Below are 144,179 nucleotides of genomic sequence, written 5' to 3'. Positions count from 1 at the left end.
ACAATCTGTTCTTACAGATAGCTGCAAGGTGAACACAATCTGTTCTTACAGACAGTTGTACGGGGAACACAATCTGTTCTTACAGACAGAGGGATGAATGCTCAAAGCGCTACATTACAGGAGTGTCAAATGCGTTCTCTACACCATGTACATAGTAATAGGAGCAGTTATGAAAGCATCGTTGTACTTTCGGCGTGTTTTAATCAATTTCTTGACACTTACCAAGGATAGTTCCAGTTTAATTTCTAGCGGTAGTTCACTCCAGAGAATTGCTGCGCTAAAGCTGAAAGATCCCTTTCCAAAATATTTCCGTTTCCTCACGGGGAGAGTTAGTACATGTTTCGCAGCAGATCGTAAGGCTCTTTGTGGAGAGCGCTTGCTTGTTCCGTGAGGTAATCTGGACACATTTGGTGGTAACACAGATACACATGAGTTGTTCCGTTCTTGCTCTGGCAGGTAACCAGTGTCGAGCTTGTAGCACTGGTGTTATATGTGCTCTCTTGGGTACTCTGGCTGCTGTATTCTGGACTCTGCAATTTGTTGAATAGCTTTTCTGTGCTGCTGTAATATGTGCACTGCAGTAATCCATTCTTGATAATACCAGGGATCTCACAAGAGCGTGAGCTGCATAGGTAGTCAAGGAATTTCGGATACAGCCGATGTTTTGCAGATGGGAGTAACAAGTCCGGCAGATACTGTTCACGGGCCCTACCATTAGAAATTGGTATTGTTGACTGGGTGCAGAATCTGTTCCAGACCATTGTACGGGGTGCAGAATCTGTTACAGACATCTGTACGAGTTGCAGAATCTGTTACAGACAACTGTACGGGATGCAGAATCTGTTCAGGACAACTGTACGGGGTGCATTATCTGTTACAGACATCTGTGCGGGGTGCAGAATCTGTACCAGACATCTGTACTAGTTGCAGAATCTGTTCTTGACATCTGTACGGGTTGCAGAAACTGTTACAGACAACGGTATGGGATGCAGAATCTGTTCAGGACAACTGTCCGCGGTGCATAATCTGTTACAGGCATCTGTACGAGTTGCAGAATCTGTTACAGACAACTGTACGGGATGCAGAATCTGTTCAGGACAACTGTACGAGTTGCAAAATTTGTTACAGACAACTGTACGGGATGCAGAATCTGTTCAGGACATCTGTACGGGGTGTGGAATCTGTTACAGACATCTGTACGGATTGCAGAATCTGTTCCAGACATCTGGACGGGATGCAGAATCTGTTACAGACATCTGTACGGGTTGCAGAATCTGTTCCAGACATCTGTACGGGATGCAGAATCTGTTCCAGACATCCGTACGGGTTGCAGAATCTGTTCCCGACATCTGAACGGCTAAAGGCTCACAGGCTCCAGTGAGTATCCTTCGCTTGGTATCCAGTCACTGCTTCCAATGGTTTTAATGTGCAAGAAACGAGGACTGAGTCTTTGATCACGCGAGTGGTAAACTACCGTCTTCTGAACCCAAGGGAGATTTCAGTCAGAGATAGTTCTACCGTGCACTTCTTGTGGATTTACCAGAGCGCGGCGGAAATTAATGTATGCGTATAATGTGGATGCCATCGTACACGAATAGGTTCATATATATCTTGAAATAGCCAGTTCATTGAAACATGTTTATAGGCACTTTTGCTTTATCAATAGACACGTGAGTACATATACGATATTCAGATCTGAATCACCAGGAGCCCGTGAATATCCGGGTTGGAACTGATCTTCAGCAAACCATGCTTGCTGTAAGAGGCGGCTATGCTTGTCGTAAAAGGCAACTAATGGGATCGGGTGGTCAGACTCGCCGATTTGGTTGATGCATGCCATCGTATCCCAATTGCGTAGATTGATGCTCATGATGTCAATCACTGGCTTGCCTGGTCCAGACTCGATTACTAACAGACCGCCGTCATATAGCTGGAATATTGCTTGTGCGGCGTTAAAAAACAAACAAAACTGAATCAGGAGGTGGATGCATCTTTGGCGACAGACATTTGGCGTGTTCCAAGAACATATTTGGATTCTGTTCACCACGTGGATGCATCTCTATCGATATATTCATGGGTTCTGGAACCTATTCGGATCCGAATCACCACGTGGATGCACTTCTGGTGCATTCACATGGTGCTTTAGTCAATTCGGATTCCATTCACCACGTGAATGCATAGTTACCGACTGACACACAAGTATTTGGACTCCCTTCCCCCGAATGTTGAAGAGACGATATTAAGGAGAATTACACTATGGGTGAATACTGAAAAACTCGAGAATGCAAGGATCTAAACATCTCCAAGTGGCCAGTCCTTTTCGGAATATGTGTAGCATAATTACCATGACTTAAAAATGACATTCGTTACTGCGCCGCACGAATATATTTCTTAAGGGTTTTCTTTACTTTTAGCAGCAAAATCTCTGCACTTGTACACAGCGGACGTAATTTAAAGTTTACATACCGTTTTTCTTAGTTTCAACAAAATCAGTAATGGTACTCTCGTGTCACTGGATCTCCTGGGTCATCGATCACTTGATCGTCTGTTTTTTTTACAGGCTGAAGTTGCATCGAAGTACTGCTGTGCTGCGTCAGGCAATAATTTTTTTATGCAAATTGTATGAATGGCTAACGATAGGGCAGGACATGCTTACCCTTTTCGAGAACACCTGGTTCATCACTGATTTTCAGTGGTCCATTCATATAATTTCCAAGGCTATTCGCCCTTTACGCCAAGTGGAATCTGTTTCGGCAGAAAATCTAGGTTGGTTATTCTCTTGCACTGACAATTTATATCCTATGTACGTATTTACAATTGTATGGCCGGCATTGCGCACAAAGGCTGAACGATAGAACTGCAAATTGTTCCAAATCACCCTGAGTGGCGTAATGCTAATTTGAACAGCATTTCAATTATATCACGGCCTGTCAGAGTTTTAGAGTGGGAAAGTCCGAAGTGATGTTTAGTTAGGCGTTTACCAATTTGGTGAAACCTACAAGCACTGGCATGGTGCTGACAAAACTAGAAACATGATCAGGACGAACCAGGATTCGAAGCCACTATCATAGGTTTCAACTCAGCACAGCGAATTGCGGCGCCTTAGACCACTGGGCATCTCGTTCCCTCTAAGTCAGCTTGACTTATCCGTATATAAACATACTTTATCGACAGTATGTGTACAGATACGGGGTTTGCAACAATATTCATACCCCTAGTTGGAGACGCTTGTTCATTCAACGCAGGTGGGGCGGTCAGGAAGCCTGGTGGTTAAAGCGTTCGCTCGTCACGCCGAAAACCCAGGTTCGATTCCCGACATGGGTACAATGTGTGAAGAACGTTTCTGGTGTCCCCCGCCGTGATATTGCTGGAATATTGTTAAGTCGGCGTAAAACCATACTCACTTACTCATTCACTGCAGGTATCTTCGTACAACCCGCCCCCTATCGTCATTTGACTGGGGAGAGGTTGCACTCCACTCCACGCAGGAATCTGGCCACCGCCGAGGAGCTCAGCTGCTCTATGTTTTTAGTTAATTAGTAAACCAAAATACATTTCTTCCATTGCGTTACCAGTTATTTATGGCTTGTTCTAATTGTCCGGAAACCCTTGCACTCGAAACAGTTCCCTAAAACAAAACTGTCTGTCATAATGCTTAATATCAAGTCACCAGTGTAGATACAGGTTACAATTCGTCTTCAACAACCCGTGCTTGTTATAAGAGGCGACTAACGGGATCGGGTTGTCAGGCTCGCTGAATGATTGATGCATGGCATCGTGTCCAAAATTCTCAATTGCGTATGTCGATGCTCATGATGTCAATCACTGGATTGATACGATTATTTTCAGACCACCGTCGTATAGCAATAATATTGCTGAGTGTGGCTTTAAACAACAAACATACAAACAAACAATGATACCAGGCCTTTGCTATTTGTTTTAAGTTGTTCAGTAGATGAGTATACGGAAACCCATCTGGTTCATATCATTCGTAGTTATTTCTTGAAAATTCAAAACGCTATTTTGAAAATTTGAGATATCAATTTGAAATTTCAAAATACTTTGTTGAAAATCCAAGACACAATGTTAGAAAAATGTATTCCATGTTGAAATGTCGAGATAATATCATATAATGTCAAATGATTTTATAATTAACATTGTTATTGCACTTTAAATTTTAAATTAATATCTTTCATTTTCAACATGTTATCTTCAATTTTCAATAAAATATCTTTATTTTTTTCGGAATATGTGTAGCATAATTACCATGACTTAAAAATGACATTCGTTACTGCGCCGCACGAATATATTTCTTAAGGGTTTTCTTTACTTTTAGCAGCAAATCTCTGCACTTGTACACAGCGGACGTAATTTAAAGTTGACACACCGTTTTTCTTAGTTTCAACAAAATCAGTAATGGTACATTCGTGTCACTCGATATCCTGGGTTATCTTCAATTTTAATAAAATATCTTGGAATTTCAACATGTTTTCTTGAATTTCCCTTACGGGCTTCCGTACATTACCACAACTGTGTCTTCAATAGTGGGCAGAGAGGTGGTGGAATCTGGATATTCTAAATGAGCCTGTGTTATATGAATATTTGTTCGCCATTAACAGACAAGTGCCCACTTGCTATAGCTGGTGTGCTTCACTGCGCTTAAAATACGTTTCCACACATAAAAGCGTACTTATTGTTAGGTGAGGCGTTCTGAACAAACAACTTGCCGTGGCTCTTTGACGAAAACACGAAATGCATGAACTCCACGTGTACCGAGTGACACTAAGCCACCCTACCCTGTTCAATGGAAATGGATTCTTCCGTTGCACGCAGCACGCCTGCTGACCCAAACGTGGGTTCTTATCGATTCTTGGTACGTTTGGGTGGCAGCAGAACAATACATTGCTTTAAAAATAACATGTTTACTTTGTGATGTATTTATATAAAGGTTTATCGAGTAGTAATTTTCTGTCGGTCATGCAACAGAAGTCGCGAAGCAATTATGTTACAACGACACCGTAAATTACTTAGATTCCACAGTGACAGGAGTGGCTGAGGGAGCAACCATTTGATTTTCAGGGTTGTAGGGAAGACTATATATCCTCTTTTCGTGCAGACAAGTGTCCAATGAACAAAGTGCGTTATTTACCTCTTTAAAAAAATGAGCATCTCTGGAAACTAGAAAGAGATAATAAATACAAAAAAATGATCTTACACACAGACACCCACCCACCCACCACCCCTCTCTTCGAAAACCAGATGGTTTCTCCCTAACTAGAACGCTATACATTGCATTGCATGGGGGTCTGCCTGTTTGTTTTCACAATGACCCGTGTTTCTCAAACTGGATGTATAAAAACATCTGTTATGTCTGTGATACAGGTTTTGTTGTCGTAAGGGGCGATGAGCTAGTCTAGCAGTTAAAAGTTTTCGCTCTCTCAAGAGAAGGCCGGGTTCGATTCTTACATAGGGACAATGTGTGAAGCCCATTTCTGGCGTCCCCGCCGCGATATTGCATGAGACTGACAAACGCGGCGTAAAACTATATTCAGTCACATTTGGATCATGCTTACCAGTTCAGGCATATATTATAGTTTTGGGATTCAAATACAGAGAAAGAAAGTTCCAAATAGGAATGTCAAATTTCAAGCTTTCAATGTAGATGTCGCTTTGTGTGTAAAATAGTGCGCATGGTCCACAGTGTACTGTGGTATGGGTATTGATTAAAATGGAGAATAATACATTCGAACCCACGATCACTGGATCCTGGCACTTTGAAGGGGCACAACTCTGCTCATTGAATAATGCGCCCAAAGCCTCGTATATATACTCAGAGGCATCATGTTCTTCAACTGCTGATCACATTGTCAACATACTCAGACCTATTGAAACTAATTGGCACATGTTCATGTTTGACACTCTACCTACCTGGGTGACCCTTCTGTGATGACGTTGGGTGAGGTGAGGTGAAATGGGGTTTATCGTCGCGTCCAAGATTATTGCACTGACATCGCGACGTGCATGTGTGTGTATGTGTGTGTGTGTGTGTGTGTGTGTGATGCCGATTTATAGTGCTAGCTCACTGAGATACCATGCCGCAGTTTAACATGAATACCCCACTCAGACAGACTATACTGACTCCGAGCCGACCAGTCCTTGTTTTAGCCCCTTAATGCCGAGCGCCAGACAGGGTAACAACAAGTACCATCTTTTAAAGTCTTTTGGTATGACGCGGCCGGGGATCGAACCCCGGACCTTCCGATCTCCGGGCGGACGCTCTACCACTAGACCACGGAGGCGGTCTCATGACGTTGGGTATAGAAAAGAACGTTTCCCCGGGGTATTATACCATGATGCCATTGTTTCACATTGATGTTGTCATGGTAACGCGATCCGTGTGTCAACAATACTGGAAAAACCATTTAAGTTTCAACACCGTTATTGGGAATATTTCAGAGTCATACTTGTAAAATAGTTTTGGAAAAGATGATCAGGTAACGTTACTCTGGCTGAAAGAAGAATTAATGGAAGCGTATTTGTGAATAAAATATAATATCTACGCAGAAGATACGTTCATCAGCGTAGATGATACTTATATATACGTAGATGATACTTACATATACATAGATGATACATACATCTACGTTGAATATATTTTAAGAATGTGGCACTAAAACGTTTCCATAGCATTGCTTGAAAACATTCATTCAAGTTTTTGCAATGAGTCCGACAAATGAAAAGATCCCGTTTGTCACGGCCAGTGCAGGAACTTCCGGCTGTGAGATTCTACTTGGAAGCGAGGATTGGAATTTTTTTATTTTAAAATGTTTTTACTCCTAAGTTTAAACATATTCCGTAATAAAGGAGGTCATCGAGCAATACCCAAAGGTATAATTCCCACGTGACGTAATACTTCAGAATGGAATTCCCTTTCTGCACACGGCACCAGTCAGGATCCGTGACGTTAAAGAGAAATGTAAACCTCAGCCTGGGATTATTTTGTTGTTTGTTGTTTAACGCCGCACTCAGCAATATTCCAGCTATATGACAGCGGTCTGTAAATAATCAAGTCTGGACAAGACAATCCATTGATTGACATCATGAGCATCGATCCACGCAATTTGAATACAATGACATGCATCAACCAAGTCAATGAGCCTGACCACCCGATCCGTAAGTCGCCTCTTACGACGAGCTTAGTCGCATTTTGGGATTAAGCAGCGTTTGGAAGGACCGTTTGATGACTGCCTTTAAACGTTTTCACCTGCATGGACTCTCACATGATGATAAGAGTATTTATAGTTGTTTGGATACACTCCTGAATTGTTTGATAGGCATTACTTAGAAGTTGACGGATGACAAAGTAGACACTGTCTAACACTTTTATTTCAAGTTAGAGGCCGCAGGCCCTTTGAACATAACATTACAGAAATACAATTACTGATAAAGTGACGTATACAATTTCATTGCATTCAATATGAATACAAAGTAGACACGATATATGGATAACAGAAATTCACTCCTATCCATAATGATCCAACCCTTTTGAATACGTGATACATTTGCGATAATGATTGCCATGCAAATGTTATTCATGAATTCCCCGCACTGTGTGTTTAAAGGCATGTCGAAGTTGTTAATGGCCCTTGGGGTCATGAACTTTATATCCAGTCTGAAAGAGGATCTACTTTGCTGTGACAATTCGAGAGTGATCAGTTTTTGTGGAAAATATCTGGCATTGACACCCACGTTATATTTGAATGACGCCTAAGTGTTTTGATCTGTATGCTTTGGGGCTATTGAGTTTAATGTCATTTATCTGTGAAAAGGTATTTGATTTCTTTTTCTTCTGTAGACTTTATAAGATTGTACTTGTTGTGTCCATGCTGGCGCTCGACATTAAGGTTAAAACAAGGACTGGCTCGGAGTCGGTACACTGTGTCAGAGTGGGATATCCATGTTAAACAGAGGAATGGAACCTCAGTTCTTCCATCATGTGATAAGGTTGCAGTGTGCAACACCAACAAATTTCTCTCTTTTTTTGATTAAAATCCTTGATCCGCCTCTGTTTGTCTATGTCGTTTAAAAGGTATCATGTCTTGAGTTGGTAGGTCATTATATTCTGTCCAGTTCGGGGAAGAGAAAGTCATTATGGATTAGTCTAGACAATAGCCAGCCACTAATATAATTAGAATACATACATATACATATACGTCGTTGTCGTACCACCTAGAAGCTGTTGTAGCTGTGCTCTGTTTCCCTTTTACGATCCGACATCCATTGTTTGCTGTGTAATGCCCAAGTCAGCGATATTCCACCGCGTCCTTGAATAATGGAGACATGTTATATTGATTGTATCGTGTATTCTATGAATATTGACTACCATCGCTTGGGGATATCAAATCAACTGTTTGTTGTATAATACCGACAGATAGGAATTGGTGATGTTACATTGGTTTCACAAAAGCCATGTTAATCTCATCGAGTGAATGTGATACATCTCGGTTTGTACAATGGACCCGGAAAAGACAACGCGTGGAAATGCACCCCACACCCCACTGGTACCTCACCCTCATCCCCACCCCCACCTATGATGGTCGTTAGAAACGACCAAGTGGGTCGGGTTGCTCAGATTCTGTGATTTGGCTGGGTGTGTCGTCGTTTGCTTGTTTGTTTGTTGCTTAACGCCGCACTCAGCAGTATTCCAGCTATATGACGGCGGTCTGTAAAATAATCGAGTCTGGACCAGACAATCCAGTGACATCATGAGCATCGATCCACGCAATTGGGATCGATGACATGTCAACCAAGTCAGCGACCCTGACCACCCGATCCCGTTAGTCGCCTTTTACAACAGGCATAGTCGCCTTTTACGGCAAGCATGGGTTGCTGAAGACCTATTCTACCCCGGAATCTTCACGGGTCGGATGTGTCGTCGTACCCCGACGGCGTTAATCATCCCCCCATAAAATCGATCACTGGTTTGTGTGGTCCAGACTCGATTGTTTACAAGCTCCTACCATATAGCTGGAATATTGTTGAGTGCGGCGTTTAACTACAAACAGTTTTTTTACCTACAGTGGTGTATTTTACTTATGTCGCTTTGTAAACTAAAACATTTGTATGTGGAAATAATTTGGTAAAGCGGTGCTTAATCTTTTTGTCAGGTGTATGTGCTTGTAATGCTCCCGTTGTTTGTTTGTGTGTTGTTTAACGCCCCACTCAGCAATTATGCAAGCTACATGGCGGTTGTCTTTAAATAATCGAACCTGGACCAGACAATCCAGTGATTGACATCATGAGCATCATGAGCATACGATAACATGAATCAATCAGGTCAGCTATATTGTCTGGCCACCCGATCCCGAAAATCGCCCCTCACTGAACACGCATGGGTTGCTGAAGACAAATTATCACCCGGATCTTCACATATTTATTAATTTGGAATTTGACCGGGATGTATTAAGATTCAGAGTTTTTTTGGGAAAAGTACGACTATTGTCTTTCAATCGTTCAATGAATTACCCATGTTAAACATGCCTTATGCGTGTACCGACATAAACTGTCGAGGAAAAGAAATTATTCACTTGAAACTTGAATTTGACCTTACAACATTACAAAACATTACGAAAACGTTATTTTCATAAGGCTGAAAACACAACTAGGATACCCGTATCAAATACATCAAATATTAACATTAGCCGAGTGGTTAAAGCGTTCGCTCGTCACGCCGAAGATCTGGTTTCGATTCCTGACCGGGGTACAATGTATGAAGCCCATTTCTGGTGTTCCCTATCGTGATATTGCTGGAATATTGCTAAAAGCGGCATTAAACCCTACTCACTCACTCACTCAAAGGTTGGTGTCTCTCCTCGTTTCGCGAACAGAAGCAGTGGCAGACACATCACGTTTGCAAGCTTGGGTGCACAGACACGTAGATAACGGCCTTGTTATTCTCAATGTTGGATTCTTGATAGAACCTTGACCACAGCCTACATCTACACATAAACTCCAACAACAAAACACATTGTACGTATCACACCAGTTTTAAGCGAAGAAGGCTGAATATGATTCCAGGAAAGAATAGGTTCCCGAGACGTCATGCATTTCGAAAAAGACCACTAAAATGAGGTCATGTGTCATCTGACTGAATGTGTGTCGGACGGCGTGAATCATTGCTCTTGCTATCAACCGCTGGTTTACTGGGTCCATTTCGATCAGGTTTCACTGTGCAATTTTGCGACTGGGAAACATACCTTTCACCCTCCAAATAACTCACTCAATTGTCATTTAATTTAAACATTGTAATCTCTTTGATCCACTGCTGGCTCATGTAATGAATAGGTTGAAACAATGAGACCTCGTCAGTCCGATCCCTGTTAACCTGGAAACCTTGCTTCCGGACGTTTACTGTTACGTCAAGACTTCCAAGTCGGTTTTGATCCTTTACATATTTTTCATACCCGGGTGATTTCACTGGGCGTTCCCGGGGATTGTTCTAATTTTCCCGTGGGGACACGGGGTGGGATGTGTCCCTAGCACCCCAATGGAAGTCCTGGCTAGAGCGTGGTGGGGTAGCCTAGTGGTTAAAACGTTCGCTCGTCACGCCCGACCCGGGTTCGATTCCCCACATGGATACAGGGTGTGAAGCCCATTTGTGGTGTGCCCTGCTTTGATATTGCTGGAATATTTCTAAAAACAGCGTAAAACCAGCAACCTGGGTGCGTTAAACAAAAAACAAATATAACCCGTCCGGATTAACGGAACTTCATATCGAGCATACATTTGAAAGTGCTAGATGTTTTACTTTCTTAAAGTATACAATATACTCCAACCTCTGACAGTTGTATCACAGACGAGTACTATGTCCTGTAAGGACCTGTAGCATGAGGATCGTTTCGTCCTCACTATAAGGCAAGCCTTTAATTACTCCGCCACTGGCTATTACTGCTACGGCAGATTGCAACGGAACTTTACCGAAATAGACGAGAAGTAAGCTTTAATCATCCCGGCCGATGAAACGCTACAGCTGTCAAGGTAATATTGTCTGGGTAGACAGCAAAACGGATGTCTTAAACGCCCGTCTTAGAAGAAAGCCCTTAGTCCGATTGGTGCTACACACAAAGCAAATGAGACGGTGAGTGAAACGGCGTCAGTCAGTGAAGCGCCATTGGTCAAATTGAACTGAAGAAGATCTACTACTGTCACCGACACCGCATCTTCTCCGATGTGGGCAAGGGTAATTGGGCTTACTCGTGTAGATGGTCTGGCAGGAAGCAATCCCCATAGGAGTAGTGTGCTCACAACGTCACCCCTCAGGCAATACACGTAATTGGACGTCCAACACAAAGGGAGATAATTCATCACTCAGACGTTTGAAGTTTAATGGTCAAAGCCTGAGACAGGCATATTGCCCTGATCACTGCCAATGTCGATGTTTAATTCTTATAACCAACAAAAGGCCAGGCGAACATCATAAACTAGTTCCCTGTGGTGCTATAGCGAGTACCGCGTATTGTCCGTGTTCGCAACGAAATCAGAGCACCAGTTTAAGTATTTTACGCTGAACGCCTCGATCCCGCGATACATACTGATTTGGTCTCGCTGGTCAGTAGGTTGCCAGTGTTAGATGGGTATAACCCGTTCTTGTTGGCAATGATTACGATTTCTTGGAATTCTGTGCGCGGAACTGAAATTAGCTTAACTGTATTTATTTGTTTTAATCCCCTGATAGACGTGAGTTGGCGTCGCTTGTCAGATTGTGTTAGTTTACTGTTAAAGATGTAAAATCAAATATGCGATTTGTTTCACTCGTCTTTATTAATATTTCATGTTCTGAATAAAGGTTGCATTCATAAAACTTAGTCTTTTTTATTATAGAATGCGAAGTTGGTTTCATTTAACACTAGGCTGTAAAAAATGTGTTTACATCCTAAGACTATAAACACGTTCCTTGTCCCATAATTTTGTCATATATTTAGGTCTCAATATGTTTAGTATTGTGTTTAAGAGCTAAACGTGTTAAAGGGCAAGTTCACACGGAAATTAACCTTTTTTTCTTGTACTTTTTCCACATTAAAAGTGTTAACCTAGAAGTGTCATAGACATAAATATAAAAATATCACAATTAATTAACATATTTTTCGCATTAAAACGATTTATATTTTTCACATTTACCAAGTGTTCTATTTCCACAACAAAAACACCATGGCTTATGCCCCTTGCAATATGACGTCATTGGTGCCAATTGATAAACATTATGACGTCATCATGCTATGTTAGAGCCGCTTCACGTGGTGTAGGTACAGCTGTGTGATTCTAGCGTCTCAGATGCCAGCCAGCATAGTGTTATGCTGAGTCACCACTGCGCCGGAGTGTGTCGAAGGCCATGTTGTTTTACCGCAAACTGGTACTTGATATCTTTTGCGTTGAGAATAGACAGGGATCCAGTTGAATTGGCACCAATTACGTCATAATCTAAGGGGGATAACTCAGGCCTGTTTAGCTCGAAAAACGAAGGCCTCATAACGGCATATCATTTTCACACTATTGTGAGCTTCCTACTTTCACTGTGAAAAAAATGAGTGTATATTTTCAAACACAGATACTAATTAATTCTAAAATTGCGTTTTGTTTAGAAAAAGAAAGAAAGTGATTTTTGCGTGTACACTTCCCCTTTAAGGGTCTAAATGTGTATACACCCATTTCATTCAAATTCATTGTAGGTAATTTTAAAAAAGGGGTGCTTTATATGTTTTTTATTAGCGTTTAATGTGGATACAGAAGTGAGTGCGTGGTGGTGGTGGTGGGAGGGGGGATAAAAGCTACTTTAGGAGTTTAAATGGATTAATGTTTGTGTACATGTGTGTGTGTGTGGGGGGGGGGGGGGGGGTAGCGCTAGCTAAGAACAAGTTAAGGGTCTATCGTTGTAATCGGATATACTTTCTTTGTCAGCTTCCTGTATGAATGAAATACTCATACAGCAATAATGTTTATGAACTCATGTTTTGTTAATTATGATTTGTTTAGGTATAGGTTAGACCACGAGGACCCAGTGCCTAATCGTTTATTATGAAAGATATGCAGGAACTCTATGCTCAACTATGAGAACACTGTGTGAGTCGGCCCTGTGTGGAGCACGTGAAATATGTTCCCCGAGTCTTTCGCACGTGCACCTCGCACTTTGCCGATTTGGGTTATGTCCCGGGGCAAGTATACCATTCATGTTGGACCAATTCAAGCATAATTATTTTTTTCCCATATTGATGGGCCTATTATGAGCAAACATAGCCCTGATCCAGATTATAGTAATTTCTTTTTCACCTGTTCATTTCGTTTGTAATAGGCGCCCTGTTAAGCCTGTAAAAGGAGCCCAGTGACAGTAGAACTATAAAACATAGTTGACAAAAGGTCTGATGTTTTACTGCGGTGCTTTGCGTTGTGTTTTCTTCTCCATGTGCAGTATTCTTTTGTCTTTATGTTCTAGGAGGCACCTGATCGGGTTACCAGTTCTAATTATAGATAAAACACAAAGAGCGAAGTTGGGTTTAAAGTTTATTTAACAAAAAAACAACCAAAAACACAGGGTCAAAATCCTTGTCCACTTAACTATAAACTACGTAATTTTCCCCTCCCCCTACCTTCGTGAACCAATTCAACCTTCTTACTTAAACGTGTTCTTTTTTTACCACCCCGCTATCTTAACTCACGATGAACACGCTCCTTTCATCTCGGCCCTCCCAATCATGGCTTCCGCCTAGCCGAGCATGCAGAGAGCGTGGCATCGTCACGTCTTCCCAGCCACGACGCCCGCGTGGGCATAAGCTGCTACTAAAAGGACTACAAGATAGGTTCCACGTCAGCCGTTCAACTCCCCGTTAACTAACCCACTCACTATGTTCCTAAATATAAGAATATACCCACAATAATCCCCAGTCGACCACACGTTGAACGAAAAGCTACCAAACCACAAGTACATACAAATACTAGAATGCACAGAGTAACATACTGCTTAAAAATTGCATAAAACATAAATCGCAGTAAGTAAATATTTAATTATTAATTACATACGATTTGTCCAATGTCGCCGTGGCAGAAGACCCGTTCGAATCCAGCTGGCGACAAACGTGTTTACATGAAATTGTTCTATAACCAAGATAAATGACAGCGAAAAAAGAAGTTCTGTCATTGCCAAGTGTTTAACTATAAATACAAAGGAGCCATGGTTTAAGTCATGATAATTGTCAAGTAGGGGGTTTACTGTCTTAATTCGTGAACCACTAGTCATGATAATTGCCCCAAACCAGGGATCACTTCTACATGGTAACTGTTCTATAATTCACGGTTCCACTTCTACATGGTAACTGTTCTATAATTCACGGTTCCACTTCTACATGGTAACTGTTCTATAATTCACGGTTCCACTACTACATGGTAACTGTTCTATAATTCACGGTTCCACTACTACATGGTAACTGTTCTATAATTCACGGTTCCACTTCTACATGGTAACTGTTCTATAATTCACGGTTCCACTTCTACATGGTAACTGTTCTATAATTCACGGTTCCACTACTACATGGTAACTGTTCTATTATTCACGGTTCCACTTCTACATGGTAACTGTTCTATAATTCACGGTTCCACTACTACATGGTAACTGTTCTATAATTCACGGTTCCACTTCTACATGGTAACTGTTCTATAATTCACGGTTCCACTACTACATGGTAACTGTTCTATAATTCACGGTTCCACTACTACATGGTAACTGTTCTATAATTCACGGTTCCACTACTTCATGGTAACTGTTCTATAATTCACGGTTCCACTACTACATGGTAACTGTTCTATAATTCACGGTTCCACTTCTACATGGAAACTGTTCTATAATTCACGGTTCCACTACTACATGGTAACTGTCTGACAGCTACCACTGGGAGGATATCGTGTCTCACGTCTTCTTCCAAAACCAAAGTTGCACAAGAAAGGAAGCTTTTTTTACCTGAGCAATACACTAACATGATAGAATTATGCGTTTGCGATTTAAGAGAGTTTCACTGCGGATAAGTCCAATAATTCATCCACCAGCAAAATGCGATCACAGCCTAATGAAATAGAAATTAATCTTTTATGCATCCACCCCCCAATCCCCACCACCCTCACACCCAACCTCTCTATGTGTCCTCTTCCACGTGGAATAAGGTCTGACATTCACACATGAGTCCACGTCCTTCTTGTGGGGGTGGGGTGGAAGGTATGCGAAGGAGAGGGGCGGAGGGAGAGGTACCACGGATGTGTGTGTAGGGTAGTTTTGATGACATAGGTGGCGCGACGTGTGGTAGTGTGTAGTGGGGTAGTGTGGTGGCGTAATAGTGAGGTAGGGGTGTATGGTGGTTATGTTGCGATGTGGTTAGAATTTGTGTTATGTTGGTGGTGGTGCACTGATGCATGGTTGTTGATGCTGCTGTGGAATATGACGGGAGACAGGTCATCCACGCTGATGTGGAATATGACGGGAGACAGGTCATCCACGCTGATATGGGGTGGTGAGAGGTCATCCACGCTGATGTGGGGTGGTGAGGGGTCATCCTCGCTGATGTGGGGTGGTGAGAGGTCATCCACGCTGATGTGGGGTGGTGAGGGGTCATCCACGCTGACGTGGGGTGGTGAGAGGTCATCCACGCTGATGTGGGGTGGTGAGGGGTCATCCTCGCTGATGTGGGGTGGTGAGAGGTCATCCACGCTGATGTGGGGTGGTGAGAGGTCATCCACGCTGATGTGGGGTGGTGAGAGGTCATCCACGCTGATGTGGGGTGGTGAGAGGTCATCCACGCTGATGTGGGGTGGTGAGAGGTCATCCACGCTGATATGGGGTGGTGAGAGGTCATCCACGCTGACGTGGGGTGGTGAGAGGTCATCCACGCTGATGTGGGGTGGTGAGAGGTCATCGACGCTGATGTGGGGTGGTGAGAGGTCATCGACGCTGATGTGGGGTGGTGAGAGTTCATCCACGCTGATGTGGGGTGGTGAGAGTTCATCCACGCTGATGTGGGGTGGTGAGAGGTCATCCACGCTGATGTGGGGTGGTGAGAGGTCATCCACGCTGATGTGGGGTGGTGAGAGGTCATCCACGCTGATGTGGGGTGGTGAGAGGTCATCCACGCTGATGTGGGGTGATGAGAGTTCATCCACGCTGATGTGGGGTGGTGAGAGGTCATCCACGCTGATGTGGGGTGGTGAGAGGTCATCCACGCTGATGTGGGGTGGTGAGAGGTCATCCACGCTGATGTGGGGTGATGAGAGTTCATCCACGCTGATGTGGGGTGGTGAGAGGTCATCCACGCTGATGTGGGGTGATGAGAGTTCATCCACGCTGATGTGGGGTGGTGAGAGGTCATCCACGCTAATATGGGGTGATGAGAGGTCATTTACGCTAATATGGGGTGATGAGAGGTCATTTACGCTAATATGTGGTTGTGAGAGGTCATCCCTGCTGATACGTTTCCACGAAAGACAAACGCCCTCCACATTCGCCGACTGCACGTTCTGACAGTGCGATCAGCACATGCCATACAATTATAAAACATACAGCACACAGCTGTCCTAACAATTTCAATTATGCGTGTGCCAAAGTTGATTTGTCTCAAACTACTTTTTCCAAGTGTATACCGTTCGTAACAGGTCTTCTGCAGGGTCGACTACAAACTCTCCACAACGACGCCAGGTGTCGCTCGTACCTCACAAAATATCACAATGTAGCGATGGACTAACGCCACCTGGTGGCACTGTTGGGGAGTTTGGATCTACAAGCATTGTTGACGTTATCTCAAGTGTCTCACCCCTCTTTACATGTTGAACAATTCCGTACTATCTCTAAATGTCATCTGCATCCCGAAATATACAAATCACATTCTACCACAGCTGGTATTACAGGCTTTCACGAATAGGTCGGACTAAAGAATTGCCTGCATTGTTCACGACAGCTGTGGTTTCAAAACATAACCACTAAAAAACAACATCTGTGGAACATTTGACCAAAGAAGATGTTAGATGTTTCCTGAAGATGCTAGAACCTCGCACCAGAACTCTAGAAGAAGCGATCGTTACAAGAACTTTTGAAGACCAACGCAGCACTGGTCATGCAATCGGCGCCATGACGAGCTCATGTTGCACGTGACAACACTTCTATCCAGCTTGAGTGCTCGAGGTAATTAAACTGGCCTTTCAGGGAGGGAATTGCTCGCCAGTTGAAAAAAAATGAATTGCATCCATATAGGCTTTGTCAAAAGCTATAACGAAATGTGAAATTATCGAATCAGAATACACCTTGATATTGCCTGCTTCATACTGTGACGTGACTATGATTTTGTAGTGTATGCATTGCACACATCAACCGTTCCGGATCAGTTATAGGAAGGAGTGAGTTGGGTTCAGTGGCGCTTTGGACAATATTCCAGTAAAATCACGGCGTTTCAGCGTGGGAGGAAAGTGACTCAACTGTCAGTCGTTTACCACTTTGGTGAAACCCACGAGCACGGGTATGGTGCTGACATACCCACAATCATACTATAGGTTTCTGGCGTGCCAAAGGGAGGCAACTCTGCACAGCTAATTGCGGCGCCTCAGTCATAGATGTGGTCAGGTGAACTGTACTTTAAATGGATGACTGGAACAAGTTTGATTGGAATGAAGATTTGCTCGTCTGAAATATTGCACGGGATAGTTGCCACAGGTCCATGATAAACTTCAGAGAAACCGGAACCATATACCTCTTTAGAACTTTGAAGCATGAAAAAGTAGACTCTATACCGGTGTCTTAGTACTCATATTCTCACAGGCACTAATTCCGGGGACAGTATTTCCTGGCTCGGAATGTCCTAGGGGCACGGGTGACCCACAATTCGCAGTGTAGAGTCTCTAAGGCGACCAGAAACCTATGGTCATGGGTTCGAATTTGCCCTGATTATGATCCTTGGTTTGTCTGTACCATACCCATCCTAAAAAAACTCACTCACTCTTTCACTCACTCTTTCACTCACTCACTCACTCACTCACTCACTCACTCACTCACTCACTCACTCACTCACTCACTCACTCACTCACTGTCATAGGCAACAGCTGATATGAAATCGGGTATGTGGCTTCAGTATCGACCTGCTTGGGGGGGGGGGGGGGGGGGGGGGGGGGGCTATAAGGCTTTAAACGTGTCCGGTTAATCACGGCGCGTTGGCTTGACTTTGGAGAAAAGCCCGGACTTGTGTAGGTGTTAGACGTTTAAAACTTTGAAGAAACCCACAAGCACGGTTATGGTGCAGACAAGTCTTTTGATAGAAACAGGGCGAATCGGCAGTCTAAGCCATGATCATAGGTTTCTGCCACGCCTAAGGGAAGCAACTCTTTACAGCGGCGAATTGCGGCGCCTTAGACCACTGGGCTACAGTGCCCCCTCAGTTATAGGAGATGTGTCAAGGTGAACTGTACTTTAAATGACTGGACTGGGACTAGTTTGACTGGTATGAAGATTTGCTCGTCTGAAATATTGCACAGAATAGTTGCCACAGCCCGCGCTCCCCAGAGTGACTGTGTTTGTTAGTATAACTTCCTGTGTCCGATGAGAAAAGAACTGATGGGAAGTGAAAAAGGTGGAAAAGTCCGTTTGAAACAGGCGAGAATCTGTACACGATATTTCCGCCTGATCAGGTTTTGAACATCGAAATATTTACCCTGGTATTCAGAAAGCCATTATTGCCACCGATGTTCAACTCTTATACAGGGACCAGATGATGACCTCTACTGGAGGATGTTAAGTATTCATAGTTAGGGCTGTATTCCAAACAATCAGGCCCATGCATGAGAACACAACTTGATGAGAGTTGTTACCTCTGTGTAGATGTTGCATCGATCACGTTGCGTGCGTGCTGGGCGTTACGGCAGATGGCAGACTTCACTTGCAGATATATTTATGCACTTTGGAGCTCTTCCGTATTGGATCACGAAACCAGACGGATTTGGCCTTAGTTACACACTAAACTTCATTTCTAGGTGTAGGCATGTTCCAGCGAATCGTGATGCCACCATGCCATCACAGATGACAGTGTCTATTCCAATTACGGAAAAAAGTATTCCTGGATTCAAGTATAGAAATGTAATTGTTTCATGTGGTCGACACTCCGAATGATATTTAGCTGTGCCCTGTGGAATTAAAGTGTGCCAACTGGAAGAATAATTTTGATCCATCATCGATTTCGGTGATTGTAATTTCTCTAATTCTAGATAATATGCAGTAAAACTGTTGTAATTGTGAAAGTTTTACCTTTCCCTTTTACTGAAGTTGATAAAACCATTTTTCATTTCATGAATTTGGTGTGAATCATACTATGCATTAAGCGAGTTCACATAATTTGTCCAAGCCTGTTTTGTTTATGTTGTTGTTTGATCCTGAACTCGGCAATATTCCAGCTATAATGGCGATATAATAATCGAGTCTGAACGACACAATCCAATGATTGACATCATGAGCATCAATCCACGCAATTGGTATACGATGACATGCATCATCCAAGTCAGCGAGCCTGACCACCCGATCGCCTTTTACAAGCATGAGTTCCCGAAGGCCAATTCTAACCCGGATTTTGACAGGTTCATTGTCCATGTGGATGTGACTTGTGTGTATGGCTTCATTTAATTACCATTGTCATAACGTATTCCAATGGGTACGTATTTTGCCCTTCAGGCATCGGGAACTTATTTTGATCATGCTCTTACTATTTTAACCACACCATCAGCACAAAAATACAAGGAATTTCGAAATAAAAAAATCCAATTATATAAAAACTCAATGTTTTAGCAAGACGACTGCACATGGGTGCACATGTAACAAGAAGATAGCGTCTCCCTTATCAATTCTGTCAAACTCATATTCATAAAGTTAAAGACTTATAACACACAATGTCCTCTTGTATTAATGTGCTTGCTTTATTGCAGAAGTTTCATTGTAAATCAGTTTTATAATGTAAAACTTCATTGCCCAAGGGAATTATGTATTCTTTGGCAATTTAATTTTTAATGTTCTGAGACTTTTAACGAGAAATCGTTGCCATGGTGAATTCAATGCTGGACAATATTCCGCATAGTGTTGATCTGAATTGACAAATGGTAATGACCCTGACCTGTGACCCGCACGGAAAGTCATCGTAACCTTTCGCCAAAGATGCACTAAAGACAATGTGTGCTTGGGATTGCCCATTTCATATCGGGGGGACTTATTAGCAATTGGGGCGGGGAACTCATTGAGGAAGTATCTCAATCGCAATAATTACAAATAACAAGAGCCTTCAGTTTTCTTTCAAAATTCTTCACCAAACCCCCATATGAAGCTCTGATGTTGGTTGTGTCCATCAAAGCTTTGATAAAATAGACAATGTGCTACTCAAGGTACAATTATATGGGGTTGGTCTCTGCACAAATACTAATACTAATATAATACTGTACATACTTAATACTTCTATATGTTCTATCCGTTATATAATTAAATATTATGTGTCGAAATGTAAAATATTGCTTTACATATACGAAATGCAACAAATGCCTGATTGCCTCAACAAACAATATGTTCATGTGTTACAATAACATTGGTTCAAAATATAATTGAAATGTTGTTCTGTTTTACTGTAAAATACTTGAATTAACGAATTAACTCGGCGTCACGGGTGGCCCAGTCGGCTGTGCAGAGTTGCGTCCCTTAGATACACCAGAAACCTATGGTCGTGAGTTCGAATCCCGAATCCCGGTTTATACAAGTACTTTCTACACCACACATGACAGATTAACTGTAGAAATATGAAAGGATCGGGTGGTCCTTAACTTTTAAGTAGTATATAGAGGGAGATATTTAAAAGGAGCAATATGTGCCAGGTCAGCACATAGTAGTAGTGGTTGTGGTTGTTATGTCTGTGCGCTGGAGCACCAAGCCCTCTGTCATCCTGTCCTCTCTCAATCTGGACCAAGGCTTATAGAGAATAACCAGTCTTGCTTATCCCACGAACCAGATTCCATGGCGCGTATAAGGCAAAATAGCGGTGACAATTATATGAACGGGTAAATGCATATCAGTGATGACACCAGGTGTTCGTGACAAGGTTTTTTCGGCTTTGATTCACGAAACATTTAAGTCATGGTTAGATGGTATTTAGCCTTTGAAATTAAATGTTCATTCAAACAAGAACTGTCGTAATCGGTCCCTGCAGAAGCGTTGCTGGCAAACTAGACAATTTTCTTTTTGTGGAAGATAAAACTTGTCTTTGCAAGGAATCTGTCTGATATTGATTATGATTAATATACTTTCATGAAGTAGCCCAGTGGATAGTTCTTTTCAAAGATTATATGTTTTTAAATGCAATGTAATGTTAAGGCCGCCTGATAGTGATTCAATCTTGTCCTCTCTGATAACTGACATTGATGTATAGGGCATCAATGAGCTATCATATCATAACGGTATCCGCTAATGAAATGAAATGCGCGTCATGATTACTACCCTTTAAACTGTTATTCATCACTGACCGATATTTACGCCTTTATGAAACCCATAATAAAACGGTTTCACTGGAGGATAGAAACTGTTAGCGTTTACAAAACAGATTACCTGAAAGTGTATTCCTTCTTCCACTGATATTCTAACTACAAAACCCATTACGGATCATAAAAAGATGGATGAGTTTAAGATGATTCAGTCTTCTAAAACGCAAAGTACTATTAACACGCTTCGTCCGTCACTACTGAGACTTCATCATTGTTGCTAGGAAACATTAAACGGCTTAAATACTGCATTTGGCCTGGTGATACAAAAAAAGGTACCGTAACCTTTTCCTTAATCATAGGAAATCTTTACTAAAAACCGAGTTGATAAAATAACAAAACTATTTTAAAATGTTTATATTTATAAAATAATAACTCCGAGGTAATTCGAAACCCCGGAAACAGATTTTTTATTGCATTCGGAACACACTAGTGTGAAGAATAACATATACATGTATCTCTGTTTGCTGTATTTTGATTATTTCTATATTTCTATTTTATTTATTGTGGAATCGTGGACTGCTTCAAGTCTAGCAACGCCTGTAAATAATCAAGCTTATGTTGTGCTGTTTACTGGTACTGACTTGAGTGTCACACGGGGCCTGTGTTGGCAGGTGGATACGTGTTAGAAATGTAAGAATACGACAAACATATGTCCCTAAATTGCGTGTTGCCAGGATATCCAGCATCTCCTGCGAGCAATTGTTGCTTTTTTAGTTGAAGCTAAAATCGATACTTCACTAGAGTGAAATAACATCCAATGCCGGAACCACTTAAAGTCTGCCAGTAGATGGTAAGAGTGACGGATGTGAACACTATCAAGACACGGAGTGGTCCGTCACGACACTTGAAGTGTCCAGCACCGGGCAGCTGCAGGTATGCCACACTGCTGGACACCCGTTGTTAACATCCACCTGTTGTTTACTGCTGGATGTTAAGGACATTTGTTGTTTACTGCTGGATGTTAAGGACACCTGTTGTTTACTGCTGGATGTTAAGGACACCTGTTGTTTACTGCTGGATGTTAAGGACATATGTTGTTTACTGCTGGATGTTAAGGACATTGGTTGTTATCTGCTGGATGTTAAGAACATATGTTGTTTACTGCTGGATGTTAAGGACATTTGTTGTTTACTGCTGGATGTTAAGAACATATGTTGTTTACTGCTGGATGTTAAGGACATTGGTTGTTTACTGCTGGATGTTAAGGACAATTGTTGTTTACTGCTGGATGTTAAGGACATTGGTTGTTTACTGCTGGATGTTAAGGACATATGTTGTTTACTGCTGGATGTTAAGGACATTGGTTGTTTACTGCTGGATGGTAAGAACATTTGTTGTTTACTGCTGGATGTTAAGGACATTTGTTGTTTACTGTTGGATGTTAAGGACATTTGTTGTTTACTGCTGGATGTTAAGGACAATTGTTGTTTACTGCTGGATGTTAAGGACATTTGTTGTTTACTGCTGGATGTTAAGGACATATGTTGTTTACTGCTGGATGTTAAGGACAATTGTTGTTTACTGCTGGATGTTAAGGACATTGGTTGTTTACTGCTGGATGTTAAGGACATATGTTGTTTACTGCTGGATGTTAAGGACAATTGTTGTTTACTGCTGGATGTTAAGGACATTTGTTGTTTACTGCTGGATGTTAAGGACATATGTTGTTTACTGCTGGATGTTAAGGACACCTGTTGTTTACTGCTGGATGTTAAGGACAATTGTTGTTTACTGCTGGATGTTAAGGACATTGGTTGTTTACTGCTGGATGTTAAGGACATTTGTTGTTTACTGCTGGATGTTAAGGACAATTGTTGTTTACTGCTGGATGTTAAGGACATTTGTTGTTTACTGCTGGATGTTAAGGACATTTGTTGTTTACTGCTGGATGTTAAGGACATTTGTTGTTTACTTCTTGATGTTAAAGACATTTGTTGTTTACTGCTGGATGTTAAGAACATATGTTGTTTACTGCTGGATGTTAAGGACATTGGTTGTTTACTGCTGGATGTTAAGGACAATTGTTGTTTACTGCTGGATGTTAAGGACATTGGTTGTTTACTGCTGGATGTTAAGGACATATGTTGTTTACTGCTGGATGTTAAGGACAATTGTTGTTTACTGCTGGATGTTAAGGACATTTGTTGTTTACTGCTGGATGTTAAGGACATATGTTGTTTACTGCTGGATGTTAAGGACACCTGTTGTTTACTGCTGGATGTTAAGGACAATTGTTGTTTACTGCTGGATGTTAAGGACATTGGTTGTTTACTGCTGGATGTTAAGGACATTTGTTGTTTACTGCTGGATGTTAAGGACAATTGTTGTTTACTGCTGGATGTTAAGGACATTTGTTGTTTACTGCTGGATGTTAAGGACATTTGTTGTTTACTGCTGGATGTTAAGGACATTTGTTGTTTACTTCTTGATGTTAAAGACATTTGTTGTTTACTGCTGGATGTTAAGAACATATGTTGTTTACTGCTGGATGTTAAGGACATTGGTTGTTTACTGCTGGATGTTAAGGACAATTGTTGTTTACTTCTGGATGTTAAAGACATTTGTTGTTTTTTGGTGGATGTTAAAGACATTTGTTGTTTACTGCTGGATGTTAAGGACAATTGTTGTTTACTGCTGGATGTTAAAGACATTTGTTGTTTTTTGGTGGATGTTAAGGACATCGGTTGTATACGGTTGGATGTTAAGGACAATTGTTGTTTACTGCTGGACGTTAAGGACATTTGTTGTTTACTGCTGGATGTTAAGGACATTTGTTGTTAACTGCTGGATGTTAAGGACATTGGTTGTTAACTGCTGGATGTTAAGGACATTTGTTGTTTACTGTTGGATGTTAAGGACATCGGTTGTATACGGTTGGATGTTAAGGACATTTGTTGTTTACTGCTGGATGTTAAGGACATTTGTTGTTTACTGTTGGATGTTAAGGACATTTGTTGTTTACTGCTGGATGTTAAGGACATTGGTTGTTTACTGCTGGATGTTAAGGACATATGTTGTTTACTGCTGGATGTTAAGGACAATTGTTGTTTACTGCTGGATGTTAAGGACATTTGTTGTTTACTGCTGGATGTTAAGGACATATGTTGTTTACTGCTGGATGTTAAGGACACCTGTTGTTTACTGCTGGATGTTAAGGACAATTGTTGTTTACTGCTGGATGTTAAGGACATTGGTTGTTTACTGCTGGATGTTAAGGACATTTGTTGTTTACTGCTGGATGTTAAGGACAATTGTTGTTTACTGCTGGATGTTAAGGACATTTGTTGTTTACTGCTGGATGTTAAGGACATTTGTTGTTTACTGCTGGATGTTAAGGACATTTGTTGTTTACTTCTTGATGTTAAAGACATTTGTTGTTTACTGCTGGATGTTAAGAACATATGTTGTTTACTGCTGGATGTTAAGGACATTGGTTGTTTACTGCTGGATGTTAAGGACAATTGTTGTTTACTGCTGGATGTTAAGGACATTGGTTGTTTACTGCTGGATGTTAAGGACATATGTTGTTTACTGCTGGATGTTAAGGACAATTGTTGTTTACTGCTGGATGTTAAGGACATTTGTTGTTTACTGCTGGATGTTAAGGACATATGTTGTTTACTGCTGGATGTTAAGGACACCTGTTGTTTACTGCTGGATGTTAAGGACAATTGTTGTTTACTGCTGGATGTTAAGGACATTGGTTGTTTACTGCTGGATGTTAAGGACATTTGTTGTTTACTGCTGGATGTTAAGGACAATTGTTGTTTACTGCTGGATGTTAAGGACATTTGTTGTTTACTGCTGGATGTTAAGGACATTTGTTGTTTACTGCTGGATGTTAAGGACATTTGTTGTTTACTTCTTGATGTTAAAGACATTTGTTGTTTACTGCTGGATGTTAAGAACATATGTTGTTTACTGCTGGATGTTAAGGACATTGGTTGTTTACTGCTGGATGTTAAGGACAATTGTTGTTTACTTCTGGATGTTAAAGACATTTGTTGTTTTTTGGTGGATGTTAAAGACATTTGTTGTTTACTGCTGGATGTTAAGGACAATTGTTGTTTACTGCTGGATGTTAAAGACATTTGTTGTTTTTTGGTGGATGTTAAGGACATCGGTTGTATACGGTTGGATGTTAAGGACAATTGTTGTTTACTGCTGGACGTTAAGGACATTTGTTGTTTACTGCTGGATGTTAAGGACATTTGTTGTTAACTGCTGGATGTTAAGGACATTGGTTGTTAACTGCTGGATGTTAAGGACATTTGTTGTTTACTGTTGGATGTTAAGGACATCGGTTGTATACGGTTGGATGTTAAGGACATTTGTTGTTTACTGCTGGATGTTAAGGACATTTGTTGTTTACTGTTGGATGTTAAGGACATTTGTTGTTTACTGTTGGATGTTAAGGACATTTGTTGTTTACTGCTGGACGTTAAGGACATTTGTTGTTTACCGCTGGATGTTAAGGACATTTGTTGTTAACTGCTGGATGTTAAGGACATTTGTTGTTAACTGCTGGATGCTAAGGACATTTGTTGTTTACTGTTGGATGTTAAGGACATTTGTTGTTTACTGTTGGATGTTAAGGACATTTGTTGTTTACTGTTGGATGTTAAGGACATCTGCTGTTTTCTGTTGACTGTTAAGGACATCTGTTGTTTACTGTTGGATGTTAAGGACATCTGTTGTTTACTGTTGAATGTTAAGGACATGTGTTGTTTACTGCTGCATGGTTAGGACATCTTATGTTTGCTTTTGGATGTTTATGACATCTGCTGTTTGCTGTTGGATATTAAGGACATTTTGTCTCGTGTCGCATCTTTTGTTTACTGTAACGTGTGAATGGCATATGTTGTTTACAGCAGCATGTTAAGTACATCTGTATTATAATATCGCGTGTTTTGAACATCTGTACTAAGATATCACATGTTAACGACATCTGTATTGTAATATCACGTGCTTAGGACATTTGTATGAAAATATCGTATGCTAAAGACACCTGTATTAAAATATCACGTGAACATTTATTCTAAACTATAGTGTGTTAAGGACGTGCTGTGTTGTCTCATACTATTGTGGTCTCGAAAGCTCTAAGAAGCCCCTTCACTAACAAAGGCACACTGTCTGGGCACCCAACAATACCGTTAGTCTACAGCGGAAACAGAAAATGGTAGAGATGATTATTAAGACTGACTCGGCGTCCGGATAATTGAATATAGGAGCAAATTCGTTCTTAGTTGAAGGCGTAGAAACATGGCAAAAGCAATGGTTGCAAGCTGATGTTTTGGAGATATTTGTGTATGACTTGAACAAATGACAAACATGTTTTTACAATGTCACTCCTTTCTGCATTTCACGCCCCAGTAACGCAGTAGATTAAGAAGCTGGATCACCGTATTTTATATTGGATTGGCATGTTGAGGTAGCAGAGTGGTAAAAAGCGTTTGCTTGTTATGCCGAACACAAGGCTCGATCCCCTCATGGAAACTATGCGTATGGTCATTTTGCTTATACAGTTATACAAGCGGCGTAAAACCATACTCACTCGCTACTGATATCAAATCTGAAGACATTTGTCCTCGGACAATCGGATCGAATTTCCAATGTGATTTGATTAATTTCAGTGTCGAAACGAGTGGATATATGAGACCATTCAAGGGACACGAAATAGGACAATGCAATTTGGTTTCGAAAAAGCATGATCAATTGTATTCATGTTTGTGAGCAATGTTTTAACACTTCTTTGAACAGTTAAGTTATATAACGGTGTGCCCTAAGTCATGGCTGTCTTATACCATGAATCACAGGATTTTAACGCAACCTTGCAATGTTCAGCATTCTGCACTTATGATATGAAACATATAATCATAATAATAATTTATTACAAAGGAACCACAGAAACTACGCGTATTGAAAATAACGTGTTTTAACGTTGACCCCAAGACAATCGCCCCGCGTCCCTCATCTCATGTAATGCTCTTTATTCTCGTCTTTCGTTGCAGATTACCCGTTATCCGTGGACGTCGGTCTTCCATCTCATCTACTGACCACTGCACTGATCCATGTGCTTCGTCCACCGTCCCAGCCTATCAGTGTCCGCTGTTGTGGTCAATAGTCGTTCAGGGGGACGTGTTTGCTTCATTAGGCAGGGAACACGCTGCCTGAAGGGGGTGCCATTACTGTGACAAACTTCATCTCGACAACATTGTGGGTTGTCCTACCTCAAAGCAAATTGCTCAACGTGTTGTTTCAGTCGCCAAATTCAGAAGCATTGTTGTGAAAGTTTGGACTTTTTGACGGCCTAACAGTGACGAATAGCTTTATGTGGAACTAATGCGTTACGAGATGTGATTCCAAATTGAATCTTTGCAAATACTGCTGGTGCACTGAATTGAAGCCAGTGTTCAAAGTGATTTAAAGAAATCGATGAAGCCATACCTTCACTTGAGAGTCTGGGATTAAGTTTTACCACAAGAATTGTGGATAGAATGTGTCATCAATGTGGTACACGTGCACTGGTCAGTCTTCACAGCCTTCCCACCCTCTCACCCACCCCCACAGCATAATGATAACCCAGAACCGGACCCTGCCCTTCATTCTGTCGGTGCTCTATGAGGAATGTATGCGCAAGCGCAACCAAACCGAAAACTCGAATCAAACCACAGGCCGGTCTCCAAGTTCGGACGACACAGACTTTGGCGCTGTGATGTACATTACGACGGTGCTGGTGTTCTACTCTGCTGGAATCGTCGTGATGATCATCAAATATTTGAAGACGGAGAAGAGGGAGATGGAAGAAGAGGCAGCTTTGGACAACTTCTTCAAACACATGCCAGATCACCAACGGCAGAAGGAGAACCACGTGAACAAGGTGGCGATACAGGCCTTCCATACTCTCACTACAGCCGCCGCTTATGATAGTTGTAGTATAGTTGGCGCCATGGACGATGACGTCATCCACCCTCCTCAGACACTGCTGGTGTCAGATGTTTGACAGATGAGGTCGTTGCTGGGTTCAGAATATTTACGTACATCAATTAACGAAACTCGTGAGTATTTCGGATCCAGGGTGATTTCGGATTTATGCATGAGGTCATTGTCAGGCACATTGAGGATACGTACAACACCAAACGAAACTCATGAGGATTTCGGATCCAGGATGATTTCGGATATGTTCATGAGGTCATTGCTAGGCCCCTTCCGGAAACGTACAACTATGAACGAAAGTCATGAGTATTTCGGATCCAGGATGATCTCGGATTTATAAAAGAGGTAGCGCATTGTCTATACAGCAATTAACGAAACTCGTGAGTATTTCGGATCCAGAATGTCGGATATATTGCAAGGTCAATTATGAATACGTACATTACATTATGGATACGTGCAGCAGCTTACGAAACACATGAGTATTTCGGATCCAGAAGAAACTTCCGGTTTATGCATTGGTTCTGACGAAGAAGTATATCTTGTGTACAATATTATGCCGAAAATGCAGGTGTGACATCAGCGCACTCAGGATACAAACAAATTGATGTGTTACATTATTGTACGTTTTTTAAACCCACTGTTGGCAGTTGTAAGGAACATATTTTTCCTGTTGATAGTATTTGCCTGTTTGTTACAATCGCGATGATCCCGGCTCTGCAAGGAGTCCTGGCGTCGTCACTTGTTCGGTAACATCCACGGCGTCGTGCGGCAGCGCCTCCTACAGCAATCTTAACAATGTGGGAAGTTTGAGTCTAGCGCTGTAAAACTTTGGCCAGCCATTACTGTGATAGAAGACTTGCAATTTGACGTTTTTTCATTTGACTTTTTTTATTATACTTTACCATTTACAGAGCAATGATGTTTTTGTTTTTTTCATGAATCATTTTGTTTCATCTGCATTAAGCTGGATCGGTGTTTGCGCACATTAATAAAGCAGGGCCTTTGCTGATCATTTGAGGCCTCGAATCACGGTATACTCCTCTGCATTGTGTTTAAAGGAGGGGTCGCTAACACCACGTAACAAGTTAATCACGTTACTTCCTCTGTCCAGACCTTACAGTGATATACACCAGGGAAAACACTAGCATCGCAAGTATATATTTCTGTATAAGAACACCATTTACAAAATCCTTTCCTGTGTTAATTTTCCTGGCGAAACAAATATAGTTTTCTTTACAAACTGGTATATATATTTTGAACTATGCTACTCAAAGAAGTTAAAGAACAACCGATGGCTTGGCAGATTAACTATGGTAATGTGAAAGAATAGGGTATTTTGTACCTTCTTTTGAGTTGTATATCACTTATCCATTGGCATTTCCTGTAACCGTTCTGTGGCAATTGTTATTTAACCACCCTTTTAAAATAACATTTCCTCTTCTTTGCTCGCGACCATCTGAAGGAACATACATTGTTCCTGTGCAAACATTTTCAGCAGGCGTCTTGGAATCAGGCATTACTCAAAATGAAGTCCATGTTATACCTAGATATTTTCAAAAAGAAAATTAAAGCTATATGGAGGCGCTTATTGTCTGCCCAGGTATACATGTATGTACTTATCAGATCTTATCTAGACAATCACATTTGCACATCACAGAAGACACATCGTTAAAGCGGACGAAATGACTGAAGGAATGCACAGGATAGGTAAGGTTTGTATTAATGCTATCCTGTAAAAATCAGATCACTTACTCTTTCTTATATGATACCTCTCTGCGTGAAGATGTGCTGGCACATCCATAGAAGGTCGCGTCATGTAAATTTTTTTATCAACCAATCAGCGTCAGTGCTTCTAAATTATCGACACGAGTGAGTAAATAATTTAACCTGCGTATTTGATTTCTGTGTCTCGAAAACGAATATAATCGGGGAGTTCCGAAATAAAAAAATATAAATGGGCTATTATCTTCTTGTGGATAATTTATGTATTTACACCCTGTTGAGGTCCGTAGCATCTCCACGCAAGAAGAAGCACCACCGACAGCACATTTTTGTTCTATGTTGAGTTTCCTTTGTTAAAATTGAAATTCCCGAATCACAGTGCCAAAGAACTGAAGCCGAATCGTTTTAGAAAGATGACATCTGATTGGCCCAAGAACTCATGTATTCTTCACTTGGATTGGTCACCTGCCACGACCTGCCACGGAGATACCCTCAGAGCTTCACGCAGAGATGGAGAGGTACTGTAGCGGAGTGTAAGATCTGACTGTAATATTGGTGTCAGTGCATATGTGACTGTACAGACACTCATGGTTAACTTCAAAAATACTTATTCGCTGAGCATGCTCGATGTTCTGACAGCCCGTGTTGTGCAAAAGCCCAGGAATATTAAATGGTGATTTGTAGCGCAGCGATGAGTTGTTACCAAATATATAAACATTAGCTTCCCTTTGTCCAGTTTTGCAGATGTCAGTTGACCCTTTTCTTGAAGCAGTTAATCCTGAATGTTGACTGGCGTCTTAGTACTCATAGTCCGGAATCCCAGAAATCTGGGACAATAATTCCTAGCTCACAACGGCACAGGTGGTCCTGTCGTCCAAAGCGCACAAATCAAAGCTGTGTCTCGTAAGCGGACAGAAACCTATGGCCGTTTGTTCGAATCCTTCTTCGCCTTGATTGTTTCTAGGTTTGTCAGAACCCATCTTCCCGAGGCAAGAGCGTCCACTAGCCTCTTTATCAAAGTCCTATTTCAATCCTTTTCCACATCAAGCCGACGTTCCTGTGCTAAATATGATTGGACTATCGCACATATCGATAGTCCAATCAGAGAACGTTTCACAAAATCAGCATCCACGACTGGTACACCTTCGCATGAAAGTGATTTACCGCTGCCTGTCTTTTTTTTTACACGAATATGTCTTTTTCATCTTTTAAACCCCCCACCGATTGCCTATGTTGTTTTTCTATTGGTCAGGGATGAAATCGCGAATGTTTTCGTTATCTGATCGAATAGGTCGTCGCCATCTTTGTGAAGCTTTTCGAGAAAAGAACAGCGATCTGATCATTAGAAGGGGCACAACTCGTGATCTACGTGGGGTGGCGCCAGGGTCGAGCTAAGAAAATTGGCCTTGATGTGGCAAGGGTAGAAGCTTGGCTTTGATATGGGCTAGTGGACACGCTTGCCTCGGGAAGATGATCAGCACCATACTCGTGCTGTTGGAATTGTCCTAAGTGGCAAAAGCCTGAGACCTGCGCCAATTCAGGCTTTTATCACAACTGAAACACTGTTTAAAGCGGAGTTAAACAAAACTCACTCACTCACTCACTGACAGTGCCCTGCCCTGGACGTTGATCCGCAGCATATTGCGGCTAGGTATTTGATTCCCGGTCGAATATACAATTAGAATTCCGTGAATGTGTGTTTATTGTTTAACGCCGCACTCCAGCTATATGAAGATAGTCTTCAAATAATCGAGTCTGGACCAGACAGTCAAATGATTGACATCATGAGCATCGACCTATGTAATTAGGATATGATGACATGCATTAACCAAATCATCAAACCTTACCACCAAATCAAGTCAGTCTTCTCATACAAGTGAGTGAGTGAGTATGGTTTTACGCCGCTTTTAGCAATATTCAAGCAATATCACTATAAATGAGCTTCACACATTGCCCCTTACGACAAGCATGCTGTGTAACTCCACCGTGTCCAATACCCAAGCTATACCATGGTTGCTTGTATCCAACTGAGTCTAAACCAGGAAATCCAGTGATCGATGGCATGAGCAACGAACAGTCCTGTAAGATACAGAACCCTATAACCCGATTTTTATCGATTCTTGACGAGCATACGTTACTGGAAACATCCTAACCCGGAATTACCAAAGGGACATAACCCGGAATTACCAAAGGGACATTGGTTCCTGGCTTCGGACATTGATTCTATGTGATTAACAGTGCTTGGAACTTTCAACTTCATACAATGTCAGAGGATATTACTAGTTGTTCTCATTGCCCGGGACAGATGATCCCAGCATACAATATAGTTGGTAGGATCGTGGCATCTACGACACCGGTTGGAGATGGAGGATCGGTGGACGAGACGATGAATATATGGATCACACCAATTTCAGAACACGGTAAGGGATTATTTGTCTCTGGTGGTAGACGGTGTGTTCACCTCAGTGCGTGGGGTCATCTTCTCGTGTATCTAATGATGCAACAACCCGGTGAGGACGGAGACAGGACCACGCCTCTTTGGACCGACATAATCTTGTTGGGTGTGTGAGTGTGTGTGTGTGTGGGGGGGGGGGGGGGGCGGATGGTGATTGGAAGAAGCGGGGGTGGGGGAGGGGTTTGACTTTCTCCAATTAAATATTTCCTTAACATAATAATTATAATAGATATAATGATGATGATGGTGGTGGTAGTAATTTAGTTTATTTCTGTTATATCAAACAATACATTATTGCTCAGAATATGCAACGTGTCCAATGAATGAATTTATTTTAACCCCGATAACACGTTCTTGTTTTCAAGACAATTTATGGCAAGCCCTTTATCAGTAAACTCTGAAGCTTAAAGTCTTCGGATAAATGGTCTCTCGAAAGGATGTACTTGAGGGGCTTAAAGACGGGCTAGGACCCAAAGATTGGTGCCCACTGTCAACACAGTCACTAATGGAACCAGCTGACACACAAGGATCCAGGTTAGAATAGGTCTTCAGCAACCCATGCTTGTTGTAAGAGGCGACTAACGGGATCGGGTGGTCGGGCTCGCTGACTTGGTTGATGCATGTCATCGTATCAAAATTGCTTGGATCGATGCTCATGGTGTCAATCACTGAATTGTCTGGTCATGACGTGATAATTTACAGAACGCCGCCATAAAACTGGAATATTGATGAGTCCGGTGTTAAACAACAAACAAACAAAACAAGCATTAAAAAATGAAGATGTGAACTCGCTTAATGCACCGCATGATTCACAAAGTAATTCATTGTTTTCAGAAATGAAATAAGGGTTTTATCAACCTCACTAATATGGAAACGTAAATCTTCCTAATTACAACAGTTTTACTTCATATTATCTAGAATTGGCGAAATTACAATCACCGAGATCGATGATGGATCAAACTTATTCTTCCAGTTAGCACACTTTAATTACACAGGACACAGCTTAATATCATTACGAGTGCCGACCACATGAAACAATAACATTTCTTTCCTTGAATCCAGGAATTCCAGGAATATGTGTGGCGTAAAATAACTTGGTTAAAGTTGTGTTTGAGGGAGTTAAATCGCTTCATGCTTGGACTGTCCATTTACCCGATCGTAGTCCCCCTTTAAAGCCGTCTTTAAGAATCATAGAAAAGCCAGTTAGGGACAGCCTGGTTCCCTGGGTATGCTGCGCTAGTACCATTCTTTCCCCAAATACATGAAACTATTTTTAGTTCATCACCATCCCACCCACCTACCAACCAACCCCACCCACCTACCAACCCACCCGACCGCCTCCGTGGTCTAGTGGTAGAGCGTCCGCCCGGAGAGCGGAAGGTCCGGGGTTCCATCCCCGGCCGCGTCATACTAAAAGACGTTAAAAGATGTTACTTGTTGTTACCCTGTCTGGCGCTCGGCATTAAGGGGTTAAAGCAAGGACTGGTCGGCTCGGAGTTAGTATACTGTATCTGAGTGGGGTATTCATGTTAAACTGCGGCATGGTATCTCAGTGAGCTAGCACTATAACTCGGCATCAGTTCGGTCTAGTACAAGCAGCCACACACACACACGTGCATGTACGTCGCTATATAAGTTCAATAATTTTGGACGCGACGTTAAACCCAATTTCACCTCACCTACCAACCCGTCCCCTATAATAAAATAGCAGTTTCTATGGTAACCTTCCTGTTTGCATCACATTGATGTATCTTTCCTTTTATGTAAAAAAAACCGACTTTGGGCCAGATCTCGTACAGGGTCTTGCTCATTCTGACAGCACTAATAGTAAGATTGCTGGGGTTCTAAAGGATTTTTAGTAATCTGTTTATCAAGGTCACCTTCCAGCGAGTCTTTACATCAATCTAAGTTAGTCTCTACTTCGTGTTATCGATTTTTCAACAATGTTTATAAAATGCAATTTCTTACACTCAGTGGTGGTCTGATTTATGTTCTATATGCCAAACAAACTGTCGTCTAAAAATGTATACATGTAATGGTAGTCAATGTAAACACAGGAGACGATTCAAAGTGCTACAGTTTCTATTTTCAAGCCCTGGAGATCTATAGGGACCGACTGAAGTAAGAATTGAACATCCCAAATTGATACTGGTCGACCAACCCTGTCAATATCTCCCATCCATCTGCCATGCCAAGGGCTAGGTGCTACTTGTCCGACAACTGATAAGTGAACGTCGGACGCCTAAATACCGTATATCTTAATCAATGCCTCATTAACTGCAAATGTTTATATCAATAGATCCCGAAGCGCGAGCTTTCTGAACATACAGTATGGCGTAACTAGATCTTCGATTAGCTGTCTCGGCCTGAGCCGGGTCGTGTCGAATCGATATCGTGTAATGGATGAATTTCCACTTTTGCGCTTTTTTGTGTTAAGTGTAACAACAAGCAACCCTTTCCTGAAACACGGCTCTCTCCTCCCAGTGACGTTTTTCAGCAACAAGGCATCACTCGACGTCCACAACAGATCCCACCTGTGCAACGATGCTGCGTCATTTACTGTGGCAAGTGGTTAATTTCCGTTGAGTCGAGTGGAATGTCCATTACTGAACAGTGGTGGACACTGATGCAGGAGCGGCCGCCCTAGGGTGAGTGGGGGTAAACAGGACTCTGTCATCAGGGGTAACAGGCTGACGTGTTGTCAGTGATAGACGTGGTTCTCTGTGGAGGATTGTGGTCAGTCGCTATATCATGGGGCTTCTAGGTGCTGTTGACTACAGTTGGCCAAAGACTGCTGGGTCATTTTGAGTACGCTCGAGAAAAAAAGGTTAAATCCTCTTTAATAAAGTCGCGCAAGGACTGCTAGGTCCTGTGGAAAAAGTCAGCCAACTAGGTCATGTTGAACAAACATGAAATATTCATATCCCCCACCAATATGACATGTCCGGTTGTGTGCAAGCCAAGGAATATTGTTTTGTTTTCAAGATCTGCTCCGGAAACGAGCACAACCGCCATTTTCTGTCTTCCTGAAATCCTTTGTCATGGAAAATCGATATTTTTTTGTTAAGATCCTAAACTTTCGAAAGGCACTAGTTTACCAGTAGATGTATCTGTGTGCCAAGTTTGGTGAAGACTGTTTTCAAGATCTTCTCCGGAAACGAAACGTGACGGTAGGAAAGACGGACACCACCCATTCCTGTGGCGGGGGATAATAAGTCGGTCTACACCTAGATCCTGTTGAATGCAAACTTCTAACACCTAGGTTTTGTTGAATACCGTCGACCAAAAGAGGCCTAGGTCATGCAAACTGAAGTCGACCAAAGTCGCCTAAGCCGTGTTAGTTACGGTCAAACAAGGGGGCTACAGGTCTAGTCAAATGCAGACCCAGCGAAGACGCTCAGGTTGTGTTAAATCGACTAAAGATTGCTGTATATGTTTTACGGAATACACTTTAGTAAGTGAGTGAATTCATCGCAACTCCGAACAGTAAAATTCAATTACATCTCGGCACACACAAACGGCCCTGAACCCCTTGACCTGAAAGTATGTCCGCCATTAGGACACACCATAACAGTCCATAACAGGGCAAGTAATGGTGAATAGTGAATATACACCGACAACTAATTTCATAATTGTTGAAACATTGCCAAACAGACAGACTTTAAACTATACAGCCGTCCGAGACAAGCCTAGCTATCACCATTGATCACTCTTTGGTGCAGATCAGGCTGATGTCGCTCTCGCTCGCCCCGGAACATTAATCACGCAGCCACGATTAGATTAAGTCGGGATAGATTACACTATTTTCACTTGAGATGGTCAAGATGATACTATCTGTCGGAAGCTGACTTCATGACAGATAGGGTATTTACGGAAATAATGACAGGAACACACGGATACTGTCATTTCCATATCGCTTCCTGGAGACGATGGAAGCCATGCGCAGTTGACATGGGTGTTCGGTAAACGGAAGTCATCGCATCATCCATACGTCTTTATCTCTATCGAACGCATCGTGGTCTAGTGGTAGAGCGCCTGCCAGAAGAAATGGGGATCTGAGGTTCGATCCCCGACCGTCTTAAGACGTTTAAAGTTGGTACTTGTTGTTACCCTGCCTGGCGCTCGGCATAAAGGGGCTAAAACAAGGGCTGGTCGGCTTGGTGTATACCACCTGAGTGGGGTATCCATGATAAACTGCGGCATTGTGTCTCAGTGGGCTAGCACTATAAAACCGGCATTAGCTCGGATTCGGACAAGTAACCACACACACACACACACGCACGCACATACGTGCATGCACGTCGCTATTGTAGCGTCCATAAAATGTTCGAGTCCCGTGATGGAATTCGAACGACGGGCTTTCCTATCCAAGTTGGGACGCCTTGTCCACATGACCAAAGAGGTGAACTGACATGGTACGGATGACATCTGTGGGATGACTACACGCTCTGCTACACTGACAAGGTAAGGATGTCATCTGTGGGATGACTGCACGCTCTGCTACACTGACAAGGTAAGGATGTCATCTGTGGGATGACTACACGCTCTGCTACACTGACAAGGTAAGGATGTCATCTGTGGGATGACTACACGCTCTGCTACACTGACAAGGTAAGGATGTCTTCTGTGGGATGACTCCACGCTCTGCTACACTGACAAGGTAAGGATGTCATCTGTGGGATGACTCCACGCCCTGCTACACTGACAAGGTAAGGATGTCATCTGTGGAATGACTACACGCCCTGCTACACTGACAAGGTAAGGATGTCATGTGTGGGACATAGGTGTAATAATCTTCAAAGCTACGTTAAACTAATTTCACCTCATCTCACCCCATTCCTATAAGTTAGAGTTTTAAAAGCATAATAATTGTTTAAAGACATTACCAAATACACTGTGAAAATATACCTATTAATCATATTTATTATTTCCCTGGCAGTCGGAAAAATCCCGTCTCTGCCAAGTGATAAAAACATATCTCCCTTGAGCGCTGACGTCATATACAACAATAGCAACGACGTTACATATCACCACGGATCGAAGTTCAAGGTCATTGGTCAAGGTGAGGGTGAAACCTGTCAAGTGGCACTGCAACACCATTGCTTAATGCGAAAACCATTGCCCTTATGAAATAACTTGGTTTTTGATAACTGGCATTTGTCTATAAACCTGTTCCGAGACATTTTCTGCCAACGTTATGAAATAACTTGGTACTTGATAACTTGCATTTGTCTATAAACCTGTTCCGAGACATTTTCTGCCAACGTTATGAAATAACTTGGTACTTGATAACTTGCATTTGTCTATAAACCTGTTCCGAGACATTTTCTGCCAACGTTACGTCCCGCTTAGTTCACTCTGTTGATAACATACAATGGATTGTTTCGGGCGTTGATCCTTGGTTTTAATATGTCGACTGTCCAGATTCCAAAACAAATATTCTTACGCTCACAAAACTGTTCATAAATGAAATACTATTCCAGCACAATAGAAATTGGTTTGACTTTATTTTGGAGTGAGTGAGTGAGTTTTGAATTAACGTCGCTTGAAACAGTATTCCTGTTATATCACGGCGTGTCTGCTTTATGTGGGAGGGAAGCCCGAAGTTGTACCTCTTATACGTTTACCACTTTGGAGAACCCCATCAGCACAGGTCTGTGACGAACGTGGAACTATAATGAAGGCGAAAGTAGGATTCGAACCGGTGATCACAGGTTTGTGGCACCCATGACGCAACGTCACTTCACCAGCTACGTCGTTTTCCATGCAACAAAGTTCAGTTGTGAACAGTATTTTGTCGTTGCGTGGCCATCGATGTCCGTGAAGATAGCAAATTGAACTTCTCGGTTTTTAAGATAATGAGACTTTGAGTACAATCCGACGTCACCACGGTGCGATTTGAAATGGTTTAATGACAGCTGATTACGTCTTTTATCACCCCGCGCGAACATGGTCTTTTTAAACCGATACAATCAAATAAAATCAGGATTGAGTTCGATTGTTGGATTTTTAAAAACTTTAATAACAATGTACATGGTTTTAAAAAAATGTGGATAAAGGATAATTATATTTTCATCTTCTTTTTTAGGCATCACCCGGGATTTGATAATCATATGCTACATAATCGGTTGCTTGGTAACGTATTGCGTGTGTGAAATTAAACGATTTTGTGTTTGTCGGCTTTGAGGTAAACACATGTAACGGTGATGATGGCAAGTGTGATGACGCCCATGAGAACCATTACACGTCCCAAGGTGCCATTGTGCAGTCGTGTAGCAGACAATAGGCCGAAGCTACATCAGTCGGGCGATCCACGAGGGACATTTTAAATACCTCTACATTGCCGTTCACATTCAGAATACCCGGTGTGAAATGTTGAACCATGATGATCAAAGGTGTAAATACTTTCAACACGATCATGTGCTTGGGATGTAATCTGTGGTCATGTGACTGTAATCAGCTGTGTCACATCACCAACAACTCTGTAATAAGAGATACCCACTATGTACAGATATATAGCTACACCCACTACAGATATATAGCAACACCCACTACAGATATATAGCAACACCCACTACAGATATATAGCAACACCCACTACAGATATATAGCAACACCCACTACAGATATATAGCAACACCCACTACAGATATATAGCAACATCCACTACAGATGTATAACAACACCCACTACAGATATATAGCAACACCCACTACAGATATATAGCAACACCCACTACAGATGTATAACAACACCAACTACAGATATTTAGCAACACCCACTACAGATATATAGCAACACCCACTACAGATATATAGCAACACCCACTACAGATATATAGCAACACCCACTACAGATGTATAACAACACCCACTACAGATATATAGCAACACCCACTACAGATATATAGCAACACCCACTACAGATGTATAGCAACACCCACTACAGATATATAGCAACACCCACTACAGATGTATAGCAACACCCACTACAGATATATAGCAACACCCACTATGTACATATATATAGCAACACCCACTACAGATATATAGCAACACCCACTACAGATATATAGCAACACCCACTACAGATATATAGCAACACCCACTATGTACATATATATAGCAAAACCCACTACAGATATATAGCAACACCCACTATGTACATATATATAGCAACACCCACTACAGATATATAGCAACACCCACTACAGATATATAGCAACACCCACTATGTTCATATATATAGCAACACCCACTACAGATATATAGCAACACCCACTATGTACATATATATAGCAACACCCACTACAGATATATAGCAACACCCACTACAGATATATAGCAACACCCACTACAGATATATAGCCACACCCATTACAGATATATAGCAACACCCACTACAGATATATAGCAACACCCATTACAGATATATAGCAACACCCACTACAGATATATAGCAACACCCACTACAGATATATAGCAACACCCACTACAGATATATAGCAACACCCACTACAGATATATAGCAACACCCATTACAGATATATAGCAACACCCACTACATATATATAGCAACACCCACTACAGATATATAGCAACACCCACTATAGATATATAGCAACACCCACTACAGATATATAGCAACACCCACTACATATATATAGCAACACCCACTACAGATATATAGCAACACCCACTACAGATATATAGCAACACCCATTACAGATATATAGCAACACCCACTACAGATATATAGCAACACCCACTACAGATATATAGCAACACCCATTACAGATATATAGCAACACCCATTACAGATATATAGCAACACCCACTACAGATATATAGCAACACCCACTACAGATATATAGCAACACCCACTACAGATATATAGCAACACCCACTACAGATGTATAGCAACACCCACTACAGATATATAGCAACACCCACTACAGATATATAGCAACACCCACTACAGATATATAGCAACACCCACTACAGATATATAGCAACACCCACTACAGATATATAGCAACACCCATTACAGATATATAGCAACACCCACTACAGATATATAGCAACACCCACTACAGATATATAGCAACACCCACTACAGATATATAGCAACACCCATTACAGATATATAGCAACACCCACTACAGATATATAGCAACACCCACTACAGATATATAGCAACACCCACTACAGATATATAGCAACACCCATTACAGATATATAGCAACACCCACTACATATATATAGCAACACCCACTACAGATGTATAACAACACCCACTACAGATATATAGGAACACCCATTACAGATATATAGCAACACCCACTACATATATATAGCAACACCGAATACAGCTGTATAACAATACCCACTACAGCTTTGTAACAATACCAACAACAGCCATGTAACAACACCCATTACAGATATAACGCAACACCCCCTACAAATATATAACAACACCGATTACAGCTGTATAACAACACCCACTACAGTCAAATGGCAACACCCACTACAGCCATATAACAACACCGACTACATATGTTATTATTATTATTATTATTATTATTATTATTATTATTATAACTTAGGGGCCGCGGTCACAACAGCTGGAATATTCCTGAGTGTGGCGTTAATCAATAAACAAACTGCTGTACCCTGTAATCGTTCTCATGCCACCATAAACACGTTTCCATTTCCCGACTAATGTATGTGTAGCTGCAGTTAGCGGTAGGTTGACACTTGACTATACACGCATTATTAGACGTGCAGCCGCTAGAAGAAATACGTATCTATTTTCTGCCTTCTCAAGCTGCGTGGGTGACCACTGGTACTATGCCTCCCTGTCAATACCTCACCCCCGAGTCTGTGGGAGCAGACTTACCTACACACTACATGACGTACTCCTAATGGAATCCATTCTAATTCTTTTACCTCCCCTGAGGGAGAGCGGGACACCTCTACACACCAGCAGCGCCATGACTGATGATGCGGTGGGAGTAGCAGGATGCAAACATAATGAAACACATTTGGAATAAGTTCACACGTACAAAAACGTAATTGGTTGACCGAGTAGGTGAGTAGCCTGTGGTATCACATCGGTGGGGGTGGTGGGCTAGCCTTGTGGCTACAGCGTTCGCTTGTCAAGCCGAAGGCCTGAGTTCGACTCCCCCAATTGGTAATCTGTGTTGCTTATAATGATACAAGGTGCTCATTGCAACTGATGACGGACAAGTTCAATAAGTCAACTTTATAATAGACACACAGTCCAATTAATGATGGGAAGTTATACACTCGAAACAATTGTTTAATATGTGATACACAGTTTATAATGATATACAATAATATACGTTCAAATTAGTGATATACAATTTTAAACAGAGTCCAAGTAATAATGTGCAATGTTATGGGCTGTCCCAGTTAATGATAAACAATGTTATACACAGTCCAATTAAGGCTAGACATGTTATACACATTCTTATTCACTACCAATCACATTAAAATCAGATCTTAGTTCTCGCTACCGCTAAACAAAGACCTGAGGACATCCCATTACCGGTCACGTCAGACCGACCTTGCGCGAACTTTGACCGACCAAAGGAATGACCAATCAGAGGGCAGCTTACAGCACAAATTTCAAATTGGCGACTACGCTTCGAAACATATTTTGACAAATTCTCGATAACAAATTTGAAACCTGAAAAAAAAACACATTCTGGAATGGCTAATTATGGTCTATATTGTAAGGATTCAGTCGTTAAACCCGTAACTATCGTTCGGAATACCCCGTGTTAAAGTTTTAGAGATTGCATGATAAGAAATCACATTCCGACTGTCACTTTTATAATCTGGTAAGCGACGCACTGATTGGTCGGATGAAAGGTCGTTCTGACGTGACCCCTAATGGGATGTCCTCAGATAATTGTTAAGCGGTAGCGAGAACTAAGGTATGATTTTAATGAGATTGATTCACTACTGGAATATTAATGCTTGACGATGCAAAACACGGTCTAGTTAATGCTAAACAAGTTATAAACAGTCCAATTAATAGAAGACTCATACAGAGTCCAATTCATGAGGAGTGAGTATAGTTTTACGCTGCTTTTAGGAATATTCCAGCAATATCAAGGGGGGGGGGGGGGACACCAGAAATGAGCTTCACATATTGTATCCATGTCGGCATCGAACCCGGGTCTTCGGCGTGACGAGCGAACGCTTTAACTAGGCTACCCAACAGCCCCCAATTCATGAGGAACGATGTATGTATAGTTACTTTGTGTATAGACAATATAATACATAAACATGAAGAGAGACGAAGTCCAGTCATTGTTAGACCAATGTTAGACCAACGATAGACCAATGATAGACCAATGATAGACCATTGTTAGGCTAAAATTAGACCAATGATAAACAGTTCAATTAATGCGAGACAATATAATACAAAGTGCAAGAAAACAGGGGCGGGGGACACCAGAAAAGGGCTTCACATATTGTACCCATGTTGGGAATCGAACCCGGGCCTTCGGCGTGATGAGCGAACGCTTTTATCACATAGCTACCCCATCCAAGTAAGAGAGCGATGTAAACAATTGTACGCTATCAGCAGAAAGCTATTATTCCCGTATAATAGAATGAAAACTGGTATAGGTCCGATAGTATCACACAAGCCACTATATGAAGAGTTCCTGGTATAGATTGTCTTGGGGCTTACGCCAAATCATCTCAGTAACAGCAACAATGCGTGTCTTTCCAAGCTTTGATATTTCTATCCACGTATTGATAAAATTCGATAAAGTAACATTGTCTGCAGTAGGTTGTGCACAATTGATTGAATCCAACCAGTTTTTACAGGATCAATCTGTGCTCAACGTTGCGTGACAGTATCTATATTGACAGTGATTGCGCCTACTCATCTGATGTGACAGAATTCATCCCAGATCTAGCAGCTTGGCGTTTCAAGTGAAAACCACCGCTGTCGATATTACATTCTGTGAATCAGACTGCATGGATCATGCGCGGAATGCGAGTCCATCGTCAGCAAAATGTTTTTATTGTAATGAGGTCCATTGTCAGGGTTTGCGATGGCCCTGGTGGTGTCTGGGGATGAGAAGGCCAGTCTCTCTACACTGCAGGTCCTGCGCATCACCCTGGATAGTTGGCCTAGGTCGATACCAATGCGTGCTTTGTTCGAATAAAGAAGGGCGTCCAGAGATTTTAGGTCTCGGGAGGCAATCCCTTCGTAACGCCGGAAATCCCCACAAGAGAATGTCATTTCCAGCCTTCTGTTCAATATCAGCCAAGAGATTCATTTACCGCCAGCTAACGCAAAGGGCATTAATTGCAGTTTGACAAATGATGCATGGTGTATTTAATAAGAATGATACATCAGGAATTTTCTTCGCTAAAATTTACTTGAATTGTTACATCCAAATTAGAGTTATTACACGAAGGCCAAACTTTAGCACTCACCACTCATCATATTATTCATATACACGCTCGGTCTGGTTATTATACATGCAATTATGATGTGATAAGCTCCATCTGGTGTGTAGAGAACTTGAGATGGATGGATGAGTCTGTACACATGGCACCGTGTGTTGGTGAAACTAGTTGCGAGACAACATCTCATACTGACTGATCACCGGCGTAATGACGTGACACGTCCTTCCGGCTGTCTGGAGGCTGCGTTCATGACATGGCACCGTCGCCCTTCCTACGCCCGTCTGTAGGCGGTGTTCATGATATAACATGGTCGCCCTTCCCACATCCGTCTGTAGGCTGTGTTCATGATATAACATGGTCGCCCTTCCGACATCCGTCTGTAGGCTGTGTTCATGATATAACATGGTCGCCCTTCCCACACCCGCCTTCAGGCCGCATCATCATTGACATGTGTATCGCACTGTTGCTGTACGCCGACGACGTGGTTCTTGCGCCGACTTGAGTCAAGTTCCAACGTATGCTGGACGTGGTAACAAACTGGTGTTTCAAGCGGCTGCTCAATATTGACAAGAAGAAAACCAAAATTGTAATTTAAGAAATAACTCTCTAATTCGTACATCAAATATATTTACGTGTGAGAAAGAAGACTTGGAACTATTCCAACATCCCGGTTTGTGGTTTGACGAGCTTGTCGAAATGAAATTCATTATATAACAGAAATTTATCAAACTGCTGGCCGGGATCCGGGTTTACATCCAAGTATTGCAAGCGAGCTGACACGGATTACGACGTATTCCAACAACTCGACGAATCTACTGAGCCGCCAATCTTTCTTTAACGGTGCGCGCCCTCATGGGGACTCTGTAGCCATCAAGAAGTCGTCTTAGTGCCTTGGGCACGCCAGAAAACACTGATAGTGGGTTTAAATCCCAGTTCGCGCCAATTAAGTTTCTAGGTTTGTCAGTACCATACCCGTGCTCGTGGGTTTCACCAAATGGTAAACGTCTGATACCTGCATCATTCGGGATTTACCTCCACGTTAAGCTGACACGCCGTGATAAGACTGGAATGCTCTTAAACGTGGTGGTTAACCCAACTCACTCACTCACTCGAGATATCAACACTGGACAAAACAAGGCCTGTGTATTCTTTTGAGGCGTCTCCCGGACCAATCCTCCTGAGCAGTCCGTGGCGAGATAGATTGTTCTCATGGCTTACTAAACAAAATCGACGTATTCAGATGGTTGAGCAGAAAGTCCCGAAAACAGATTATCACACAATATTTTAGAATATAGCAAAAAGAAAAAATAGGGGTTTTTTTCACTGTCAATGCAGTAAGTAAGCATCTGAATACCATTGGTCAACTAAATATACACGGCTCGGCTCAGTATTCTCAGTCAGTTCAAGAATGAATTGAAGATAACAGATGAATAAAGGTAGTTCCAGAGACCAAATACCGACATATAGTCTTTGGTGGTTCCAAGAGGTCTGGAATGATAAGTCAAACCGTGATGGAAATACTTTTCGTACTCAGAGTTCCTTGTTTCAGAATTTTACCTACGCACCACCAGAATTCTAAGGGAGTACCTTCATTATTAAGTTTGGAAAGCCTAGACTTACACATTTAGACACAATAGACCCACCCCCTACTGGAGCACAGGGTTAGTCATTTTCACAGTAGTGGAATAGTGGAAACAGTAATCCCTTTCCTGCGTCTGAGCGGGGTGGGGTGAGGTGGGATGGGGTGGGTGGGGTGGAGTGTGGTGGTGGAGCCGGAGGTGAGTGAGGGGGTGGGGGCGGGGTTGTTGTTGATGGAGTAGGTGGCGTACCTGGATCCAGGGTGAACCTAATATTTAGGGCTCAGTTGTTTCTTAAAACATAATAAATGGAAACACGTTCGCATGCACACGTAGTATGTGGGAAAACATCCAGAGGCTGAATACCGCCGATGTGGCCATCAGCACATTGGAGCAATAAGACGCCCAGCGCATTCGTCATCAACTTGTAAACGAGCCAGAACACACGTCAACATCCATTCTTCCTTTCGCAAACGGAAGCCAAGATAACGTAGATTAAAACCTGCTAATAGAGGCTCAAGCATCACCGGAGACAACGAGTACAGACAATGGTCGACAACAATGACGTACAATTACATTCAGGTGCTTCTTGCCCGGAAACAAGATGGCGGCTCTGTTCCAGCGGGTCACTGCTTAAGGCTCTTTGGCAAGACATTATCACCCTCCCCGGAAAACCTGACATTGGGCGCCAGTAAAGGGGCTTATGCATCTTGACATCCCCCAAGGGAGTATATTATTCTCAAGAAGCGATTTGGTTAGAATTCGCATTTACCTCTCTCGACGCCAGCGTAAGGTTATATGTGGGTAGGAAACATGGCGATATTGACTTTATTAATTGTAACGTTGTCAGAGGTAATTAGCTCTAATCATTACTGATGAAGCCAGACGTTATCATCGTATGAATACTGAATAAGGCCTCTGCTTCGCCCTGATCCTTGATTCTGTATCCTTCCTCGACATTTGACAACGCTATCGAAGCTCACCTTTATTCAGAAGTAAAGAATTGAATTGTGATAGTGTACTGAACCTATTAATATCAATTTCAGGAAAACAACGGTGTTTCCTATTTTTTTGTTTCCGCAGGTATTTTCAAAGGACGAAACAAAGGGGAAAAACAAGTGTTTTGTTACTTGAACAAAAGTTGTTAAGTCTTATTTATGAATAAGAATGGATACAAACTTTTGTGTTTCAAATTTAATTTGACACTTTTTCCGATTGATGTGGCACCGGTAATGTACAGCATGGGTATTGTCATCATAACATGGCTTCTCAAACAGCACACAGGTGAGAACCCACACCTACAGCAAGACAGCGTACTGGGCCAGTCTATATCATATCTGACGTTGCGTTGTCTGAAATAGTTTTTTATTTGTTGTTTAACCCGCACTCAGAAATATTCCAGCTGTATGACAGCGGTCTGTAAATAATCGAGTCTGGACCAGACAATCAAGTGATTGTCATCATGAGCATCGATCCACGCAATTGGGATCGATGACATGCATCAATCAAGTCTGACCACCCGATCCCGCTAGTCGCCTCTTACGACAAGCATAGTCGCCTTTTACGGCAAGCATAGGTTGCTGAAGACCTATTCTACCCCGAATCTTCAAGGGAGCTTGTCTGAAATAAACTAGGTTATCAAGTCGTCTGAATGGAAACTCAGAAGACCGGAGATGCTGGGTTCTTAGTTATACAGGACTGAATCTTGGTATTTCAATATCATAAGTTTGCAAGACAGCCGATGCCGATGGCTACTGAGCCATCCTATCTGTATACCTGCCGTTGAGTTACCTGGGTCACACGGAGTCTTTCTGAAACAAACTAGGTAATCAAGTCGTTTGATAACTGGTTTGAAGCCACGCAAAACACTTTCACATACAGAAAACAAAGCAGAAGTGAAACAGATAAAAACTATTTCGTTTTTATCAAAAGAGGAAACTTGTCAATCCGACTTACTGAATTGAGATGCCGGGTTCCCTGTCGTTCCAGTCGTCACTTTGAATCTTGGTATTTCAGCACCATCCCCTCGTGGTGCACTAATTGATAGATGTCTGGGATGGGATTTCTTCCAGCATTGCATCACCAAAACTTTAAATACCCTTATTGACCCATTGGTGGTATCAAGGCAATACCGTGTCTCAAGCCGCGAGAAAGCATAGTCTCGGAAATGTAATTAAATACTTGGTATATGGGCTAATGTAAGAAATTACTTATGTAAGAGATTTTGGGGTAGAATCTTAGCAACCAAATTTTAAAAAAAATTCAAAATACATCACTGATTGAGAAAGATGATGTTGCATGTATTTCCACAAACGTTTGTGGTGGCCATGTTGGATTTAAAAATGGCCGCCACTTTTCATCAACTATCGGTCAAATGTGACTGTCTTTGTCCCTTTGTCTCATGTGTCTGATAATGAGACTATGTGAAGCCAAAGGAGACCCCCTGTGTCTCAATAGTCTGCTCTAAAGAAATGCATTATAAGTGCCGAGGACCTATTCTGAAGTGTAATACTAGTTCAAAGTCAAGGAGAATATATTAAGATATATTACTAGTAAATTGTAATTGCCTGCACCACTTAGATCTTTCCTCATACATTAAACTGACATAACTGAAATACTGATCATTTCGGCGTAAACCACGAATCCTAGGACACTTCTAGGAGATGTAAGTGTTAGATTTCGATGAAACCCACTAACATGGGTTTGTGCTAAAAAACATAGACACGATATCGAGGCGATCCGGGATTCGAACCAACAATCATAGGTTTCTGGCACGCCTAAGTCACGATGGTGCACCCGTTTCCCTTATATAAAAGGAGACATTTCTATTTCTTCTTGCTACCAAGTCGTTGATCAAACTTGAAGCATATGGGCTCGTGACATAATGCCACAGTCACCCCAATTGTTTTGTCACTTTCAGTTTGAGACACCACAAAAAAGTGTTACATGCATATACCAGTATAGGGAATCGAACCCGGACCTTCCTTACAAGCCATTCTTTCGGCTACGAGTATTTCTCATATTGCCCTTTTAAAGCGCTTAGTATGCTCGTAGAAGTTACCTCCCCTGTTCTGTCTCTATTTGTGTATTGGCATGGCAATTCATTGCTTTAATATCAGATACAGAATACCAGTGTCAAAGCAAATGAAACTTAAGATGTTGACTGTGCTCTCTTAGTTTTATCTGAAGTACAAACGAAACAACTTTTCGAAAGAGTGAGAGAGTATTGTTTTACGTCGTTATTAGCAATATTCCAGCAATATCACAGCGGGGGACACACAGGAACTCGTTATTGGTCAGTAAATAAAAATATATACCCCCCTTTCATATAGGGGGTATTTATTTTTATTTACTGACCAATAACGAGTTCCTGTGGGGGGACACCAGAAATGGGCTTCACACATTGTACACATGTCGGAATGCAACCCGAGTTTTAGGCATGAAGAGAGAACGCTTTAACCACTAAGTTACCTGACCGCCCCCTTATCGAAAGATGATCTTTCGTTGATATTTTCTAAAGAGTCATGTAGTAAGAGTAATGGTTGTCATTGCAAAATGTATCTTCAGTAGATAAGATTAAATATTTAATGAACGGACATCATGTAAGGTGGATTACACGCACCAAATTCTATAGATGATAAAAGACCCGTGAGGACCTGGTTAGATTGGTCCTCAGCAACCCATGCTTGTCGTTATCAAGCTGGAGTGACTACAAGGGAGTGATGAGAGGTATAGCATAGGCGGTTGCTGGACTGGACATCGCATGAGGAAGGTTAGGTTGACGCTTGACATTGCCACATATCATATACCTGCACACAAATATATATCATCACTTGGTTGTAGTCACGCCATCTAAATCGAAACGTCGCTAAATGCATTAACCCAGAGGTTGGTATCCATAAAGCTTCATACCAAAATATGTTAAAAGATGGAACTCGTTGTTACCATGGTTGGTCCTAGGTATTGAGGGTATAAAAGGTCGTGGTGAGTTTCACCCTCACCATACCAGAAGTTTCTGCCTCACTATGCCAGCAGTTTTTGCCTCACCATGCCAGCAATTGTGGCCTCACCATGCCAGAAGGTTCTGCCTAACCATGCCAGCAGTTTTTGCCTCACCATGCCAGCAGTTTTGGCCTCACCATGCCAGCAATTTTGGCCTCACCATGCCAGCAGTTTTGGCCTCACCATGCCAGCAGTTTCTGCCTCACCATACGAGCAGTTTCTGCCTCACCATACCAGCAGTTTCTGCCTCACCAAACCAGCAGTTTTGGCCTCACCACACCAGCAGTTTCTGCCTCACCATGCCAGCAGTTTCTGCCTCACCATGCCAGCAGTTTCTGCCTCACCATGCCAGCAGTTTCTGCCTCATCATGTCAGCAGTTTTGGCCTCACCATGCCAGCAGTTTTGGCCTCACCATGCCAGCAGTTTCTGCCTCACCATACGAGCAGTTTCTGCCTCACCATACCAGCAGTTTCTGCCTCACCAAACCAGCAGTTTTGGCCTCACCACACCAGCAGTTTCTGCCTCACCATGCCAGCAGTTTCTGCCTCACCATGCCAGCAGTTTCTGCCTCACCTGACCAGCAGTTTTGGCCTCACCATGCCAGCAGTTTCTGCCTCACCATGCCAGCAGTTTCTGCCTCACCTGACCAGCAGTTTTGGCCTCACCATGCCAGCAGTTTCTGCCTCACCATGCCAGCAGTTTCTGCCTCACCATGCCAGCAGTTTTGGCCTCACCATGCCAGCAGTCTCTGCCTCACCATGCCAGCAGTTTCTGCCTCACCATGCCAGCAGTTTTGGCCTCACCATGCCAGCAGTTTTGGCCTCACCATGCCAGCAGTTTCTGCCTCACCATGCCAGCAGTTTTGGCCTCACCATGCCAGCAGTTTCTGCCTCACCATGCCAGCAGTTTCTGCCTCACCATGCCAGCAATTTCTGCCTCACCATGCCAGCAGTTTCTGCCTCACCTGACCAGCAGTTTCTGCCTCACCATGCCAGCAGTTTTGGCCTCACCATGCCAGCATTACCAGCTTCATTAGACCAATGGTTTCAGTTTTACCATGTTGTTTCAGACCTTGCTGACATCTTGACCAGGCTAACAGTTTCAGGAATGTTAGCAGACAAAAACATGACTAGGTCAAGCAGGCCCTTATGAAAGCTCACCTGAACCTTCAGTCAAGGTAAGCTACATGACAACCAAGAATGGCAAAATTGTGAATGTGTGATGAAAACTTTATTGTCCAACATGGAGAACAGACCAAGCATATTGTCAAATCACACAATATACATTTACAATCTACTTTGGTATTCCTAACAGACATGTCGATATTCAATAACCATGGTTTTCTGACACTACACAGTTAGCGACTTTCCCAGTTAACGTGACAAACTCCAACAGATGCTTAACATTACAGTATTAACCAACAACTGAAAACCAAATAAATCACTCTCTAAACTCTACCTGATAGTAATAAAAATATATCTGTGACCTTACATCACCACTTAGGTCACTTTACAGTCATATTGACACAAAACTGGATTCTTCAACAGCTCCAGGTATTCTTACATTGTAGAAATTACTAAGCTCTTGCTAAAAATAGACTGAATGTTTTTAATGAGGGATTATGAATATGTTTTGTGATTATTTTCTGTAGTGACGACTGAGCACACAATTATACACAAATATCCAAAAACCTTCATGATCCCTCTTTTTTGTTCAGTATGAATGGCCAAAGCTCGAAAACCAGTCACAAACAAGATACTTGTCTATCATCTAACAACAAACTCTTGAAAAAAGGTTTCTTCAATTTCAAAATAATGCTATAAAGAACTAACATAGAGCATCAGTTTTAGAAAACTTAAGCACCTGTGAATAAAATGAGGCAAAATCAAATATAGAAGTTTCAAAATTCTTTAAATCATTCATATCCCCTATTTGTTTCATATTTCAAAATTATATGACTGCAGGCTTTAGTCATTAGGTCTAGGCAAGGTCACATCTTATTGGTCTCTAAGGACCGGCCAAATACTCAATATAGCACTGTATCAAATTTATTAACACATTTTAGAGAAGAATATCAAAAAAAACACGTCGAAATGGAAAAAATGGTAGAGCAAACACCATTTTCAAAGCTTCTGAACAGGAGCTAAGGGAGATTGTACGACTGCTTCATCAGACAGGCACGGCACATTGCTGGCTACTGTCTAGCTAACACAGTTATCTGGGGCATAAACCAAACAGTCCCATCTTTTTAATGGCATTTTGAAACATGGCATTTTTGTATGATGGCCTTTGGTTTTCTGTAAGAATGGAACAGAAAAGTTCACCTGTCACAAAAAATAGAGCCATGCCACTGAAATCTGATTTAGAGTTACCTGCCCTTGTCATGGAAGACATGCCACCGAAATTGGTGGGGCACTGGGGCGCTGGCAGCCACGAGAGAAGAAGTCTTTCCTTTAATGTCCTTGACTACGTATTATTGTCCTGATTTAACCTGTTCCTTCTTCGTCCTCCCTTCTTAAGTCAGTAACACCTAGCATGAACTTTTCTTCCTGAACTGGGAAGTAAGTGAGAGTTCTGGGCAGGCCATTTACACAAAAGAATATATTTCAGTGAGTATTTGTAAGATATTTATTGTCTTCAGTTCTGATTAGAAAACTTGTCATACCTGGTCTTCTACTACTGGGATAATATCCTGTCCCTTTTTTTAATTAAGTCCCGTGGATACATTCATAAAAAGTTACACACACGATACATCGGACAATTTTTTCCACAACTTAACATTTGTGAAACAATCCATCAGTAAAATATACACACAACACAATTTATAAACATAAATAGACAATGCGCAAAATTTCTATAATTTGTCATAACATTGGATGTGAAACATACAAAAAATTATATTTTGAAAACTTTCATGTTCAACACTTCTCTCAATAATGAGGTGAACAAATGGTAGTCACTCCTGGAGTACTGTCAACTGTAGTTTGAATTCATACCCACAAGCAAAAGGCAAATACCAATTCCATAAGAAAGCGAAAATCAAATGAATAAAATTGTGAGACAATTTATTTTGTAGAATGTGACAATTACAAAACTTGGGACAGAATTGCTCTGTATGTAACCTTTCCATGTATTTACGGGAAACATTAAACATTGACTAAAACGCATTCCAATTCCCTAGATGCGATACACAAGAATTATATACAGGACCTAGAGGAATAGATTTAGAAATTATGCTGTTATCAACATGGGGCTTTGTGCAGAGACAGACAAACTGTGGAAACTCGGAACAAGCCATCACGAGAATACATGGGCTGATACAGATGTGTCTTCGTGGTTTTTAAAATAAACATCAGCGAGCAAAAATCAAGTTTAATGTGGTCGAATGTGATGAGTTTCTCAACAAGATATTCCATTTCTGTTGATCAGGTGTCCATTCCACAAAGCGTTCATAGTGCTGAGGTGATCGTAACTCCTACAGGAAAACAGACTTGTTGCGCTATGATTTGTGGAACAGGGCCCCAGTATGTTTTCTTTTCTAACCAACTTTTGAAAATGATCTTCAATTCATTCTGTGATACACCAAAACTGATCATCATTTTGAATTAAAGATAGGGTTCCAATGAACTTACAGTTGAGAAGTATGTGTGATGTCGATGATGGCTTTGAGTGGCATTTTAGTTGCAACTACAATTTTCAGGGCTAGGAATAAGAGTTAATGTGATTAGGAACTGTTAACAGCAAAAGATTACATCGCTAATCAAGCATCGTAAATACCTGCCAATATGTTCCTCCACCTGGGAATACATCGGGATGTTATGCAGGGTGTGACGTAGTGGCACGTGCCTGTTTTCAGTTGAGTGAGTGAGTGAGGATGTTCTTACGCGGCTATTAGCAATATTCCACCAATATCACAGCGGGTGACACCAGAAATGGGTTTCACATATTGTACCCATGTGGGAAATCGAACCTGGTCTTCCTTGTGACAAGCAGGCATTTTTACAACTAGGCTACCCCCTTCAGTCAAGTAACAAAAAGGAACCATATTACTCAAATGAGTGAGTGAGTATGGTTTTATGCCCCGTTTAGCAATATTCCAGGAATATCACGGCGGGGGACACCAGACATGGGCTTCACATATTGTACCCATGCTGGGAATCGAACCCGGGTCTTTGGCGCGACATGCGAATGCTTTAACCACTTGGTTACCCCACAGCCCCTATTTCTCTGAGCACTGTGAATAAACTTTGTGTGGACATCACCACTGCCTGATATTAACCATGTGTAGGGTGGAGACCACAAGGCAAGAGCACGTTGCACAAGAAATATTGCCGATGTTATCTGAACACAGCCATTGTTTCCATCTCAATGGATCCAGGCCAATGTTTGATTCGTTGGCTAAAAACGGCAACTACTCCACAGCGCTGAATGTATGTATGGCCAATGGAGGAACATAGTGCATACAAACCTGTATCGACAATGTGAATCAGAGTAAAGATTTTAGAAAAGGGTTGTAAGTTACCTGGACCAACTGACCAAAGTGAAACCTGCTCTCTTGACCAGTTCCATGGTAACCACAACCTCAAAAAGTGCAAAAATATTTAAACATACATCAAACATCCTTGCAAGATATGAAATACATAATTCTGATGAAATGACATTTATTGTGTAGATGGGCTCCTAACTTTGGCGGAATAGTAATCAAGGTATGGAAATGTTGGGGATGATGTCGATGGTGCCTGGAATTTGGACCATATTGAGTGACCATTACTCATTAACTGGCATTACTAAGGGATCCATTGATTAACATTGGGTGGGTGAGAGTAAAACTGAAAGTGGTTCACTAAAATCACTCATACTGGCAGCTGTAATTACAAGACTTTAGACGCATGATCTGAAATGACATTTATCCAAAATGCCATTTTAAGGCAGGTACATAATTTAAACGTTTGCATCATTATTATTGCCAGAAAAAGAGTAAAAGAATTTGAAACGGTAACTATATGAATAAAACACTGTATGAAAATACATAATAGGATTTTTAAAATCAAATAAATATTTAACAAGTGTCGTTCATTTGTTCAATGAGCATGGCTCAAAGTGCATTTGGGGTTGTGATCTCTATACAAGATGCTAGCGCAGGAGACCATATATACACAATGCAAGGCATGGCAGCATGCGTCAAAGGAGGCTATCAGATGTCTATATACAATACCCTACAGCTAGACTGAAACATTGTTTCATGGACGTCTCAGGTGGAACAAAGATGACTTACGGTACTGTCGTGATTGAGTAAATATTGTCCAATGCCATATCAGGAACTTTGGTTTTCTGGTTGTCATGGTAACAAGGGCCTAACTGGGAATGTAACAAACAGCTAGCAGATCCTGCAGGGCAAGGGGATACAATTCTACAGTGAGGTATACTATTTTGTCTCCAATGGTCAAATTGAATAAGACCCAATATTTCAGAATGAAATTTAACCCTATTAGGTCATGTGTTGCGACTGTCCACAATACACCGACAACCATGAAACAATGTGATACTTTTCGCTATTTTGAAAGACAATCATATTCCACCATTAATTCCTGCAAGCATATGAGTGGTCAGGCTTGAAGTTGCAGCAGATAAAAACACACAATCATTTGCCGCTTGTGGTGTTTCATCCCTTGTAATAAACTGCTACTTGCATAAGAAAACACAACAGTAACAAACACTCCCCCATTATGTCTAACGTTAGCTAACAAGGGGTAGACATCGTATACAATACTTCAAATTAACAAGCATTGGATCATATAGATTATATACACTTTATAATAAATAGCCTGGGAAGGGTTCCTCCCTGGCAGGTCAACGTCTACGTTGTCTCAAGGTCAGTCTGCAACGGTGGGTCTGACTGTGCAGTTATTATGGAGATGAAGCCAGTCATGCTGATCTTAAAGGCACCATGCAGGTCCCATCAATATAGGCATATTTAACATACGCAGTTCTTACCCTTCCGGGTTCCTATACTTCTTAGTTGCTAATGATTAAGTGTATGCAGTCTTCCTAGTATTCAAGTAAATTGGTTCTTTCAAGGATACGTATCACGATATTATGTTTAACGGGCCGTGTATCAGGTGATTGCAAATATCAATTTTGGCAATGCGTTTTGTGATAACCTTGGCAATACCTTTAAAATGTTCACGTTATTCCAAAGTAATTTGTTTCTCACAAAGATCGTGATTAGTTTTTAGTTACCTCCCTTAGGCAGATTTGTAATTTCGACATTTCAACCAACAATACTTGGCAACGATTGTGGCTCCTAACATGGCATCAGTCACAGTTTCTGCGTGGACAAAATGTTAACATATGAAAGAAGTTAGACCTGAAGCTGAATTTTTCTTACTGAATTCAAAATTTGGCATTATACATGATATCATGATACGTATCGCAATACAGCCTTGCGTATCGCAATATTTTGTGACACGCTTCAGACTTTCAATACCCATCGTTATTAATCATTGAATATGGGACTGTAAGAGAGACAAATGATGGACAAACCCTAATATGCTAACATATCCTCGATATATTGTACATTCATGTGAATGTGACAGACAACGCCTCTGTGGACGCAAAGAATATATTGTTGCCAGATGGCTGTGTCCGCACAGGTCTGGCAAATGCTAGATACAAAAGAGCATTATAATCCTAATGCGCTCTGTAGTGGGTGGGGATCTAAAACTGTTCGTTAAATTCTTTCGCTGCTGCCTTCAGACGTCCTTGCTTAGCATCTGATATCGCTCCCCACATGTCGAAGATGAAATCATCAGTAAATCCAAACTCTTTAAACTCCGATTCGTCTACGTTGATGGCAAACGTGCTGGGGTTGTCGCAGGTTTTGCCCATGTCCCATATGCTCTGAGCTGTAACATGGAAAGGCATCATTTAGCATCTTTATTTAATCAACCGGTTTACGGACTCAAGCACCCGCTTTTCACATGTAAAATCAAAACAGCGTGAACAAATTGGGTTTAACACATTTGAACAGTATTCCAGTTATATCATGGCTTGTCAGCTTAATGTGGGAGGAAAGTCCAAAGTGATGCAGATCTCAGACGCCTGCCACTTTGTTGAAACCCATGTGCACGGGTACGGTGCTGACAAGCTTAGATTCATAATTGGGTGAACCTTGATTCCAACCCATGATCATAAGTTTCTGGCCTGCCCAAGGGACGCAACTCTGCACAGCGAATTGCGGCACATTAGACGACTGGGCTACCTGTGCCCCCTTCTGAGAAAAGAACTTTTCTTCCCACTGGAACTGCTAACCTGTTTCAGTCCTGAATTCCTTTTACATGCACTTCAATATAGGACAGGAAGTAACCTGTTACTTTTTCATTATGTTTTTCACGTCCTTTTCATATTTTACCAATTATTTCAACAATATAACTAAAAGGTTTTACAAATTTCAACAGTCAAAACATTAGTATATTTTTTGTATTAGTAAACTGATCCTTATACAACATAGCAGAATATCCTTTACCACGGAAAACTAAAACATGTCTCGTCTCTAGGGGCCCCATCCAGCCAGGTCACCGACTTGTGTTACCTCCCTTAGTCCTCACAACTGCAAGCCACATGGAACTTCAGACAAGGGTTGGTTTGTTGTTTAACGCCGCATTCAGCAATATTCCAGCTATATGATCGCATCTGTGAATAATCGAGTCTGGACCAGACGATCCAGTGACTAATATCATGAGCATCAATCCACACAACTGGGATCTATGACATGCATCAACCAAGTCAGCGAGCCTGACAACCCGATCCCGTTAGTCGCCTCTTACGACAAGCTTAGTCACCATTTACGGCAAGCATGGGTTGCTGAAGACCTATTCTACCCTGGATCTTCAAGGGTCTTCAGACAAGGGACGGTCAAGTGGGCGTTAGAGTCATTGTATCCAGATAAGAATGCAACCAAACTGCCATGGTATTCTTTGAAACCTATGTTTCGTTATTAGTTGCCAGGATTGGAAGCAATCATTGCCTGATGAGCTCTATGACGTTACTCTGAAGTCACCAACACCGCACAACGATAAGTCGGCTGTATCTTGCTCACCCAAGACAAAAGACTGGGAGCATGAGGTAAATCATAAGTTCTCCTTCCCTACTTGTTGAATCTTAGCTACGAGGTCCCACATGAGACCAATAGCTGCCACACAAATACCAATAGTACGTACCTCCATGCAACTTCTATGTCATACACACAAGTACAATAAATAATCACCGATAAATTGAGCTGAAGCCTTCATAGGGTTAATTTCCTTCCCTTGACAGAAGGCTGCAAAACAATTCCACTAAGGCCCCAGTGACATTGGCACAGGATGTGCCTGCTGGATGAGCTGTCTTTCCCAACAAGGAAACTAGCTTTCTTAGTTCTAATTGACTTCATGTCCCATTGGCTTCCACCTATGTGTTCCCTGTCCATCGTGTTGTGACAGTATTATCCTTCCGTTGTCAATACTTACTCATGTTGTCCTACTCATGTTTGCAATTGTTGTTACTGTTAATCCCCCACCTACTATATATATTCTGAACTATGTTCCTCATTCAGTCTTGCTTGACAATGGTATAAGGATCTATTCCGAAACGTCGCCTTTACAAGTTTAAAGAAGTTGTTATCCATAAATTCTGTCTACTTTGCCATCCGTCAACTTCTAAGTAATGCCTTTCAAACAATTTCTTAGTTCTCAGGGAACCAACTCTGACTGGGCCAATAAGGCATGACCCGATAGACTATCTGCATCTCCCTGAGTTTCAGATAGATGTTTCGCATGCCACCGTGTGTAGCAGCTACCATCGTAGCGCTCAGTGACTCTATTTCCTCACTGAATGGCAATGCGACAGTAGTAATTCTGTCAGAAAGGTTGTGCCCCACATGGCTTCTGCTAAATGGCCCTGTATTCGCAGAAAGGACAGAGATTCACATGCATGCATCAACATGTTAGATAGACAAGTGTCGTTCAAGAAGTCCTGATGGTGGTAAGGTGAGGTCGCCTCAGATTCCTGAAGGTGGCAGTTAAGATTTCTGTTGGCCAAGTGATTGTAAATTCAGAATATCCGCCATCCACACAAGGCACCTTTCAAAATCTATCAACTGGAACTCATAATCTTTTTCATTCTCCTCTTTAATGTCAATCTCAAGAGAATGCCAATACGCCTCTGGCAAGCACCTTGCCACCTATGAAGAGTGCCAATGAAGTACTTACACAGATCCGTGTCATTGATGCCCATGTACGACTCTAGAAGATTGTTGATCTTGTCCACGGCAATGCTGCTCACATCATCATCCTGAAACATCATCATTAAGTGTTACTGACATGATTCAATAGGACCTTACGAAAAACATGTTTTCCTTTTGTTCCCAATTCTTTGCTCAGTTTCAGAGAAAGCTGTTGGTCAGAAGAAAAAAGTGTTTTGGTCAAAATTGCCTTTAGCAGAGAATACAAATAATAACTTGTGCTCAATTAATTCCCAATTTGATAGTTATTGTGCTGTATTCAAAGTGAAATGGTTGAGGAATATTGTTTTGGTAATGGGAGCATAAAAAAGCGAAGGGCTTAAAATCAGTAATGAGAATTACTTCCCTCCTTCAGACATCCTTATGATAAAATAAAGCAAAGATATTTTCATGAAAAAAAAACAATCATTAACTTTTTGCAGGTTGGGATGATTTATATTAAAGCATATTAAAAGATAATATTCTTGAGTGAGACTACTTCAAAGTAGACACAATTTATGGATAAGAACTTCTTTAATTACTGAAAAGGACCAGCATGAGATGAGAAACATAAAGAAATACATCTGTAAACTTGGTGATATGTCAGCTGCCTGCAGTTTCTTGTTAAAAGATGAAAGAGTTTTTAAAAATTAATACCAGTGACACAGTTAATCTAAAATTCAGAATGAAAAAATACCAAAAATACATTTCAGAAGATTGTGTGACAACTTATCTTGCAGTTTAACCTGATGCATCAGCTGAATACAAAAATGGAGCTTTTTAGGTGCTTTTGCATCTTTTTAGGACATATTCAGAATTTTACTACAAAAATGTGTTTGGCCTACAAATAATTTGTACAAAGTATCATCACATCGTGACTTCATTTCTTGCCAGTCCTACAGTTCTTTGTTTGGTTTACCTCCTCCACCGTGGCAGGTCCATTGGCGCGGAGTCTCAGAGTCTGCTTCCCAGAGCCAAAGTCAGCCTTCTTCTTGCCGCCTGACGATGCTCCTATATGGGCTGGAAAGAGGGAAGTACAACACTTATACAACACTGCACATAGTACAATATTTCACATGTCTCAGTGCTCTCACGTCAATACATCCATGGCATTCAACTTGTCAGTTATGTTACCATGGTTACACTGAAAAGAATAGTAGACATTGGATGCTCTTTCAGAATGTCTCATCAGTTGTACATGGCTTTTACAGAACACATAGCCTGCACATGTTCCACATCTCTGCTGGAGCCTTCTAATATTCTAAGGCTAGCAGCAAAGAGGTGGTACAGATTTTTGGCAAAAATGTCAAGTCAGCAGAAATTTAAAAATAAAAAATTAAACATATTTGAAACCTCATGTAAGTTATTTCCTCATTAAACAGTAGGCAGGAAAGAAATGTGGAGGCGGGAGTCTGTAATATAGATTTTCAATATGTTTAATTATAGTATTTAACAGTAAATGAGTTGGGTTTTTTAAAACATTTTACTTATTTCTGGTCGGACTGATAAAAACAACACTTACACTTTTCAATTTTTTTTTACATTTCAAATTTTTTGAATCGGCGGAGGCGAAAAACAAGTTTTAAAAAATCTAACCCTATTACAGGTCACATATTGGTAAGTGAGTGAGTGGGAGAATAAGTGAGTTTACCACGCTTTGAACAGTATATCAGATGTATCATTTGGTCAGCTTAATATGGGAGGAAAGCACAAAGAACTATAAATTAATTGGGCAGTGGTGATTTATTGTGGGTATTTGATGCAAATTCACAGCCTATCTGGAGCTCTGGCCCTGAGTTAAAGTATGGGAGTTACGACCACATTAGCACAAAGATCACCTCGTGGAATGGGGCCGTATACATGATATATACGGCACCGACAAACCAAGCTTGATCATGTTGATCATAAATGCTTGAATATATGTCTGGGCTTAATTGTAAGTTGTTTGTTTGTTTGTTTGTTGTTTAACGCCACACTCAGCAATATTCCAGCTATATGATGGCGGTCTGTAAACATGGTAAATAATCAAGTCTTGACCAGACAATCCAGAGATTGATATCATGAGCATCGCTCCACGCAATTGGGATTGATCACATGCATTAACCAAGTCAGCGAGCCTGACCACCCGATCCCGTTAGTCACCTCTTACGACAAGCATAGTCGCCTTTTACAGCAAGCATGGGTTGCTGAAGACCTATTCTACCCCGGATCTTCGTAAGGAAGTCCCTTCGACTTGGTATGTATTTGTAGCACACATTGTTTGTTAGTGAAGTATTAACATTAATTTCTATTTTGTTTCAAATGTCTCTTCTTGGTCTTTTCACTGTAAAAGCAAGATTATGTAATCCCCTTTTCCACATCATGTGTGACCAGGTGGTTGTCGGGCGCTTACTTCTTTTGATGCATCAGTTGACGCAGAATTTATTCAAGGTGCTCACACAAATCTGATATTTATTCAAGCATTTACGATAATTGGGGTGAATGTGAGTTTTGACAAGTGGATCATGACATGGCTAAGGGAGGTAACTCTTAGACGACTAAGCAAGTTAAAGAAAACACAGAGGTTGTAAAGGATTGAACACAAAGTACAGGCCTGTATCAAACTGTGACATGATTTACAGTTCGGCTAAAATGATTGTTCTAGATAAGATATGAATACATTCCAGCACACATGAAAACATTCCTGCTGGTATGAGATTCAAGTGGATCCTTACAACAAGCAATTTCTGTCATAACACACTTTTGATGAAATAAACACAAAAAACATTTCTGCACATACTGCAGGAAAAAGTCTACCTAAGTGTGCATTCTCACAAACGTTGTTAAAAATATTATTATTAAATTTCACAGATCCACATTTTTTTTTATTTGTAACCATGGTAACACACGACAATACCCCCAGGGGACATATTAGATATATGGAATGGAATGTATAACCACTTCAACATGAAAAAATATTTCCATCCACAGATTCAATATAATCTGACATTCTCCAATTAACAATCCTGTTTTCTTTAACCTTGTTCAACAGAAAACAGCTCCTCTCCACAGGACAAACATGGCAGGATGAATAGCCCAGACTCAGTAGCTCGGAAATAGTAAAATAGCCTGCCCTGCTTCACTGACTGTGTACATTAATTCCCATGTGGACTCAGCAGAGATGTAAACACAGTGTGCTTAAACACACCTTTACTTCACTGTCAATAACAGGCAGGGACAACCGCCACCCCTCACACTGCTGTGTGGGAATGACTTGCCAGGGGACTAGACCTTTCATTACATACATTGTCAACACACAATACCCTTAGGCTCTACAAACCAGAAATATGACATGACAATGGGATAATTTACACTAGATTGCGCTTATAGTTGTAATTTCACATACATGTAGATCTAGAGAAGTGACAGCACAATAATAGGAAATTTTAAATTCCATCTTAAATCAATATTGAAATCGTAAAATATTTTTAAAAGGTGTTTGTTGACTCTGTGAACATGAATAACCAAGCAGTAGCTTACAGGGCAAAGTCATGAAACAGTTTCAGTATCAAATGTTTATGAAAGTGTTAGTTTTATTTTCCCTGTTGACAGGAATGTGAGTGTTCTGTTACTTATTGATGCTTAGCCATCCTGAACACAACTTCATGACAATCTGATTCACATCCACACAATTCAATATATACTACTCAATGGAAGCTAAGAAACACTGAAGTGTTTTCATATGAGATGAGCTGAAATGGAGTTTTTGTTTGTTTGTTGTTTAACGTCGCACTCAGCGGTCTGTAAGTAATTGACTCTGGACTAGACAATCCAGTAATTGACATCATGAGCATCGATCCACGCAGTTGGGATACGATGACATGCATCAACGAAGTCAGCAAGCCTGACCAACCGATCCTGTTAGTCGCCTCTTACGACGAGCAGAGTTGCCTTTTACGGCAAGCATGGGTTGCTGAAGATGTATTCTACCCCGTATCTACACAGGTGGAAATGGTGTTTAACATCATGTTCAAGATTATTGCACTTATATTGCGACACGTGTCTGCATGCCTGTGTGCGTGCGTGCGTTCATGCGTCTGCTTGTACTTGGCTGGAGTAATGCTGAATTTATAGTGCCAGCCCACTGAATACACCATGGCACAGTTTAACATGAATACCCCACTCAGACACAGTATAGAGCCGACCAGTCCTTGTTTAGCCCTAAATGCCGAGCGCCAGGCATGGTAAGTTGCCATATGACTATATAGTTCATTTGCATGGATGTGACAGACGAACTATAATCATATAAAAAACATTGTTTTTTTAAATTTCTTTCAAGTAGCATATCACAATACTGCAGTACCCATGGTACCTCCACACAGAGCCAAACTCACAACACATGAAGGCGCAGGGCATGATGCAAGACTCCTATCCAGCAGGTACAACATAAAATGGGTCCAGGGGTCCTTGAGGTTTGTTCCTAGTCTGCCCTTGATTCTTACATTCTTTCATTAATTTCAAACACTGTTTTGGAATGTAGGGTATGTGAGCGAGCTAGTTTCAACCCTATTTCAATTGTATCCCGGAATGTCGGCTTGATGTGGGAGGAAAGCCTGAAGTGATGCAGATCTTGTATTTTTTGTCACTTTTGTGAAATGTATGGTGCTGACAAACCAAAAAACAGAATCTGGGCGAATATGGGATTCAAGTCAGTCACCAGGTTCCAAGGGGCAACAAGTGAACACTTAGCCATGGGTCTCTCATTTTTGTATTTACAGAAAAATATTTTTCCTATTAAATTCTGGACAGGAACCACGCAAGTAGATTTCCAAAGTTTCCTTCCCAGGAACATTGAAGCTACCAACCCCTTTTTGACATGCGGGATTCAGGGAGTCTATGTAAAGGGTATCATCAATGTTGTATGTGAGACAAAAAAATAACCACATTTGGGACAAAGATTCAACATTTTTAAAAATCCTTAACGTATTAGAACTTTTCAATAATTTTTTACTATTTTTTCTTCAAATTGAATCGTTTTATGACCAAGCGCCATGCTCTTTGGTTTTCTTCTGTGATCGACAAATGCCATTATGGAGTAAATTCTGACGTGCTTTTGACATTTGAGTTTTGTAGTATTCGGGATTCAGGGGCGAGCAAATGAGAACAATAAGATGATATTCTGGATTCAGAGCAGGAGGGGGTTGGCACCCTCAACATTTCCTTACCCCTGAATCCTACCATATTTCAATGGCTGAAAAGTCAAACAATTCAAAATTGTTCACATATTTACACCTGCATTTGAACACACATCAACAGTGCATTGTATGAAGGTAAACTGAGGTTTACTTCACTTCGAATCAATACCTTCTCACAAGCACCTGCCACCTTACAGACCTAGAGTCATAAAGTTGCTGCTAACAATCTCACAAACTTCTACACCGGACTAATCAGAGACCCATTGTCTGATTTGCAACTAAAACAGGTCGAACGGCTTGGCTCTGTGTCTTGGTTGATTGTGTCATCACACCCTGGTGTTCTAGGATGTTGTTCATTGTATCAACCACTAGCTGTCTGACTTGATTACTTACAGGTCCCCATGATATGGCTGGTATATTGCAGTGTAACCCTACAAACGCATGACCTGCCCTACCTTCCCAATACAGCTGACAAAGGCATGAACGTTGATCAAAATCTTAAATCACTGTCACTGTGGCCTTCGATCATGGGTTAATCATCTTAAAAGCCTGTGAGCTCTAGAGACTCTGTAATAACGATTGGATGTCCCAGGGACTGTAATACCATTTTGGCAGCCTAAGGACTTGCTATAATAGTGTTTGGGAGTTCTAGAAACTCTATAATAATGTTTGGGTGTCCTAGGCCTCTCTCTAATAATGTTTGGGTGTACTAGTGAGTGAGTGAGTATGGTTTTACGCCGCTTTTAGCAATATTCCAGCAACATCACGGCGGGGGACACCAGAAATGGGCTTCACACATTGTACCCATGTCGGGAATCGAACCCGGGTCTTTGGCGTGACGAGCGAACGCTTTAACCACCAGGCTACCCGACCGCCCCGTGGGTGTACTAGGGCCTCTCGATAATAATGTTTGGGTTTACTAGGGCCTTTCTGTAATAATGTTTGGGTGTACTAGGGCCTTACTGTAATAATGTTTAGGTGTACCAGAGCTTCTCTATAATAATGTTTGGGTTTACTAGGGCTTCTCTATAATAATGTTTGGGTTTACTAGGGCTTCTCTATAATAATGTTTGGGTTTACTAGGGCTTCTCTATAATAATGTTTGGGTTTACTAGGGCTTCTCTATAATAATGTTTGGGTGTTCTAGGCCTCTCTCTAATAATGTTTGGGTTTACTAGGGCTTCTCTCTAATTATGTTTGGGTGTACTAGGGCCTTTTTGTAATAATGTTTGGGTGTACTAGGGCCTTTCTGTAATAATGTTTGGGTGTACTAGGGCCTTTTTGTAATAATGTTTGGGTGTACTAGGGCCTTTATGTAATAATGTTTGGGTGTACTAGGGCTTCTCTATAATAATGTTTGGGTGTACTAGGGCCTTTCTGTAATAATGTTTGGGTGTACTAGGGCCTTCCTCTAATAATGTTTGGGTGTACTAGGGCCTTTTTGTAATAATGTTTGGGTGTACTGGGGCTTCTCAATAATAATGTTTGGGTGTACTAGGGCTTCTCAATAATAATGTTTGGGTGTACTAGGGCTTCTCTATAATAATGTTTGGGTGTACTAGGGCTTCTCTATAATAATGTTTGGGTGTACTAGAGACTGTAATAACGATTGGGTGTACCAGAGACCCTGTCATAACGTGTGTACCAGTCATGAACAACACACAGTCAGAGAGCTGACACTCAAACCGAGGAATGGAACTTAACCTAGAAAGTCTACTAGCCCGAATAGAGACACCATATAGAAACACCCCCAAAATGTCCAAAATTCTACCAGCCCTTAAGATACCTATAACATCACTGATACTGGCTCGGGCTAACAGGCTAGTGTTAATTTTTCTATCCCTGCCAACCATGCCATCCCAACATCTAGGCTTATCATAAGCAAGGGTACTTAAGGTATCTGTTCTACAGGAATGCCACAGGACGGTGATCTCAGTGTACCCGGATCACAATGCCCCACACCTCAACGCAGATAAAGGAAGTACACGGCTGTAAAGACAGACGCACAACAGCCCTAGATGGGACTACGTAATTGGGGACAATACCAGGGAGCAGCGTGGTGTAGAAGGAGAGTGACGCATGTTGACTCAGTGAATTCCATGGAGGTGTAGTTTGGGCGGCGGGCCAGTCACGCACTCCGGTCTTACACCGCACACGTTATGTTTCATTACCAAAACAGTAACATGCATACAATGCAACAGGTCTCTGTGACTGACTCAACTCAACATCATCTTGTTACCCATTTGTATGCTTGCCCTGATCTAGTTTCTATTGTTTCAGGATCACAATAGGTAAGAAGTTTCCTGGTCATGTTTGAAGTCAGCGTTAATGTCAGCATGGTGAATGCCGCTCATGGGCCAACTGGGTCACAACAATTTATCATTCATCGCTTTTTAGTTGCTTGGTTGGTAGATACAGATTTTCTTTACACCTGACCTTCCTAAGCCCTCCATTGACATGAAGAAGACTAAACATTCATGTGAGGCCAATACACTTGTCAGGACTTACACAATGCCACCTGGTGAATATATTTGATCATGAAAGTGTTGGGGAGTGAGTGAGTGAGGTGGGTTCATCGCCTCTTTAAGTTAAGGTTTGCTGTCTAACGTCATACTCAGCAATATTTCAGCTATATGACAGCAATCTAATAAGGATAACGTCAGGACAAGACAATCCAGTGATTGGCATCATGAGCATCGATCTACACAATTGGTATATGAAGACATACATGAACCAAGTCAGAGAATCTGACCACCCTATCCTGTTAGTCGCCTCCTACTACAAAACCAGTTCTAACCCAGATCTTCAGGGGGGAAACATACAGTCAGACCATGGCGAGTCAGCCTTATGTGGAAGAAGGAAAGCTCTGAGAACTGGTCAAGGAGCAAGAAGTAGCTCTGAAACGTTCTGACTAAGATTAAAAAGAAGTTGCTTTCCACAAATGTATCAAAGACTTCATGACCAAATGTGTCAGACATTTCGTTGAAACCAAGAAATGTATTTTAGTAAATTAAACTAAAAATTACTGTTTAATTAATAACTGTCAAATGTCATGTGATGTGTCATGTGATGTGACACAGTATACTGACTCTGAGCCGATCAGTCCTTGTTTTAGCCCCTTAATACCGAGCGCCAGACAGGGTAACAACAAGTATCATCTTTTAACGTCTTTTGGTATGAGCGGCCGGGGATCGAACCCCGGACCTTCCGCTCTCCGGGCGGAGGCTCTACCACTAGACCACGGAGGCGGTCCTAATTCAGACTAAGATCATACAACCCATTTATGGCACTAAAAATAAGACCCACATTGTGCTTTGAAAATATTTTGTAAGGGCATTCTTACAACAGTTCATTACATTCCAATTCCAAGTCCATGTACACACCAGTGTCTAAATAAGTATATTTATGGAATGAGTTACAGATTTGTCTTTTGCTACACAATGTCATAACCCGTGATTAGAGAAAACATAAATGAAATATATCTATTGAACAGAGGAGTTTAACATGTTCAAATTCAAGGCCTTTCCATGGGAAGAGTCCCAGATTCAAGGCTTGCAAAGTGACAAAATAAATAGCGAAACTTTGAAGTTGTGGGATATTGTGATGGACACCAGTTCATGTCAAACACTGTCCAGTGTAACACTGATTTCAATAGATAAATTTACTATGAACGTCTTGCGAGTGAGTGAGTATGGTTTTACGGCGCCAGAAATGGGCTTCACACATTGTAACCATGTCAGGAATCGAACCCTGCTCTTCGGCGGATGGCGAATGCTTTAACTACAAGGCTACCGACCCCCACCTGAATGTCTTGTAGATGTACATTTAGTCCGATCTGCTTAATAACCATTAACCATTGTGAACTACGACCAGATGCTAATCCACAGATGAGCTTGCTGTGTTAATCCTTTTTGTATGGTAGCATACAGTTACTCTCAGCAATCCTGGCAAACTCCTGGCAAACTCAACAACTCTCATTCTCTGTTGTTAGGGATGTTCATATCAAGGTCATTTGACTTAACCTTCAAAAGCAATGGTTCAGACAACTGCAGTATGGTCACACCGTCACCTTAGATAAGGTTAGGCCAAGTGCCACAGAAAAATACTGGAATTATATTTTTGCCTCATGTTGTGAAAAAAAAATAACCACTGGATATCAAAAGGTCCCCCTACCAAAAGAAACCCACGCAGGATACGCCTTTGGTGGTACACCTCTTGGTGGAGATGTTTCGGAGCTCAGAAACGAAAGGGTGTTTAAAATATCCACAACAAGATAACAGCACAGTCTGTATTATGTACATCATGTATTATGAGTTAGAGAAATCACATTTGATGGTCTGAATACTTTGCTCACTCGTACAAAGAATTTGGAAGGCTCAACACTGATTGGCTGATTAGAAAGTTGACTTGACATGTTCTCCTACGGAACTGCACTCAGATCTTCATGCAGATAGGTATCATATCAGAGTAAAATTTTAATGAGAGCCCCCACCAACACAATAACCACTTTCCTAAAATCTTGTTGATAAACCATGCAATAAGCAATGCTTACATAATGGGCTCTTCTTCAATAAACAATACTCTCCTTGACTCAAAAAATACCTTTTTCTTTTCGGGAGATGAAAGCAGCTGACAGTATGTTACTATTGACTGGGCAACACCTCCATAAAACCCCCACCAATCCCTATTTTCTCGAAAACCAAGACAACAAAGAGCACGATGCATGCGTGATGCAAGAGAACCAACAGAAATCAATGAATCCCTTCTACCTAGCTGTTAGTATTGATGTACAATTATCTCTCCTCCACATTTCCATATGTGTAATATCATGCTCAGTATACCCCAACAATCCCACAGCATTGATCGCAGCCATGCTGTCGTGAGTCGCTATACATACACATTGTCACATCCATATTGTCAACAGACCCGGCTCACGATGCAGCTCCTGCAGTCATCCATCATCCCTAATGACATTATGCTGCAAAATGACAGCCGACTGAGGAATGGTGGGTCACTGAATACTCGGATCTTACTATCCAGCAAGTCATGTCTCAACATGATTACCATGCTCAAAATTGATCGTTTATTATTTCATGAAGATCATGCCGAGTTAAGAATGATCAACCTTTGTACTGTAAACACAACAGACAAGCTTATCCATTCAATTTGTTAGCTTGGTAAATCATTGCAGGGAACTTCTCCTTCACCTGAGTTGCCATGGAAACGTATTGGCAGGTGTATCATCTCCGGATGTACCTTGTGTGCAAGGAAGTATTTTCTCATGCAAACCCATGCTATGGCTTCCGATGCCATTCTGCTGACAATCCTACACCACCTGGATGTGGAGTCTCACAATATAGCACAGCCATGACGATACGAGTTGTGGGACTTGGTGAATAGCATTATTGAACACTGGACTGAACAAATTAATTATTTGTTTTGGGGGGATTTGTAACTGGTGGCATTTTTTATTCAAAACTAAGTAAATCATAAAAAAATATATAGAAAAAGCTGCTGTTTCTCTCAACAGTAAGTTGACAAGACATTTACCAACATTAGGAATTTTCTTTCTGTTTTTTAAAAGATACTAGAATCTGATTGAGGATTCTGTTATGCCATGGAGGTATTTTGTAGCTTAATATGATAAGGTGTCATTATCAAATAACCATCATCATTCCTGACAACTTAACACAGGAAAAGGGAGTCGATGACCAAATGATCAATTGTTGTTGCCCTACGATTGTTCTGTACGACTAACTTGTTCGTTTGTTTGTTGTTTAACACCACTCTAGGCAATATTCCAGCTATATGATGGCGGTCTGTAAATAATAGAGTCTGGACCAGACAATCAAGCCAATATACTCAAAAAGGATACAATGACATGCATCCACCAAGTCAGTGAGTCTGACCACCCGATCCCATCATTCGCCTCTTACGACCATAGTCATCTCTTATCATGCTTATGACAAGCATAAGTTACTGAACAATTCTAACCCGGATCTTTACTGGTGTTGTACTAATGATTATTAATCACAATCACTTCCTAGTAGTGTGTATATGCCAAATTATTATGTCAGAGTAGCTGTTTTTAATCTGCTTCAAAGTGTGAAAATCATTATAGGAAGATTCTTTTTACAACAATTAATTGGGAATTCTTGGAATGATTATCATAATTATTGTAATGAAGATGATGATGATGATGATGATGATACTTGTGCAGGTAACTGACATAGCAGTGGAGCAAGAAGGGAAGGACCAATGCCACCACCACAACCATCTCAAACAGGCATAAGTACCTTATACTGTTCAAGAGTCTCTCCACAACACTCGACAGTAACCATGGTAACAGAACAGTTGGATAATCACATTCAACCAATTTCAACCACAAACATGAACATATACATCACAGACCCACTATTGATCAGCTTATCAACAAAACATCTTATCTTATCCCACTTACATGACCCACTCTAATTGTACACTTCCTCAAGCAAAATGGATTCAAGATAAATATTTATTTGAACATGCAAACATAGTTTCAAGAGCATTTATCGATAATCATTGTGAACATGTTTATATGCTGATATGTGCCAAGAATCAATAAAAGATCAACTGCAGATGACTATGGGATTAGCCTGTTTCATTGCAGTCTATACAATCTCTCTCAAGGACATTTTAAACTTTCATAGTCTCATCACCATATCGATACAGGAGGTAGTTCCAGGACAGGAACAATTATTGGATTACAAGTCAACCACAAAAACTAAACTCATTTATATTTAAACTCCCAATATTCCACACCATATGAACAATTACTAACCATGCTAACTGTAAATCTTGAAATTCTCTAAATTAATGTGACTGGTGACTGGTGACTGGTGACTGGTGACCCTCAGCCAAAAATGTGACTCAATATTAATGTGACATCCCCCCAAACAACCTAGGAATCTTGAGAGAGAGAAGATAACTTCTCGGAGGTTGTTTATTGACCAAGTTTGTTATCCCCTGTTCGAGTAAACGAGTAGAGGCTCTCTCGCCAACAGACAATTTTTAGACATAAATGCAAATAATTATTCATGCAAGCGAAATTCACTTGCATGTTTAGCATTAATTATGTTAATTTCACTGTCACATTAATTTCAAGACTTACAGTATCTAAATAACAAAAGGGACATGATACCACCTTTTTTAAAAAGTTTTTAACAAACTAGAAGTGCAATGAACTCAATAAAGAGGCAGTGTGACAGTGTAGACAACACAACAAGACGGCAAAAGGCACAGGCTACTTGACGAGACACCACTTCAACTGTATTTACCCAGTTTGGCTGAACCAAAGAGCATGGTGGAAAAGAAAGCAAACAAATTTGACAGTTAGCAATAGGACGTTCCATAATTAGGCTGCAGCAAATAAGTCAGGAGCCTAGTTCAGCAGCAAAAACATAAATCATAACCGACAAGAGAAGACAGTCGGCTGGAACTTTTAAATTAATGATCAGGAAAAAACAAGATATAAAACTGAGTGAAGAACTAAAACTGACAATTAAAAACTAACACAATCAGAAAACTGTCAAATATACAAAAAATTAAGGAACAATATCTCAATTTGGCACAGTCAGAACTGATTTAAGCAGACGGTGATGGTAATGGTGTTTTATGATACTGTTTTCTATGAAACAGTTGGGAATTATTAGAGTTTCTCTGTTCATGACCAAGGCGAAGGCCATTAGTTCAAAGGGACAAAGCTATAGCAGGGTTTTCTTGACACAGAATGCTGAGTTCTCATACCATTTCCTCATCATATATGCTGGATAATATATATCAGCTGTGATGCAATAAGACTCCAGCTGATAAAAATAAATAAAATAAAAAAGCCGGTATGCTGTACCAGAAACATGCTAACTTATAACATGAATGAAAATTATTCCTCTTTGCACATGTTGCACCTTCAGATATTATTATCTAGGGAAACACTAAGTTGCTTCTGAAATATTCCTCTGAAGCCAGACACGTTCAGTATTAGACACCAAGTCTAGACACACTAGTCTGTTAGTCACAGACTTCTAAGTGACAATCTACAGAGACTACTTTTGAGCTCCCCAAATATAGTTATGTTACATAAACTGGTCCGAAATGAGTTGTATACTATTTGTATAGGTGCAATGCCCCTGTACACAGTGCAACCAAGTTAGGGTTTGCCCATGTTTGCAACCATTAGTCTTGTCAGAGGGAATCCAGGATTCAAATCTAAGTGCCTTGGCAGGTAATTCGGGAACAAATATTTATTTTGCTCAAATTGGTCAGTGTCGGCTGTACAAAGCAGTACATTAGTTATTACTATATCACATTAGTTTGTAAATTTGCACAATCAATTTGGGAATGTTTACAGACATTTGCTGCAGACTTGGGTCCAAATTATCGAGCTCTGATCCGATTCAGTGACAACACTCCAGATAACAATATGATACTTTCAATATAGTTATAACAAGGCACCAAGTGAGCAGGGCTCACTAATACTCCCAACTTCGACCCTCAACACATTTGGTTCAAAACATGAAAAATGCAATATTTTACTTTGCAAGGCACCAAGTGAGCAGGGCTCACTAATACTCCCAACTTCGACCCTCAACACATTTGGTTCAAAACATGAAAAATGCAATATTTTACTTTGCACTGCACTTTTCCTAGTGGTATAGACTGTACCCCCAATTGGAAAAGAATCCAAGAAATAGTTTTTAAGTCATAGGTCACACAAATGTTATGGTAATTTTTTTTTTTAAATTCTAATTTCACAACATGAAAAATCATATTTTTTCAGAAAATGCACATATCAAAATCAAACTTTGCACTGCACCTCTCCTACTAGTGTAAAAAGTGTTCCTTAAATTTGAAAAGAATCCTTCAAGTAGTTCTCAAATTACAGGTAGCACAGGTGTTTAAGGAAAACATGAAAAATACCTGTATTTTTTTCAGAGATACAAATAATGAAATCAAACTTCACTTTGCACCCTCCTATTGGTATAGAAATTGTTCAAGTTTGAAAAGAATCTTTTCAGAAGTTTTCAAGTTATAGGTCACAAAAAAAATATCCTCAGAAGGACGGACGGAATTCTTTGATATAACAATATACCCCTCCCCTTTTAGGTTGAGGGAATAAATAACCCTAGAGAGTGAGAAAGAATATCTTGTTATTTTGAAGCATCTTATTGCCAAGAACATCAAGAAATCTTCTTCTCCAATGTTACTACACACCAGCAGGCTAACCTTGATTAAACAACAACCTCACTATCCCCTCACAGTCCCAATATGTCATGTAACAATGATTCAGACAATTTATTCAATTATTCAGTGAGGTTTTTCTCCATTCAGTTACGAGAAATGCATGGAACAGCCTGTCACTATAGCCTTGTTTTGGAAGGGTCATCTCCGTCTTCTCTTATCACACTACCTGAGCGCAGAATTCTCACTCATGAGCTTCAAACAAAAGCCAACAAATTGACTTTTCTGAAAAGATTTTGCTAGATCTACATTCAAAATAACAGCCTAAAAAAGCAACCCTCAATAAACAAAAGGTAAATACAGGGAATCAGGAGACTGTTCCAAACATATTACTTGAATAAGAAGATTTCATCAGTATAAGAATGGGAAGGAAGGAGTAACAAAGTTGGGTTTAAAGCCGTTCTTTATTACCGTATTCGACGTAATAAGCGTCCCGCTCTAATAAGCACCCACAGCGATATTTGCTATTTTATTGGCTAGTGAACAATCCCAATTAACATCCTTACGATTGATCAATATACACTAGACTTTTTTATTCGTGTATAATATGCACTCATGTGTCACCCTTAATTACAGGAAATTAAATTCTGGAAAAATATATCTGTCGTGACCACAGACTTTTCTTCTGTATCATTTCAGGCTATAAGCATAAACCACGAAATTTACAATCTTTCAACTCTTTCACCAAAATTATATTCTAATAAGAGCCCCCTATTTCTAATTTTGAGAGCACCTTGGGCACTTATTATGTCGAATACATTAACACTATTCCAGTTATATTGCACCTTGGCTGCTTGATGTTGGAGGAAAGACTAAAGTGATGCATGTTTAACACTTTGGTGAAACCCACAAGCTTGTGTAAGGTGCTGACAAACCTAGACACATAACTGAGGCAAACTGGGATTCGAACCAACGAATCATCAGTTTCTGGCGTGCTCAAGGTAGGCAACTCTGCACAGCAAATTCAGGCACCTCGGACGACTGGGCCATCAACGCCACCCAGGGAAGAAATCCAAGTTCACAGTTCTATATATTACACAATGAGAACAGTACAATTTGATTGGTGGCTTTTCCCATTGTATCGTTTGAACCAGAATGAAAACAAAGCTATGGGGGCGAGTGGGTCAAGGGTATTTATCATAATCAAAGAGACACATGGTACCCTGGATCAAAGAGGATGTAACAGCTACTTACAGAAAGGGACATATGGTACCCTGGATCAAAGAGGATGTAACAGCTACTTACAGAAAGGGGCATATGGTACCCTGGATCAATGAGGATGTAACAGCTACTTACAGAAGCCTGACATCTCAGGTTGCACGGCCCTCAGTGTGAACGTCGTTCCTTTAGGGATCTCTTTCAGCATCTTGGCGACTTCGTAATGTCGGCATCCCACAAGACTCTTGCCATCAAGCTTCTCGATATGATCTCCTACAGTGATCAGTGGCACACGGTCCATGATGCTCCCCTCCTTGATCCGCTTAATGAACGCGTAGCCAGCACCGTTATCCGTAATAGTCAGTCCAAGGGCATCCTCAGATTTTGTGACATCCATTTCTTTTGGCCGACCTTTTATGTGGGCAAATATGAAGTCATCTAGGCCAATTTGCCCTCCTAATAACTTTGTCATATCTATCTTGTGTGTATTTAATGTGCAGAATAAAATCTGAAAAATACAAAATAAAGAATTATGTTAAAAGGAAATAAAACAACAAAATTTGGTATGTCTACAAGCTGGCCTCATAATGGTTTAGTGCAGAGTGAGTGCTGGGCTCAAGAGGCATGTTATGATTGAGTCATTTTATATTTATAGTTTTCTTGGGTTCTGTTGGGTGATTAAAAAACAATAATAACCAATTATAGAAAATATTTTGCTTCAAATGCTGTTTCAGGAGACAATATGTGCATTATTCACTGCAGCAGAGTTCTAGTATTTCACTCATATAATTATATTAGACATCTGAGGTAATAATGTATGAAGGTGTCTGGTAATTATGTATACAGGTGTGGGATAATCATGGGAACAGATGACGCAGCTGTAGGCTTAACCGATCAATATCAAAGAGCAGTCACAGAAACATATACTGACAAGTTGGATGATAACTGATGATAAATACAGTTTATGCTCCAACCATCTGATAAAGATTCATCCTCAGGGGAGATAACACAGCTTGCAAGGGGAGATAACTGAACATGCAAGAGCATGATGTAACACTTGGTTTGTCCCCAGATGATCAGGTGATAACAAAATGGTGACTCAATGGTTTTCGTTTCCAGCAGTTTAATGTCCTTGTGCTGTCTAGTTGTTCTGAATGCTTGAAACGATTACCAAATGCGAGTGTTAATGCATGGTAATGTCAATATTCACTTGACTTAGTGAACATGGTCCATCCAATATACTATCTTAACGTAACATGTCTTGTGTCAAATACCCACTATTTAGAAGAAGCTACAGCCTTACTGTAGTCTCAATCATGTACGAAGTGAGCTGCAAACAAATTATTGGTGTGTGTTCAGTGTCAAAATTGATCTATGTCACGAGAACTGCAAATAAGGAAGATCAAGTGTCACCTTCACCTATATTCTTGTTATGGGAAGATACAACGATGCATACGGGAGGTGGATCGCGATTTCTTATTTTTCAAGACACGTATCAATTACAGTAGCACACTAAGGTTAAAAAAGTGATAAATACCTTAAATGTTTGCTTTAATAAGTGTTACACTGAACTCTAATTAGGACTGAAAATTTGCAGTGAAAACATGATTATTTTCATCCATTGTGCCATACATGACACTCCCAACTGTAAATTGTCAGTGTGCATAAAAAATGGCTTAGGGACCACAGATGAGAGCACATGCAAGTATGATGATACATATCTGATCAGGAGCAAGGTATCGTGATACGTATTGGGTCGCACAGTTGGTGTATCGTCCCACCCTACTATCTCCATGGATTGTTCACAGCTACTTATCACTCACATACATGTAACTATTTTCTGCAAATAATAACTGACTTCTACTGATGACATTGAGGAACGACATGTTGCCTCAATTGTTACTAGATTGTGGGAGGTCAGCCCAAAGTGATGCTGGTCTCAGATGGTTACAACTTCGGTGAAAAGCATCAGAATGTGCCGACAGCCATAATGATCATAGGATTCTGACATGACAAGGGGACACAACTCTGCACAGAGAATTGTATCACCTTCAATGCCTCAAACTTTGTAACAAGTCAACATCAATAAATCCTAACTTTTAGTGAAGGAAAGCGATCAACGTCAAGGCTGTCTGGTCCTGAGTGGCATAAGGGTTAAATCTTTAAATTGTTCACACTCAAGGATAATTTAATTCCTTGTGCTTAAACACCATCCAGTTTCCTCCCAATGCCCCATCAACATCTAGTCCAGAGATAAAAATATCCACTGACACAATGGGAATCAAGGAAGGGAACCCTATCAGAGCAAGACACATGTAATTGATCTCATCACTTGTGAGGCAAACACCAGATGGATGGGGCAGAATAGACAAAAGATGTATTTTCTCTGGTAATATATACATGCTGAGAGCTACAGTGTATGAATAGCTTCCAAAGTTTGCTGGCCTGGATGACTCGTTGACAAAAAATGTTGCAAGTCCTCGTCATATTTTACTAGCCCTAATTTAAGGCTACAGACCACCTATTTGTTTTAACCTAAATGTATCGTGTGTTTTGAGATCATTATGCTAAACAAAGGTGAAGCAGTTTGACTGCTTGGTACTATATGTTTGCCTGATGTTTGTGGTGTGTCTTAGACTTTCACACGCATCGCTAATGATGCATGTACATATATATCAGTCATCATCAGTGTACAGGAAAAACCTAGTTTACTACTTCGCACGGGTTTCCGATAAACTGCAAATGAAAACAAAGTGAGAACAGATTTGGACATTAATTGATGCCTTAACTGACGGTGATTTGTAGAAATATGTTTTGACAAGTATTTTCAACTGGACATTCAGGCCACCTTTAAGGAAATGTTACTAGTCCAACTTAAAAGTCACTGGCATTGGACTAGCAGGCAGGCAGCTATTTTAATTGCTGGCTAGAGGGTAGGTAGACAGGAGGAACATTCACAATTTATGATAGATGTGTAAATGTTGCATAAAGCTCCAGTCAGTATAATCCAGCTGTATCATTGTGGCCTGTAAATAAGTGGGACCAGGCAAACCAGAGATTGAAAACATGAGCACCGATCCATGATGTCAGAGCATCATGACCAATACACAGTGCTAGCCCACTGAGATACCATGCCGCAGTATATATGGCTACCCTCATAACTCTGACACAGTATACTGACTCCGAGCCAACCAGTCCTTGTTTTATCCCCCTTAACGCCAACAGGCAGGGTAACAAGTACCAGCATTTAACGTCTTTTGGTATGGGGCGCCGGGGATCAAACCACCGACCCGCTCACCAGACAGACACACTAGCCACTGCATCATGGAGGCAGCACACATAGAACAGAACATGAAATATGTCTTCAAATATACCACATTGTGGGAAGGCAAACAGTGCTTGTGTGTTGGCGCTGATCCTCAGCTGTCACTCAGTGTTACTGTTAGTCATATCACACTAAACATCAAGCCTCACACAATCAACACACTACACAACACACACTCAACAAAGCCTCCTTCATCATTGTCACCAACTTCCTCATTCCACGAGACAAGCCACAGCCTGACCCACAAAGCACTGAAGAACAAGGACCATGTTAAACTTGAGAGTTACCATTGTGGCACGGGATAATAGCGTCACTATGTTCAGTCAAGGAATATGTAAAGTAATAATAATAAGTCAAATGTTAATAATTTATTGTAAACATTCACACAAGGTCTTAGTTCAAGCTCTTTATTACTGTTGTAGAGTGGCAGGGAACAGCATAGGCTGACATTAAGTCCCAGAAACTAAGTTAAAAACAATTTCTATAAAAGATGAAATAAAGTCAAAATGGAGCCCAGAACAATGCTGATTTTCAGGAGCTTCAGTTGATGCAATCTAGACTTGTGAAATCATTCTAGACTTTTGGATTCCCTTTCATTTTGGTCTTTAGGGTCTGGGAGACAGACGAGGAAGAGCAAGGTAGCTAGCTATTCAACATCCTGGTCCGTGGCCCCAGTGGCAATAACTAGTTTATTTGATAGCCTGTATCTCTTCAATCAACATTCGATCAAACTAGAGTCCAGCTTCTGGCAGTCGTCTGGGCCTCAACATAACCTGATTAGATATTCTAGTGGTTGTTTTTTTTTAGTTTGTTTGGGGGGTTATCTCAATGCAAGGGTTGTGGTGTAAAGTGAGGGGTAGGTGGTGGTGTGGTGTGGTGTGGTGTGGTGTGGTGGGTATGACATTTTACTTAAAGTACTGGGGGGTAATTTGGCTCAGTTTTTGCATAAAAAACAATTTGTTCAAAGAAAGTTTTCAAAAAATGTTCTGAAAACCTGTAAGGGAACACAAGAATACACATGAATAATATCCACTGTCAGCAAGGGAACCGTGACCAGCAATATCAAATACTGGGAACAAAGCTGTTTCAGTTAGTATATATCTGTGACATTTAATGACAAAGTTTCCACATTCTTTCTCTACCTATTTACTAAAGTATGTGCCTGTATCCCTTTGGGGTTAGAAAGAATTCATGATAGCTGCTGCTGTATTTCCCCATCAGTATGTATCACTGATCTTCAGTTAGTAATTGTATTTGTTAAGAAATGGACTGACCCAGTCAGGAATGATGAAAGTTCATCTTCACCTCCGATGAGACATGAGACAGCCCAGAACCTGTGAAGGTCACCCAGGTATTTGTGAAGGTCAACCAAGCGGTTCCTCGTCCGACACCCACATGAGAAATGGGGCCGAGAGCATCTCTCATCAGGACCTGGCTGAATGCCTACACTGAAGTCACATCCCTTGTTGATCAGGCCAAATTGTGGGCAGTGGTTGGGCCTTATTGGTCACGACCCGCAACAGTTGACTCTGACATGACAAACACACTAACACCCTGTCTTCTCTCACGATTATGTTGACAGTCACCAACACAGTCCACAGGCACTCACAGGGCAAACAGTAGTTTCCAATCTGTGTGACCTCAATATACGGCACCATACAACTATCTTTTGATATGAATACAGGCATATTTCACATAACACTGAGGACCAAAGCATTTCAGATTAGTTCATTTTCTTGGACATTGACTCATTTTATTCCAAAATGACCAAAATATTCTATTCAAATTTGGACATGATGTTAGGAAAATGTCCTATCAAATGACAACACAAATCATAACAATGTCGTATTCCATTTGTCTTTGCAAAATCACATTATATTTTAACTTGGAATGAAGCTGTTAATGTGTCAGTTGCCTAGCCATATTGAATACTATTTGTTTGACAACATCTCCAAGCAACCAGTCACGTTCAGTTCCCACCTGGATATCACAATCAAAAGTGGTATGATATAATCTGACAGTACGCTACATTATCAGCTTTTTGACACTTTGTTTTAATTTAATTTTTTCTGCCAAGGCTTTGGATATATATCTGAACACTGTTGGCGCTTACTGGAATAAACACTTGTACTGAACACTGTTGGCGCTTACTGGAATAAACACTTGTACTGCAGTGAATTCTCAGTTGCCAAGGAATCAAGTTAAATAAAAGAAAAGATGGGACTTCTATACAATTTACTGACCTGTGTGGGGTCACTGTTATGGGGTCACTGTTATGGGGTTATTGCTACAAAAATGAAAGCTCCAGTTGCTGTCAATGCTAAGGAGTCCAAGCACAAAATACTGTCAAATCAACTGACATCTCTTTCCCTATTGATAGACACTGCTGGCCCAATGGTCTAAGTTACAACAGAGTTGTCTCCCTTGCCCATGACAGGATCTGCTCTCTTTGGTTTGAATATCAACTCTGACAGAATTTGACCCCTTTGACTGACAGCCTTAGTCTTAATTGTTTTCGTACGTATAGGGAGGTGACAGATGTGTTGAATTACATAAACTGTACTAAATCTATCTTGTTGAATTAATACAAATAGTCATAAATTACATCTGTGCATGAATAAATATAAACATGACCAATTGAACTTTCTTTTTTTGATTGTTTATCACCTTATCAAAGTTGTATAACCTGATAACATTACTTGCTTTGTCAGAAGTCCAAAGTATCACTGTGAATTGCACAAAAAAACCACTATTATTACACTACATATTAAGGTTATGCTAGTACAGGTTTCACATTACTGCAACATGTGTACCACATAGTACAGAACAAGTTATACCACATAGTACAGAACAAGTTAAAACCACATAGGACAGAACAGGTTATACCACATAGTACAGAACAAGTTATACCACATAGTACAGAACAAGTTATACCACATAGGACAGAACAAATTATACCACATAGTAGAGGACAAGTTCTACCACATTGTACAGAACAAGTTATACCACATAGGACAGAACAAGTTATACCACATAGTACAGAACAAGTTATACCACATAGGACAGAACAAGTTATACCACATAGTACAGAACAAGTTATACCACATTGTACAGAACAAGTTATACTACATTGTACAGAATAACTTATACCACATAGTAGAGAACAAGTTATACCACATAGTACAGAACAAGTTATACCACATTGTACAGAACAAGTTATACTACATTGTACAGAATAACTTATACCACATAGTAGAGAACAAGTTATACCACATAGTACAGAACAAGTTATACCACATAGTAGAGAACAAGTTATACCACATAGTACAGAACAAGTTATACCACATTGTACAGAACAAGTTATACTACATTGTACAGAATAACTTATACCACATAGTAGAGAATAAGTTATACCACATAGTACAGAACAAGTTATACCACATAGTACAGAACAAGTTATACCACATAGTACAAAACAAGTTATACCACGTAGTACAGAACACATTAACTATCTTAATACATATTGATTAATGAAGCCATGGCCTCCCTCCTCCGACTAATCCTGAAAGCCGCGAGGCTACAATCATGGTTAAGAGTGTTATTGTTTGGGAGATGTTGTTTCATCCAGACCATTAAATGCGTGATTACTGATGAACAGATGAGGATTTGTGGGCATATAACAAAAATATATATATATAAAGCTGGCAAGAACCTTTTTACGCAAGAGCTATTTTGAAAAGACTTTTTAAAATGTTTTAACTGTGTTCCAAGGTGTATAAAACCCATGCACAAGGGATCATAACAATACAGGGATATATCTAGACCTGCTAGAGGCCGATATTTGGCCCCAAACCTGCAGCAAAGGTCAGTAAATAGTCCCAAATTGATGGTACAACTTTCCCAATTCATGTTACATAGTAATAACAAAAGAAGAAGTAACTTGAATTTCACTAACAATCTTTCCCAAATTAGCTTGGAATTCTGGAAACATCCCTGTGATAATCCATCAACTAGCAAGGGAATAATACCAACATACTGCAACTGGCACACAGGTAAATTATACCAATATATGCTGCAACTAGTACACAGGTAAATTATATGCTGTGACCAGTATACAGGTAAATTATACCAACATAAGCTGTAACCAATACACAGGTAAATTATACCAATGTATGCTCCAAATGGGAGAAGGGTATTGACCTTCTTTCAAGGGCGACATATAAAGCGAGCTGTGGTATCTGAAGCAATAATATACATAGCTCAGTATACATCCACAATAATGACAGAGCAGTTCCCTGTTGGTGAAAGTGAAATGAAACTTTATCAGCACTTATTATAACCAGACTATTGTGTCAGTGATAAAATATGTGGTGTGACAGGCCTTGGGGAATGTGTCAATTCAAGGGCAAATACCCCAAAATCATAGAAACAGTCACAACATAATAATACCTGTGTTGGTTGGCATATTTCTGAAATAACAGAAACAAATGTTTAACACGGATGACTTGTTTAGAACTGATGTTGGTTGCTCTGTTTCTCTAATTTGTAGACCAAAACAGCTATTGCAACTGAGGAAACAACCAATTCTTTTCCAAATGTAACATAAAACTTTCTTGACAGCTGATGTGATGAAATCAGCAGGTCACAAGCAAAACACTGGGATTATAAATCAGGACACATGAAACAGAAGTATCCTTTTTATTTGACCTCTTAGTGACACTGTTCATGAGTGCTGGATAGTGCCTGGCAAGGGGAGAGCAGTGTATGGCAGGCCTGTACCATGTCCAGCAGCTGCTGACACTTGCTACTGCCTGGAGTTCAACACTGTCATCTGGCCTACAATTGTGACCAACCATGAGATAAGGGGCCTTATGGGTAAAAAAATCACAGTTTGACTTTTCATTATATTTCAAAACTACAGCATCTTCGGAACACAAAAATACAATTCATAAGCTTCAATTCATATTTATTACAGAGTTACATGACATCACACATGGGGACTGTCACTGAAGTAAGTTGATGTCCACTATCTTTATGACGTCACAGAACAATTGTTTCCTAGCACCCATGAGCTCCCATTTCTCCAGGTGGGTCACCATTGCTTTACAGATGAACTCTGTTTCATACTGACTCGAACTGGCCAGTGCTTGTTTTTCTCCTTAATGCCGAGCTCCAGGCAGAGAACAACTTTAAGCAGTCACCACGGTCACTGTATTGGATATAAATGGTCTGACAGACAAGAAAGGTTTGAATAATTACCCAACACACATGATATGCTGGAAGCTATTTCTGAATGCCATATACCTCTGACTTCAAGGAAGTTGTCGTTTGTGTTTACCGTATTCGACATAATAATCGCCCCACTCTAATAAGCGCCCATGGTGACTTTTGCTAAGATATTGGCTACTGAACAATCCCAATTAGCACCCCTTCCGATTGATCTATGTACACAAGACTTATTTATTCACGTATAATACACACTCATGTGTTATATGCACCCTCAATTATGGGCAATTAAATTATGGAAAAATATATCTGTTGTACATAAATATTTCAGCATAAATAACGATATTTATCTTTCAGCTGTTTTTTCCCACCAAATTAATATTCTAATAAAAGCCCCTTATTTCTAATTTTGAGAGCGCCCTGGGCGCTTATTACGTCGAATACGGTATATCTTTACATTGCTGTCAGTATTTCCAGATATATCAGTGTAAATGAGTATTGTTTGACGTCACTTTTAGCAATATTCCAGCAATATCATGCCACTGCCCCTGACATATCAGAGCAGCCTGTAAATAATCAAGCCTGGTCCACTTAATCCAGTAGTCAATGCAGTGAGTGAATGAGGTTTACCAATCATGGCAGGGACACAAGAAATGAGCTTCACATGTTGTAGCAAGTGGGAATTGAACCCAGCATATAGTGTGATCAGCAAACACTTTAGCCTACCCAACATCCCCTGGTCAATATAATATCATCACAAGCCATTGGGTTTACAATGACAGTCTTGTAGATGTTGATGATGTTGGAGACGTAACAAGTGCTTCTAGATGACTCAGTTTTGCACTTGAATAAGAGCCTACCAAGTCACCTGACCAACATCCAATAGTTTCCCCTTTAACCCATGACAATGGTACTGAAACACATCCCAGAGATCCCCAACCCTGCTTCTATCAAGTCTATATTAAACGCACAACCAATAATCTATATTAGGTCAGATCACAACATGTACCTTAACTTCTGCCCTAATCATCCACCTGGTCCATCACATGCTCTTATCTTCCCAAACAGGTGATTACTAATTACTAAACCTCCAACCCTGACAGGTGACTACCCAGTACAGTACTCGTTAACAGTCCAGGATTCACTTCTGTGTTGCTTGTGTTATAAAATGGCCATTATGACCACCACAATTACTCCTGCCCATTGTTGCAGGGTACGCCTCTAATTGTACACTTATACACTCCAACCACAGGATTCCATTTGGAAGGCAATAAGAATAACAACTCCACACAAAGACCGACACAACAGTCACCTTTAGGATTGGAGTGAGTGAATATAGTTTTATGCCAATTTTAGCAAAATATTAGGCGGGAGACACCATAAATGGAAAACCCACATCCATAGGATTGGAAATAAACTCACCAGGGCCCCCTTGCACAAAACGATCTTAGCGCTAAGACTTTGTAAGCCTATGTTAAAGTATGGGAGTTAAGATCATCTTAGTGCTAAGATCACTTTGTGCAAGTGGGCCCTGGAAGACAAAGTCCCATTCATGGATATCAGCTTCTTCATTCTTTCAGAGCCACATTTTGGTACAGATGCTGAAACCTGTATCAAGCAAGTGGTAACTAGCATCTGTACCCCTCCCCAAGGCCATGCTTGCCATAACAGGCGACCAGTGTCTGCTCTGGCTTAAATTTTCTTGGGGTCACTTGGACCCCTTCATCATAAAATTAGGGGTCCCAAACAAAAATGGAGGGGTCCAATTTATAGCATTATAACATAACATTAACAACAGAACACAGTGGTTGTGAAAAATAAGAAATCTTTTCGCAACTGCAAAATATCAACAAACAGGCAAAGTGAGAGAAAGGTTCACATCAGGGCACATCCTGCTCTCATAACCAAGAGGTTTACATCAAGGGACAAACAATTTCTTAAAAGGGACATTTGATATTAATGAATTATATTATAACACAAAATTATCCATGTTAATATCTAACTTTGTATATGAAAAGGCAGTACACGGGTCAGCCATTGGTAAGGGGTCATTGTGACAGACATTTGTGAATGTTTTTACCGAGATCTACCAATGATTTGAAGTTATGGATTCAGTTAAGTTCAATGGCTGTTCTGATGCTACTGTACTGAGTATTGAGTTCATGTTGTAACTGTGACAATGATCAATGAGTCATAAAATATAATTGGCATATCGAACGTTTCTTTAGTAAGAGTATGTTCAGGATCCAGCATTTCCTTGATAAATCTAGTCAACATGTTTCAGGTGCTATAAATGTTTAAACATGTCAGTTACACCAATAACGGTCCAGGCAAAATGTGTTTTGCAATTCTTAAAATAACTCACAAGAGATTGAATTATTATCAGCTTGATAAGTCTGTTGTAGAATAACTAAATATTCAGAGTAAAAACAATGCTTACATCATTGTACATTCAAGTGTTCGCATTCATTCTTTATCATATACAGTATCGCGGTATTGATAAATCTCGTAATCCACACAACCTGTCGACTGTTTACTTATGCAAATCTAAGCACGATATATTTCATCGCATGATCGAATACAGGATTCGTTGCGGTATGTCACGGCTACTTGTACACACGTTAACTTTTTTTATGACAGTTCCTGGGATGTTTTTGATGTGGAATTACCCCTTCCTCCATTCAAAATTGATTAGAAAAAGAACCCATTTGTTCAAACGAAGTCCCTTGACCAAACCTCGGTGGTATGCAAAATTCAAAACAGGAAGTGATATACCATATAATCCACACAGCCTTACTTACTGCGGTAAGATTGACCAATGACAGGTACTTTGTTTACCGAACTCGGTAAAGAAAATCAGCATCAATCAATCCAATGAACAAAAAACATTTTGTGAATCACATATTTAATAAGTTTGTAAGCGTGCCCCACTACGATCCATTATAAATTAACTACCGCGATAACATAGCGTATCATCCTACACGGTCGCTCGATTTTGCGGGTCACTGTTACCACGTTCTGAAGTATACCCTTGATGTGCCTGGCTATTTTTAGTTTGACACAAGGTCAGGATATTTTCGACCAATCAGCAAGCTAAATTAATTACGACTACATGTATATCCGACTTGCTTAATATGTGGCACCTGATTGGCTGAAGCAAAGCTACGGACCATACCGAAAATTAATACATGCAAAACCGACAATAGATATAGGTCAAGAAACCGGTTTGGGTATTTGTCATAAAAAGGGAGAGAATAATGAAACTGGTTTGGTTTAGCAAACGGAAGTGTTAATCAACATGCTTCGCCGTCTTGTTTGGCAACAAATACCTTTACGCAAAGACGTATGTCTTTGATTTACGATAACAGTGTCAATTCGATATGAAATTAATATAGCCCCAGTCACTGTGTCCACGAGACCCACACATGTTACACAGGTGCGTACAAACTTATTTTTGTGCGTCCAAGACGCAAAAACGCGCTCTTCAGCCAACACTGCAGGCGACTATGCTTGTCGTAAGAGGCGACTTACGGGATTGGGTGGTCAGGCTTGCTGACTTGGTTGATTCCAATTGCGTGGATTGATGCTCATGATATTAATTACTGGATTGTCTGGTCAAAAATAGATTATTTACAGACTGCTGTCATATAGCTGGAATATTGCTGAGTGCAACTTAAAACAACAAACCACCCAACCAACTACGAGGCAAGGAAGCTAACTAACTGACTACAAAAGTTATATTTTGGCCGGATTAAGGAGTCTATGCATAGTCAAATCAAAAACATATAACGGAATCACAATTCAGTTCATAAACTGCCATGCAGATTTCGGTTGATTGCAGGACTTGCAACGCATGTGTACCAACAACTTAGCGTCAACAGATATTTTCCCATTTTTTTCATGTATTTAACAAGGTGCTCACATGATTTGATGCACATTGCAAAGTAAGACCAGTTTTATTGCCAAATTGATCTTGATTATCGATCAGATCATCTTCACTGGGCGAGGCCATTTTATTTACAGCAAATGCAAGTGATATAAGAGGTGGAATCTGATTGAGTGACATAGAAGGGACATAACTCATAACAGCCACTGGTGGTGCTAGGATCAAGCCCAGAAATTCAGCTGAGTTTGGCAAGGGTGGTTACTGGACTTTTACAGCCAGTTAACTCCCTTGCCTCAGGAAGATGCATCTGTATCTAAACATAAAGCATGAAAGAAGTTGAGTTCCATCAATTAACTCTGTCTTCCTTGATACCACAGAAGCAATGTCAGTCAGAGTGATATTGATTTGCTGTGTTTGTGTGAAGCCATAAAAATTGAAAAACAATCTTCTACAGGTGACCCTTGCCATAATCCCGGCAACTGAAGTCAGATTTGAGCATCAGTCAAAATACATGCATCAACTTGGAAGAAGGTCAAAGTTGTGGCCATGTGTCATACGCAGCATCTTCCAGTTCCACTTTGTATCATTTCACATCTTCGCCACTACATCTCCCTCCAACAGAAATATCAGCCTTTTTGAGTGATATGTTTGGAAAAGAGAACATGTACCATCATTCTTCTGAGTTAGAAGTAAAGCTAGGTCCTTTATATACCAAGCTAACTCAATACTATCACGTGTTTAAATATTTCATGTTCTGACAAGTAAACATGGTAATCATTTAATGCCTACTCATCTTACAATACTAAACTATACCAGGTGAGGCGAAATGGGGTTCAACGTTGCGTACAAGACTATTGCAGTTGTATAGCGATGTGCATGTACGTGTACGTGTGCGTGTATGTGTGGCCGCTTGTACTAGTCCCGACTAATGCCGATTTAATAGTGCAAGCCGCCACTGAAATACTATGTCACAGTTTAACCTGAATACCCCTCAGACACAGAATACTGACTCCGAGCTGACCAGTTCTTGTTTCAGCCCCTTTGTGCCAAGTGTCAGGTAGGGTAACAACAAGTACCATATTTTAACGTCTCTTGGTATGGGGTTTGAACTTTAGACCTTTCGCTCTCTGGGCGAAGGCTTTACCTGTGACTAGATCCTGGGAACGGTTCCTAAACTATACCAGGAATTGAACCAACTCCTACTTATAAATAAAGAATGAACAGGTGAGGGTGGGGGAAGCAAGGGTGCCCACAAACAATCCAAAAGAAAGAACTATTAAACCTGACCAACAAGATTGGATACAGCTTTTTTTAAAACTTCAGGGTGCAATTCATGATCACCAGTCACATACAAGTGCAAGATGAATGCAAGGTTTTCCACAAAGTTATTTTTGATGAAAATATATATCAGTTCATAAGAGTTAGTTATAGATTCATTATATGTTTTCACTGCTGATGTGGTACTGAGTAATAATCAATCACTGTTTCATTACCACATACCAAATCAATACATAAATCAATAATTTTGAGTATATTCAAAAAAGGCAATTCCACAACCCTACCCTCTCTACACTGCCCACCCCTTCTGGATTATTTCAAATAGCTTTAATGACATGTCAGTATAAACTATATCCCAACAACCAATTTTGAAAAACAAAACTCTATCTGTGATATATTCTTCCTGAACCAGAATCATAAATCCAGTTTATATCTTGCATGGACATGTTATAAACTATGATAAACCTTTTAAGCACAAGGCAATAAAGCTGCTTATTAATTCCTGCCTTCAATACACAATGTAAATGTCAATATGAGAGACAGACAAGCAGATGAACTTTCATTACTCAACCTCAGATAGTATAGCTTTCTCATATCACACACAACTCTTGCTGTGCAGAGTTGCATCCCTTAGTTTTACCAGGACTCTGAATGGGAGATTTGCCCTGATCATGAACTTTGGTATGTCAGCACCCTACCCATGCTCATGGGTTTCGCAAAGTGAAAACAACATAACATCTTTTATGGCTATTGGCCAACCTGGGACATCGGTCATCCCCGAAACTACACCCTTGATACCTGTGTCACTTCCAGGTTTTCCTTCCATGTTAAGGTGGCATGGTGGGATATTACTAGAATACCTTCAACAAGGCATCAAACTCACTCACACACACACACTCACTCACTCACTCACTCACATTCACCTGGTGGAGCGGGACTTGTTAAGAGAAGGTTTTATTCTTTTTGAAAGGGTTTCAGTGGTCATACACATACCGGGCATTTGATTACCGGGTATTATTTAAAAAAATATATTTCTTCAAACATTTGTAGTTACAACTTTTTAGTTTTCCAATTCACCAAGAATATAACAGAGGTTATCTGTACAGGTGATGGAGGAAGACAGAGCACACAGAAAGTACCGGCCTTGATGTGCATAGGGCTTGTGTTGAGAAACTACTAGGAAAACTAAACTTGGGTTTACATTGTGTAATAATGTTACCATTTAGACATACACTTATAACACTGGTGTTATACCATACAAAATTGAAATATACTGCCACTTTTTACTGTCTTATTGAATAGTTCATTCAATACCTAGAGCTCCCTTACTCAATACTGATTAAATATACACACAGTTGTATAACAATGTTATAGGCCTTCTTTATACTCAAATATATAATCTTTACTTGACTTGCTTGACAATAGTGAATCATGAATGGTTAAAAACCACTGACATACAAAATCACAACATAGTTCAGCATTGTTCAGTATAAAGTTGGTGCATCATAAGGAAATCCAAATTTTAGTGCTTTCAGGAATGAAATGGAAACATTGTGTAACATGTTTAGGCTAATGAAAAGATATTCTTGTTTCTCAATACTTATTCATAACTGACTGTGTAGTGGATTAATATTGGATTTTATAAATCTTTTTACTTACTTATCAATAAAGGTACACTGGATTCTATAATATAACAAAGCCCCATCTAGATCGTAGAATGAGGTTTGTTTGTTGTGTAACATCACTCTCAGCAGTATTCCAGCTACATGATGGCGGCTGGTAATAGAGTCTGGACCAGACAATCCAGTGATCGATATTGTGAGCAACGATGGGATACCAAGTCACCGAGCCTGACCACCATCCGGATCCATCAAGTCGCCTCTTACGACCAGGATAGGTTGGTGGGGAGCAATTCTAACCTGGAATCCCCCCAGGGTTGTAGTATGAAGAGACAGAACCAAGGCATGGTGGTCACAGGTCAGTGCGCTGAGAATCTGACACACTCTAGATGACAAGATGTATGCAACAAGTTGGAATCTGTTGGCATTTCACTTGAAAAAGAGGCTTCTTAAATGTATGTTAACAAGCCTTTTCATCTGCTATACACGTGGCATATACATGACATTTATTTAACCGAACTGCCTCATTTATGATGCAGCATGGGTTTGTGAATAAATATGTCACCTTAACGTCATGAAATCTGTTTAACGGTTGAATATCCACGTTCTAATAAATGGACATCAGCTGCCTATATATTTGTGGTATTTTGCCATAGAAAGTGTAAGGCTTGGTTCATTCAAACTCACCTTCAAAAGTACTGGACACAAGAATCAACTTTTCAACTGCCATTTTATTAAATTCACTTGCCCATTTCATTATTCATAAATCTCCTGTACATCCCTGACAATGTACATTGAGATAGTTGCATAAAGCCATACACAGGAAGACATAACATTACTGACAGATATGTCTGCATAGACAATGCAGGGATACAAATGTTTCAAATGTTTCAAATGTATCAGTGAGTGAGTGAGTGTGGTTTTACGCCGCTGTTAGCAACATTCAAGCAACATTACGACAGGGGACACCAGAAATGGGCTTCACACATTGTACCCATGTGGGGAATCGAATCTGGTTCTTAGGTGTTACAATTTAAAGCCTTAACCACTAGGCTTCCCCACCGCCCCATTTTCTCACCGACAGCCTAGACCCACTTAAACTGAGTTCCTAACTTCAACCTGACATTCCAGGATTTAATAAAACTTAGAAATATAACATCACATTGTTTCTGAACAAATACTGTGAGTTCAATGAGTAAATACTTCACTGGCTTTTCTTAATTCCATAAACATGATAAATGTACACTGAATGATTGCAGCATCCCACTGCAAGGTTACCAAGGGGTTTACACACTGAATCAATTCATGCCGAGAATAAATGCCAGTCTTGTCTATCACGTAAAAACATAGACTGCTTATGTATAATAGGATAGGACAAGAATATACGACAAGCCTCATTCATCACCAGCCAGTGCCATAGTTGTGTCTCGGACAACAGAAGTGGTCCACCCATCCCTGATAAGGTGCTTACTGCAGAACGAGGCTAAGACCATCTGTACACATGCAGGTAGACCCACACCACATGGTAGTCTCCCTGTCTGTCTTAGGGGAGCTGTGTGCTTTCATTTGACACAAACCACGACCCTCATTTGTTGACAAGTGCTACTGAATGCGAAGATTCTCCTCTAAGCTCCTTACAGAGAAGTCATTCCCTCTTAGCATTAGAACCATTTATGACAATTAAAGGAGTGCTTCCTGGATATAATCTGATGAAGCTATTTTTAGCAAATAGCAATGATAGGATTTCATTTTTATTCAATACAAATGTGGAGGGTAACAAATGGCAGATTTAATGTGTCATAGTCCCACAATAAGGATGAACATGATGAAAGAAATACTATATCTGAGATTTTTAATGATGTAACAAGTATTATTTTTGGGATAACACTTTATTAGTAAAGTACAAATTCTCATACTTATTTGGGTTGCGTCCAATCCGGGATTCAAACCCACACTGCCAGAGTGAGACTTCTAGACTAGATGAAACTAGACTACCAGTTGTTGGACTTTCATGTCACTGACTTTGTGTGCCTTATTTATCTCGAAAATTAATTTTAAGGGTCCTTGCAGGCAATATGAGGGTCCTGTAAAGTAATGAAATGGTGTAGTGTACTGTACGTTTAGAAAATTACTTTAGAGCCTGAAATGAATCAATGGTCCTGTTTATAGTGGTCATTATTGATGGACAAAATAACAGACACCCATAACTGCTCTTGGTGCGCTGTAGGTACAATGAATAATATTGGTGTCCCTTAGGATGCAGTACATGTTTTTCTGCATCCATTCTCTACATGTGTGCGTCGTGTAATACCCTGAATTGACTTATTTATTATTAAGGTGCACAACTCCTTTTAACACTGTTCTTGGTCATCGCTGTACATCTCTACACAATTGGTCTTCTAGATAAAGTGATGTCCCTCAGTAGCTAAACCAAACCATTTAACATTGTGGCCACATGTGTGAATGACAGCTAGCATGCAGTGGATGTCGACACGGTGGTTGCCCGAACAGGGACAACAGCTGGCTTAATGTCTACAGTCCCATTGTGCCCACTCAAGGTATTACAATCATAGTCCTTACCCTCCATCAATGCGTACATGATGCAGCAGGCTAAAATTACACTACGCCTTTCAAACACGACTTAAATAAATGGTTTTTATGTTTGCTCGGTGGGTTGGAGATGGGGTGAGGTAATCTTTTATACATCAATTTTCATCTTTCTAACTTTAAGATAAGGCATGATAATCAATAAACAAATATATACCTTGGGGTAACAGAGTTCAATCTCCTCTATCTACCATGCAGATAGAGTGAGATAATTCAATTCACTTTATATACATGGGAGGGTGATGAAATAATTCAGTACACATGCATCTATCACAGAGAAGGGGTGTGATAATTCTATACATATGTATCCACCTGACCAGTGAAGATCTGGGGTAGAATAGGTCTTCAGCAACCCATGCTTGACTAAAAGGCTACTATGCTTGTCATAAGAGGGATCGGGTAGTCAGGCTAGCTGACTTGGTTGATGCATGTCATCATATCCCAATTGCATTGACCGTTGCACATGATATCAATCACTGGGTTGTCTGGTCCAGACTTGATTATTTACAGACCACCGTCATATTGCTAGGATATTGCTGAGTGTGGCATTAAACAACAATCAAAACAAACCTATCTACCTGCGAGAATGGGATTTGATAATTCAATACACACAGAGATACATTAACATACAGTGTTATACCCTGGGGGTGAGATATATAAATATACACTATTCAACCCAGGCAAAACACACACACAAAGTAACAAATCACAACAATCAAAGTAACTGCCTGTATAATCATTGTTACCAAGGTATTTCTTCTTCTCATGATCTGGCCTAGTTCAACTCAAGTCACTCCGATAACTGTGTGGAATCCTGGTTTGCCAGTTATAACATTGTCATATCTTCATGATAAGTATTGAACCTACACAAAAAGCCATCTTCAACCATGACAAATAGCATGGAAGTGGTAAGTGTACTTAACAGGTTAAAGTGCACAAAGTTTCTCAAAGACCCCAAGGATACATGTATAAGAAAATAAATAAGATTAAAAACACATCAATCATAACCTGCCCAGAGGTATTAATTTGGTTTTTTTAAAAACATCCTGGCTGCATTCACGAATATGATCTTGTTACCTCAAGGGCTGTTTTAAATTGCAAAATGTTTCTTACACATATTCTGTTGAACTGCCTTGAAATAGTTGTTAAGAAATCTGTAATTGTACAAGACCCTCACTGGGTCTCAGCAAGGGATGACAAGAGTTACTTCCCCTCCCTGGCTGTCTTTACTTCTGAGTTTAGACTACAGTGTCTTTTGTAGCAGCTCAGCATCATGTCAAATAAACATGAAAATAAACATGAAAAATAAACATCATGAGTCCTGGAAAACTACCGGTAGTTAATTGAAACTCAGGTCTTTTTTCGTCCTTTTTTCAACACAGCACTCAGCAATATTCTGGCTACAGGACAGAGGTCTATAAATAAGTGTCTGGACCAGACAATCCAGTGATTGACATCATGAGCATCAATCTACGCAATTGGGATATGAGGACATTAATCAACCAAGTCAGTGAGCATGACCACCCGATCCCGTTAGTCGCCTTGCGTGACAAGCATGGGATAGTGTAGACCAATTTTAACCCAGGAAGTGCATGCAAATATTGACTAAACTCTCATTTAAACAACTGCAGCTTGTAGCATTTATAGTGACAGATAAATCGACTGCATAAATTTACTGCAGCCCATACAAATTTTAAACACGGAGATGTACCTGCAACGGTCTAAGGGCAGCGCTTATTTTGAACACTTAGGCCATAGACATTTATCCCCTCAGTGAAACCTCCCGGTCTCCATACATGGGTCTGGGGGTGACAAGAATAAACCCAAGATCGGCTTACGATTCAAACTCACAAGCAAGGGACCTAACTCCACCCATCTGGTTCAACATGAGCCCCATCAGACCACTTGGTTGCTCTCCTCCTTTCTGCCAATCCTCCCCAACCCACTCCCTGCTACCGAACGGAAAACAATAAAAAATATTTTAAAAAATAATGAACAAATTTAAAACTCTTTGTTTGTCGGCCCCTAAACAGATATGTGGACACTGTGTCTGAATCTTCTGGAACAACCATGGTGTATATATTCAGTATTCATCATGCCAGCCGAGAGATCGTGACATGACTCCATGCTGGTGATAATGAATACTGATTGATTCAGCTGACAGAACACAACTAGTGTCTACAGCTGGAGTGAGTGAGTGAGTGAGTGAGTGAGTGAGTGAGTGAGTGAGTGAGTGAGTGAGTGAATATTGCCCCATCAGCAATTTTACAGCTATGTGTGATGAACTGCAGTGAGTGAGTGAGTGAGTGAGTGAGTGAGTGAGTATGTTTTAACGCCACTTCAAGCAATATCCCAGCAATATCACGGCTGGTGACACCAGAATGGACACTTCGCATCAAAAACGCATGACCCATCCCAATGTTAATCATTTCAACATGGGGACATGGCTGGGGTATTCTATTGCTTGTCGAAGAGGCAACTAAACTGGATCGGAAGGCCAAGCTATCTGACTTGGTTGATTATGTGTTATCAACCACTGGTTTGTAAGGTCTAGATTCAATCATAAACAAGCCGCTGTGTCTTTTCAGGAATACTGCAGAGTGTGGAGTAGAATTAAATAAACTAACAATCCGGCCATGAGCATTGCTTACATGGAGGGAGTGGACTTCTACACTGCAATCAGCAGTACTACAGTATTATCAGTTAGCACCTAATCAGCCAGACCAAACTGAGAGTTGACCTTCACCTCAGATACACAACCCACCCCAGTTATAAATATTCCTGTCAGCTATATACGTGAGTGGGGGATGAGGGAGTAAGGTTTAACTCTGCTTTGAACAGAGCCTCAGTAACATCTGCCCCCGTTATCAATATTCCTGTCAGCTCTTCACGTGAGTGAGTGAGTGAGGTTTAACTCTGCTTTTAACAGTGCCTTAGTAACATTAACAATTTTTACCACTGAAACACACATGCATGGGTATGGTGTTGACAACCTAGAAACAATCAGGGTAATTTGTGATTTGAACTCATGATCATAGGTGTCTTGCATGACTAAGGGACATAACTCCGCATAGCAACCTGCGGCACCTCAGACGACTGGGCACCCGTTACACTTGTTGAGTGAGTGAGTATGGTTTTACGCCGCTTGTAGCATTATTCCAGTAATATCACGGCGGGGGACACCAGAAATGGGCTTCACACATTGTACCCATGTCGGGAATCGAACCTGGATCTTCGGCGTGACGAGCGAGCGCTTTAACCACTAGGCTACCCGACCACCCCTACACTTGTTGAGCAAATAATACTGAAAAAAAGGGCACGAAACACACTGTAGTGTTATTTTTTCCCCTTGACACAGTTTCTTCTGCGACAATACTATGAATACTATCAAGCAGTATGCAGTATTAACAGCAGACCAACAGCTGGGAAGTGGTAGTCATAGTGGGTCCAGTACCACAGATGAAAACATGCTAGAGAAAATGTTGATGACACATTTTCCTGTTAATCTCCCTATAACTTCAATGGTCAGAAAAGGAAAGGAAGACAGTTATTGGTGCGTATCCAATATCCTGAAGCGTATGGAACAACAAAGACCATTAATGTCATCCCTGTCATTGGGTGAGTGGTCGATTATGACTAATTACAAAATATCCATAGCAGTGTTAGAAATTAAGGGGGGCTGCCCAGTCATTGAGGCATTGTTCTACAGCATAGTCTAGGGACCACTAACTGATGAACTTTTATTAAAATTAGGGTTACATGAGTGAGTATGGTTTTCAACAAAATTCCACAAATATCCCAACTTGGAAGACACCATAAATGCTTTGAGCACTTTACTGATGAGGTGAATTGAACCCTGGCCTTCTGCATGATGAGTAAACACTCTACCCACTAGGCCACCCAATTGCCATGATAGGGATACAAGGACCATGATACTTGAAGTTTAAACTCTGAACACAACATAGCCTGTGATCCCAGTCTTCAAAATAAGTGCCTGCCCGCCTGCCCACTGCTGGTAACTTCTCTGTCAGGCTGCATGAAATGTTCCTCCACCTGCCCAACTGTCTGGGAGATATATTCAGTTTATCATAACTCCTCATACATTCTCAAGTAATTGACTGCATTATTTCAACCGAATCATGATGCCATTTGTCTATTATTTTTGCGACTTTCCAACATTCATAATGTCTGAAAACGGGCAGGTAACTTAGAAGATGGGCTGGCAACACTTATGAGTCACCTGCCCGACTGTCTTTTGGGGTTTAAAAATTATTTCAAACACTGAGTGATTCAGCTTTTTTATTGCCACACATTGTTAAAATCAATAACACAACTTGGTGGGAGTGTATGAGAAATAAAAATGCAGATATGCACTTCAATATGCACCTGTTTAATGATATCACCTGTTACCACCTGTTACTGAATCACCAAAAACACTGTAATCACCTCTGATATGCAAGCCGATGTGTGATAACACAACCACGCTTTGCCTTGAAGTGGCCAGGGAGAAACCTATCTGGATGAATTATTCTACCTGAGCTAGTAGATTTCTCACCTGTGTTTTTTAGACAGGTACAAAATGTTACTTACTTTGAGTGAGTGAAAATGGTTTTATGCTGCTTTTAGTAATATTCCAGCAATATCACGGCAGGGGACACCAGAAATGGGCTTCACACATTGTACCCATGTTTGGGAATCAAACCTGGGTCTTCCCTGTGATGGGCAAATGCTTTAACCACTAGGCTACCCGACTGCCCCGTTACTTACAGACTACCACCTGCACAAACCATATATAATAAAGGTACGGGCCTTATGTGATTTACCTGGATTGTGTGTTTTCTGGTTACCGGGGTTGGTTAGACACCTGTTGAGTCATACATCAAAGAAATTGGCACCTTAAGTTACAATGTGGCTGTGTAAGTACAAACAGCATCTACATATATCTACCTTTGTGTCACCGTATCTACCAAAGACAATGACACACCCTTCCCTGTCACCTGAATTTCACCTGTCTACATATCACCAGTATTATCTTTCAAGTACACCTCATTTTCATAATCAAATTATGTATGCACACTGGTACATTCAAGGTACGTTATAACAATTCTACCTGTACCTACCTGTGTGGATTACAATCACCGGTCGTGTATATATAAAGATATACACCAAGTATTTTACTTACTTCTGACACAGGCATCTCATAACATTCTGCTATCTTCTGGTACAGTTCTTTCACATTGGTAAATCCTTGTATGATACCGGTGGGGGAGCCCTGTGCTAGCTGACAGTGAAACACGAGTTTGGGCCTAGGCTGTGGTTGAGCAGGGGAGTTGTCCTTCGCCACTTTCCCACCTCCATTTGTTTCGGGGCTACCCGCAGGGCGGGGCGCTTCATCGGACGGAGATTGTTGATTTTGTGTCAAATTCTCCTTACTTTTGTTTTTCTTACCAAATATAGGCATTTCTGATAGTCTTTTGTGAACCTAAACTCCGATATGTGTCAGTGTCTCCTCGATCCCTTTCTGTGGTAATAGTTGTTGCCGTCACGTATCCTCGCTCATAGAATATGGCCGACCTGAGGTAAGACGGAAGTTGCGTATGTCGATCACGGTTGGGCGGGGCTGGAGCAATGATTAACTCAGGTGCGTCAACACAATCACGCTCCTTTCAAAATTACCTACCCACCCGCTGGGGTATACCTGTCCTTGGTTAATTAAGGTGAATTCACCTGTCAGGTACAACAATTATCAACTTTCAGTATGTGACACTGAAGTCGAAACACTTTCCAATGTCAGTCAAGTCAGTGTCTTTGATTGGCTAGTCTTCAACATTATATGCGGTATGTGCAAGACATGTCTATGTGGTGAAATCAATTGAAAATGATACCGGTGATTTAGAAAAAAACAACTGCATGTCAAATTAACTTCATTAACACTAGACTATGAATCCGGACGTATCTGTGCATGATGTAGAGTATATATATTTTTTTTCTTCCGCGTTAGCATATTTCAGAAACCGGCCAATGAGCATCGCCGTTACAATTGCGACAGGTGCCCGGCGATAGCGTACCTGTGTGTATATAACTACACCTTGGTTTGTTTCTCAAATGCCAAGGTGCATTTCACATGCCAGGCTGTCGATCGCAAACCTATCGCCTCCCAGGACTGTGCGCACGGAATAGAGTACCCGCGCGATTCAGCTAAATTAAACCTTACTCAAAGTTTAATCTGTCGAAAAATAAATAAAATCTACAAGAAGAAAGTTTTCTTTTTTCTAACATACAGGTGCCAGGTTTTCATTTCCTGCATTTTAAATACTGCATTTGACGTCACAGACGCGAATCTAGCTGAAAAAACCTCGTATAGTTTATATCAAACGGGGAGTTAATTGGGCAATTTTGAGCAAGATTAATGAGGGCGGTCAATCTTAAAGAAATAATTCAAACTTTTACAGATAACCACGCTTCTTGTATTTAATCGCAGACTTCCTGTTCGTGACAGTGATTATCAGGTTATCAAGCGTCTTAAATGAAACTAAATTAGAAGCGGTTCGAGTACTTCAGATATATAAGGAAGGAGATGGGCGGTGTGGAGTTTTTCAGCGTCAACACCAGCAGTTTCGCGATAAATAGAAGTAGAACCTTTAGTCTCCCACAGAACATGCCCAGATTATCTCAAAGGAAACTCGACCCAGACAGTCGTGACGTTCTTATTTTCATTGAAGCTGGCTGAATTTCTGCCGACACACCTTTTTTAAAAGTTTACACTCTTTATAGCCAACAAACGTGAACCATGTGTGTTTGTTGTTAAACTCGGCAACATTCCAGCTATGCGACGACGAACTGTAAATAATCGATTCCGGACCGGACAAACCAGTGGTTAATATTATGAGCAACACCCTACACCGTTTGAGTGAGATGAGACCCAAACAACAACAAATGTCGAGCCTAACCACCCGATCTATTGAGTCTCTTACGACAAGCATAGGTTGCCGGGGGCCTTTCTAACCCGAAGTCCACACAGGATAGAACAAGAGTACTTATATATAGTAGCAGTCCGTTACTCGTCAAACCAAGGATCGGGTTCTAATCCCAAAGGGTTTAGATATTTCTTGTGTGATTCCCATGGTTGCTTTCCCCAGCCTGAACCCGACAATCCGATCCGTGAAGATCCGGGGTAGAATAGGTCTTCGGCAACCCATGCTTGTCCTTAAAGGCGATTATGCTTGTCGTAAGAGGTGACTAACCGAATCGGGTGGTCAGGCTTACTGACTTAGTTGATGCTGGATTGTCTGGTCCAGACTCGATTATTTACAGACCGCCGACATATAGCTGGAATATTGCTGAGTGCGGCGTGAAACAACAAACAAACAACAAACCAGACAATCCAATGATTGACATAATGAAATTCGATCTACGCAATTGGGATATGATGACATGCATCAACCGAGTCAGCGAGTCTGACCACCCGATCACGTTAGTCGCCTCCTACGACAAGTATAGGTTGCTGAAGACCTATTCTCTATCCGGAATTTCATGGGTCTTAACGCCGCTTAGGACAGTATTCCAGTTGTATCACAGACTCAGCTTAATGTTGGATGAAAGCCCGAAGTGATGCAGGTCTCAGACGTTTACCACTCGGGTAACACCCAGGAACTCAAGTACGGTGCAAACAAACCTATGGAAACATTATCGTGAGCCTGTCCGTATATTTTTCTGTTTCCCATCTCCCGCCCGCGCTGAATTCAATCTCGCACTCACTCTGTCTGAGTATATTGGGAACGTCAGTTAATAGCTTATTGAGAAAGAAGTCACTGCATCGATGTATAGAGCTTCAAAGTCGTTCCTGCTAGGCGACCTCGTTTGCATATTTATGGGATCGTGATACCTAGTTTATCGGATTGGTTTATCACATCGATAACGGAAGAATCTATATGATAAATGTTCATGGATACAGAGAGCCAACTCACTTCGTTAAACTCTACCCTTTACACATTCGTGGATATATGGAGTAACGTTGTCCCTATTTTGACTTGTACCATATGTTCCCATGTTTTTTTCAGGTGAACAATTGACTTGCCTTTGCATGTGTTTGAGACGGGTGCCACCGGTGGGGCAGGATGCGCTCACCTTTTCGCGAACGCCTGGTACAATTACTATTCGATAGTGATTCCTAAACACATGCTCATGATATAGTCGGAATTGTACAATCGACTCTGCTTTACGCAGAGATTTCTATTGGATATGGAATCGGTTTTATCGCTTTATTTATTTGAATAACATAGATTTCCAACAGGCTGATTCTGACAAACCTAGAAACAGAATCATGACGAATCTGGGAATCATAGAATTTTGGCACACGTAATTCTGTGCTGCCAATTGCGGCGTCACTGACGACTGGGCCACTCCATCAAACACGCACGGATAACGGAAATCTTGCTTAAGTGATCTTAAGTCGATGGTTGCAAGACACCCTTTACAAAATAAACGAAACATATGCTAATTAGGTTTCCAAACCATAGTTTTTGTTTGATGACAACTATGCTGGAATAAGTATACGTGTAAATATCTTTAAACATATTCAGAATGTTTGTTATTTTATGGATGTGAAAAATAGGGACGACGACAGGCCGCTTGATAAAGTGAATGAGTGAGTATGGATTTACGCCGCTTTTAGCAATATTTCAGCAATATCACGGTGGGGGACACTAGAAATGGGCTTCACACACTTTAACCAGTAAGCAACCCCACCGCCCCTCTTGATATATAGACACGTGATGAAAAAGTACTTGTGTTAGAGGAAGCGATGTACATCACGTCTTGAAGCGAATCGCCGTCTATATTTAGAAACAAAACACGATGTTGAACAGTTGTCGTGAACCAATGTCAAACTTTAACGTATGCACATACACACAATACGCCTTTCCGCCTACAGTTCTTATTTTACCGTACATTCACGGGGCGGTGGGGTAGCTTAGTCGTTACGAATGTTCGCTCGCCACGCCGCACGGGTTCGATTCTCCACATGGGTACAATGTGTAAAGCCCATTTCTGTTGTCCACCGCCATGATATATAGCTGGAATATTGCTAGATTCGGCTTCAAACCATACTCACTCACGGTGCATTATGACCCGTGAAGATCCGGGGTAGAATAGGTCTTCAGACTCCTTGACTTGGTTGATGCATGTCATCGTATCCCATTCGCGTGGATCGATGCTCACGATATCAACCACTGGATTGTCTGGTCCAGACTTGATTATTTACAGACCCCCGTCGTGTAGCTGGAATGTTGCTGATTGTGGCGTTACACAAACAAACAAATAAACAAACAACAGTGCATTTACGGTGTAACGGTGCTAGAAATTGTGCATCCCAACATTCAACCAGGTGAAGTGAGGTGAAATGGGGTAATTTTTATTCCACTGAAAAACCAGTTGAACCCAAGGCTTGACTGCATTTTCAGAGATGACTGTGAGCTAGCTTTAAGAATGGTTAACATCGCCCTACGTTCCAAGTCAACCTCGGCTGTGATGTGTCGGTTCAGCAAATCAGAAAACCAAAGATCATGTTGACATTATCTTCCATTACGGTTTAATTATTTTTTTCTGTCGTATTGGAAAGTAACGGTATGACGGAGATCATTCCGATGAACGCAGTACAGGATATAGTGAGCACATGATCACCAATAACAGCTGCGTCCTTCATGGTCGTCGCGGGTGAGGTGAGATGGGATTTAACGTCGCGTCAAAGATTATTGCACTCTCTCTCTCTCTGCCTGTAATTGTGCGGACTAATGCCGATTTTATAGCGCTGGCCCACTGAGATACCATGCAACACTTTAACATGAATACCACACTCTGACACAGTATATTGACTCCGAGCCGAGCAGTCCCTTGTTTTAGACCCTTGATGGCGAGGGCCAGGCAGGGTAACAAGTACCATCTCTTTACGTCTTTTTGTATGACGCGGCCGGGGATAGAACCCGGACCTTCCACTCTGTGGGCGGGCGTTAAGGAGAGGTGAGGTTAAACCTTATAATTGCACTTATATACAGGGACATGCAAGTAGGTTGCGGGCGTGTGTGTATGCATGTGTAGGTGCTGCCGGTGTGCCCTCTTGCACTATCCCGGAATAATGCCGGTTTTATAGTGCTAGCCAATTGGGATACCATGCCATGAACACCCCACTCAGACATTGTACATGACTCCGAGCCGACCAGTCCTTGTATCACCACCCCCTTATGCCGAACGCCAGGCAGGGTAACAACAGTACATATTTTAACGTCTTTTGGTATGACACGGCAGGTGATCAACCACTGACCTTCCGCTATCAGGCGGTCCTACCTGGGGTCCCTGATTGTGGGTTTGACCGATCCGAAATTTCGTTACAAAGGGAACAAGAATTTGTTTTCGAGTATGTTCAGTTCTCGCCTTTGTGCTGATTTTTGTTACCGCAGTTACTCTACACTCCCTCTGTTCCCTTTAACTTTTTGTGATTATTACCAGCGGCCATTTAGAGATGGGATCTCTGCTCCTCACTGCTCCAAGAACAGGTCATCCAGAAGTAATGATGATTTACTAAAGACCCTGCCTCGACTCATCAACTTAGTGCCTACCGGTCTTTTTAAAGGAAGTACGGTTGTAATAGTGAAATTGAGACATTGGATCTATGTACTTTGTGCTTTATTGTTAATTGAAGGACTTTCTAAACTTCGAAGGATCAGAGAAGTTGTTTGTGAACGACTGGAAACCATCTTGCCAGAACTGAAAATTAGTCCCTGAAGTTTAATGACAAGTAGAGTCAAACTTTTTTTCAGTTTAACCATACTTTTCGAAACATCCTCCAATAACACATAAGACAGTTAACTGATAATGGAAATCCATGCAAACTTGCACAATAAATTTTATTAAAAAAAGTTTCCAGGGGAACTGGTGCTGACCTGACAAAGGGAGACTACTCTTGCATATACTATTGTGAAGCCCCTTCAAGCCAACATTTACCTGTGGCCTGGGGGACTTGAAACAGGTAAAAATGACATAATATTATAGTACAAAAAAAACCCACAAGTTATAGACCATCCGATTCTTTCATATTACTATAGTTAATCTGCCATGCCATGACAAAGTAATATGAAAGAATCAGGTGGTCGTTAACTTCTTTTAGTAGTAAATGATTAACATATAACAAAACCAAACCTTTTTTTAAATTACAGTTTATTACAAATACTTGATTAACTGGCATATAAAATGTTTTGGGTAGAAAAATATGTTCACAAACAGATCAACATTACCTTCAAGGTCACAACAGTTTCCTTGACCTTGATGCAGAGAAGGAAAATGATTCTAAAAACACTAAGATCAATCAAGAGCAGAAGCTTACACCATACCTCACTTCATGCACAGAGTAAAAGATCTGAATGAGATTAATAACGGTAGATCTCCTTTATGAAACCATGGACTGATATTGAACTAATTAGTCAAAAAGACTATTGTTGTGTTTCTATTTCCACTCATCCAAAAGGCAGTAGTTTTTGTCTTTTCATTCCTAGAAAGACACTTATTGTGTTGTCTCAGTGAAGTGACCGATACCCAACAAGTCAAAGATATGTGACCCTACTTGATGGAACAGTGATGTGTACAGACAGGCTGGTGGCAGTATTTATTGAACATGACAACACATTCATAGTCAATCAAAAAATATATTAAAACATTCTTATGCCAGAACTATTTACCATCAACAATAGGACTCTAAAGACATGTTATTTGTCTATCACTAAGTCCGGCTAGCAAAATATGGTAGCTTTGCGTCCGATGAATGCTCAAAGCATGCTGAATATACACAGAAGAAAAACAATTTCGCATAAATGTCTGTGTCAATATGGAAAATGAAGATAACTGCGATAATTGTTTGAAGTATGGACGAGTCAAAAGAAACTGTTGATGCCTTTGTTGATTCATACAAACATCAATGTTTGTGATATGATTTGTCATCAAAATAGTAAGTAGGTACAAAATATGGAAGTTTGGAAAAACAAAGAAACTGATAGAAAGTAAAAACCTTACAAGAATGTCTCTGACCCAGATGCAGAATCGTAGCTATGTATTAATGAACAGTAGATGTCAAATATTGCAAAGCAGTTGCAAAGCTATGGCACAGCAGTACAGAGGAGAGGAGAGGAGAGGAGATCTCCTCATGTGACAGTCTCCTCACAGTTTCTGACTGTTGGTTGCTGTCATAGGATCACTGTGAAGTAGTATCACTGTAAAGCATTTTATTATAACCATGTTAAAGATATATAAGCAGTAGATACAGAAACAATGATTTTTTTGTATTTGATCTATAAAACAAAAACATATTTACAATATTTACAATTATGTACAAGCTTAATTACGAACTGTCAGCGTTAGCATGAGCTGATTATTGCCATATGACCTATGTACAAATGAACTACATCATCACGCATGCTGAAGGAATAAAATCAAAACTCTACTCTCGTGATTGAACTACTCATCGAGCATCCTCATCTGTTGCCAATGTAAACTTACTTGATTCTTCAACACACCATTGTTACCAAGACCTGAGCCTTACAGCTCCCCTAACCAAAACTGAACTAACTATACTTCACATTATGCTGCACTATTGGTAAATCCTAACATTATTTGTTAGTACATGTATTTGCTGCTATCAATGATCAATGTTAATCATTTCAAAATATTTGTACATTTCATTTGACATGGGTTCAAATTAATATGCAGGAAATAGTTTTAATCATGGAAGTCCTCCTGTACGGCCTCTTTGAAACCATGGCAACTCATATATTTGTCATCCAAACTTTACATCTAATTCATAGAGTTTACATCTTGTAAACTTCATTTACCAGTGTAAAAAGTTTGATTTCTTTCAACCGGACACTCTTGTGACAAATATCTGCCATCATTTAGAAAACTGTTAAATATTTGCTTAATGATATTGTTTTGGGACAAATATCTGCCAACAATTATTATTTGTCTCCAGGGTACCCTAAAGACAAATATTGGATATCATTGAGAGAAACCTTTACCAGGATACCTGACTATCACACTGTTGACAACTATCCAGCATCATGGAGTCCATCAAGGATTCCGGAGTGATATCATCCTGTTGGCTAAGATCTGCTATTGTACAAAATGGTATTGGTCACTGTTGAAGGTAAGTCACTGGATAGAGCGTGGCAAGGAACTATTGCCTTCTTATTGTTATGTCCTTTGTAGCAAAGCAAAAGTCAGCAGAGAGATGAGGAGAGGGAAGTAAAGTGATGGATAGGTGGCGCTGCTCAACACGTAGATGACTGTCGGCTTCCTGTAGGGGTCGATACCGGGGTCAAATCTCTGTGGGCAGTCGTCATCTGGAAAAAAACAAAGACAATCATATTTTGCATGGGTTCAGTGCTGGCATTCTACAGTGTAATGCTTTGATTGAGACAGTAGAAATTGGACAGTGATTGAGTTGGGATTGACGCCGCTTTTAACAGTATTCCAGTTATATCACGGCGTGTCAGCTTAATGTGGGAGGAAAGCCCGAAGTGATGCAGGTCTCAATGGTCTTAACCACTTCGGTGACACCCACGAGCACGGGTATGGTGCTGACAAACCTAGAAACGTAATCGGGGTTGACCGGGATTCCAACCGACAATCATAGGTTTCTGCGTGCCCAAGGGACGCAACTCTACAGAGCGAATTGCGGCGCCTTAGACGACTGGGCCACCCGTGCCCCCTAAATTGGACACAGAAGTCAGGCAATAACATCCACCACGTTAGAATGGGTAACTTTACTATATTTGTACATGTGCATTCAAGCAATTCTCAAAGCTGACTGGTGAGTGAAGTGATATGTGTCACATAACTTCATCATTGAGGAAAATGATGTCATCTACTGTTCATGATGTCCCAAACCGAGGACATAAAAGGGCTTAGTATCTGAGTTGATGGCCACTGGCAGGCTTTAGTATCGATCTATATCAATAAGTAACAAGGTCACTAAGTATCAACAGCAGCTAGCGGGCTTTAACACCTATCTGTATCAATAAATATAAATGTGACTGAAAATAGAAAGCAGCTAGTGGGCTTTAATACCACTGAGTATCAATGTCACTTTGTACTGATGGCTACTAGGGCGGTACTCACAGAGTCTCTCGTTCTCGTACAGCTCCAGGCTAAGGCCGGTCCCCTCCAACTGATAGCTGTTGGCCCTCTGGGATCTTGGGCAGCGGGCAGTCTGGGCTCGGGACATCACAATGTCCGTCCAACTCAGTCTCTCGTACACCTGAACAGTCAAAGGGTCAAATACAACAAGAGAAATACCACTGATGTATTGTAGATCTGAAAACATATTTGAGGCCCTGTGTAATGATGGCAGCTTATGTTCCTAATTATGATTGTTTAAGTACAAGGGCATTAATGTTCACTATCATCATTCATTATAATACACCACACAGGGGTTCAAAAACTTTACTTTCTTCAAAAAGGATATCTTTTTCTTCCTTTTCTTTGTTGTTTAACGCCACACTCAGTAATATTCCAGCAATATGATGGTAGTCTGTAAATAATCGAGTCTGGACCAGAGAATCCAGTGATTGATAACAGGAGCATTGATCCATGCAATTGGGATACGATGACATGCATCCACCAAGTCAGCGAGCCTGACCACCTAATCCTTTTAGTTGCCTCTTATGATTAGCATAGTCGTCTTTTATGGTAAGCATGGGTTGCTGAAGATCTATTCTCTAACCTCATTTTCACGGGTCACAAAGTATATCATCTTCATACACAATCTTATAAAAATCTATATGAAGTGTTATGTGAACATCTCTATTATGACAAAAAGCAACTGATGAAGATGTAAACAAAACTTGTTGATCGTAGACTTAACCTTGATGCAAGCTGCAAAACACTGTACTGTCCAGGACCCAGAGATTACTTACCCAGCAGCGGAACGCGGAAATGGCGTCCTCCTCGTCGTAGGTGATGAGGTAGGACTTCATGTCCTCCATCCAGAAGCCCACACAGGTCAAAATGTGGTCTGCCTCATCTGCACAACACAAAAAGCATGCACAACATCAGGTCCAGTTGCACAACATCAGGTCCACCTGCACAACATCAGGTCCACCTGCACAACATCAGCTCCAGCTGAATAACACACAGTATGCCAATGGAAGGATCGTGAGCTTGGCATTGACTCTGCTTTGAACAGTATTTCAATTATCGCACCGTGTCAGTTTGTTGGGGAAGGAGCGGGATACAGGACGTTTACCACTTTAGAAAAACCCACGAGCATGTGCATGGGGCTGGCACACCCAAGGGACGCAACTCTGCACAGCATATTGCATCGTCAGCCTACTGGGTCACTCATGCCCTTGACTGAGAGTGACTTAACAAACTCACCATATTCTCCAATAGGTCGACCTCGGTAGTCCACAGACTCGCAGTACTCGGCATCCACCTCGATCTTGGACTTGTCCTGGCTGCAAGACTTGAACTCGGACACGGTGATGCGGCAGTCCACCTGGACACGGGGTCGGTCCGTCACACCACGGATCCTGGTGGCGTACTTCTCCATCCAGTGCATGGCGTTCTGGACGAACTTGTACCGACCAGCAATCGGACAGGCCACAGGTGAGGGTGGGTTCACTGAAACATGGCACTCAAGTCAATTGGGACGCTATGGATGTCATCTTGATTACCCAGAGAACTATGATTAGATTATATCTCAACTTCTCAACATGTCTAAACAATATATTTCATCAGTAAAAAACTACCATTTTTTAGATTTTTTAACCTTTATATCTTTCTAACCTTTCCCAGGGCAAGTTAAAATAAATTTCTTTTCCCACGGCGATGAATGGGTCAAATCGGTAAATCTAAAATAGAAGGACTGCCACCTAGACATTGGCAGTTACGACAGTAAATTCAGACATGTGAGATGAATCTATGGAAGTGAGAAAGTTGGTGATGAAGTATTACTCACAGATGAGAACCTCATACTTCCAGTCCGTGTCATCTCGGTTGAAGGTGAAGGACATCCAACTGCACGCCTCTCGGAACTTCTGCTCCAGGTAGTTGGGGTTCGCTAACTCGTCTTTTGTTAACCGTGACGGCTTCCCTGTTGAAGGAAGAGAGAGAGTAAGTTTTGCATGCTAAAAATCCACTGCATTTGCTGCTGACTTCTTGGCCCTGAGGATTGGGATACTGGGTAGGTAAGTAAATAGTGCGTTATGTCGAAGTCAGCAATATTCCAACTTTATCAAAGCAATCTACAAACAATCAAGAGTGTTCAGAACAGACAGAGGTTGAGACAATCAGCCAGATCACACATAATAACCATCCGATGTCAACCTTTCTCAAGACAATCATGGGACGCTGGGGACCTTTTGACTCCGAATTACTACCGGGAGTAGGACGAGAGTGTGAACACAAACATTCCCAGATGTTGAGATGAAACGTGTACAAGATATTTTTCATTCATACAGTGACGTGCAGAGTGTGTGGGGCTGCAAATGCCTCAGTCCAGACTAATGCAAGTTTTATAGTACTAGCCCACTGAGATGCCATGCCACAGTTTTAACACTGATGCCCCCTTCCCCCCAAAGCATCGCACCACAGATCTTTTGCTTTATCCACCAGACCAAGGGGCATTTAAATAAGGGAAACTATTTTCAGCAATTCTCACTGATCCTTTGCTTCAATGCTGATTGGCTAGCCCAAGGCAAAAGGATCGTTTACATTGTCAGAAAAGAATCCCATAGCATCATGTCAACATATTATCGCAAATACTTAAATATGGCATAAACTGTTGTCATCACAGACAGTTTCGTATATGATCATGATGATGCAGTTCCAACAACAAAGTGACTTAGCTGATCTGTAATTCCTGATTGGCTATTCTCTATATACTGGTATGCCTGTACCCATGGTAACGGATATCCTCCACTCACGGGAGAGGACACCCCATGTGCTACTTCCCTGTGATGTTTAGTATCACAAATCTTCACTTACCCACTCTGTAGCGTACGATGCCGTGATGCCGAGGAAGAATGTCATAACAGACGAAGTCCACCTCACTGTGGGCAGAAGATGTAGATTTGTCAAACAAACATTTGCATCAGTCTTACAGAGTCTGAACCTTTCAATATATATGGGTAAAATAACTCCGGAAACAGATATATACTAACTAAATAATATGCTAAGTCTTTGAATGGCATTTATACGTGATGCACATAAGGAAGAGAATTTATGGATGCCAATTTCTTGAGTTGAAGTTGACATCCATGAATTCTCTTCCTTATGAAGACAGGCATGTAATTCAGCTTGGTAAGGTCTTGATAAACTTGATACAATTAAAATTCTTTATTACCAGTGATTGAAAAACAAAACAGCTTTGTTGAATGCTGTCTTCATGTTACTATTTATTCATTTACAGAATGAGTGTTGAGTTGGGTGTGACGCCGCTCTAAAACAGTATTTCAGTTATATCATGGTGTGTGGGCTTGATGTGGGAGGAAAGCCATGAGAGATGCAGGTCTTAGACATTTACTACCCTGGTGAAAGCAAGGGTTTAGAATCATGATCTGGGTTAACTCAGGGTTTGAACCCATCATCATATATTGCATCCAAGGTACACAACTCTGCCCATGGAATTGGGTCTGCTTAGACTGGGACTCTTGTTCCTTCATTTACACAATGTTCTGTGCAGTTATGTGGAATCTATGTGAAAGAATAGTTGCAAATTGTCTGCAATGAATTAGTACCGGGTTATGATCTCAGTGCCACTCAAGTGAAGTTTATATGCTTTACTATATCAACTTAATCAAAAGAAAATAATCAGCCCGACCATGAGAGGTATATACAGTTGTGAGATGTAAGTGAGTAAGTATGGCTTTACACCGCTTTTAGCAATATTCCAGCAATATTACGGTAGGGGACACCAGAAATGGGGTTCACACATTGTACCAATGTGGAGAATTGAACCCAGGTCTTCGCCATGACAATAATGCTTTAACCACAAGGCTACCCAACCGTGATTTGACTGTGGAGACAAAATTAACCATTCTCCGGCGGTCAGGGTGAGTGAGTGAGTGAGTGAGTGAGTTAATATTTAGAGTCACATCTGCAATATTCCAGCCATATCATCCGACAGTCAGGCACATTTGGAGAAACTGATCTACCCAGCACTGACTTCCCCATGCAGCTTACCATTTCCCAACAATGACTTTGGTCATGAGGTACCGGGTTCCGAGGGTCTGTTGGCAGGACAGGTATGTCTCCTCAAATTCAAACTCATTCTTGCGAGTCATGTAGTAGACGTGGGTCTCGTTGACAGTGACGTCGGAGCTGAACTGCAGTCCCTGTGTGAACCACAGTCCCGAGATGTTCCTTGGAAGGTTGCACTGAGACGTCATGTACAGCGTCTGAGGGGGGACTGGAAGCAAGGGAAATTGTGCTACACACTGTGCAGGGAAATGTACCGGGCACTACATTGGACACTGTGGAGGACACTAACCAGGGTGCCGTTGTACAAAACAACCTTAGCGCTACGAATGTTGTAAGTCTATGTTAAGGTATGGGGTTACGATCACCTTAGTGCTAAGATCGCTTTGTACAACGACACCCTGGAGGAGAGTTACTAAGTCTAACACTGCTGAAAGAAACACTGAAGGAACCAACATGTCTAACACTGAGGGATCCACTCCAGAACTCCCTGCCAAGAGATCCAAGCCAGGACCCCCTGTCGAGAGATCCACGCCAGGATCCCTACATGTCTAACACTGCCAAGAGATCCACGCCAGGATCCCTACATGTCTAACACTGCCAAGAGATCCACGCCAGGATCCCTACATGTCTAACACTGCCAAGAGATCCACGCCAGGATCCCTACATGTCTAACACTGCCAGGACCCCCTGTCGAGAGATCCATCCAAGCCAGGACCTGTACATGTCTAACACTCTTGAGAGATGCACTTCAAAGCCCCATTCATGCGATGATAACATATTTACTCACCTCTTCTCAGCACCAGCCTGACGGGGCCATCATAGATGCTGTTGAGTTTGCCGCAGTCAGCGAAGCGGGACAAGACCCATCGGATGGTGTTGTCAGCTGACTTCTGGTTCTTCAAGGTCATCTGTAGTAGAGTTATATATACCCTGAATTTACCGATATAGTACAAGAGGTGAAATAAGTCAGTTATTGTTTCAGGTCTCATCACCTGGCCAACACAGAAAGATGCAGATTGTTGGAAAAACTAAGTGCAGATTGAGTGTTTATGATTTTACACCAATTCAATAATATTTCAGTTTGATCACATTGGGGAGACTGGGACTTTGCCGTGACGAGAATTTCTTCAATGTCTACATCACAGCAGGCAAATTCAAGCAGGAGAAAAAGTCAATGTTTAACTTTAATGCAGACAAATTTTAACACTGAATTCAATGCAATAATTTAAAAGTATGCATTCAAATTTTGGAATTGTTAATGTCATTTGCTGCAGATATTAGGCCGAACATCAGCCTCTGATCATCACAAGATAAATCCTGGTGTTCGAAACAGACTTGTCAACTTCCTCACCATACACTTAAACCTTTCTCTTCTGTCCTTCTCGACAGTGTCAGCGATGGCGGCGAAGGTGTAGCCAGTGTTTCCCACCATGGCGAACCAGCTGCCCATACACTGGTACCGGACAGCTGCAGACACAAGGTCAAAAACATCAATGGAACCATACACAAATATTCAGACTCTGCTGTTTAAACCTGCCCTGACACAAAAACCATCACTAACTTCCATACCAAATTTTATTCAATTGCATATTGACAAAAAGTCGCTGAGCAATGGCCATATATAGGCTTTTCAATATGGCTGTAATGGTGGCCATATTGAAAATAGTACCGTATTTTCTTAAGTATAGTGCGCACCCAAGTATAATGCACACACCCCTCTAGCGGATTCAGTATTTTTGAGAAAACCTTTTTTTGAATATTATGCGCAGAGAAATATTACACCGCACCCCTTCAGCAAATTCCAGTTAACGAATGGGTGATGAGATACTTGGTCAGTAAAAATTTGAGATAAAAAAAGAATCACACGACATGTTGATTTACTCTTTAAATTGTAATTTTTGTTCTGTGAGGTTTTGTTTTACATCTATGGATTAAGATTACCTTGTGTATTTTCTCGTAAACTAAGCCAGAAACAGCAATCAGCTGTTCACACGTTTTCTTGGAATCTACCGGTGTTTCGGCCAAGACACACCCAATGATATAACTTTACAGGATTTTAATGCAAGGATCGGCAAAAATTGTATCTGAGACTATTTTTTTTATCAGAAATAATATATTCCAATATCTTGTTATTTTAGTTGCAGCTTTTACTATATATATTTAAAATAATGATAACCCTTAGCAAAGCAGCTGATCACTATTGCCGGTTATCATTTTTTACATGGAACCAGTTTGACCAGTCACCGTCGAGGCTCCCACACACGTGATCGCGAGAACTATGTGTTGACATAGAATCGTCAAAACTATAACAAATATGACTTTTAACGAGTCAAAGTATGGCATTTATGATATATGTATCCATTCTCTGTCAACTAAAGTTTGTTTCAAGACATCAATAGATGTAATCTGACCGTGGTTGCTGTTAATAACGGTGAGTTGTGCGATCTTCAGACTGCTTCACACACGATTTCGCCAAAATTGATTAAAGCAATATTAAAAGGGATTTTAAACGAAATTTATTAAATTTGTAGAATTTTCCTATTCGGAATATTCTATAAGTAATATGTTACCAATGTTATACCGAGGCTGTTGTCTCCCACAACTGCTGCTATAGCAAAATCTACCACAGAGATCTCAATTACCTCATGCAGCACGTGCGTAGCCACCCAGCTGCCATGTGACACCCTTCACTCTTGTCTCTTGCGAGAGCAAGTGCTTGGGGGACAGACAGGTGGGCAGCAGCCCAGTGGTAACGTATTACTTATAGAATATTCTGAATAGGAAAATTCTACAAATTACATTAAGTAATACGTTACCACTGTTATACTGAGGCTGACTACCACAGTAGGCGGTGAGGAGCACCTACAACCCGAACCTGACTACTCGTGTTCCTTCCGACCAGCGGAAGTAAACAACGAGGCGGAAGCACTCGATGTGCATGCTCCTAGCTAGGCGTTACCCTATAGGAATACCAAAGCACTGTCAAGCGCATACCGTAAGGCTCAATCGTCATTGCCAAACGATTGGTGACTCCAAACGGCCCCACTGGATAGGTATTTCATCGCCGCAGCGGATGAGAACAGAGTATCTGTGTGAGCTAAATCTTAGATCAGGTTAAACAGTCGAAAAGACGGAAATTAATTTCATTCAGACCGTATATCCCCGAGCAATCATACTTAAAGTATGCATTAGGCGCGTGACCTAATTCCAGTATTCGTAAGCATGTATCACAAGGTTGGAATACACGACAGACAATTAAATACATAATTGTCAAAATACAAATAAGGACAAAACACACAAAAAGCCGCCTCACCTGTGGTGTGACTGCGCTGGTATGCGGGACCCCCACTCCTGTACCCACGGCGGTGGGAACATTGGAGACGACCCAGATTGACCACCGTGCAAGGTCTGACGCCTGTGGAGTTCGGAACTGCGCTGGACACACCCCTTAGATGACCGCTTGTGCCACGATCAGCGGCCCAAGACGGTGCAAACCCTCCACGTCTTCATCAGAAACCTTCCTGAGGTAATGATTGGCAAAAAACGAGTCAGAACGCCAGTAACAACCTCTTAATATTCTGTGAACAGAGATATTCGAGTGTAGGGCAAATTTTGCCGCTAGCGCTATGATCTCGTGCGGATTTGACCCCGCTACCGGTAACCCCCGAGACCGGTACGCCAGATTGATGACGGAACGAAGCCATAACGCAATCAAGTTGCGAATTATGTCAACAGTGCGATTAGGGTTACACGATATGAACAGACGGCCACGCCCTTGTCTGCGTTCATTCGAAGCCTTAAGATAATACTTAAGGGCCCTAACCAGCCACAGCGATCTGTCCTCAGTATCAGCAGGATGTAAGATTTCCTTGAGTGATCTTACAGTGAATTCTCTCTCTCGTTTGACCAAATTTCTGATTCTTGGCGACGAAGCCCATGAGCAGGCCCAGGCGGACCGCTCCTTCGTCGCCCCTATCGAATCGTACTTTAGCGACATCGAGTGCATGAATCTCGGACACTCGTGCCGCCGTGGCAAAGGAGAGGAGAAATGCTGTTTTCCAAGTCACATGCCGAAACGAAGCACTACTCAAGGGTTCATACGGAGCTTCAGTAAGTGATTTCAACACTAGGGAAAGATCCCAGGCTGGTGCCCGAAGACGGCCCTTCTTAAGATTGTGCTGTTTGAAAACCCTTGATAATTCCCCGAATCACCGGCTCTTTTGAGAGACTGGTACCCATAGCAACATCCCGTACGGTAGCAACGGAAGAGACATAGTTGGCAATGGAACCCCCGGAGAGTTTCCGGGTCTCTCGTAAGTGAGACATGAAACGAGCAATATCCTGCACAGATACCTTATCTGGCGAATGAATGTGATGTTTACAACACCACTTCGTGAAAATAACCCAATGTGCATTATACACCTGGGTAGAATCACGATGCATACTAACGTATGCCCGAGACGCCCGACGAGAAAAACCTTTACTCCTCAGATGCTCGGTGAAAACATCAACGCGTGCAGATTTTTACAAACCTGTAGAGGTTATGAATTCTCTGATGAAATCCTCCTTGGGGCACTTATTGCATTTTCCTGGCTCAAGAAAATCTACATGACATAGTTGTAACCATTTTCCTTAATAAAAATTGTTACCACACAAAAAACTTTGTTTTTGTATGATGTACGTCCACCCTTAGGTGCCTCACCCTCCACGGCGCGTCACGCCAAGGGAAGCAACTCTCACCCAAATCACTTTCCATATGTCTAATGCTGACGGAATGTGGGGAGGCGGGTGGCCGTGCCCCAAGGAGGATTTCATCAGAGAATTCATAACCTCTACAGGTTTGTAAAATTCTCTTTCAGATTAAATCCTCCTTGGGGCACTTATTGCATCAAGATAGACTCCTAAAGATAATCTAGGAAGTGGCATCCGTCAGCAACAAGCGTGCATAAAATACATCGTATTTTGATTATTTCAATGAATAAACAAGAGTTCAATAAATGGAACCAACCTTATCGTGAGGCACCACCGTCGAAAGGCGGGGGCTGGAGACAGGGCGTTATCGACCATACACAATGAAAAGAGCCATTCTTTGTGGCTCATCATATCGAGAACTTGAGACACACACACCCCCCACCCCACCCACTTTTTTGAACAAGTGATATTGGGGGCACAGATCACGAGAGACTATAAACCCGCACAGAGCTAGGCCAGAGGGTCCCCGTAATCGAAGGAGTGCATGTGCAATTACGATGATTATCGACTAGTAATGGCTGGTATTGTATCGACCGTAGAAGATAAAATCCGGACCGTTACTGAGCAGTGTTATAACCGGTCCGGGCGGTCTAAAATCTCGAAGGCTCAATCGGCTAGAGATGTAGAACTTTGCCCAGTTCGGAGAACTGACTGACCAAACCGAGCACGCTCGCTTGATTGTTTGTCGAGTTGGTAATGTTTGATGAACGTGCTCGGCTGGCTCCAAATAGCCGCGGAGCAGATCTCCTCAATGGGCAGAGCCGCAGCATACGCTTGTGTCGTAGCCACTGCTCTAACCGAATGAGCCTTCAACTTGGTAGGGGGGTCCCTGCCTTAAAGCGTGTACGCCGTACATATAGTAGAGACTATCCACCGCGAGATAGTTTGTTTGCTCGCAGGTGAGCCAGCCTTCCTACCGCCATAACAGCAAAATAGTTGATTATCCTTACGGATACCATTAGTTCTGCTGATATAGGACTTAAGGGTCCTGCGGACATCCAAGACATGAGCATGTCTTGTAGTGGTCCCCGACGAGGAAGGCTGTGAAAGAGCAGGTAGCTCAATAGGAGCCGTCACGTGGAAGGCGTGTGCGACCTTAGGACGGTAAGAGTCCGGCAGGCGAATACTGACCCTGTCCCGGTGAAAGACAGTTAGTTCGGGATCGGCTGACATTGCGTGAATGTCGCCTACCCGTCTGCCGGACGTTACCGCCACAAGGAACGCCGTCTTCCAGCTCAACAGCTGAAGAGAGAGAGACGACAGATCCCGAAAAGAAGGACCGGACAGCCAATCAAGAACGATTGACAATTCCCAAGGGGGACTGATCCGCCGGACAGGCGGTCGGATCCTGTCCACACCTGCTAAAAAACGCTGCACTAATGGGTGCGCACCCAAAAGTGCCCCGTCGACGGGGACGTGAAAGGCAGCGATAGCTGTAGAGTACCCCCGGACTGTCGATGCGGCCAGGCCGACATCTAGTCGCGACTGGAGGAACTCAAGTACGGCTACGAGATCTGCAGAAAAGGGATCTGCAATCCTTCTATCGACACACCAGCGCGCATAGCAGGCCCATCTATCCTCGTACTGAACGTTTGTCGAATCCCTCCGCGAAGCCAGTATTGTGTCTGCAACTCGTGCAGGAATACCACTCTCCTGGAGGCGATTCCGGACAGTGGCCAAGCCACCCACTGAATCCTGGGATTCGGGTGGAGGGCCTCGTTCTGGGATAGGAGGTCCGGTCGTAAAGGTAATAGAACAGGAGGCTGAGCCAGAAACCTGAGTATGACTGGAAACCAACTCTGCGCCGACCAAAGGGGTGCCAGCGAGACAGAGCGTCCGCACGGACGTTGTCTACCCCCGGGAGATAAACAGGTAGCACCCTGATAACGTGTGAGTCGCACCATAGGAGGAACTGCCACGTCTCTTGGAGAAGCGACGGAGACACCGTTCCCCCCTGCTTCCGGATGTAAGTCATCGCCGTTTGGTTGTCCATCTCTAGACGCACCACTTGGCCACGAAGCAGATCCAGGAAGCGTTGGAACACCAACCTGACCGCTCTCAGTTCTAGCACATTGATATGCAGTTTGATCTCCTGCTGGGACCATAGTCCCGAGGCAGTGTGATCGTTCAGAACGCCTCCCCAGCCGGAGAGTGACGCGTCTGTTTGAACTGTGAGAGACGGCACGGGAGTGTCGAGGGGGAGCCCCCGGGACAGATTCCCGACCTCGGTCCACCACTGAAGGTGTGCATTGAGCCACTGCGGAGTCTCGAGAACAGTCTCGAGATCTTCCGAGTTCACCCAAAGTCGACGGAGCGCTTGTTGAATGGGTCTCATTCTCAAGCGCGCCCGCCAAACCACATCCACTGTCGCCGCCATGTTGCCCAGTAACTGGAGCCATGTACGAGCAGTGTGACTGGCGGACAGAAGGAACTGGGAAGTAACTCTTCTGACCTTGGTAATGCGATCTTGTGACAGAGATACAAGTCCGCTCACCGTGTTGAAATTCGCGCCTAGGAAGACTAGATTCTGAGTAGGGCTCAGATCTGACTTCTTGAGATTGACTATCCACCCTAGAGTGATCAGAATATCTATCACTTGTTGTGTAGCTATCTGACTCAGGGATTGCGATAGAGCTCTTAGTAACCAGTCGTCGAGGTACGGATGGCAGAACCGACCTTTTGACCTGGCCACTTGGGCGGGAATCAACATCAGCTTGGTGAACACCCTCGGGGCCGTAGCGATCCCGAATGGTAGAACCCTGAACTGATAACACCTCCCGTCGAAAGAAAACCTGAGGTATTTCTTGAACTCGGGGTGTATGGGTACGTGGAGATAGGCGTCTTTTAGGTCTATTGACGTTAGCCATTCTCCGGTCTTGACAGCTGAGATCACCGAGCGCAGTGTCTCCATCCTGAAGGACGGTACCTCTATAAGTTTGTTCAGCCTTCTCAGATTGAGAATAGGCCTGAACCCTCCGTCTTTTTTGGTGACTAGGAAATATGTCGAGTAGAAGCCCTCGCTTTCCTGTCCCACGGGAACCGGTTCGATCGCAGCCTTCATAAGAAGTGCGTCGACCTCGGCACGGAGGAATTCCGCCCTCTCCAGGGTAGCAGGCACCGGAGTGTGCTTTATCCCGGAGAAGGGGGGCGGATGATGTTTCCACCGAGGCAAATGGCCATCCCTTAGAGTGGACAGGGTCCAGGGATTGGATGTGACTGTCTCCCATTCCTGCAGGAATAGAGCCAGTCGGCCGCCTACGGGGACATCCGGCTTGAGGCAGCGGACCCCGGCTGTCGGCAGTTCGAAAACATGCGACCGTGGGTCCGCCCGGGGCGCTTCGGGCGCTAATGGGAACCCGATGGGTTCCCGGCCCCGCGAAAAGGCTGCTGGCCTCGACCAGCTGCCCTGCCCCGGCCCCTGCCTCTCTTGCTCCTCCCGGCGCCCTTACCTGAAGGAAGCGGCTGCTTCCAAGCAGGTGCAGACTTCTGACCCGGCGCGTCAGCGTAGGAGGAAGCAAGTGGAGAGGTCCGCTTACGCGGTTTAACGCATGGTACCTCCAACAAGGCCTTAGAATCCTTGATGGAGGCATACAACTGTGCGGCCTCTCGGACCACCTGCTGAGCCCCAGGGAAGAGGGTGGCACCCATCTTATAAGGCAAAGCAAGTAGATCCTGGCGTGTGGAAGCCGAGTATTTGGATACCGACATCCACAGCCTGCGCATGCCCATGACTGCGCACATCATCTGCGAGGCACAGCTACGAATAGCGTCCCTCGCAAGATGACTATGTACCTCCGTAAGTTGCGCGGCCAACTCCGAAGAGTCGGCCGGCCCCTCTCCCGCTAACTCCCTCTGTACGGCCGACAGATAAGCGGAGTGTACGGACACCCGGAGCTGCTGACATGCGTTACGATATTGCTCCTCGAAGCAAACGTAAGCAGCCTTCAGCTCCGTACCGCACGCGGGAAAGGGTGGCAACCGCCGGCCCTGCTCGACCTTAGCCAAGTTGGGGGTCGAAGACCCCCCCCAGGGTAACGGAGGTCCAGACGCATTCGTCCACCACCGGTACCTCAAAATCACCATCCTCTGCTAACGGGTACCGCTTAATAAGTTCGGGCAGGTCGAACTTCCTGCGGGCACCCGACAACAGAGGGTTGATGACTTCATGCACCAATGAAGACAGAATACGGAGCCGCACCTGGGGCGCCTTGCTCGGAGCAAAAGCGTCCCCCGGAAGGCGGAACTCAGTCGGATCCGACTGGGGCATGGGCGCAGCCACCTGAGGCAGTACCTGGACAATCTTGTCCCGTACATGCCTCAACGAGGAAACGAAGGAAAATATTCCCGAGGTCTCCGAGTCGTCTCCCCCCTCCTCCATCCACTCCTCCTCTCTCGATTCCGAGACGAAATTAATCGACTCTTCCCCGAGAGAAGAGGCAGACGAAGTCGGAAGGGGACGCCCGAAGGCCTGGGCCTTCGCATCCCCGGGCTGCACCCGGCCCGAAGCCGAGTCCCGGTCCCGAGGTGCCGGGGGTTCAAGGGAACCCACCTGGCTCTGGGCTAGAAATCCGCTAGAGGAAGCCTCGGCCTCGGAAGAGGCGTCTGGCTCCGCTAGGGAGAACTGTGCGTCGGTAGTGAACGGGCCAGTGCCCGCCACCCCTCCGCTGGGGAGCGACCTCGAGCCGGCGCCGAAGCCCGGTCTGAGTTCGTCCCCGAGACCAAGTGGCCTGCCTCGGCATATCACAAGGTCTCGAAGCCGCGTCCGGCGCCGACAACGGGGAAGGCTCGGTCCGCAACTCCTCTCGGAGCTGAGACTTTACCTCCTCCATCATCGACGCCATCTGCGACCTCAACAAGGCAGAGATGTCTGCCAAAGACGGTGCAGGAGAGGGTGCAGTGATTGTGACGGGGACCCTAGAGCCTTCTCCCCCGGCCCCCGGGGAGGGAGCGGAGGAGACAGTCTCAGCTGCCTTTTTACCCTTTCTTACTTTTTTTGAGGGGGGCGGGGCGGTCTTTGCCGATCTAATGTCCACCCCCGCCTTCAATAGACCCTTAAAGTGTAAGAGGTCCACATTTCTCTTTTTCTGCGCCCGTGGTGTGAATGCAACACAGATAGGGCATGACCCATCGTCATGCCCGTCTTCGGCCAAACACTTTATGCAAGTATCATGCCTGTCTTGGGGGGGAATCGAAGCCGAGCACCCCGTACACAGTTTGAAGGTCTGTAAAAAAGACCGTAATTTTTTAGTTTGGCGGGAAGGGTAATAAAGTGTATCAGTGCGATTGAAAGATCGGAAAGATACGTGCATAAATTGTGTAACTAGAAGCAAAGGCGTAATTTAGAATGCGATTGGTAACGCGATACTAATAGCCAATGTCGTAGTATAATTATAACACCAAAGTGGGCGTGTTACGCGCGAAGGTGTAGAAAACCCGTAAAAAAGGTAAGTGTAATTTAAAATAATTAACACACCACCTTGGGTTTATTTAAAGGAAAAGATTGTAGGCTAAAGCCCGATGATATAGATTAAAAAACCGAAGCCGTTTTTGATGGCCCTGGTGTTACATATATCATACGTGGCACTACAAAATGGACGCTACGACGGCCTTCATTTCAAAGGTATCGTACACGTGTCACATAATTACAACTTTATAACTTTACAATGCGAGGTATTACGCCTTTGCATGAAAGAAATGTACCATACATACAGTTTGGTCTGCAATGGTTCTTGTACGAACGATTATCTTGTCTTTATTTTGTCTTGAAAAAAACAGCACGTCTGTCTTTGTCAGATGACATAAGGAAAGTGATTTGGGTGAGAGTTGCTTCCCTTGGCGTGACGCGCCGTGGAGGGTGAGGCACCATAAGGGTGGACGTATATCATACAAAAACAAAGTTTTTTGTGTGGTAACAATTTTTATTAAGGAAAATGGTTACAACTATGTCATGTAGATTTTCTTGAGCCAGGAAAATGCAATAAGTGCCCCAAGGAGGATTTAATCTGAAAGAGAATGAACTGCCCTGCGTTTGGATGAAGCTGATGGGTGTGAGGGTGGATCAGGAGATCCGGTCTCACAGGCAGTGGAAGTGGCGACTGCGTGACCTGGGTCAGCAAGTCAGGGTACCACGATCTGTTCGGCCACATGGGCGCGATCAGTAACATTCGACAGCGAACTCCTCGGAGCCGGCTTAGAATAAGTGCTATCAACGCCGTCGGTGGGTAAGCATAAGCGTCCATGCCCGTCCAGTCTAACACGAGAGCATCGTGATCGATGGCCCTCGGGTCCGGGACTGGTGATACAAACAATGGGAGTTGATTGTTGAACCTGGTTGCGAACAGGTCGACCATCGGACAACCCAAACGTTCGCACAGCCACTGAAACACTACTGGGTTGAGCATTCACTCTGTGGGGCTCGGATCCCGAGGCCTCGATAGAGTGTTGGCCAGTACGTTCCGCACACCTGGGATGTCACGGGCGCGTACCTGGCACGGGACACTGTCCACCAGAGCGTAAAACTCGAACGTGAGATCGAGTAGCGAGTGACTGTGGGTTCCCCCCAGTTTGTTCACATAGGACACTACCGTCGTGTTGTCGGTCGCCAGCATTAGCCGGGCGTCGACGAGACGATGCTTCCAGTGATTGACTGCGTTGATCACTGCCTTGAACTTGACACAATTGATGTGAAGACCTAGTTCGTCTATGCACCACAGCCCCGAGCTCACCTCCCCCTCTAGATGGGCGCCCCAGCCCACTAGAGAGGCGTCTGTATACAGGTTCAACGTGGCCCGGTAGGGCCGCAAAGAGACTCCTGATAAGACGTTGTAAGGGACCATCCACCACTCCTGATGTGGTCGAAGCCGATCTTGGAGGGCGACGGTCGCACTGTTCTCCTCCTGTGCTAACAACTGGATTAAAAATCGCTGCAGCGGGCGGAGTTGGAGACGACCCCGTTCGGTTTAGAAAGCAATGCAGCGACGGAATCCCAGGACAGCCCGAGGGCCGCCAAGGGATCCGCCGCAGCCATGAAGGTGGTACCTGCAAGGGGACGAACCGGCCACCACACGGGGTGGAAACGGATTGCACATACAGCCGGTAGCGCTCGAACGCTGCAGGCCCCAGACAGTCGCACAGGACGCACCGGGTGTCCCCGCAAGGAACCCTGCAGCGCGGGGAACGATCGTGGGGATCCCGTGACGACAAGAACTTGTGACACACCCCGCAACGCCGGGTTGCAGGGGTAAAGGGGGTGGACAACAGCGACACATCCATGTCAGACATTTTGGTACTATGAACAAAAGAGCAAAACATGGTTACAACACACGCACCACAAATATTCACAAACGAGCATTTTCACAAGTAAAATAAACGAGCAAAGTGAATATAGAAGATTCACTTGAAACATATAGAAAAATAAGTGATGTTAACCCCCAAAGCATACTATAGCAGGGGAACGTAAGACACACGTGCATACGAGAACCCCGCGAGTACATAGAAAAAAGGGCGGGAATATTTTTTTCTGTTTGGCGGGGAAATTATATCCAAACGTAGCTACCGCAAACGCCCCGTACAAGCACAGTTTATTAGTTTAATAAACCATAATAAATATCACCAAATTGGTCGAGGAAACAGGAACGCTTCAGCAGTCTATAACACGTCTTGCGAGCGCAAGCGAAGAGACAAGAGTTAAGGGTGTCACATGGCAGCTGGGTGGCTACACACGTGCTGCATGAGGTAATTGAGATCTCTGTGGTAGATTTCGCTATAGCAGCAGTTGTGGGAGACAACAGCCTCGGTATAACAGTGGTAACGTATTACTTAATGTAATAAGTTACGAACGTAAGTCCAGATATGCAAAGAACACTTTTTATAGCCAGACAGTGTAATTACATGATTAATTTGCGTACTTTAGTATGGATTTGTTGACATGGTATTTCCGGTGTTACCTGCTCACAGTTGTGTCTTTGGGCGAAAAAAACATCAAACTCATTATGGCGTGTATAATGCCTTCTACACAGTTGTGTTTTGGGGGGAAAAAAAGTGTGCACTATACGCAAGAAAAATATGGTATTCAACACTCTTGAACAAATTAGGTTGTCATCATTGGTGTCAACAAGTTTCAGCTTCAATGGTCCAGAGGTTTCGAAAGAGAATATGTTTACGACTGATGACAGGCCAAGACATAAGCTCACTTGACTTTCAATTAGGTGAGCTAAAAATGTAATCTAGCTAATAAAATAACCAAATTGTCAGAGACTCACTCTGTGTGAAGGATGTCGACACCCCTCTGCACTTGTCGTACTTCATCAGGAACACCTCGTTGTCCACATAGGAGGAGCCCGGATCCTGACAGGCCTCGATTGTGCTGCCACCAGTGTCGCAGATGCCGCCGCCACCCCAACTGACTTCATATGTGAACTGGAACACACCCTCCCACGTGGTGATGCAGTTGATGGTCTCAATGGTTAGCCCTGTGGGGAAAGTCATTGCTACAGACAAGAGGGACAATCAGGCTGTGTCCGGATTGTTAGCCCTGTGGGGAAAGTCATTGCTACATACAAGAGGGACAATCAGGCTGTGTCCGGATTGTAAGCCCTGTGGGGAAAGTCATTGCTACAGACAAGAGGAACAATCAGGCTGTGTCCGGATTGTAAGCCCTGTGGGGAAAGTCATTGCTACAGACAAGAGGGACAATCAGGCTGTGTCCGGATTGTAAGCCCTGTGCGGAAATTCATTGCTACAGACAACTGAGACAATCAGGATTGTAAATTTGAAAATTAATATAAATTACAATTAATTGTAGAGAAAATAAAAATTAGAGGACTTGAGATTCAACAAATACAGGAGACATGGTAGGTAGACCATACCATTGATATCTTTATTGCACTGATGTTCCATTAGGAAATAGTACAAACAGACAACATATATATATATTAAATATGTACATGATAATAGCTCAAAATACAAAATCTCCTCGTAATTATATCTGCTGGTCTTTGAACTACAAACACGTTCTCCATGTTCTACTCACTGAACATCGTGATGACTTGGTCCACGGCAGGGAGCTGTTTGATGCCAGTGCACATGTTCTCAAAACCATTGTTGCTTGTGAAACAGTCACCTGGAAGAAACATAATAGGTCATTGTTAAATCATTCTTATATCACTGAAGTATCATTGAACTAGGGTTCGTTTAGGATTCCAAACTGCCCTTGGTAGGCAAATTCGGAAAAATTGTTATTTTGTTCAAGTTAGAACTTTTTTTCAAACTGCTTATTTTCCAAATTCAGAGGATTTTAACATTAAATCTTATTGCATTCACTGCAATAGTGTTCTGAGCATTAAGACCTCTTCTACTGTTCTGTTGTCAGTGAAATACAAGTCTGAATACATCAGAAAAATATATTGAATGTGTAATAAATACACACAAACGGACCCTTCTCTGGAAAACAATATCTCAGTCTTGATGATAATCTCTTAGACATGCTAACTTCAGTAGTTTCCAAGTAAACTTGTCCCCATTGCAGAGACTATGCACAAAGTGAAAATAACATGGATCAAGGGCCGTAACTCTGTAAAATATTTAAAAAAAATTGCAGGGCCAATTTGCGATCTCAGTCTTGAAAAGTATCTCTTAGATAAACATGCAAAGCTTCCAGAAACAGACAGAAACAAACAATAAGAATCAAAGACAGCATTTATCAACAACAAAAGGAGAAGTTCTTACTCTGTCTGTACTGAAGAATGTTTTTGGTTCTCCACAATATATCCACACACATCAAGCAAAGGTTGCTCTGAGTACTGAAATACACAAGATATAGCTTGTTGGTCAGGTTAATACTGACTGAGATTACCAAGCAGTGTTTTTAACCACTGAAATATCATTTGGCTTGGGAATTTCAGTTTTCAGCTGATTCTGGTGCCTGAGGCGTATATAAATAGGATTCAGACTGCTGAAACAAGTACTATTTCAACGCCAGGTAAAGTGATAACACCTACATAATGTTTGGTGTCTTCTTTGCAGCAATAGGAAATATTTGCCAAGAAAATATATTCAAGTTGTAAAATTAACACATGGATATTTTAGAACTGTTATTGACATTAACTGATTTACAATTTCAACTTTTCAATCAATCATTTGACTAATAATTGTTCTAACTAGCATTAATTATGGATTAAAAATAATGATAAGTCCATATTATAACTAAGTATAATAGAAAAGAGAGTTTGTTCGTTTGTTGTTTAATGCCGCACTCAGCAGTATTCCAGCTCTATGACGGCGGTCAGTAAATAATCGAGTCTGGATCAGACAATCCAGTGATTAACATCATGAGCATCGATCCATGTAATTGGGATACCATGAAATGCATCAACCAAGTCAGCAAGCCTGACCTGCCGATCCTGTTAGTCGCCTCTTACGACATGTTTAGTCGCCTCTTACGACAATCATAGTAAAAATTAATGAGCACGATGTGTCGTACGTGGGTTTCCTCATGAGCATTGTGGCGTTGGTTCCCTCCAGCTTGTATGTGTTATTGTGGATGTAGAGGTCAATGCAGGTCAACTCGCCCCACTTCTGTTCGTTGACCACCGTTGTGATGTCACGTCCTGCCTCCATGGAGTACCAGTCCCCCTTGAAGTCGGAGGGAATGACACATTGTGTTGACACTGGAACATAAAGGACATGAATCTAGAGTAGGTGGGTGGATGAGTGAGTGCTTGGTTGGGCGAGGGATTTATCTACACCAATGTGTTTGTTTGCTGTTTAACGCCGCTCTCAGCAATATTTCATCAATATGAGAGTCTGTAAATAATCAAGACTGGACCAGACAATCCAGTGATTGACATCATGAGCATCGATCCACGCAATTGGGATCAATGACATGCATCAACCAAGTCAGCGAGCCTGACCACCCGATCCCTTTAGTCGCCTCTTGCGACAATCGTGGTCACCATTCACGGCAAGAATGGGTTGCTGAAGACCTATTCTATCCCAGATCGTCACCGGTGGTTGATAAAACAGAGTTTAACTGACAGAAAATGTAAACATGGTGTTACATGGCAGAAAAGAATGTTGTATGTTTACTTGCAGTGAATGGCAGCACATGATGGATATGCTTGTAAATGAGTCCAAGATGTTTTGGAAGGGAACAGTTTCTAGAAGGCAGGTTGTACATATATAAAAGTGACACACTGGTGATTCAGGGCCTTGTATGACATGATTTTGCATCTTATCTACTTGCAAAGAGCAGATTGGATACCTGACTGAATTCTAACACATCCCGATTCAAGAAGACATCCCGATTCAAGAAGACATCCCGATTCAACATGTTCAAGTTAGTTGTGATGAAGTGAAATTGGGTTTGATGTTGCGTTCAAGATTATTGTGATTATTGCACATGCATACACGTGTGTGTGTGTGACTGCATGTACTAGTTTGGACTAATGCCTATTTTATAGTGCTAGCTCACTGAAATACCATGCTGCACTTTAACATGAATACCCTACTCAGACACAGTATACTGACTCCGAGCCGACCAAGCGAGCCTGACCACCCGATCCCGTTAGTCGCCTTGTACGACAAGCATAGTCCTTTTACAGCAAGCATGGGTTGCTGAAGACCTATTCTACCCCGGAATCTTCACGGGTCCTTTTAGTTTAGAGATACAAGTTGTCCAAAACAAAGTTATTTGTTGAAAGATGGCAAATAAACAACAGACAAATACCAGGAATTTAAGGTGAGGCTGATTGAGCACACTTGTGACTTTTAAATTCCAGTTTGTATATGGTTGAAGAGTGTCTGTCCCATCCTAGTTCCCAAGAGGCCTGCTCCTACATATATCATTGGATTCTGCCATTTCTGGAGAGGCACTTTTACAAATCGTCAACTCAATAACAAGAAATGTTTAATGTTAAAAAACCCTATCAAATCAAGGAATATCTTAAGGCAAAACAGACAAGAATATGAGTAAAGGTTCATTTCTTAGATTTCTAGACCTAGTATCGAAGTCTTTGATCTCAAATATTACGAAATTCTGAGTGAGCAAAACATTTCAAAACAGAATCCGGAAATACAGGCCAAGGATTGAAACGACAAGTCAGAGATCACGACATAAAACGCGATGTACGACAATTTACCTGTAAAATGTTGATACCTGGTTAATTAAATGTTAATTTACCTTGTTGTATGTACAGCACGCTGATTAGGACGACTATGAAACAAGAAGTGCTCGAGCACTTCAACAGCGCCATTTTGGTCGCTTAAAATGGCTGCTGAATGAGGTCAGGTGAAAACGAGGCAGGTATGTCACTGGTAAACTGTCACCTGTGATCAATCACGGATTTCATTGCATAAGAAAGAACTCAGATTGGTGCGATAATCATGTATATATATTTATATTTGGAATAATGTTTATTTGTTTTGCGAAGGACATAGCGCGAGATTGCTTGCATTCCTCAGGTGTGACTCATACGATGCAGGGGAGGTAATCAATGTGTGTCAACTACGAACCAAGTCACATTTCCGTTTACCTGACTGGCGCATTTCCCATTTAAAATTACTTCGTGTGTACATATGATAGTCCGACTTTACAGAGTCTAAGCAATACTTTTTAAAGTTAATATAAAATCGATTTCAATATCATATCACGTTGATTAAAAACATGAAACAAAGAAATCGGTGAATGATTAAAAGGTGCCTTCCTAGTAGACCTAGGCCAATTTATTCTTAATTTGGTTGTGTAATTTTGATTGAAAACAATTAAAAAATCCGCTGATGTTTATGCGATAATATCCTGCTAATGATTCACATGTATGCATTCATCCGCTGATCACAACAGATGATCTTTTCTGTGTACCTTATAGTCATACAAGAGTTGCTCCCCTTTGACCAGCGACCACAAACCTCGGACTCCCCACTTTGCAGACACGGAATATTGTCAGTTCAAACGAACAGAAACTTTGAATGAAGATCCTGATAATGTCTTTGAGGAGATAAGTAAATGTATTAATTCATTCGTGATCATATGCGTTGTTTAACCACGATGTTGAGAAGAGTGTGTTTTTCAAATTTAAAAGTATACCGAACATGAACGTACTGGACTAAGTGAGGCCAGGTATACAACTGTATACAATTGTATGGATGTGGATTTGAAACGCCGCAATTCAAAGCCGTGCGAATACTTGCCATGGTTATTGTCAAGCAGATGACCATCTTAACACACAAAAAACCCAGATAAGTTTTTTCACACAATACAGACCCTGTGTAGTCTAGCATTACAGAGATTTTCACGCAAAGCAAAATGACTTTGATTCATGCAATACAAATGACTGTCTTTTTACGCAATACAAATGACTGTCTAGTCACGCAATACAAATGACTGTCTTATCACGTAGTACAAATGGTTGTCTATTTACGCAATACAAATGACTGTCTATTCACGCAATACAATGGCTGTCTATTCACGCAATACAAATTGCTGTCTATTCATGCAATAAAAATGGCTGTCAAATCACGCAATACAAATTACTGTCTATTCACGTAGTACAAATAGCTGTCTATTCACACAATAGACTCGATAGTTTAACCAGTGTTCATATTTAATGCTTCGTCCTAAAATGCACACTTCGCATTAAACTGGTTTAGTCAGCGTTGGTCAGAAAACGCACCGAAAGTCCGCATTAGATGGGACATTCCTCAGATCCCACCCTAAAAAGGAGTAGTGTTTTACATGCGTGTTGAGGAAAATACAACTATATTACTTAATCAGCTTTGTAAATAGGATACTGGATATATACTGCACAGAAGAAGTTAAAGAAAACTCGATTTTGTTTCATTTGACAACAATTGTCATAGCAAGGGGCGGTGGGATAGCCCAATGGTTAAAGTGTTCACTCGTCACACCGAAGACCCGGGTTCTTCGCCACAGCGGTACAATGTGTGAAGCCCATTTCTGGTGTCCGCCCTGTGATTTAGCTGGAATATTGCTAAAAGCGGCGTAAAACTATACTCACTCACTCACTGTTATGGCGTGGCAGATTAGCTATAGTCACATGCAAATAGCTGGTGTTCCTAACTTCTTTTTAGTAGTATTCATACGTATGTTTCTTGCAACGGAATATGACCAAGCTCAGAAAAAACTCCACTATTTCCTCTTCCAACTGAATCTATCAGATGCTGTGTTCACTTGTCAGGTGTAGATGGTGGTTATTCCTCCTCGACGGGGCACCATCCGGGTAGTGTAGTGGATAGAGCGTTTACCATGAGGCGGAAGGTCGGTGGTTCGAGCCCCAGATCCCGCCTGGCCCTCGGTATTAATGGGATACAACTGGTCGGGTCGGACTCGGTACACTGTGTGGCTTATTTGCGTTAAACTGCGTCAAGGTATCTCAGTGGGCTTGCACCATGGGGCCGGCATAAGTCCACACTATTACGAGCAGAGACACACACTCACAAAGGCATGCACTCACGAATACACACACACAGACACAGACATACAGGGGCATTAATGGAATAACCTTGAACGCAACGTTAAACGTAATTTCACCTCATTTATCTTACCTCATCGTCGAAATATTAAAATCGAGGTATAAAAACTATGGGTCGACGGCCTAAGCATAGTAAATCTTGGTTGGTGGCCGTATCGGGTCAGGCACAGTAAGATTTGGATGATTGGCGCATCAGGCACAGTAATATTTGGATGATTGGCTCATCAGGCACAGTAAGACTTGGATGATTGACGCATCAGGCACAGTAAGATTTGGGTTATTGACGCATCGGGCACAGTAAGATTCGGGTGATTGAAGCATCAGGCACAATAAGATTCGGGTGATTGACGCACGCATCAAGCACAGTAAGAGTTGAATGATTGACGCACCAGACACAGTAAGATTCGGGTGATTGGCGCATCAGACACAGTAAGATTTGGATGATTGCCGCATCAGGCACAGTAAGATTTGGTGATTGACGCATCAAGCACAGTAAGATTTGGGTGATTGGCGCATCAGGCACAGTAAGATTCAGGTGATTGACGCACGCATCAAGCACAGTAAGAGTTGAATGATTGACGCACCAGGCACAGTAAGATTCGGGTGATTGGCGCATCAGGCACAGTAAGATTTTGATGATTGCTGCATCAGGCACAGTAAGATTTGGTGATTGACGCATCAGACACAGTAAGACTTGGATGATTGACGCATCAGGCACAGTAAGATTTGGATGACTGGCCCATCATGCACAGTAAGACTTGGATGAATGACGCATCAGGCACAGTAAGATTTGGATGACTGGCCCATCATGCACAGTACGATTTGGATGATTGACGCATCAGACACAGTAAGATTTGGGTGATTGACGCATCAGACACAGTAAGCTTTGGTGATTGACGCATCAAGCACAGTAAGATTTGGATGATTGGCGCATCAGGCACAGTAAGATTCAGGTGATTGACGCATCATGCACAGTAAGATTTGGATGACTGACGCATCAGGCACAGTAAAATTTGGGTGATTGACGCATCAGACACAGTAAGATTTGGTGATTGACGCATCAGGCACAGTAAGATTTGGATGAATGACGCATTGGGCATAGTAAGATTTGGATGACTGGCCCATCATGCACAGTAAGATTTGGGTGATTGACGCATCAGGCACAGTAAGATTTGGATGATTGACGCATCAGGTACAGTAAGATTCAGGTGATTGACGCATCAGGCACCTTAAGATTCGGGTGACTGACGCATCAGTAAGACTTAGTTGATTGACGCATCAGGCACAGTAAGATTTGGATGATTGACGCATCAGGCACAGTAAGATTTGGTGATTGGCGCATCAGGAACAGTAAGACTTGGATGATTGACGCACCAGGCACAGTAAGATTTGGATAATTGACGCATCAGGCACAGTAAGATTTTGATGACTGACCCATCAGGCACAGTAAGATTTTGGTTATTGGCGCATCAGGCATAGTAAGATTTGGGTGATTGGTGCTTCAGGCACAATAAAATTCGGGTGATTGGCGCATCAGGCACAGTAAGATTTGGGTGACTGACGCATCAGGCACAGTAAGATTCGGATGATTGACGCATCAGACAGTAAGATTCGGGTGATTGACGCATCAGGCACAGTAAGATTTGGTGATTGACGCACGCATCAGGCACAGTAAGATTTGGATGATTGACGCATTGGGCACAGTAAGATTTGGATGATTGACGCATCAGACAGTAAGATTTGGGTTATTGGCACATCAGGCATAGTAAGATTTGGGTGATTGGCGCATCAGGCACAGTAAGATTTGGGTGATTGGCGCATCAGGCACAGTAAGATTTGGGTGACTGACGCATCAGGCACAGTAAGATTCGGGTGATTGACGCATCAGGCACAGTAAGATTTGGATGATTGACGCATCAGGCACGGTAAGATTTGGATGTTTGACGCATTGGGCACAGTAAGATTTGGATGCTTGACGCATTGGGCACAGTAACATTTGGGTGATTGACGCATCAGGCACAGTAAGATTTGGATGACTGACGCATCAGACACAGTAAGACTTGGGCAATTGAAGTAAGGCATAGTCTTTCCATAATCATAAGAACTTGTGCTGTACCCAAACAAATTGTGCATATATGTTGTCAATGAGGAAGTCCAGCATTTCACATATTGTCCTCCCAGTAAGCTGCCGATGTCACTGCTTTCATTTTAGGCGAATTGAAGTTTTGAAGATACAGATGTAACTATATCTGTGGTCACGTTTACTGAAAAATGTCGTGTGGGAAAGTGGTACACAGATTTGAAAAATCAATTGTTTGGACAATTGAACTTGGTTCTTTCAGGAGATTGCAATATTCAAACAAATCCTTTGAGCTTGAGAATCAGGCGTGGTATGATTTGGGGTTTTGACACATCAGCATAGTAAGATTTCATTGGTGACGCTTCAGGATTAGAGAATTGGGTGCTTGACGCACCAGGCATAGTACGATTTGGGTGATTGACACATTAGCATAGAATGATTTCATGATTGATGCTCGAGGCATATAGATTTGGGTGCTTGACGCACCAGGCATAGTCAGATTTGGGTGATTGACACACTAGCATAGAAAGATTTCATGATTGACGTACCAGGCATAGTGAGATTTGGGTGAATGACATTTAGGACATTGTTAGATTAAATGATTGACGCACCATGCCCTGTGCTATTCGAGTGATTGACACATTAGCATAGAAAGATTTCCTGATTGACGTACCAGGCGTAGTGAGATTTGGGTGAATGACATTTAGGACATTGTTAGATTTAATGATTGACGCACCAGGCCCTGTAATATTTGAGCGATTGACACATCAGCATAGACAGATATCATGATTGACGTACCAGGCATAGTGAGATTTATGTGAATGACATTTAGGACATTGTTAGATTTAATGATTGACGCATCAGGCCCTGTGATATTTGAGGGATTGACACACTAGCATAGACAGATTTAATGATTGACGCACCAGGCACAGTGAGATTTGGGTGAATGACATTTAGGACATTGTTAGATTTAATGATTGACGCATCAGGCCCTGTGATATTTGAGGGATTGACACACTAGCATAGACAGATTTAATGATTGACGCACCAGGCACAGTGAGATTTGGGTGAATGACATTTAGGACATTGTTAGATTTAATGATTGACGCATCAGGCCCTGTGATATTTGAGTGATTGACACACTAGCATAGACAGATTTAATGATTGACGCACCAGGCACAGTGAGATTTGGGTGAATGACATTTAGGACATTGTTAGATTTAATGATTGACGCATCAGGCCCTGTGATATTTGAGTGATTGACACGTTAGCATAGAAAGATTTCCTGATTGACGTACCAGGCATAGTGAGATTTGGGTGAATGACATTTAGGAAATTGTTAGATTTAATGATTGACGCATCAGGCCCTGTGATATTTGAGTGATTGACACATCAGCATAGAGAGATTTTGGTGAAAAGGTTCGGTTCGGGGGAATGGTGTCATTCAGGTGGTTTTCGATCACGCATTGTTCTACAATTGCTGGTGAATATCGTTACCTCGCTTTTTGTCATTACATCGTTCCGCTAAACAACTGATTGTAACTGTTTAAAGTATTACATGGTTACTAACTGGCGGAATACGGGGCGGTGGGGTAGCCTAGTGGTTAAAGCGTTCGCTCGTCACGCTGAAGACCCAGGCTCGATTCTCCACAATGTGTGGAGCCCATTTCTGGTGTTTGGTGCCGTGATTTTGCTAGAATATTGCTAAAAGCGGCGTAAAACCGTACTCACTCACTGGTGAAATACACAGTTTGTTCATCAACAAGCTTCTTATATTTCAAGGACATCCTATCAACACACAAATCGCGACCGACAGAATGTGTCACGGAGAGACTCATGTATTGGAAACCACTAACGCTTAAAGACAAAGCCAGAAGAACAACAAAAAACACAATTTGTGTGTGTCATCTTAATTGAAACTCAACGTGCTTCTGCTTTTTATGAGAGGATATAATACTCCATCCATGTGATACCTTTCATAATGCAGTTATATGCATCCGTCACTGCACGTGCGTGCACATGCACAAACATGCACTGGGGTATTTACTGCGCTAACCTGACCAGATGCTACGTTACTCGGACATCTTTAATGGCCTTGATTAAAACACAACAACGCCGTATTCGATTACCAAGCTGTATGATCAACTGCCGCTTGGTAATTAGACTAATGCGACACGCACTAATTACCAGCTGTCGGATAGCTGCTGATACAGAAAAAGCATGTTCACTGTGCACTTTGATAGTGAGTGCTTTTATGGAATCTTCAAGTTATCCAATTCTGTGAAAGATTTATCGTCTTGCATTTTCATGCGCTTCGTCATAAACTAAAGCCCATATGGATTCATACACGTAAAGTATATTTTCATTGCTCTCCGTTTAGGTATATTGCAATCTGGATCATAAAGTTGTGATGAGGATGGGGACGTCATTATGGGAAAAGATAAGAAATGGCTGAAATACAAATATATGGATAGCGTAGCCTGTGCTCCTATTATGCCCGGTGCATAAAGGCAAACTAAAATAATTGGTAGGAGCATGGTTTATTGGTCTCAACTTATGCTTGCAGTTTCCATGTCGACCTCTGCCTCCGCGGCCAAAGAATCAAGCTGACAATATACAGAGGATGATTTTTGGCAACTATTCTCCGGTTGAATCTCAAGGGGAGACAATCTACATAGTTTATTGGATAACTATATGGCACATGCAGCCTTCATTGCCACAGTTAATAAATATTATCAGAGCTATAAAGAGCATGGGAGACGGCAGTCGGGACAAACGATGCGGCATTTATCACTCACCAGCATCCGTAGGCAATCTTAGAGTAATGTAGGCCTGCTTGGAATTCTGTCAGATGAACTCACAATTGCTCTGTGTGGTGAGTGCGTGAGGTTGCAGTATAAAATTTGCATTTGTTTTCTATTGCTTATGTTTTATTTATTTTCGGATAGGGAAAACATGTACTTCGTCTACAAGCTCCACTGAATGAATATTACGACATCAAATAAGGTCTTTTGAACGCTACGACAGCATATAAGGTCTTTTGAACGCTACGACAGCAAATAGGGTCTTTTGAACGCTGCCTCATCCATTTACCCCGAGTCTGATTGTGACGTCATTTTTGTGTGTGTACACGTATATTTCTGAAATGCGTACAGATATATCGCGATTAATATGACATTCAGCACCTGGCCACACAGGACAATCGAACACAACGGAGTCAGCATCTGGCCACACAGGACAATCCAAAACAACGGAGACAGCATCTGGCAACACAGGACAATTTAACATATCGGAGACAGCACCTGGCCATACGGGACAATCCAAAACAACGGAGACAGCATCTGGCAACACAGGACAATTTAACATATCGGAGACAGCATCTGGCCACACAGGACAATCCAAAACAACGGAGACAGCATCTAGCCACACAGGACAATCCAACATATCGGAGACAGCATCTGGCCACACAGGACAATTCAAAACAACGGAGACAGCATCTAGCCACACAGGACAATCCAACATATCGGAGACAGCACCTGGCCACACAGGACAATCCAAAACAACGAAGACAGCATCTAGCCACACAGGACAATCCAACATATCGGAGACAGCATCTGACCACACAGGACAATCCAACATATCGGAGACAGCATCTGGCCACACAGGACAATTCAACATATCGGAGACAGCACCTGGCCACACAGGACAATCCAAAACAACGAAGACAGCATCTAGCCCCACAGGACAATCCAACAGAACGGAGACAGCATCTGGCCACACAGGACAATCCAACATATCGGAGACAGCACATGGCCACACAGGACAATTCAACATATCGGAGACAGCACCTGGCCACACAGGACAATCGAACATATCGGAGACAGCATCTGGCCACACAGGACAATCGAACATATCGGAGACAGCACATGGCCACACAGGACAATTCAACATATCGGAGACAGCACCTGGCCACACAGGACAATCGAACAGAACGGAGGCACCCCAAGCCGTTTCATGACACATGTAACGTTTAAAGAAGGACAACAACTGCAATATTCTAGAAAAGGTTTGGCATGATCAGAGTTTCTGATACTCTTTTCTTCCAGAATAGGTTTAAAGGTCAGCTTCATAGCGTTAGTTGTTATTCGATTCTAGGAGCGGTTCAAGCATGGAGCGGAGAGCTAAACACAATAGTGTCTGGACGTCCGACGAGCTAAAGGCCATAGTGTCTGGACGTCCGACGAGCTAAACACCATAGTGTCTGGACGTCCGACGAGCTAAAAACCATAGTGTCTGGACGTCCGACGAGCTAAAGGCCATAGTGTCTGGACGTCCGACGAGCTAAACACCATAGTGTCTGGACGTCCGACGAGATAAACACCATAGTGTCTGGACGTCCGACGAGAAAAAACACCATAATGTCTGGACGTCCGACGAGAAAAACACCATAGTGTCTGGACGTCCGACGAGAAAAACACCATAGTGTCTGGACGTCCGACGAGAAAAACACCATAGTGTCTGGACGTCCGACGAGATAAACACCATAGTGTCTGGACGTCCGACGAGCTAAACACAATAGTGTCTGGACGTCCGACGAGCTAAACACCATAGTGTCTGGACGTCCGACGAGAAAAACACCATAGTGTCTGGACGTCCGACGAGATAAACACCATAGTGTCTGGACGTCCGACGAGATAAACACCATTGTGTCTGGACGTCCGACGAGCTAAAGGCCATATTGTCTGGACGTCCGACGAGCTAAAGGCCATAGTGTCTGGACGTCCGACGAGCTAAACACCATAGTGTCTGGACGTCCGACGAGATAAACACCATAGTGTCTGGACGTGTGACGAGATAAACACAATAGTGTCTGGACGTCCGACGAGTTAAAGGCCATAGTGTCTGGACGTCCGACGAGAAAAACACCATAGTGTCTGGACGTCCGACGAGCTAAACACCATAGTGTCTGGACGTCCGACGAGAAAAACACCATAGTGTCTGGACGTCCGACGAGCTAAACACCATAGTGTCTGGACGTCCGACGAGATAAACACCATAGTGTCTGAACGTCCGACGAGATAAACACCATTGTGTCTGGACGTCCGACGAGCTAAAGGCCATATTGTGTGGACGTCCGACGAGCTAAAGGCCATAGTGTCTGGACGTCCGACGAGCTAAACACCATAGTGTCTGGACGTCCGACGAGATAAACACCATAGTGTCTGGACGTCCGACGAGATAAACACCATATGTCTGGACGTCCGACGAGCTAAACACCATAGTGTCTGGACGTCCGACGAGATAAACACCATAGTGTCTGGACGTCCGACGAGATAAACACCATAGTGTCTGGACGTCCGACGAGTTAAAGGCCATAGTGTCTGGACGTCCGACGAGATAAACACCATAGTGTCTGGACGTCCGACGAGATAAAAACCATAGTGTCTGGACGTCCGACGAGATAAACACCATAGTGTCTGGACGTCCGACGAGAAAAACACCATAGTGTCTGGACGTCCGACGAGCTAAACACCATAGTGTCTGGACGTCCGACGAGATAAACACCATAGTGTCTGGACGTCCGACGAGATAAACACCATAGTGTCTGGACGTCCGACGAGCTAAAGGCCATAGTGTCTGGACGTCCGACGAGAAAAACACCATAGTGTCTGGACGTCCGACGAGATAAACACCATAGTGTCTGGACGTCCGACGAGATAAACACCATAGTGTCTGGACGTCCGACGAGTTAAAGGCCATAGTGTCTGGACGTCCGACGAGATAAACACCATAGTGTCTGGACGTCCGACGAGATAAAAACCATAGTGTCTGGACGTCCGACGAGATAAACACCATAGTGTCTGGACGTCCGACGAGAAAAACACCATAGTGTCTGGACGTCCGACGAGCTAAACACCATAGTGTCTGGACGTCCGACGAGATAAACACCATAGTGTCTGGACGTCCGACGAGATAAACACCATAGTGTCTGGACGTCCGACGAGCTAAAGGCCATAGTGTCTGGACGTCCGACGAGAAAAACACCATAGTGTCTGGACGTCCGACGAGATAAACACCATAGTGTCTGGACGTCCGACGAGATAAAGGCCATAGTGTCTGGACGTCCGACGAGAAAAACACCATAGTGTCTGGACGTCCGACGAGCTAAAGGCCATAGTGTCTGGACGTCCGACGAGATAAACACCATAGTGTCTGGACGTCCGACGAGCTAAAGGCCATCGTGTCTGGACGTCCGACGAGCTAAAGGCCATAGTGTCTGGACGTCCGACGAGCTAAAGGCCATAGTGTCTGGACGTCCGACGAGCTAAAGGCCATAGTGTCTGGACGTTTTGATTTGAGTCACAACATGTTGATGGGTTGTTACCTTCTAGAATTGTTTTTTTACAGGAGCCAAAAAGCGTTAGATAGTTTTGTTAGTTTCGTGAAAGGTTTATAGATGGACCAGAGAGCCACATTTTGAGTTTAGCAATATTCCAGCTATTTGACGACGGTCTGTAAATAATCGAGTCTGGACCAGACAATCCAGTGATGTAAACTGCCTGTCAAAGAACGTAACCGGTGTCCCCAGCCGTGATATTGCTGAAATATTGCTAAAAGCGGCGTAAAACCATACTCACTCACTCACTCAAAGAACATAAACATATGAAAATTGGATTTGGCCTAAAAATTTCATACATTATCAAAACGTTACCAGGCTGGAAACCGTCGCCAAAACACTGCAAACCTAAGGTCCAAAACACATCTATGGTATCCGTATAAAAAAAATATCACCATTGTTTGTTATATATTGATGAAACATGGGTGTATACTTTCTTTTGCCAGGCAGTATATAATCATGGTAAAAATGACGTTAGGCAGAGGATTTAGCTTCTAGTTAGTGTGTAACCATTGTCCAAATTTTAGTATGAGATATTTAGCTTCTTGAATCGATTTAAGCGTGGTTCACGGAACTAAATATATATATATAGCCTTTGGATTCTAGGAACGGGTTAACCACGAGCCGTAGTCGCGTCTGATTTTTCCTGAAATAGGCTCAGGCCTTGTTGTATAGTGGACGGCTATCGCTGCCTCTGACTTGAACCATATAGTACTTGACAGTGATTGTTTAACATAGAGAAAGTTAGATACGGCCCTGCGTTAGACAGTAGACAGTTCCTCCTGGATAGGCGTGTTCCGGGTTTATACAATGTAAGGAGTAGACAGGCGTTGGGATGTTTCTAACAGGATAATTGTTGCTTCGGCCTACAATAGATGAAGACATTTATCGTATAACGAAGGCAGAACGATGCTAGCTTCTAAAATGTCTGGACACATGCCACCTAGCGTATATATGGATGTCCGTTGACTTCTGAAATTGATGGTGACATTGGTTGTATATTGTGAGACAGTGGTCAAGCTTCAGGAATAGTTTGAGACCTGGGTCAATAAATAAGATAGCCGGTATAATCAATAACACAGGTGCATATGTCGTAAAAACGTTTTGAACTGGTCATTTTATTTAGTAAAGAAGTGACTGTGTGGTCACAATTAAAGACGAATATTGATTTTATTATATTATGCATTATGATTTTTTAATAATTTATATTTCCCGTGGAGCACTTGTTCGTGAAGGCTTTTGACAAGCCCCTTCGTCATCGGCGACATTAGTGTGCTTACTGGCATGCCCAGGTTCGCTATACTGTCACAATCAAGTTCGCTATATTGTCACGGTCAAGTTCGCTATATTGTCACGGTCAAGTTCGCTTTTCCGTCACGGCCAAGTTTGCTATTCTAACTGTCACGCCCGAGTTTGCTATACTGTCACGGTCAAGTTCGCTATTCTGTCACGACAATGTCCCATATACTGTCACGGCCAAGTTCGCTATACTGTTACGGTCAAGTTCGCTATACTGTCACGCTCAGGTTCGCTATACTGTCACGGCAATGTCCCCTATACTCACTGTCACGCAATGTTTCCTATACTGTCACGTCCAAGTTTGCTATACTCACTGTCACGGCCATGTTTGCTATACTGTCACGGCAATGTTACTCATGATGTAACGGCAATGTCCCCGATACTGTCACGGTCAAGTTCCCTATACTGTCACGGCCGAGTTTGCTATACTCACTGTCACGGCAATGTTTCCTATACTCTCACAACCAATTTCGCTGTACTATCTCTTACGGCAATGCATGATTTACGGACTTCTTTAAAATCGGACAAGTTGATTGACCTTTCACTCATGAACCGTCAAACACTCCATCAGTTGTGGAGAGTGTTACACAGTGCACACGTCAGCCCAGCTCACAAGACTGCTCCAACAAGTACCGTATGCCACGGAGCGCATTGTGGATGGGGAGGTGTGTGGTTAACGGTGTATTTCCTAGTACACACTTATCCAACACAGAATAGAACTTGTTCCAGATTTTAACGATGCTCATTACGGCAGATTGGTCGTGTCTATCTAGGATTGCAATGGTTGTAGGAAGGGCACTGCCGTGTACTAATTGCTTCTTCAGTCGCTGAGTAGAAAAGGCTACGAGAAATTCAGACATTTTCGTCAATTATGAGCCAGAATCGCAACTTACGGTTTAAAGGTATTGATTTGACCTCTGTGAGCGAGGACGTATACAAATTGTTGTGTGTTGGAAGTGGCTAAAAGAGATGCCTCGGCGTTTCTTCTTGCTGTTTAGAATCTCATTTAACAACTTAGAAACTTAATTACGGTATTTTTTTTCAAACGGGCCTGTCTTCTTGTCTTCATTGATAGTCAACAGTCAGTTGCGTTAAGGATCCGATTTACAAGACGGACATCAATACGTGTGTAAATTGATTAAAACTGTCACCTCGACCACCGAGGTACCCCGACTCCGAATGCAAGGAGACAATAATCACAATTACGAAGGCTATTAGCATAAAGGTATTTGCATAAAACTTCAAAGATAAAATCGCCATGCTTTTTGCATGTACAAACTTAAATTGACGAATTTATCTAGTTTATATCTGAAATATATACATTGTGGTACAAATGTCGGCTTATTGTTGATTGTTGACAGTCGTAACGTTTTAAATGTATGAAACTTAATATATATTCTCATGTATATATACTACGCAAAAGAAGTTAAAGATCACATGATTTTCTTCATGTGACTATAGTTTGACATTGTCTTTCTACATTAATTCTGCCTTGTGTCAAGTATTCACTTTCTTCCAACTTCCAACCAAAGACTTTAGAGTTAATCTGCCAGGACATGACAGACTACATATTGTCATGTAAATAAATCGGGTGTGTTTTTAAAACTGCCTTTGAGTAGAATACATTTGTGCTCTTAAGGAATATTTGTTCAAGGAGCTTATTTATTTATTACGTATCAAATTTGTTCAATTGTTTAAAGGTTGATTTAGGTACTGCACGGAAAGTCTAAAGCTGTTTGATCAACGATCACATTTTAGAAAAAAGAGTTTCAAAGAGTACGTTGTGTGTTTGTTTGTTTATGTGAAAACCTCGAGTGAGTGAGTAAGTTTTACATCGCATAAACAATAGTTCAGGATGGGATTTATTAAATTTTAAAAGATTAAGAACTTGTCGAGAAAAGAATGTCCAACATTTTATCCCGGATTGAATATAAAACAAAGTCACTGGAGTGAGTAAGTGAGTTTGGTTTAACGCCGCTTTTAACATTATTGCAGTTATATCACGGCGTGTCAGCTTAATGTGGGAGGAAAGCCCGTGATTGGGGTCTCATACGTTTACCACTTCGGGGAAACCCACGAGCACAGGTATGGAGCTGACAAACCTAGAAACGTAATCGGGGCGAACCTGGATTCGAACCAACAATCATAGGATTCTGCCGTGCCCAAGGGACGCAACTCTGCACAGCGATTCGCGGCACCTTACACGACTGGGCCACCCGCGCCCCAAAATGATTGGAAGTTAAAGGACATACATGTATATATGATATTAACACCCTCAGGTATGACAATTACAATACCGACTATTGGTCACTAGCAACCATGTCTCTTTTTTCTTCAAAAGAATATATTAAAACTGGCGATATATGCCAAAAATGCAATTACCCTGAGAGACAAATTGTTAAACATCAGCATATATCCCCAAATATGTAAAACTACTTGTATGTCCCTCCTTTGTGTATGGGCCGGAGGCTTTACATGCAATAAAAATCTTTGACCTGACCTTGACCGTGTGTTTGTTTGTTCATCACCATAATGCCGAGCGGAAGGCAGAGTAACAACAAGGACCATATTCTAACGTATTTGTGGTTTGACGCGACCGACAGACGCTGTATCGATCATGTTCGATAGGTGTTTAGCTGATATATTTACGAGGATTTTTAAGGCGCTAGTTGACGAAGGATATACAAGGTTTTGTTGTAAGACAAGAATTATGCTGTTCCATCCACTAAGGATATGATATATAAGTTTATTACATAGTGGTGACTAGTCTTGTTGTATATGACACCGCCGACATACATGTTATAAATAATAGGGACCCATTAAAGCGACAGTGTTGTGTGAGTTAGTTAGGTTTGACGTCGCTTTGAACAGGATTCAGTTATATCACCGCGTGTCAGCGGGAGGAAAAGCCAAAGTGATGCAGGTTTTAGACGTTTATCACTTCGGTGAAACCCACGAGCACAGGTATGGTGCTGACAAACCTAGAAACATAATCGGGGAGACTCGGGATTCGAACCCCCGGTCATAGAATTCTGGCTTGTCCAAGGGACGCAACTCAGCACAGCGAAGAGTTGTGTGGCGGTACTGCACTAGGTAACATCACAGCCATGTACTAACAGCTTTTTCAGTCAACAACTGCCTTGTTATCAATGTTGTTAACCAGACTATGTGTTCTTTACGAAGTATTACTTGTTAGCCTCTTTAGCTTAAACTGTATAACAAGGGAAGTCCCTCTGTAGAACCAAGCACCTGTCTGATGAGAAATTGAACAAAGGCTTCATCGGAAGATTCAAAGATTGGCTTTTTCAACTGGCAGTTCCATTGAGTAGGAATTGATTATCTGCCTATCAAACAAACCTTCTTTCTCGTGTGGTTCTCTGAAAGGTGTTTTTGGCTCTATCCCCTGTGGTGGCTAATTGTGTGCTAGACGATTCTTTGTATACACGCAACTTTTTGCATCTTCCTGTTGTGCCGTCATTATACCGTTATTCCCCTTTGATGTACCGCACACACAGTCATCAGACAGACAGGGATCTCCCCAAGATAAGACGCAGCCCAACACACATTCTATTGATTGTTCTCGCGCGTTTCCGTCAAATAACTAATTACCAGCTCCCTCGTCCCTCTTTGCCTGGCTTATTAAGCTATAATGATTCTCTACTAATAATATTTGTCTTACCTCTGAAGATATTCGTACTGAGAAATTCATACGAAAGGTGATATATTGATGGGCATTTGAAAGATTCAGTGCGCTGCACGATGTTGTCACTGTCGGAACTGCCTGAAGACTTATATTGTATGCACAAGCTTCTTAAGCGAGGTGCAACACTTCTTGTTGTCTACCAAAGACGACATGTTAAACTAACGATTATTAAAATTGAAACATGTCGAAACAGTCATAGAAAATATATAATCAGCTCTAGGCCGAGGGCAAACCCTCCTATTATCTTATCATTGGACGTTTGTAAATATTTGATGGCTTCTCCCCACAGGGCCATTAAATAGAGATATTAAACAATTGTTAATGTCAACCTTGATTTGAAGTGTGGGTGAAAGTCGCTTGCAGAGTTATCAGATTAGCGAAGAACCATTTCCTGCTGCCTCTCAGCTTTGCTTGGCACCACTGGGCGATGTCGGGGGGCAAACAGGCTTCCTTGGTGCCACAGGCGTAACAGACATTGCCACAAACAGTTTACAAACAGACCTGATAGAGTAAGAAGTCTCTCTCCAAACACATCCAGAATATCGAACACAGCTATTGTACTGCGCTCTCTGTCTAGCTCCTATCCAAATGGTGCCTATTAAGTGTTTGAAGCAAAATAAATTGTGAACAAAGGTGGGCACGGCGTATAGAAAGATCGGCTGAAGGCTCAGCTGCCCCTGGCC

The 144,179-nt window shown here is 41.9% G+C and overlaps 2 protein-coding genes across 2 annotated transcripts; both read right to left on the bottom strand.

The window, feature by feature from the left end:
• Positions 1-50,936: 50,936 nt before the first annotated feature.
• LOC124133206 (PDZ domain-containing protein GIPC1-like) lies at positions 50,937-98,403 on the bottom strand. Its single transcript, XM_046497498.2, has 5 exons — positions 97,719-98,403; positions 74,734-75,103; positions 59,907-60,007; positions 58,977-59,058; positions 50,937-56,633 (listed from the first exon to the last, which is right to left on the bottom strand). The coding sequence occupies exons 1-5, from the start codon at positions 97,995-97,997 to the stop codon at positions 56,446-56,448; spliced, it is 1,020 nt and encodes a 339-aa protein (XP_046353454.1). The 5' UTR covers positions 97,998-98,403; the 3' UTR covers positions 50,937-56,445.
• A 5,016-nt stretch (positions 98,404-103,419) lies between these two features.
• LOC124133204 lies at positions 103,420-127,854 on the bottom strand. The gene is made up of 14 exons (XM_046497492.2): positions 127,710-127,854; positions 126,012-126,198; positions 125,258-125,331; positions 124,563-124,652; positions 123,793-124,002; positions 112,131-112,246; positions 111,567-111,687; positions 110,762-110,987; positions 109,565-109,629; positions 108,537-108,671; positions 107,954-108,199; positions 107,494-107,600; positions 106,697-106,835; positions 103,420-105,918 (listed from the first exon to the last, which is right to left on the bottom strand). The coding sequence occupies exons 1-14, from the start codon at positions 127,780-127,782 to the stop codon at positions 105,770-105,772; spliced, it is 1,938 nt and encodes a 645-aa protein (XP_046353448.1). The 5' UTR covers positions 127,783-127,854; the 3' UTR covers positions 103,420-105,769.
• Between the last annotated feature and the right edge of the window lie 16,325 nt (positions 127,855-144,179).

The sequence above is a fragment of the Haliotis rufescens genome, unplaced genomic scaffold (assembly GCF_023055435.1).
Source record: "Haliotis rufescens isolate VD_foot unplaced genomic scaffold, xgHalRufe1.0.p SCAF_2, whole genome shotgun sequence".
Lineage (NCBI taxonomy): Eukaryota > Metazoa > Mollusca > Gastropoda > Lepetellida > Haliotidae > Haliotis > Haliotis rufescens.
This window is presented reverse-complemented; position numbering and strand designations above follow the sequence as displayed.

Coding starts and splice junctions, on each gene's coding strand:
- LOC124133204 (XM_046497492.2), bottom strand. CDS start 127,782: ATGGCGCTGTTGAAGTGCTCGAGCACTTCTTGTTTCATAGTCGTCCTA. Junction 125,332..126,011: donor ATGCTCATGAGGAAACCCAC/GTACGACACATC, acceptor TGTGTATTTCAG/TACTCAGAGCAACCTTTGCT. Junction 124,653..125,257: donor CATTCTTCAGTACAGACAGA/GTAAGAACTTCT, acceptor TGTTTCTTCCAG/GTGACTGTTTCACAAGCAAC.
- LOC124133206 (XM_046497498.2), bottom strand. CDS start 97,997: ATGCCTATATTTGGTAAGAAAAACAAAAGTAAGGAGAATTTGACACAA. Junction 75,104..97,718: donor ATGAGATGCCTGTGTCAGAA/GTAAGTAAAATA, acceptor TGTATTTTTCAG/ATTTTATTCTGCACATTAAA. Junction 60,008..74,733: donor ACCTGAGATGTCAGGCTTCT/GTAAGTAGCTGT, acceptor CCCTCTTTCCAG/CCCATATAGGAGCATCGTCA.